Source organism: Monodelphis domestica, chromosome 3 (assembly GCF_027887165.1).
Source record: "Monodelphis domestica isolate mMonDom1 chromosome 3, mMonDom1.pri, whole genome shotgun sequence".
Classification (NCBI taxonomy): Eukaryota; Metazoa; Chordata; class Mammalia; order Didelphimorphia; family Didelphidae; genus Monodelphis; species Monodelphis domestica.
Window position 1 is genome coordinate 1,421,722 of NC_077229.1, and position 119,203 is coordinate 1,540,924.

General features: G+C 42.0%; 3 protein-coding genes and 1 pseudogene across 8 annotated transcripts; 1 reads left to right on the forward strand and 3 right to left on the reverse strand.

The window, feature by feature from the left end:
* Positions 1 to 3,204: 3,204 nt before the first annotated feature.
* VN2R511 (vomeronasal 2 receptor 511) lies at positions 3,205 to 37,105 on the forward strand. The gene is made up of 5 exons (NM_001099533.1): positions 3,205 to 3,492; positions 11,400 to 12,203; positions 29,852 to 30,079; positions 31,145 to 31,268; positions 36,141 to 37,105. The coding sequence occupies exons 1-5, from the start codon at positions 3,238 to 3,240 to the stop codon at positions 37,103 to 37,105; spliced, it is 2,376 nt and encodes a 791-aa protein (NP_001093003.1). The 5' UTR covers positions 3,205 to 3,237.
* LOC103105264 (zinc finger protein 420-like) lies at positions 33,603 to 66,320 on the reverse strand. 3 transcript variants are annotated; one of them, XM_056821184.1, is made up of 5 exons: positions 64,177 to 66,320; positions 62,392 to 62,443; positions 57,256 to 57,376; positions 55,779 to 55,883; positions 33,603 to 33,726 (listed from the first exon to the last, which is right to left on the reverse strand). In XM_056821184.1, exons 2-5 carry the CDS (start codon positions 62,422 to 62,424, stop codon positions 33,623 to 33,625), a joined length of 363 nt encoding a protein of 120 aa, XP_056677162.1. In that variant the 5' UTR covers positions 62,425 to 62,443; positions 64,177 to 66,320; the 3' UTR covers positions 33,603 to 33,622. The 3 variants fall into 3 exon arrangements, with proteins under 3 accessions (XP_056677162.1, XP_007490153.3, XP_016287958.2); XM_007490091.3 differs by lacking the exon at positions 33,603 to 33,726 and adding an exon at positions 42,834 to 44,994 and having other exon boundaries at positions 55,788 to 55,883; positions 64,177 to 66,304; XM_016432472.2 differs by lacking the exon at positions 33,603 to 33,726 and adding an exon at positions 42,834 to 44,994 and having other exon boundaries at positions 64,177 to 66,130.
* Positions 66,321 to 68,065: 1,745 nt separating this feature from the next.
* LOC103105101 (zinc finger protein 420-like) lies at positions 68,066 to 103,262 on the reverse strand. 4 transcript variants are annotated; one of them, XM_056821179.1, is made up of 5 exons: positions 102,660 to 102,954; positions 102,226 to 102,345; positions 82,850 to 82,976; positions 78,346 to 78,441; positions 68,066 to 68,616 (listed from the first exon to the last, which is right to left on the reverse strand). In XM_056821179.1, the coding sequence occupies exons 1-5, from the start codon at positions 102,927 to 102,929 to the stop codon at positions 68,510 to 68,512; spliced, it is 720 nt and encodes a 239-aa protein (XP_056677157.1). In that variant the 5' UTR covers positions 102,930 to 102,954; the 3' UTR covers positions 68,066 to 68,509. The 4 variants fall into 4 exon arrangements, with proteins under 4 accessions (XP_056677157.1, XP_056677156.1, XP_056677155.1 ...); XM_056821178.1 differs by lacking the exons at positions 68,066 to 68,616; positions 102,660 to 102,954 and adding exons at positions 69,115 to 76,859; positions 103,120 to 103,262; XM_056821177.1 differs by lacking the exon at positions 68,066 to 68,616 and adding an exon at positions 69,115 to 76,859.
* VN2R512P (vomeronasal 2 receptor 512 pseudogene) lies at positions 108,041 to 109,112 on the reverse strand (annotated as a pseudogene).

Below are 119,203 nucleotides of genomic sequence, written 5' to 3' on the forward strand. Positions count from 1 at the left end.
GCACGTTCTCATCTTTCATCCTATTTCTTGAATGCTCAAGACATTCCCAATTCTTTTCTGTGATGACTGTTCATCCACCAGGCACGTAGATGTTAGCTGATGAGAAACACCCACCCGAAAAAGGCCATCGCAGACCCAGTTTGTGTTTGCCAGTCTGTGACCCTTCATTCTTGTCTGGAGGACCGGCATTGTTCACGCCAGTGCAGGAGAGGATTGCTCCCTCCCTCTTTCTCGTGGCTGACTCTTCAGGATTCCATTGGGGGTTTTCTGGGCAAAGATACCGGAATGGCTTGCCATTTCTTTCTCAAGCTTATTTTACTGATGAGCAACTGAGGCAAACAGAGTTAAGTGACTTTCCCAAAGTCTCACAGCTAGTCACTGTCTGAGGAAGAATTTTAACTTAAGAAGATGAGTCTTCCTAACTCTAGGCTCAGTACTCTAGCAACCATGCCTTCTAGGTGCCTGTAGTAAGTGTGAAAAAAAGAATGGATAAAAGGTTCAGTCTCTTTGACAGCTAATGGAAAGAAAGTGAGTTTGGTCATTAATTAATAGCCTCCCAGAATATAAGTTTAGATTAACTTAAAAGTGAGGGTAGTTGGAGAAATATATATTTATAATGAATAGTTTGCCACATATTGACATGAATGTGGGATCTGTAGGGTTATTCATTTTAGTCTGTCGGATTAAATTCTGGATAGAAATGTATGCTTGTTTTTAAAAATGTTTGGCTATTCTCCATTCCTACCCAGGAAGGAAAAATATGAGGTCAGATGACAGGACTGAGTGAATCCTCCAGATCTTAAACTGGAGACACTTAGACAATACCTGCCAGCAGATCTTGTGGTTATGAACTTAAAGTGCATCTAATCTGTCAAACGTATTTCTGTGCTCTTGTGCAATGATTTCTCTCTTCTTGAAATTTTCTCTCTGGGGAGGGAGAGAACATGAATCATATAACTATGGAAAGTATTCTGAATTAATTTTAAAAATTCATACATTTTAGGGGACAGCTAAGTGGCTCAGTGGATTGAGAGCCAGGCCAAGGGATGGAAGGTCCTGCATTCAAATCTGGCCTCAGACACTTCCTAGCTGTTTAGGTGACCCTGGGCAAGTCCCTTGACCCCCATTGCCTCAAACAAAGACCAAACAACCAAACCAAAACTTACATTTTAGTGTAACTCTGGAGAACAGTTTTGTTGTAAATATCACTTCAAGAAAATTCTAGTCCTGCAGAAGGAGGGTGAAATCCAGGAGGAACAGTGCAAAGAGATGTAAAGTTATTTGTACAGTCATTTAGCAAATGATCAATACATGCCTGCTGATAAAGCAATGTTGTTGTCATCTTTAATTTGTGGATTTTGAAGAACCGTCTCCTGAGGATTCTTATCCTGAAATCAGTAGGCAAGCTTGTCTTCAGGTGGACTGACTTATGCTTTGGTACTATTTGCATGCAAGCAGGGACTGAGAAAGGAAGTCCTCATCCGTCAGAACACTGGCAATACCAAGAAAGCTTGTACTTAACTTCAAACACACGAGCCTGTTAGGATCAACACGAGGAGGCTTTTAGCGTGATTGCCTAGTAAGATATGAAATGAGCTCTCTTTACTTGGAAGTGACCATTTTCCAGTAGGCATGTAAGGAATGTTTGTTTGCATAAAAATTAATTTCTCAAGTGAAAAATGTTCGGTACTGGGGGCAGCTGGGTAGCTCAGTGGATTGAGAGCCAGCCCTAGAGACGGGAGGTCCTGGGTTCAAATCTGACCTCAGACACTTCCCAGCTGTGTGACCCTGGGCAAGTCACTTGACCCCCATTGCCTAGCCTTTACCACTCTTCTGCCTTGGAGCCAATACTCAGTATTGACTCCAAGACGGAAGGTGAGGGTTTAAAAAAAAATGTTCGGTACTGAAAATGTCAAATAGCAGAAAAATGCTCTTAATGAGAAAAAAAGCAAAGAACTCTTCCCTCTCCGTATACACCCATGGAAAGCTCCTTCTTTCCAGAATCTTGCTGCATGTCATAAGGAAATTTCTTCTCCTGCTTAGCATTTCTAACTTAACTTCAATCAATCAGAGGCCAAATAGTCCATACGTGTATTAAGGGGTTTTGCTCTTCCATGCCTCACTTTACTGTATCCTGGGTCTTTTGGAAACAGTGTTTGGGTACCTTCTGGGAATGCACTCTTGTCGGGCATTGTCAGAAACACTAGGACACAATCAAGATAGAAAGCAATACCTTTGGTCTCCCACTTGTATGGCTGGAAAAACACTATACAAGACAACTAGACAGAGTTCTGACGTCAAGACAAAGGAGGGGGTCATTGCCACTGACTGAGGCACCAGGTTCCCAAGTCACCTCTTGCTTTCTATTTTCTCTTTGACAAAAAAACAACTTGGGCAAGGTGTGCGGGTACTAAATGGTTGGTCACACCAACTTCTAAGAAGAGAACTCCTCAAGTATTGGCCTGATTCGAAGGCCCAGAACCACTGGACGGAAGCAAACGGGGAAAAGCGACAGCAAAGGATTTCTGGGACATCAGCAAGATAGTCGCAAAGCTGTAGGGTGGGCAGAGAGGACAGACACACCGTGTAGACATTTTTAGGGTTATTGTTTGGAACAAGCAGGCTCGATTTGGGGGAGGAGGAACCATGGGAGCTCCTACTTGAAGTATGTGTGAAGATTCAGGACAGGCTGCCTAACCCTTCATTAGGGCAGGGGATGAGTTGATATTCAAGCCGACTTCCGAAGGGAATATGGCTTCCGGCAGCCACGTCTGCTCTTACTCTTACAGGATGGCTGAGACTCTTGTTTATTTGTTAAAACTTAAAAAAATTGAACTATTCATTTTTCTCTTAGAGGAAGCTACTCTATTCCTTCCGTGTAATGTTATATGGAGGTTCCTATATAAGGAGTTCAATTAGATGACTTCTGGGCTGCTTTCAAGATCTCATATTCTGCAGTACATGAGTGAGTGAGTAACTGAGTGACTCAAAGAGGCAGAGCCATGCTAGGAATTCAAAGCAAATGTTTTCAACATTCCAGGAATCTCATGAAGGGAGCAGTAGAGGAAGAAAGGAAACTATTATCAGTACACTCAGGAGAGCTAGAATGCTTAGGTTGGGCCCTCAGGTTGTTGGAACTTCCTCTCAAGCGAATTCATTTTCCAAGTTTTGTTCATGGTTTGTCCCTCTCTCCCCTTTAGGTGGCTCCACAAGAATTACCAGCAAGCCCTGGCTCTAATGTTTGCTGTAGAAGAGATTAACAGGAATCCCAATCTGTTGCCCAACCTCACGCTGGGCTTCCACCTCTACAACGCCTACCACAGCGACGCCAGGACCTTGGAGAGCTCCCTGCGGTGGCTCTCTGGGCAGGGCCGGCTTGTCCCTAACTATGGCTGCTGGGGGCAGGAGCGGCCTGTGGCCATCATTGGAGGAGCCACGTCAGCTCTGTCTGTCCAGATGGGCCCCCTGCTCGAACTCTACAGGTATCCCCAGGTGGGTAACATTGGCTCTCAGACCTTCTGAGGACTCACCCCATCCCATGGCCTCAGAGTCCAGAGACTGAAGTTTAAAAAAAAAGACACTTGTCATGTAACTGTCCCATTGAGTTATCTGGGAACCTTGTACTGCTGATAGTGTCAGCAGTTTCACATTTGATCATCGTACAATATTTCAGTCACTATATACAATGTCCTCTTGGTTCTACTCTCTTCAGTTCATATAATCATTTCCAGGTTTTTCAGAACTCATCCTGCCCTTCTTTCCTTACATACACTAGCACTCTATTACGTCTACATACCACAACGTAGTCAGCCATTTGGATGAACACCTCCTCAGTTTCCAGTTCTTTGCCAGTATGAAAAGAGGTGCCATAAATATTTGTGTATTGTGAGCTTAGAAATTACTCCACCCTAATTAGACATGCTTTAGGGGAAGATAAAGTTGTAAACTCCTGATTGAACAATAAAGGTACTTAACTCATACCTTATAGTGAAGCTAGAACCTTAAGCTAAGTCTATTTTTAGATCTAATAAAAAAGGTGTCAAGTACCAGTAAACATTAATTTAATCACAAAAAAGTCAAGTAACTCACAAAAGGTAAGCTTAACAAAGAGGTGTGAAGTACCTCAGAAGATATAGTCTAACCAGAGAAGGTGAGAACTAAAGAGTGGACAGTCCTGGAGAAAATCTAATCAAAGAAGGTGAGAACTAAAGAATAGGCAGTCCTGGAGAAAGTGTCTACTGTGATTGGTAGACGTGAAAATTTAGGGGAGGTGACATAAGAGAAAATGTCTTTAAAAGGAAGCTAAAAAGTCAGTTCAGGCAATTGAATTCAGTTCAGAGTGCAATTAGATTCGGAGTTCAGTTCAGGCCTGGAACTCAGCCTGGAGGATTTCACTCAGAGAGCTTCCTTGGAGACGGTCTCCTGGTGAGTGATAAGACTAAATCCCTTTCCCTTCGGCTCAGGGAGGCCACTTTGGCCAAGGCCTTTAACTACTTCCTGGCTCAGCCTGAGCCAGAGCAGTTTAAATCAATTATTTCTCTCTCTCTCTCTCTCTCCCTTTTCCTTAATTCCTTCTCTCTATATCTCTCTATATCCTTCTCTCATAACTCCCAGTTGACTTGGGTATTTTATTATTTGGGAATTTTCCCTGGTGACCATTTAAATTTAGATTTCAAGTCACAAAGCTAAAATTATCTTTACAGTTTGTATCCTTTCTTTGCTTTTTTCTTTCATCTCTTTGGGATAGACCTAGTAGTGACATTGCTGGGTCAATGGCTATGCATCATTTTATGGTCTTTTGGGCAAGGGTCCAGATTTCTTTTCAGAATGGTTCTATCAATTCACAGCTCTATCAACATTGTATTAGTGTCCCAATTTTCCCACATGCCCTCCAACATTTATCATTTTCCTTTTTGGTCATATTAGCCAATCTGATAGATGGGAGATGGTATCTGAGAGGTGCTAACATTTGCATTTCTCTAATTAATAATGATCTAGAATAATTTTTCATATAGCTATAGATCATTTTGATTTCTTTATCAGACCTGCCCATTCACAGCGTTAGACCATTTATCCACTGGGGAATGACTCATATTCTTATAAAGCTGAGTCAGTTCTCCATATTTTTGAGAAATGAGGCCTTTGTCAGAGATATAATATCATTTTTTCTCAGTTGTTTCCTTTCTAATCTTGGCTGTATTGGTTTTGTTTGTACAAAAACTTTACAACTTAATGTAATGGAAATGGTCCATTTCACTTTGTAGCATTCTTTATGAGGTTTTTTGGTCATAAATTCTTTCCTTATTCACAAGTCTGACTAGTAAACTATTCTGTGTTCCTGTAATTTGTTTGCAGGATCATCCTTTATTTCTTGATCAAGTATCCATTTCGACTTTATCTTTTAATTGTTGGAGAGGAAAGATGAAGGGCTCTTGGATGAGATGACTCAATCACTAAAAAAGAACTTTCTAACACACGTTTCCATTTTCCTCAGACTATTAAATTGAAGCATGACAATACAGAGGTCTAAAGTCTTAGAGGCAATTCTTCTTCTCAAAATGTCCTTCGAATTTAATGTCAAAGATCAATTACTACTCGAAAACTGGGGGCTGCTAGGTGTCTCGTGGAATTGTGAGCCAGGCCCAGAGACAGGTTATGGATTCAAATCTGACCTTAGACACTTCCTAGTTCTATGACTCTGGACAAGTCACTTAAATCCCAGGACATTACCCTTATTGCTCTTCTGTCAAGGAAGCAACATACAGTTTTTACTTTAAGACAGAAGACAAGCATTTAAAATGATCAATCACTGAATCAATCATTCTAGGCCATAGTCAAAAACAGTAAGAATGTTTTTCAACCTTAACTGTCACTGCAAAAAAAAAAAAAAGCTTATCTAAGGAGTCTTCTGAGACATAGTGGGCCACTGCCAATTATTAGAGATCTTGGCTTTTCAAGCTGTTTTATTTACAAATTTATTATCGTATAAATATTTTTCTTGTATCTGTTTACTTCACATACTTTTAGGTCACACAAATGTTCCCAGGTATCTCTGAATCCAACTCGTTTATTATTTAATAGTAAACAATGAGATCCTCATGCATTTCTTTTTTCCTGTTTTCTATTTTATTTTGCCATCTCAATAAATTATTTATGTTTTTTTTTATTTTTTTAATTAATTTAGTCAATTTAGAACATCATTCACATTATTTCCCTCCCTCCCCTCCATCCACCCTTCCCACAGCCTATGCACAATTCCTCTGGGTATTACATGTGTCCTTGATCAGAACCCATTTCCATGTTGTTGGTGTTTGCATTAGGATGTTCATTTAGAGTCTACATCCCCAGTCATATCCCCTGGACCCATGTATTCAAGCAGTTGTTTTTCTTCTGTGTTTCTACTCCCACAGTTTTTCCTCTGAATGTGGATAGTGTTCTTTCTCATAGATCCCTGCAGATTGTTCAGGGACACTGCATTGACACTAATTGAGAAGTCCATTACATTTGATTGTACCACAGTGTATCAGTCTTTGTACAATGTTCTCCTGGTTCTGCTCCTCTCGCTCTGCATCACTTCCTGGAGGTTGTTCCAGTCTCCATGGAATTCCTCCACTTTATTATTCCTTTGAGCACAATAGTACTCCATCACCAACAGATACCCCAATTTGTTCAGCCATTCCCCAATTGATGGGCATCCCCTCATTTTCCATTTTTTTGCCACCACAAAGAGTGCAGCTATGAATATGTACATGTATTTTTCCTTATTATTTCTTTGGGGTACAAACATAGCAGTGCTATGGCTGGATCAAAGGGCAGACAGTCTTTTAGTGCCCTTTGAGCATAGTTCCAAATTGCCCTCCAGAATGGTTGGATTAATTCACTCCTCCACCAGCAATACATTAATATCATGACTTTGCCACATCCACTCCATCATTCATTACTTTCTGTTGCTGTCATGTTAGCCAATCTGCTAGAGGTGAGGTGATATCTCAGAGTTGTTTGGATTTGCATTTCTCTGATTATTAAATATGTAGAACACTTTTTCATGTGCTTATTAATGCTTTTGATTTCTTTAACTGAAAATTGCCTATTCCTGTCCCTTGCCCATTTATCAATTGAAGTGTGGCTTGATTTTTTGTACAATTGATTTAACTCTTTATAAATTTGAGTAATTAGACCTTTGTCAGAGGTTTTTGTTATGAAGATTGTTTCCCAATTTGTTACTTACCTTCTAATTTTGGTTGCATTAGTTTTGTTTATACAAAAACTTTCTAATTTGATGTAATCAAAATTATTTATTTTACATTTTGTGATTTTTTTCTAGCTCTTGCTTGGCTTTAAAGTCTTTCCTTTCCCAAAGATCTGACAAGTATACTATTCTGTGTTCAACTAATTTGCTTATAGTTTCCTTCTTTATATTCAGGTCATTCACCCATTGAGTTTATCTTGGTGTAGGGTGTGAGATGTTGATCTAAACCTAATCTCCCCCATATTGTCTTCCAATTTTTCCAATAGTTTTTATCAAATAGTGGATTTTGGTCCCAAAAGCTGGGATCTTTGGGCTTCTCATAGAATGTCTTACTGAGGTCACTTACTTCAAGTCTATTCCACCAATCTTCCTTTCTTTCTCTTAGCCACTATCAAATTGTTTTGATGACCACTGCTTTATAGTATAGTTTGAGATCTGGAACTGCAAGTCCTCCTTCCTTCGTATTTTTTTTCATGATTTCCTTATATATTCTTGATCTTTTGTTCTTCCAAATGAACTTTGTTATGGTCTTTTCTAATTCAGTAAAAAGGTTTTTTTGGTAGTTCAATGGGTATGGCACTAAATAAGTAAATTAATTTGGGTAGGATTGTCATTTTTATTATGTTAGCTCCTCCTACCCAAGAGCAGTCAATGTTTTTCCAATTGTTTAGATCTAGTTTTAATTGTGTGGAGAGTGTTTTGTGGTTGTGTTCATATAGTTCCTGTGTTTGTCTTGGCAGATAGATTCCTAAGTATTTTATATTGTCTAGGGTGATTTTAAATTGAATTTCTCTTTCTAATTCTTGCTGCTGAAATGGGTTGGAGATATATAGAAATGCTGATGACTTATGTGGATTTTTTGTATCCTGCAACTTTGCTAAAGTTGTTGATTATTTCCACTAGCTTTTTGGTTGAATCTCTAGGATTCCTTAAGTAGACCATCATATCATCTGCAAAGAGTGATAGCTTGGTCTCCTCATTGCTTGTTTTAATACCTTCAATTTCTTTTTCTTCTCTAATTGCTACTGCTAATGTTTCTAGTATGATGTTAAATAATAGAGGTGATAATGGGCATCCTTATTTCACTCCTGATCTTATTGGGAAGGCTTCTAGTTTATCCCCATTGCAGATGATGTTTGCTGATGGTTTTAGATGTATACTGTTTATTATTTTTAGGAAAGGTCCTTCTATTCCTATGCTTTCTCGTGCTTTCAATAGGAATGGGTGTTGTATTTTGTCAAAGGTTTTTTCTACATCTATTGAGATAATCATATGATTTTTGTCAGTTTGCTTGTTAATATGGTCAATTATGTGGATGGTTTTCCTAATATTGAACCATCCTTGCATTCCTGGTATGAATCCTACCTGGTCGTATTGAATAACTCTCATGATTACTTGCTGGAGTCTTTTTGCTAGTATCCTATTTAAGATTTTGCATTTCTATATATCTCTATATATATTCATTAGGGAGACTGGTCTATAGTTTTCTTTCTCTGTTTTTGACCTGCCTGGTTTTAGGATCTGTACCATATTTATGTCGTAAAAGGAATTTTGTAGAACTCCTACTTTGCTTATTCTGTCAAATAGTTTGTATTGTATTGGGATTAGTTGTTCTTTGAATGTTTGATAGAATTCATTTGTGAATCCATCAGGCCTTTGGGATTTTTTCTTAGGGAGTTCTTTGATGGCTTGTTCAATTTCTTTTTCTGATATGGGGTTGTTTAGGTAGTCTATTTCTTCCTCTGTTAGTCTAGGCAATTTATATTTTTGTTAATATTCATCCACATCACCTAGATTACCATATTTGTTGCCATATAATTGGGCATAATAGTTTTTAATGACTTCCTTAATTTCCTCTTCATTAGAGAAATTATTTATGTTTAAAAATATTATTTCCTTTTAAAATTTGACTTCAAATTCTGTATCTCTTCTCTACTATATACCCCACTTACTGAGAAGGCAACCAGTATATCAATTTCATATGTGAAATCATGCTAATCCTATTTCCATAGGATTCCACTTGTAAACCAAGATGCAAGAACCAGGGCTCCAACAGAATGTTCCCAGGAGTTGTTGGCAATTTGAACTGCCACAGGTAGGGGTCTGGACTCTCTCTCTCTCTCTCTCTCTCTCTCTCTCTCTCTCTCTCTCTCTCTCTCTCTCTCTCTCTCTCTCTCTCTGAAAGGTTGAACTGGCTGAAAGACTCTGGTGGGGCTGACTTGGTTTTTTGAGGTTCTCTGGCTTTGGACAGTTGAAATTGACAAGAAGTAAAAACTTGGCTTTGAGTTGGTGGTCTATTTGAGAGTTGAGCTGGCCAGGAGAAACTTAGAGACTTTGAACTTTGTTTTTCTCTGGGGTTGAAGCTGAGAGACCTTGCTGAATTTTGTAAAGAATAAGAAAGATGATTTTTGAAAAGGCTGATGTCCTCCATCTCCCTAACTGTCTAAGAGTCACACTTGTGACTTCCCAAACCCTCAATTTTACCTCATTTAGATTAGGGAAATCCTCATCCCTCTTACCTCAGTTTCCCATTCTGTTATCACAATAAACCCCTTACCTGAGAAAGAAAACTAGTACCTATTATAGTTCACTCAGGGGGGAGGAAAGAATTGGGAGGAGGGGGAGGCAAAAATGAGACGGCTGGTTAAGGGAGGGAGGGAGGGAGGAAGGAGTTAGGAAATAGATTGATCCATCAGCCATCAGTAGGGATCAATAGGCAGAACTCCAGAGTAAACCCCAGAGTATCCTCCAGTATCTATCTAGAGCAGTATTCCCTGTGTACCAGCATCTCTGTGTGGCAGCATCCCTCAACATTTCTCATTCCTACCTCCATTATAAATAAGCAGCCGCAGGTTCCTATAGCATCTCTCTCTAGTCAAAGCCAGAGAACAATAGTCATTGTAAGAAGAAACAGTTTATCATCAGTTTACCTCTCTATTTCAATCAGCAATGGTTTCTAGTCAGTTTGCTTATTCTATTTCACATCTAAGCCATACAGCAAAAAAGAAAGAACAATAAAGAGAGAAAATTATATTTCAACTTGCAGCCAGAGTTACCAGTTTTCTCTCTGGAGGTGGATAGTATTTTTATTGTTATTCTTTTGATCTTGAATCATTGCATTGGTCAGAAGAGTTGTTTCTTTCGCAGTTGATTATCATTACAACACTGCTGTTAGCGTACAATCAGCGACCTCTCATTTCTTCTCACTTCACTTTGCACCACTTCCTATAGATCTTGTCATGTTTTTTTATTTTTATTTGGTCATTTCCAAACATTACTCATTGGAAACAAAGATCATTTTCTTTTCTTCATGTTTTTATTTTTTTTAAACCTCCCCCGGTCATTTCTTATACCTCAGTAGTACTCTACCAGAATCATATGCCACAACATTTTTAGCCATTCGCTCATCAAATGAGTATTCTCTCAATTTCCAGTTTTTCACCACTATAAAAATGGTGGCTACAAATCTGTTTTGTATCTCTAGGTCCTTTTCCTTTTTCTCTGATCTCTGCGGGGCATAAATTAAAATAAGAAATCCTTCATCTATTTTATGGTTTCTGGTAGCACAGTTTGACAAATACTGGTTGAGGAATCCACAGTTAGGAAAAATCCCTAATATTAAAAAGTAGATTGCCTAACGTCATCTCTTCTCAACTCTTCGTGGTTGAGGAAAAATTGAACTTACTGGAACAGATTCTATTTTAGTGTCTCTGGATAGATAGGCACTTGGAGGGCAACATTATCCTGAATTTCCTACAGTCCAAGTCTTCTGTTCTGAGATGCTAGCAGAACCAATGAGTCTTACTGAGTTCCCTCTTCTATTCCTTATTCCTCCCTTTGAACAGAGGCGTGCTGAAAAATATTCACTCCAATTTCTGGATTTACTTTCCCCCTTCCACTCCCTGGATAACTTAAATATCAGCTCTAGAGACATGAAGAATCTCCAGGCTATTGAACTGATTTCCTCTTCATTTTCATTTCAAATGACATCCAAAGACTTAATCTAAGGTCTTTGATTCATTGAGACATAGCCTCATCTAGTTAAGATATCCAACCTGAAATGAAATTGGGTGGTTTCCACTTCACATTTGCACTGCATCAAGATTATATTCTAAAATCTCAGATTTCCCCACATTTCTTTCACATCCAGGTCATCTATGGACCATTCGATCCCATCCTGAGTGACAAGGCTCAGTTTCCTTCTCTTTATCAGATGGCCCCAAAGGACTCTTCCCTGCATAAAGGTATGGTCAGACTGATGACTCACTTTCAGTGGACGTGGGTGGCTCTGGTGACCGTAGATGATCTGAGAGGGGAGGAATTCCTTACACAACTGACAGTGGAAATGGCGAATCATGGCGTCTGTGTGTCCTTCACAGAGAAGATTCCTGTCAGTGAGAGAAGACACGCAGAATCCCAGACTGCCTTCATGCCCAGGATCATGGCATCCCCAATCAAAGTGATTTTCATTCATGGAGACACAGATTCATTAATGATCTTAAGATATTCACAAATGCCTTTTTTTCCAGTTTGGAAGGTGTGGGTCACCACCTCTCACTGGGACATTACCATGAGACCCCAACATTTTGATGGTAATTATTTCCATGGGGCGCTTACATTTTCCCACCTAACAAGGGATGTTCCTGGTTTTAAGGCTTTTCTCAAGACAGTGAACCCTATTATATATCCAGAGGACATTTTATTGGGAGAATTCTGGCACTCAGCCTTCAGGTGTAGGGAGAACCTTGAAAAATTGAAGCAAGAAGAATGTTTATCAAATACCTCTTTGGAGACTCTGCCTTTGTTTTTCTTTGACATGACCATGTCAGATTTGAGTTACACCATCTACAACGGTGTATATGCTGTGGCTTGGGCTCTCCATGAAATGTTCCTCATGCAATTAGGAAAAGGATCTGTGGTGGAGGGAGAAAGCTGGGTGCCTCATCCCTGGCAGGTAATATCTCTTTAAAATTGTGTTTTCCATTGCCAACCAATTGCAGCCTGACCAGGGAATACGTAGGTTGGGATCATCTCAAAGTAGATTTGAGCTGAAAATCAATTAGTCAATAAATATTTATGAAGTGCCTACTATGTGTCAGGCTCTGAGTTAAGTGAGGAGGGTGCAGAGAAAGTTAAAAGATGGTCTGTAATCTCAAGTAATTTAGTCTAGTGGGGGTCACAAGATGCAAAAAAACTGTACAAACAAGATCTATAAATGATAAGTTTGGCATAAGCAAAAGTGGGAAGTTATTGGGAAGTTCAAGGAAGATTTAAAAATAAAAACAGAGTGAGTTATGCCTGATGCTGGAAGTTATAGTCCCTGGAACTTATTTAGTAGGGAATGATCAAGTCAGATTTGAGATTCAGGAAAATCTCTTGGTCAGCTGAGAGGAGAAAGGACTGCAACGGCCAGAGACTTGTGGTAGCAGACCAACCACTTGATAGTAACCTAGGCTGGAACTGATGCGGACCTGAGACAGAACAACGGCCATATCAGAGGAGAGAAGATGGCAAATATGAGAGATTTTATGAAGGTAAAATCAAAAGAATTTGGGAATGGATTGCATATGGAGGAGAGAGAGACAGAGAGACAGAGAGAGAGACAGAGACACAGAGAGAGAGAGAAACAGAGAGAGACAGAGAGACAGAGAGAGACAGAGAGAGAGACAGAGACACAGAAAGAGAGAGAGACAGAGAGACAGAGAGAGACAGACAGAGAGAGAGAGAGACAGAGAGAGACAGAGAGACAGAGAGACAGAGACAGAGAGACAGAGAGAGACAGAGAGAGATACAGAGAGACAGAGAGAGACAGAGAGAGATACAGAGAGACAGAGAATCAGAGAGAGAGAGTAAGAAGTCAAGAATAGGGTTAGGTAAATAATGAGTTTTGTTTTGGACATGTGCAATTTAAGACACCCAATTATTTTTAAATGTGTTCTTATTGCTATCATCTGTTTCTTAACTCAAGCTGGTCTATTCCTCCCCAAACTCCCCCAGAAAGTCAGGGTATGCGACATAGTTTTTAGAGAGGCAAAATAAATCAGCCCAATTGTTTGGTAAAAAGAAAAATCCAGAAATCTTTTGAAGGTACAAGACACGGAGACCTTGCACTTCCTTCCAAGATCTGCTTGATCTGCATTATTTTGTCCCATTTACTTTTGATTTGGGGGGGGGCAGGTGCATCCATTGTTCTCTCCACTTACACTGTTGTCATTGCAGCACATAGTTTTTCTTGACTCCTTATTTCATGCTGTCTCATTTCCTATAGACATTTCCATGCTTTTACATATTTATTACACTCAATCTATCTTTCCCATTCTATTTTATTTTTAAAAGCTTCTCACATTCATTTATTGGAAGAGCAGTTCTTTCGTTTTTGGCCATTTACCCTGATTAATGAGGCAAAACTCAGGATCAAAGAAAATTAAAGGAATTCATTAGAAATACATCAAGGTAGCGACCCATTGATGGGCTAATTCCTGGAGTTCTGCTATGATTTCAAGGTGGGCCAGTTTTCTTTTAACAGAATTTTTGCATTGAGATAGACAAATGTGGGGGGGTTCTCATCAGCAAGAGACATGGGCCTATGCATCTCGGTTCCTCTGCAATGTTGCATCATTTCTAAGCACAGGAACACAAATAAGATAAACAAAGTCTCCAAGCCATAAAGAAGTGAGTTTATTGCAAGAGGGCCTGTCTCCCAATAAAGCCAGACTTCTGGTCAAGACCAAAAGACCCCAGCCTTGTGAGATGACTTCTTTTATACCCTAAGAGTACCACAATTTAGGAAATAATCCAAGGCAGTGATAAAAATAGAGACGTGGATTGGTTGAAGTAAGCAGGAAAACTCTCTGGTAAAAAAAGTCAATTGAAGGACAAGGGAGGAATGGGGGGAGCCTGAACCCTGATGATGTCAAGGATGATGTCTAAGGAGATGACTGGAGCCAGGAAGAGGTATCAGGCCCCCAAGTGGGGCAAAAGCCTGATCAGGTATTCTAGGGGGCACACAGGGTGAAGGGGCCTCACCAGGCTTCTCCCCGAGGCAAAAGCCTCTGGGCTGATGAGGACCCAGTCCCAAGTTCAAGACCATGATTGCTGAGGGTGAGTGATACAGCAAAGTACAGGCTAAGGCTAAAGCGGAGGCCAAAGCTAAGGATGATTAACTCTATTCAAGCAGTTGTCTTGCTTTAAAACTTATACTAAAATCATCACCAAAGGCCTACTGAGATCATGACTAAGCTGTCTTAGAATGACCATTGGGACCCTCCCAAGCCTAGGCTGACACTCAAATCCAATCCTCCTAGCAGAGGGAGGCCACTTTTCTCTCTCGCACTCGGGCACATCTTGGAAAGGTCTTGCAGGTGGCCATGGGGCTTCCCACTCTACCAACCCTGACTGATAGCAGGAGTGGGAGCACAAGAGAGCAGAGGCAAAGCATTTTTAAAGACAATCCCCCATCGGATGCTCATCATATATTGGTTGGTTGTCTCTCGAACCGAGGAAGACGATTGTCTTTGTGCGTTTCTGTGCACAAAGACACTTGTGCGTGAAGGAGATTTAAGTGGAACAGTCGATGCACAGAGACAGACCCACTCTCTTGGCGTTGGAAGCCTGGGTCCAGTGGCACGAAAAGTCGATACACCCGGAGACTTCCTCAGCTGCATTGGATGGCCGTGTTGTCTTTTGTGCTCCAACACGCCCTGAGCACTCCACAGTGCTTTGCTGTGTCGCCCTCTCAGCCGTTGAACCTTCTTATTGGTTTCTTCCATCTGTTTGGCCGAAGCAGTCTTCACATGCTGGGTGAGCAAAGCCCTAGTTCACCAGGGGTCGACAACCCGATGGCTACCCTCACAAGGTTTAGCCGGCCTGTTGAAGCCATTGCCCGGGGTGTGGCCACTGCCTCATGCTAGCAGCTACTGGGAGCCACCAGTGAGAGCTGGGTGTCAGGTGAGGGTCAGAGGCTGGAGAGCTGCCTAGGAGGGCACGACAAGCCCTCCATACCAGAGATATTACCCCTCCCTGAGCACCCCATACACCCCTCATCATAAATAGAAACAAGTAAATGATGACATTTAAAGAAATGTGTCTCAGGACCACCATCCATCTCAGACCTGCCACATCCTCCTCTTCCACCGTCCCATATCAATGGTGGTTTCTGCCATATCCATGTAGCCACGGTCAGATGGACAGAAACAGCACACAGACGTAGACTGTGGCTCTCCAAAGCCCCTTTAACCAATGGGGACATCTTCCAGGAACTCAGTCGTTTGTCTCCCTTTCAGGACTACACACAGCTTTGAATCCCAGTTGAAACAACGACCTGAAGTAAAATTGGGTTTCCCAGGAAGGTGCCTCAAGGCAGCTCCCACGTTCCTCTCCATCAGAAAACGGCACTGAACTCCTTCCCTTTGAAAAAAGCAGGCAGCATCCTGAGCTTCAGCCTCCCACATTGGTCTCGTTGCTTCACGAGCTTCTTCACCTTTGTCGAATTATCTCCCCATCATTCTGAAAGAATGGATTTTTTCAGGGGCTTCCTCTGACCAAGTGACAGTCCAAGCACTGATTCTACTGGGTCAGCTGATGGGATATTGAATACATTTCCAAATTACTTAATCCAAAATAACTTCTTTTTGTTTTTGCTAATCTTACTTAGAAACCCCACATAAAAATGATTCATTAAGAAGGAATTACATTCCACTAAAGAAGTAATAAGAATAACAATCTGAACATGACAGGGTGCCCGCCATCTACCAGGCACTGATGTTTGACGCCATGACAAGCAGGTGATTCTCACACCAACTCAAGGTAGATGTTTACATGCTTATATTTCTCTTTTCCCTTTACACGGAAGTGACGTCACCTGGCTGGCAAACTCTTCAGACTGGATTTCCGTTTGTTTCAGATCCATGAATTTTCCAGAAATATTATTTCTTACTAATCTTGTTTTTTTCTGAAGGTCAAACAACAAATTTATTTTCACGTTGAGTTCACATTGACCAAAATTATAACCCAACAGAACACACGACTATAAACGAGACTAGACTCTGAGTTTATTCCAGGACCAAATCAATCTGGATCTGGATTTTAAATCACAGATAAATATTTAAATCTCAGTTTATTAAAGGGCCATCTATGGTTGTGCATTAAAAGGGAAAAGAGCCCATTTTATCAATTTACTCAATTTGAAAATTTCCCAACCCCCTATCATCTTATCTCTTTTCCTTTGAAAGAGCGAGATCTTTTTTCTTGGTCAACACCCAAGAGCCTAATAAACTCCTCTGGTGTCCATTTGAACACCCTCTAGGCCTCTATCTATCTGACCCCTAGGATTCTCAGATAAACGATCCTAAAAAACAGCTTCCCGACTTGGCTCAGCCAATGGTCAAAAGGAAACTTCTTTCCCTTCTTGGTTTTTACCCTGATTAATGAGGCAAAACTCAGGAGAAAGAAAATGAAAAGAGTTTATCCAAGATCCATCAAGCTAGCAGCATGCCTCTTACAACAGAGCTTTCACACCGACACCCACAGATATCCACGTTGACTTGTCCAGGTGGTAGACTGAGATGTCGAGCTCCTAACAAAGACTGGCTGCCAGGTCTGAGAACAAAATGAATGGAGATATTTTTTCAATATATTTTTATAACATTGAATGCTATGCTCTTTCCCACCCTCCATCATCCCCCACATCAGGAAGGCAAGAAAACATTTCCATTTTAGGCATATGGGGGGAAAGGGGCAAAAAGCAGGCAAGGCATGGTGAAAATCAATGAAGACTGGGATCCTTGTTCTGAGCATTATCCTGACCAGCCTGGCTCAATCAATATTTAAATTTTCTCAAATTACATGAACAAAATTTTTCAAAGAATATTGTCTCAAATTCTCTCCTTCCTTCTGAAGTCCCATTTCCATTTTCCCATTGAGATGGTAAGTGATCTCATATAGATTTTACATGTGCCAACATGTAAAACATTTTTCCATATTAATACTTTTGTGGAAGGATACTTGACCAAAAATATTTAATAAAGTATAAGAGGGGATTATTTAATTGAGAATTGATGATTCAAGATCAAATCTGTCAATCTCCCTTCCTCCCACTTCCTCCCTTCAACCCCACCCCAGTTACCTCCCTCCTCCCTTCTTGTCCTTCCTCCCTTCCGCCCTCTCTCCTCCTTCCTGTTGATTCTTCTGTTGGTCTCTCTAAATCAGCTCAGAGTGAGTATTATACTGTATCAAATAAATCACTCTTTTCTCTTCCAAAGATTAAGTAGGGGGTTTATTGGGAGAAAGGGAAAGATAAGAAGATGGAGGGAAAGAGGGTTTGGGGTTTCCCTAATACTAAAATAATTCCTATGTTGGAGAATGGTAGAATATAGTTCAGATATGGGAAAATGGTGAAATTGTGTTTTTCAATCAGAGAGAAATTCAGCACACAGCAGGGTCTGAACCTCCCAGCATAGTTTGATGTTATGTCTGCCCTATAATTCCCTAGGGATATTCTGTCCTTTCCATGAGTATGTGCCTTGCAATGGATTATGGCCACCTCCTTTGGAAGTTCTACAGCATTTATAAGACAATCTATTAATTTGCCATATACAATTGGTTTCCCAGCCAAAATTTTGTACTCTCTGCTATTGCATATGGAAAATTTGTTAATCTCATTTGAAACAGTAAACATGAACTTTGCTTTTCTGCTATAGTCATTTTGCTGCAGGGAATTGAAATTTTGTCTCTCTGAGTTTTTCACCAGCTCCTGCTCAAGTTTATGTGACTTCTTCTGACTTTTTCTTGTACAAAATTCAATCCCTGTGCCCAATCTGCACTGAAAAAAAGTTTTTCTAAGTATGTTTTAACTTGTTCTCTACTTTTTTTCATGATTGGTTACTATACAGTTTCTCTCTAAGTCTCCTATCTCAGTTTCTATTTGAGTAATGATGTTTTTAACATCTGCATGAAGATCTTTAACTTGTCTCTGCCTTTCATTTGATTTGCACTTCTCAGTACTCACAGATTCAATTTTCTGCATCACCTGTTCATTGTCCCTTTTCTGTTTTCTCTTTAATTTTATTTCAGCCTGCCTTTTACTATTTTTGACTTCTCTATCTCCATGCACCAAACTAAATACACCATAATTCTGGCTTCATAATTCTCTCCTAACCATGTCTTCTGTGACAGAGGCTAGCACTAGGAAAAAGTGCCAGGCTGAAGAGTATGTGAAATTGATCAGCTAGAAGGGGGAGGGGTGGGTTCCCTTCCCTATGCCTTGTTTTCTCTGCATGTAATCCTGGCATATCTCAGTTATAAGAGGGATCTGACCAAGCAATGTCTCTAATCTATCATCAATGACTAGAGCATGCACAGTTTTCTTTTGGAAAATCAGGTTGGCACCAGCTTTGATACTCATTAAGATGTTAGTTACTGCCATGAACACAATAGATTTGGGGTATGATTTGCCAGAGGTAATTGACATCTAGGTAATTCACTGGCAACTGTGTCCATCCCACAGTCATGTTGGTCAATGTCCCCAGAACATTATCTGTCATCCCTGACACTGTGTTATAAATGATACAGTAGCCCCAACAAATGGCAATTATTCCCAGCACAGTCGACCACAGTATTAGTTGTAACATGTTCCCCATCAGATCTTTTCTAGGCTCTAACGGTCAGGAGTTAACAGGTAGAAAATGGTTGTCGTCCCCACAAGCTTTGTTTCTAGCTAAATAGGATCCAAGATGCCTAGATCCTATCACTGACAGTCCTAGTACAGCCTCCCTTTTACAACAGCCTCTCCCTCCATTTTGTAATTGACCAGAGTGGAAATTGGTAACTGACTTGTTCTCCCCCCCATGAGGAATCAAGATGTTTTTGATTCTGTGTGGAAACTGATAGGTAGAGTCAGTAACAAAGGCTGCTCGCCTGAGGAGTTGTAATTGACAAACTTCACAACTGACAGTTGATGACAGTTGGTGACAGTTAATCACTAAAGGTTTTTTTTTTTTAAATAAATGGGGTTCTTTTAAATCCAGGGTGCCAACTGTATTAAAAAAAGGTAAAAAAGAGAGAAGTTTTTACCACAGAGGAAGCTTGGACTTTCGGTATGGAGAGGGGGAAAGAGAGGAGAACCCCCTTCTCTAAGCGGGGTTCAGGGGAGACAGCAGATTTAACGAGTTAGCTCAGAGAGAGGAGAGGGGGTTTGAAGATTTCCCCCCTTCTGCCTTCCCTCCTTATATAAAGCCACTCTCCCAGATTCATTCTTGCCCCTCTTGTCCCCCCTCCACTACTCGAGACCAAAGGGTCTCCCCTTGATCCATTCACTCACACTCAGCTTGGGGAACAGATAACTTTTAATGTTAACTCAATCAGGTAACACAAAAGGAATAATGGGCAGGAAAGAATGGGAAAGGGAAATGGGGAAAAGGGAGTCTGTCTCTATCTAAATCCTTTTCCTCCCTCCTTGAGTTTGGGGGAACTCAGGCCTTAGCAGCCTGAGCCCCCTGAGAGAAAGTCAAGTTGACTCACCCCTGGGCAACAGGAGCTGAGGTAAAGTCTGCTCAGGTTTCTCTTTAGAAGTCCCTTTAATTGGGAAGTGTTGGGGAGAAAGATTTCCAGTCAGCAGCAGGAAAAGTGGGTAACCCTCAGGAGAAAGTCTTTTTCCACCTTCTCTCTTTAGCTTCTCAAGACCCAGAGACCATCACTGTTCTCCAAGCCAGAGTCTTCTCCTTCTCTCTATTTTTTCACTCCTCGGGTCCCTCCCCCATCGAGGTGATCAATTTCACATACTCTTCAGCCTGGCACTTTTTCCTAGTGCCAGCCTGTGTCACACTGCATATTTGGGCTTAGTCTCTGCATTTATAGCTTCTCTCATTTCCTGAAGGTTTGCTGTTTGTGGACTTGATTTTAACAAGCAGTGTCTACAGCATGTTTTCTGCTTATATTTTCCTTGTGTGTTATTATTATTATTACTTCATACTTCTTCTTAAGAAAAGTCTTTGGGACTTCCGGTTAAGATGGCGGCTTAGAGAAAGCTGAAGTTCAGATCTCCGGAAAACCCTTCCCGACCGATCTCAAACTAGAAGCTCCTAAGGCGCCGAAATTCAAAACGATCAACAGCACAGACCCTGGGAACCCCCCTCCTGGACCTGGACCCGGTTCAAAAGGTACGGCTCCCCTTAAAAGCCAGAACCCGAGATCCCTCGGACCTCAGGGGTAGGAGCGCAGAGTCCAAGGCTCCCGGAAGCGGCAGCCGCGCCGGGCTCAGAGAGCAGGGTCTGAGGAACAACAACCCTCAGGGTCTTCTACCCAAGTCCCAGTCCGGGTGAAAGTTACTGCCTGGGGCTTCCGCTGCAGAGAGCCTGTCGGTCCGGGTGAAAGTTACTGCCTGGGGCCTCCGCTGCAAAGAGCTGGTCGGTCCGGGTGAAAGTTACTGCCTGGGGCCTCCGCTGCAGAGAGCTGGTCAAAACAACAGCAACCCTCAGGGCGGGCAAGACAGCCTCACGGGCTGGATCCTGCTATCCAAGTCTCAGTGAAAGTCTGTGCTCTCGGAGCTTGGGGAAGCGGCAGCCCATCCCCCCGCAGGCCGACGAAACAGCCTCACGGCCAGGGATTCTGAAGGCAACTTCCGGAAATCGAGCCAGGGGGAGAGTGTGGCCTCGTGGTCCGACCCTTCCATTCCAGTTCCAGTGAGGCATATTCAGTTTAACCCAGGGAACGCTCATAGAACCAACATCTGCCCAGGACTAAAGCCTCTGATCACCAGACAAAGACAAGAAAAGCCAATCCTCCACGTTCAGAGATGACAAACTCCACAGAAGCACAGAAGCCCCAAAATACCAAGAAAAATAAGAAGAAAGGGGCGACTCTGGACACATTCTATGGAGCCAAAATACAAAATACAGAGCAGATAGAAGAAGATATACAAGAAAATTCTCCAAAATCTTCCAAAGGAAATAGAAACTCTTCACAAACCCATGAAGAATTTGAATCAGAAAGGACCAAAAAGATGGAAGCCCTCTGGGAGGAAAAGTGGGAAATGATGCAAAAGAAATTCACGCATCTACAAAACCAGTTTGACCAAACTGTAAAAGAAAACCAGGCTTTAAAGCAAGAACTAATAAAGCAAAGCCAAAACACCAAGAAATTAGAAGAGAACATAAAATATCTCACCGACAAGGTGATAGATCTGGAAAACAGGGGGAGAAGAGAAAATTTAAGAATAATTGGACTCCCAGAAAAGCCAGAAATAAACACCAAACTGGACATGGTGATACAAGATATAATCAAAGAAAATTGCCCAGAGATTCTAGAACAAGGGGGCAATACATCCACTGACAGAGCTCACAGAACACCTTCTACACTAAACCCCCAAAAGACAACTCCCAGGAATGTAATTGCCAAATTCCAAAGCTATCAAACAAAAGAAAAAATCCTACAGGAAGCCAGAAAAAGACAATTTAGATATAAAGGAATGCCAATCAGGGTCACACAAGACCTTGCAAGTTCTACGCTGAATGATCGTAAGGCATGGAACATGATCTTCAGAAAGGCAAGAGAGCTGGGTCTCCAACCAAGAATCAGCTACCCAGCAAAACTGACTATATACTTCCAAGGGAAAGTATGGGCATTCAACAAAATAGAAGACTTCCAACTTTTTGCAAAGAAAAGACCAGAGCTCTGTGGAAAGTTTGATACCGAAAATCAAAGAGCAAGGAATACCTGAAAAGGTAAATATTAAGGAAAGGGGAAAAATGTTATCTTCTTTTACTCAAACTCTCTTCTATAAGGACTACATTTATATCAACCTATGTATACTAATATGTGGGGAAAATGTAATGTATAAATAGGGGGTAAAGAAAGACCAAATAGAATAATGGTTCTCACACAAAGATTCACAGGGGAAGGGGAGGGGAAGAAAACTCCTATAAGAAGGAGAGGAAGAGAGGGGGGGGGGGTTACTTAAACCTCAATCTCAGGGAAATCAACTCTGAGAGGGAAAAACATCCAGATCCATTGGGATCTTGAATTCTATCTTACCCAACAAGGGTAAGGAGAAGGGAAAACCAAGGGGGGGAGGGGGAGAGGGAGAACAAAAAGGGAGGGAAAGAGAGGGGGGAGGGGAGGGAACAAAAAGGGAGGGACTAAAAAGGGAAACATCAAGGGAGGGGACAAGGGGGACTGATTCAAAGTAAATCACTGGACTAAAAGGTAGAGCCGAAGAAGAAAAGGTTAGAATTAGGGAAGGCAATCAAAATGCCAGGGAGTCCACAAATGACAATCATAACTTTGAACGTGAATGGGATGAACTCACCCATAAAACGTAGACGAATAGCAGAATGGATTAGAATCCAAAACCCTACCATATGTTGTCTTCAAGAAACACACATGAGGCGGGTTGACACCCACAAGGTCAGAATTAAAGGATGGAGTAAGACCTTCTGGGCCTCAACTGATAGAAAGAAGGCAGGAGTGGTAATCATGATATCTGATAAAGCCAATGCAAAAATAGACCTGATCAAAAGGGATAGGGAAGGTAATTATATTTTGTTAAAAGGGACTCTAGACAATGAGGAAATATCATTAATCAACATGTATGCACCAAATAATATAGCACCCAAATTTCTAATGGAGAAACTAGGAGAATTGAAGGAAGAAATAGACCATAAAACCATACTAGTGGGAGACTTAAACCAACCATTATCAAATTTAGATAAATCAAATCAAAAAATAAATAAGAAAGAGGTAAAAGAAGTGAATGAAATCTTAGAAAAATTAGAATTAATAGACATATGGAGAAAAATAAATAGGGATAAAAAGGAATACACCTTCTTCTCAGCACCACATGGCACATTCACAAAAATTGACCATACATTAGGTCACAGAAACATAGCACACAAATGCAAAAAAGCAGAAATAATGAATGCAGCCTTCTCAGATCACAAGGCAATAAAAATAATGATTAGTAATGGTACATGGAAAACCAAATCTAAAACCAATTGGAAATTAAACAATATGATACTCCAAAACCGTTTAGCTAAAGAAGAAATCATAGAAACAATTAATAATTTCATCAAGGAAAATGACAATGGCGAAACATCCTTTCAAACCTTTTGGGATGCAGCCAAAGCGGTAATCAGAGGCAAATTCATATCCCTGAAAGCTCATATTAACAAACAAGGGAGAGCAGAGATCAATCAATTGGAAATGCAATTGAAAAAACTCAAAAGCGATCAAATTAAAAACCCCCAGCAGAAAACCAAATTAGAAATCCTAAAAATTAAGGGAGAAATTAATAAAATCGAAAGTGATAGAACTATTGATTTAATAAATAAGACAAGAAGCTGGTACTTTGAAAAAACAAACAAAATAGACAAAGTACTGGTCAATCTAATTAAAAAAAGGAAGGAAGAAAAGCAAATTCACAGCATTAAAGATGAAAAGGGGGACAGCACCTCCAATGAGGAGGAAATTAAGGCAATCATTAGAAATTACTTTGCCCAATTATATGGCAATAAATACACCAATTTAGGAGAAATGGATGAATATATACAAAAATACAAACTGCCTAGACTAACAGAAGAGGAAATAGAATTCTTAAATAATCCCATATCAGAAATTGAAATCCATCAAGCGATCAAAGAACTTCCTAAGAAAAAATCCCCAGGGCCTGATGGATTCACCTGTGAATTCTATCAAGCATTCAGAGAACAGTTAACCCCAATACTATACAAACTATTTGACATAATAAGCAAAGAGGGAGTTCTACCAAACTCCTTTTACGACACAAACATGGTACTGATTCCAAAACCAGGCAGGTCAAAAACAGAGAAAGAAAACTATAGACCAATCTCCCTAATGAATATAGATGCAAAAATTTTAAATAGGATACTAGCAAAAAGACTCCAGCAAGTGATCAGAAGGATCATTCACCATGATCAAGTAGGATTCATACCAGGGATGCAGGGCTGGTTCAACATTAGGAAAACCATCCACATAATTGACCACATCAACAAGCAAACTAGCAAGAACCACATGATTATCTCAATAGATGCAGAAAAAGCCTTTGATAAAATACAACACCCATTCCTATTAAAAACACTAGAAAGCATAGGAATAGAAGGGTCATTCCTAAAAATAATAAACAGTATATATCTAAAACCAACAGCTAATATCATCTGCAATGGGGATAAACTAGATGCATTCCCAATAAGATCAGGAGTGAAACAAGGATGCCCATTATCACCTCTACTATTTGACATTGTACTAGAAACACTAGCAGTAGCAATTAGAGAAGATAAAGAAATTGAAGGCATCAGAATAGGCAAGGAGGAGACCAAGTTATCACTCTTTGTGGATGACATGATGGTCTACTTAAAGAATCCTAGAGATTCAACCAAAAAGCTAATTGAAATAATCAACAACTTTAGCAAAGTTGCAGGATACAAAATAAACCCACATAAATCATCAGCTTTTCTATATATCTCCAACACAGCTCAGCAGCAAGAACTAGAAAGAGAAATCCCATTCAAAATCACCTTAGACAAAATAAAATACCTAGGAATCTATCTCCCAAGACAAACACAGGAACTATATGAACACAACTACAAAACACTCGCCACACAACTAAAACTAGACTTGAACAATTGGAAAAACATTAACTGCTCATGGATAGGACGAGCCAATATAATAAAAATGACCATCCTACCCAAACTTATTTACCTATTTAGTGCCATACCCATTGAACTACCAAAATACTTCTTCACTGATTTAGAAAAAACCATAACAAAGTTCATTTGGAAGAACAAAAGATCAAGGATATCCAGGGAAATAATGAAAAAAAACACATATGATGGGGGCCTTGCAGTCCCAGACCTCAAACTATATTACAAAGCAGCAGTCATCAAAACAATTTGGTACTGGCTAAGAAACAGAAAGGAAGATCAGTGGAATAGACTGGGGGAAAACGACCTCAGCAAGACAGTATACGATAAACCCAAAGATCCCAGCTTTTGGGACAAAAATCCACTATTCGATAAAAACTGCTGGGAAAATTGGAAGACAGTGTGGGAGAGACTAGGAATAGATCAACACCTCACACCCTACACCAAGATAAATTCAAAATGGGTGAGTGACTTAAACATAAAGAAGGAAACCATAAGTAAATTGGGTAAACACAGAATAGTATACATGTCAGACCTTTGGGAGGGGAAAGACTTTAAAACCAAGCAAGACATAGAAAGAATCACAAAATGTAAAATAAATAATTTTGACTACATCAAACTAAAAAGCTTTTGTACAAACAAAACCAATATAACTAAAATCAGAAGGGAAACAACAAATTGGGAAAAAATCTTCATAGAAACCTCTGACAAAGGTTTAATTACTCATATTTATAATGAGCTAAATCAATTGTACAAAAAATCAAGCCATTCTCCAATTGATAAATGGGCAAGGGAAATGGATAGGCAGTTCTCAGATAAAGAAATCAAAACTATTAACAAGCACATGAAGAAGTGTTCTACATCTCTTATAATCAGAGAGATGCAAATCAAAACAACTCTGAGGTATCACCTCACACCTAGCAGATTGGCTAACATTACAGCAAAGGAAAGTAATGAATGCTGGAGGGGATGTGGCAAAGTAGGGACATTAATTCATTGCTGGTGGAGTTGTGAACTGATCCAACCATTCTGGAGGGCAATTTGGAACTATGCCCAAAGGGCGACAAAAGAATGTCTACCCTTTGACCCAGCCATAGCACTGCTGGGTCTGTACCCCAAAGAGATAATGGACACAAAGACTTGTACAAAAATATTCATAGCTGCGCTCTTTGTGGTGGCCCAAAACTGGAAAACGAGGGGATGCCCATCAATTGGGGAATGGCTGAACAAACTGTGGTATATGTTGGTGATGGAATACTATTGTGCTCAAAGGAATAATAAAGTGGAGAAGTTCCATGGAGACTGGAACAACCTCCAGGAAGTGATGCAGAGCGAGAGGAGCAGAACCAGGAGAACATTGTACACAGGGACTAATACACTGTGGTATCATCGAACGTAATGGACTTCTCCATTAGTGGCGGTGTAATGTCCCTGAACAACTTGCAGGGATCCAGGAGAAAAAAAACACCATTCATAAGCAAAGGATAAACTATGGGAGTGGAAACACCGAGAAAAAGCAACTGCCTGAATACAGAGGTTGAGGGGACATGACAGAGGATAGACTCTAAATGAACACTCTAATGCAAATACTATCAACAAAGCAATGGGTTCAAATCAAGAAAACATCTAATGCCCAGTGGACTTACGCGTCGGCTATGGGGGGTGGGGGGGGGGGAGGAAAAGAAAATGATCTATGTCTTTAACGAATAATGCTTGGAAATGATCAAATAAAATATATTTAAAAAAAAAAAGAAAAAGAAAAGTCTTTGATTAGTTGTCCAGTTTTATGGCAGAAGAAGCATTGACTGGTCTCTCTCTGTATTTTTCTTTGTTGATAAACAGGTTTTGTGTATGTTTTAACTATGATCAAATTTTTTATTTCTTCAATCTCCTTTTCATTTAGATTTTGCTCTGATTCATGCGATTTCTGCTTTTGATCTGTGTGACTGTCAAATATGTATGCAGTCAAATTCACTGAATCATATTTTGGAAAGTAATGTTTGAAGAAATTCCTAAGGTGTGGTGTGCAACCTTTCAGAAATTGTCTCCTAACATGAACCATCTGAATCTTTCTCTATGCCCATAATAGACTCTGCTGTCTCATAAAGGCAGTCAATAAACGTAGTTGGATGTTCTCCCTTTTCTTGTACCATCTTATCAAATTTGCCCCAAGCATTTGGCTTGGAGCAACACATCTTAATAGCTTGGAGCAAGTCCTCTCTGCATTTCCTCTCTTGGTTGGCCAGCTTGTCAGGCAGGGAGCTTTCTGATCTTGTTCTATCAATAAATCAGTGATGTTCATGGGGACTAAACAGTGCTGCCAAAAGGAACTCAACATCTTCAGAACTGGGCTCAAAAATACGAAAAGCCCTTTTTAATTCCTTATGAGATCTATGGAGCTCATACATAAACTCTGGGAATCTTTTCTTTATAGAATCCAATTCCTGAGTTGTGAATTGCTTATCGACTTTGGAGTGCAACACTCCATCTGTATCAGCTATCTTGGTAATGTCTTTTAGTGGAAGAATTTTTTCAGCTTCTTTGTTTGCATTAGTGTCCTTGTCCTTGTCATTTCCCTGTGCACTGGACTTGGTTTTCTTGGCCTTCTTTTCTTTATCATTTAGTACCTTGTCTGCCTGTCCATTTTCCTTACCTTTGATCTGATCTGGCCCTTTTGCCTTTAAAAATTTCTCAAACATGTTCTTCACCAGTATTTCCAAATTGGTATCAACTACCATGATCTGCCCTTTTGTCTTTGGAACTACAAATTTATAACAGTTCTTCAGGTAGGTCAAAGTTTGTATTGCAGCCATTGTAATGATGTAAACTTGTGTCAGTACTTGCCATAGTATAGTGTCTTTCTGAAATGGCATATTTAGTATGAAAGTTGTGGTATTTCTTATATACCTTATGGAATCTAAAATTATAGTTGTCATGGTACTCTACAGGATATTGTATATCCAATATCCTGCAATCACTGCCAACACTACCATCCCCAGATTACTTGCTTAAACATCTTGTTTTCTTTTTGGTTTCCCATATATTAAATGTGAGTACAGTCTGTTCAGGGATTCTGAATACAGTCTATTCAAGGTGCCAAATTGTAATAGGGGATTATTTAATTGAGAATTGATGATTCAAGATCAGATCTGTCAATCTCCTCCCTTCCTCCCACTTCCTCCCTTCAACCCCACCCCAGTTACCTCCCTCCTCTCTTCTTGTCCCTCCTCCCTTCCGCCCTCTCTCCTCCTTCCTGTTGATTCTTCTGTTGGTCTTTCTAAATCAACTCAGGGTGAGTATTATGGGGTATCAAGTAAATCACTCTTTTCTCTTCCTAAGATTAAGTAGGGGGTTTATTGGGAGAAAGGGAAACATAAGAAGATGGAGGGAAAGAGGGTTTGGGGTTTCCTTCATACTAAAATAATTCCTAGGTTGGAGGATGGTGGAATATAGTTCAGATATGGGAAAATTGGTTAACAGGTCTTGAAATCCAGTCACTGTAATACAGCAGAGAGAAATCAGAGAGCTGGACTTTTGTCCTTCTTCCTTTCTGTCTCCAGGCAAAAAGAGACCCAGTTTTCAGTTTGTCTCCTCCTATCTCAACAGTCTTTTCTGGTCACCATTCCAATTAGGATGTTCTCCTTGAGTGACAGCTCAGCAGTCCCTGCTTCTCCAGTCTTTTGCTGCAAACATTTTTCCTTTCTCTCCTCCACATAAAGCAAGTGACAAATATTTGCTCTAGACTCAGACTCCATCAGTTCTTTCTCTGGAAGGAGATACCTTTTTAAAAATCATAAGTCTTTGGCGATTGTTTTGGATCATTGAATTGCTGAGAATAGTTTGTTTCCAGTTGTTGAGTGTGCAATATTCCTGTCACTGTGCACAGTGTTCTCCTGGTTCTGCTTATTTCGCTCTGCTTCAGGTAGTGTAAGTGTTTCCAGGTTTTTCTGATGGCACAATAGTATTCCATGAGAATCATATCCAGACATTCTCAGTCACTCCCCAATGGAGAGGTATCCCTTCACTTTCCAAGTCTTTGTCCTCACAAGAAGAGCTGCTTTAAATATTTTGTATCTAGAGGTCTCTTTCCTTTTTGTTGATACAAACCTAGGTGTCAGAGGTTGATAACTCAGAAGCCATCTTAGACAAAGATCCGAGTGCCCCCATCTAGAGGTTGATAACTCAGAGTCTGTCTGAGAAAGGGTCCAAGTGCCCTCTCCTTCACCTTCTTTTGGTTTCTCAGAACAAGACATGTTGTTGCTGACCATTCCATGAACCTGGATGACGCTTGGAATCATTATCTTTTACCCAGCTGCCCTGTCTACATTTTTGTTATGCTTTCCCATGGACTTTCCTCACAGACAATTGTTTTTATTCTCTGTGGTTTGTACCTTTAAAAGATGTAACCACCTAATATTAAATTGCACTTATTGCCATCATTGGTAATGAGGTCCTTCTGACCCACCCTGTGTCTTCACTGTGTCTTTGATTCTTATCTTTTTCCCTCACCTTTATCTACAAGCAAGGCCTTTCTACTTCTACATTTGTAATTCCTCTTATTATTTTTCTTCAACCTTACCTGGTTCTGTCCCCCAAAGGGGGGCACTCATACCTAGGAATTGCATTTCTGGGTCAAAGGGCATTTGCTGTTTTATAGCCCTTTGGGAACAGATCTAAATTGTTCTCCAGAATGATTCAATCAATTTGCAACTACCCTAATAGTGTGTTAGTATCTCACTTTTCTCACATCACTTCCAAGTTTTGTTATTTTGCTTTTCAGTCATAATAGCAAATCTGATATATGGTGTGGCACCTCAGTTGATTTAATTTGCATTTATTTATTTATTTAATAGTGATTTAGGGCATTTTTGCATGACTCTAGAGAACTATAATCACTTTACTATCTAAAGTCAGAGCTTGAGCAGTAATTAGAATTTCTCTTCTCTCCTAGCTCCACTCTTTTCTAAAGAATCTCCAGTTTAACAACAGCGCTGGTGACCAGGTGTTCATGGATGAGAATAGAAACCCCGAAGCGCAATATAACATTCTGAACTATGTGACCCTCCATGTAGATGCTGAAGTACTAGTGAAAGTTGGACAATATTGCCCCAAGGCGGAGCCTGGTCAAGATTTCTCCATAGATGATGTGGCCATAGTGTGGGCCGTGTCAGGTTCAAAGGTCAGTAGGAATTTTAATAACAACCTTATTATCTAATCATGAATACATTTTATTCTGCTTACTTTACTTCACATTCTCTTTTTTTATAAGTAGAAAATCCTCCAGGGGGCACTGATCTATTTTACCTTTCTAGAAAATTTCTGAGTGAAAAAGTGATAAATGATCTATGAGACTGTTTTAAACTTGAGCTTTTGGTAAGGTTGGCGACCCAGTTGGAATGGACTTTGAATCTCATGTCTTCCAGTCAGGTCTTCAGACATAAATAAGAATCTGGTATATATATATATAAAGATAGTGATTGCCCCAATGCTATATAATACAAGGCTCATATTTTGTTCATCATCTGGCATATTTTGTGAATGATGACATCCAACCATTCATCTTAATTCAGCAAAAATAAAGCTGTATTCCTCCATCCAAATGACTCTACATCTATAGAGCTCAGTCATCCATTTGACATCTCATCTTTGAAACTCATTATTTTTCAGAAGGCAACAAATAGTTTCTCTGTAAGAATGTGGAGCTTATCTTTTCCATAATTATGAGCAATGAAAGCAGTCTCATCTTTGATTTTTGTTGTGATGTGCATCCTACATACAGAGATTAAGCATATTAGTATAGTAACCATGTATTTAAGTATAATCATATCTTATAATTAGGTATAACATAAGTATATTTTAGCAATCACTTCCATTTCCTTCAGTAACTTTGGTCATAATAATAAGGCATAATTGATATTGAGAATTATAAAATGATAGACAAATAAGAATGGAGAGAAAGCTTCTTGAACAAATTTCTCCTTATAAAAATGATTAAAATCCACATTGTTAAAAAAGTTCAGCCATTTTTCCACTAGGAGTAGTAGAGGTAGAAATTGAAATCATGTCAACCCAGTGCTCATTCTACTTCACCTTTCCATTGATAGATGAACTAGAAGCTATTTTCCAGTTACTCCTCCAGAATAAGCTCCCTTTGTCATAAATCAACATCATTCAACCTCTGATAATGATTGACCATCCTCCATTCTGTTGATTTCCAGAACCCTCATGCATCTTGCTCTCTTAGATTCCCAGGGCTACGTGCAATGAAAGCTGTGCTCCTGGGTTCAGGCAAACTCCTCTGGAGGGGGAGCCCATCTGCTGTTTCAACTGTTCTCTGTGCCCTGAGGGGGAGATCTCCAATCAGATGAGTAAGTATCTGCAGGGAGCTCTCCTCCTAACCCACTAGACCAGTGATGGTGAACCTTTTAGAGATGGTGTGCCAAGCTCCCCCCACCCCCGAGTACCAGGTCCCCCCATCCCCTAACCCCACACAGAAGAGGGGGAAAGGGTTTCCATGGGGTACTTGGCAGAGGGGCAGGTAAAGTAAGGAATGTTCTCAGTGTGGGTGAAGAGGAGGGGGGTGATCTGAGTCTCTGCTCCCCTCTAGCTCTGCCTCCTGTGAGCTGCCCGCCTCACCCCCTGTGTGCTCCCATTGGCCTGCTGGGCAGAGGGCAGATAAAGTAAAAAATGTAGTTAGGCATGGTGGAGTAGGGGAGGGGAGCAGCTCCACCTGAGTCCCTCTGTCTTTCTAGTAATGAACTTGGGGGTGGAATAAGTGCCCACAGAGAGAACTCTGCCTACCAGCTTTTGCCCACATGCCATAGATTTGTCATCACTGCACTAAAGAGAATAAATTCATTTTGCTCAGAGTTCACATATAACTCCATCAACACATAAACAAAAGGATATTTAGGGGAAAGGGAGTCAGGAAAATGTTCTGAACTAAGGCCTATTGACTTGAATATATGATCCCTAACTAATCAAGACAAAATCTACATCTACAAAAGGTGCCATCTTGCCCTGTTTCTCTGAAGAATATATTTTCACATTTCATTGTGAAAATGCAGCTAGATCCTCATTAGATGGTTTTAAAGATATGTTTGCATGAAAAAAGATTGGTGATTCTGTGAAATATGTTCTCTGCACCTGCCACATGGATTGTATCAGGCCTTGGTCACCCATCCTTTTATTGTCTTGAACCACCTATCTACATCACATACAGCAATATGGTCTGGATGTGGATATTGGTCCAGGAGGAGAGGTGGACAAGCTCTAGAGCAAACATGAGTCAGTAAGACTACAGATTCCTTCAGAGGTCTTCTTTGAGGAGTTCAGGGAGGAATAGCAACTCTGTTGAGAGGACTTAGCTCTTTTTAGGGCTACTCACCCATTCTTGGTGTCTACCTGTCACCTAACCTTCCCCTATGGTTCCAAGAAATTATAGTATGTGCTTTGGTCATAACCCAAATAAACTATTGAGGAAGCCAAGACAAAGCAGGTTCGAAGGCAGCCAACAAGCCTTAAGCCCATTAATCAGGGAAAGGGATGCCTATCTCAATCATGAGAAGATTTCTCTTGTGGAGTGGATGGGCAAGAAGTTTCCTCCATTGGCCACAAAGGTGACCGAAATAATCCCCGTCCCATGCTTGAGACGGCAAGGTAGCGGAGACACAAAGGTCATCCACTGCATACCAGACCATTGCCAGCCATCCTGACTTTGGTCATGCCACTGTCCTTGAATGACTGTGGAAGAGAGGGTGAGGCTGATGACTTCGTGCCTTTCTACCTCGCTTAAATCCAGTTCATGAGCAAGTCAAGACTCTGTGATGCTCTGTGACGGTCATTGGTGTTCTTGGAAACAAAGGATGAACCGGAAATACTATGTTCCAGGCACTTCTAAGGAAAGGCAAAAGAAATATTCAAGCAAGTCATATCATAAGGGGAAAACCATGTGGTAAGGAGCTAGTAAATAGAAGACATACACACAACAAATGGAAGCAGTCTGAGAGAAGGGTGCAAAAGCCGCTGGGCGGACTACAGAAAGCCTCCTGCAGGAGATAGTAATTAATTTCCGTCTTGACAAAGTCTAGACAAATAAAGCAACAAAAGGGAAAAGAGAGCATTTATGATAGGAGATGGAGTTTCCTACCTAGGATAGTAAAGGAAGCGTGCCAAAGGCGAGCTGTGCAAAATGCGTGCCTAGTGCTCCATTGGAAAAGGATTTCTATGTTAGATAACATTTTGGTCACATCAAAGACGGCAAACGTATGGCCGGGGGCTGCGTGCAGCCTCCTAACGTCCCTAATGTAGCCAGAGTGAACATCTCATTGGATCATGTTTGAGAAAATCAATAAAAGCTCAGAAAGCGTGTTAATTTGTGGCTTCCCAAGTCAATATGTGGCTCGTTTCCATTTATTTCTATTATTTATGTCACTGGAGACATACACACGGTGCACATGTAGCTATCCATGCATATATACACGAGCACGATGTGGATCTATTTGCATATGTGCAAGTATAATGGTTGTATGCGCGCTTATCTGCCTACATGCTTGCTTGTGTATAAACAGACATTATTCCTCAAAAAAGGGAAAAGGAAATGAACAAGTACTTCTCAGCTGGGGAGCTGCACACTCTTAGCTAGCATTTGAAAGAAGAACCAGACTTACTTCTCATAGAAAAATGAAAATCAAAACACCACAAAGATTTCACATCGTTTTCATCAAATTGCGAAACGCGAGAGAGAGAGTATCCCATTCTTGGGGAGCCGTGCAAAATGTGTGCCTCGTATTTCATTGGCGGGCATTTGAGGAAGCACAGCCACTTCTGAAAGGGATTAGAGAAAAATTATTTACATAAAGCAACAAAAACGTGCAAAGCATTTCATCTAGTGACTACAAAACTAGATAGGAACCACAACGACACCACTGATAAGAAGTGAGTGGAGGTAAACATCTGAAGATTTATAGCAGCATTCCGGAGGCGCGTTTTTGTTATTTAAATGTGTTTCTCACAACAATAGATTGAGCGTTGGTTTCTTATCCACTTTTTCAATCTTTTTCATTTATTGGATTATTTATTCCATTAATATTTAAAGTTATAAAAATTAAGGTTATATTTCCTCGGTGTCTCATATTAAAATGTTTTCAATGTACGATTTTATTATCTTCTGTTATAAAGACATTCTTCTGATCCATCAGGTACTTTAATCTTTTTTTTTTTTTAAGGTTAGCCTGCTCCTTCTGGGTCTATTTCCTTTCCATATCCCCTTTTCTTGGTTTTTATCCCTTTTCCTTTGGGGATTTCTTTAGTAGTTTCTTTTTCTCTTGCTTTTCTCTGGCTATAAAACTCTTCCCCCTTTTATCTCCCCCTCTCATTTCTTCCTCTCAGTCAAAGAGATTACCCAGTCATCTCCCTTCTATTCAGCTAGTCTTCCTCATTCGGTTTTTTCACTTCATTTTTACATTCACTTCCAAAACAGGATGTATCACACTTTCTTGACCATCCATCCTCTGTCTACTCTGGACCTTCATTTGATGATTCACGGCTTCTACAGTTAGATACTGTCTGTCTTCTCTTCCTGTCTTCTTCATGTAATCAAAGCTTCCAAGGTATCCCTTTTAATCTCTCCCCTTGGCAATTTCTTCTATTGCCTTTTAGACTTGTCCCAGGGATTTTCCTCTTTCATTCTATCTCACATGCATAAAATGCCAATTATTGCAGGCATGAGAGAAGAGCCTAATCTTTGGTAGGGTCCCTCTCTCACCACATCCAAGATTATGGGAACTAATGCTCATCTATAATCACTTCTGGCCATCTTTCGCTCCCATGTGGACACTGGAACATCCCCACTGTGCCCACGATTTCTCACTTTCTGAGGTATCAACTGCTCCCAGTGGTTCCAATAGAACCTTCCCGCCCCCATTCTCAACGTAGAATCGAGACTTCATACACCAGGTCTTCAGACCACACTTTTTGTATATCTCCTTTCATAAACAGTCTCTCTTCACCCAGAAGAGCATTCGTACGTGGAATTCCTTCTTACCACAAGCAAGACCACATGAGTATACAGACAACACGGGAAGAAATGCACCAAAACTTAGATAGCCAAAGAAACGAATGGAAGTAAATGCCTTTCTGAGAGTCCTCATAACTTGTGTTTGGGCAATGTGTGGTTTTTTCTAGGCTCTTTGTAGAGTCTTGAATCTCTTTTACTCATAGCATCTGATCTCTCTTTTGCCTGTGGCCAGTTATTAGTCAAGTAATGCTAACATGACGGAGAAGAAGTTCACGTAATCCTGATCCTTTGTGGTCCGCAAAACTCCCTGGGACAAAGGACAGAGAACTAATGTGTGATGAAGGCTACGACTTGGTCCACTACGCTTTCCCAACCAATGCATCACATCTTGGAGGTTTCTCTAGAAGTCTTTTTTGCCTCCACAACCCAAAGTAGTTTATTTGACCCCAACTAACTCCTTGGAATTGCATAGACTACCAAAAATGAGGTAAAAGCCCTCAACCATCCCAAAGCAATTTTCCTTCACAACCAGAGCTATTCCCCTTCCATGAAAACATCCAGTGAACAGCTTTAAGGAACTAAAGGATTAAGGAATCATGGTACAGCATATTATCAAGCTATTTAACAAAGGCAGATGAATTGGTTCATTTACTCACTTGACCCCTCACACTTACCAAGAAATATGGAAGTCCATAAAGTTGCTGGATATAACCAGAAGGACAAGTGTTAACATTAGGTGTATTTCACTAGAATTTAAGGTCCTTCTGAGTCCGTATTACTCCATTCTTTCTGTTAACAATGAAAGTAGCTTACCTAGCTCTGACCCACAGTAGGCCAATAATGGTTTATTGAGCATTGAATATTCAGCCAATGTAAATCTACAGTGATTTCTACAACATACTGATTTTAGAAAGAAATGAGGGAACAGCTTTCCAGGGTCCCAGTTTTTATGTTCATCGAGGTATGGCAACAGACTCATAGGAGAAGTTTGTATTGGAATAGACAAGCTGAATACTGACAAAAATGAAATCAACTTGAAAACATAATGCATACAGAGTGAGTTTGGATTAGGCACTGGGTTATTTTTCAAAGATCATCTCCCAGCATAGAAAGAGATCTGCTTTATAAAATAATAAATGTTAGCCGGAGCAATTGTATCTATTTTTTTGACTGAGATAATTTGTTGAATAAGAAATCCTGAGAATGTATTTCTCTCTTGTAGATATGAAGCATTGTGTGACGTGCCCAGAAGATGAGTATCCAAATCAAGAAAGAAATCGATGTCTCCCCAAGGTTGTGATTTTCCTGAATGTTTCAGAACCTTTGGGGGTGACTCTCATCTGTGTAGCTTTTTCTTTCTCTCTCCTGACAGCCCTGGTCCTCTGGGTGTTTGTGAAGTTTCGAGACACCCCCATAGTCAAGGCCAATAACCGGGCTCTCAGCTACACTCTCCTCGTCTCCCTCAGCTTCTGCTTCCTCTGCTCCCTGCTCTTCATTGGCCGTCCCACTGCCGCCACTTGCCTCCTCCGACAAACAACGTTTGGGATTGTTTTCACTGTAGCTGTGTCCTCCATTTTGGCCAAAACCATCATGGTCGTCCTGGCTTTCAGGCTCACAATACCAGGGAGCAGGGGCAGAATGTGGGTCCAATCCAGAGTGTCCACCTCTGTCGTCATTATCTGTTCTGGGATTCAAATAATTATCTGTGGCATCTGGTTGGGAATCGCACCCCCTTTCCCTGATACAGACACACACTCTGAACCAGGTCACATCATCATTGGGTGCAATGAGGGTTCTGTCATTGCCTTCTACTCTGTCCTGGGCTACATGGGCTTCCTGGCCTTGGGCAGCTTCACAGTGGCTTTCCTGGCCAGGAACCTCCCTGACACCTTCAATGAGGCGAAGCTCATCACCTTCAGCATGCTGGTGTTCTGCAGTGTGTGGGTCTCCTTCCTGCCCACCTACCAGAGCACCAAAGGCAAAGCCATGGTGGTGGTAGAGATCTTCTCCATCCTGGCCTCCAGTGCTGGCTTACTGGGCTGCATCTTCATTCCCAAATGTTGGGTGATCCTGCTGAGGCCAGACAGAAACACCCAGGAAAGGATAAAGAATAAAGTCAGTTCCAGGGGCAGGAATCATTCTGATTCATTGTCTGCTAATTCCTTCCCGAGGCATAATCAACGTTAAGAAGTACACCAATACTGCAGGGGACTTGGAACATGACACCTCTTATCTCTTGCCCAGCATCCCAGAACTATACACCATGCCTTTTGTTTGCCCCTGACTTGAGATGAGCTTCCTTAGGCTGCCAAGATACAGAAACACAATAGAGCATAAATTTAGGATTGAGGAATGACATTTTGCCATTCACTGAAATGTTGCTTGGACTAACAGTCTGTTTTGGACACCATCACCTTCTTTTATTTGAACAATCCCAGTTATACTGATTGCCCAGCTTACAAATAATATTGCCATATTCAATATAAGGTATCTCTTTCCTCATTCCCATCCACCTTAAATCTCTCCCCAGCGTCCTGTCAAATATTTGGTCAACTTTTCTACAGGGTTCTCCGTAATGATTGCTGTGTTATCAATAAACTTCCTTTCATTATAAACTATTTCTCTTCTCATTTCTTTCATTTTCTAGCACTGACTGGAGCCTACTTTTCTCCATATAAAATGCCTTCCTTCATTAAACTTTTCAGTGCTGGCTACAATTTCTATGTAAGTGTACAGTTTGTATCAAGGTCGAGATCAGCAACCCCAATAACAGTAAATTATTTAACTTGAAAAAACCACAAATGACATTCTTGGAGCTAATAATGCAGAGTAAGAACTGCTCTGAACTCCCCCAAACCCTACTCAGACAAAATAAAAGAAATAAATGAACTCAAAACAAAGGAAAACACTTCACTGGCATGAGATAGAAAAGTAAAGCAGCAGATCTGGTATCTGGAGGAACCAACAAAATGGAGGTTCATTGCAACGATGTGGCAAATTTTTGTGAAAGTGCCACATGCTGCTGAGAAAGAAATGTATATTCCTTCTATTCCCATTCAGTTTTCTCCAGACATCAAGAATTTTAAACTTTTCTATAGTCTTAGCTTTGTGGCCAGAGTTAAAAACTGCACCTGACAAACCTATGAGGCAACAGAGCAGCATGGGAATTGGTATACAGCTGAAAAGCATAACGGCAAGTCTCATAGCAGGGCAGCAAGATAATCCCCTAGAAATTAACATTGTGGCATACAAAGTGAAATAGTGCACTTCGCAGGTGAGTTCAAACACCCAGAATTTCAATTATTGGAACCGCAATTTGTTAATAAAAGAACAAATAAAAGAATCTACCAGCTGGGACAAGCTTCCCTAGTGGAAGCTGTGTCCGTTTAACATGGAGACAGTTTATATAGGGTTACAAGATACCAAGTTATTTCTTTTTACACATAGGTTCTTAATCAAACAAACCTTATCACCAACACAGGAATGTGGGGTCAGGGTCGGAGATGAGGAGACAATCCTCAGATTTATGTGGGGGCTGTTATTTAGGGCTATTTACTTTCACATCCATTAAGTCACTTAGCTGGCCATGTTATCTTGCTGACCTTTTTGATATTCCTGAAATTCCTTTGTCTTCCTGTCCTTTCTAATTCTCACCCCCAAGCTAAGTAGAGACTGGTCTGCTGTCTGCATAAACAGCTGGACTTCCTGGGGGAGAGAAGCTTGAGGTCTGTTCCCTGAAAAATGCTGACAGGGGCCTATCTGCTTTATTTACTTTTAATTTTTCCATCTTTTCCATTTTGGGAGCTACTTCAAAAGGAATGTTTAAAAGGGGAGAAAAAAAGAAGACTTGTAGAAAGCTGGGGCGAATTCTGGAGCAAATATTTCTGATAAAGACCTAATTTCTCAAATCTATAGGAAACCAAATCAAATTTATAAGAATACACATAATTTCCCAATTGATAACTGGTGAAAAGACAGGATCAGGAAGCTTTCAGATTAAGAAATCAAGACTCCATACAATACCCTGAAAAATGCTCTAGATTGTTCTTGGTTAGAGAAATGCACATTAAAACTCTGAGATACCACCTGATACCTCTGAGATTGGCTAACATGACAGAAAAGCAAAATACTGAATTCTGGGGAGAGAGATGTGGGAACATTGAGACACTAATGCACTGCTGGTGGAGTAAGGAACTGTTTCAGCCATTCTGGAGTGATTTGGAACCATGCCCAATGGGCTTTAAACTTGGGCATAATCATTGATCCAACAATACCACTACTAGGTCTGTATCCTAGAGAGATTAAAAGAAGAGCAAAAGGACCCATTTGTAGACAAAACGTTTATACCAGCTCTTTGTGGAGACAAAGAATTGGAAAATGCGGGATATCCATCTGTTGGGGAATGGCTAACCAACTTGTGGAGATGATTGTAATGGGATATTACCATGTCATAAGAAATGATGAGAAGTAGAATTTAAGAAAAACCTGGTAAGGACTGCAGATTACAGGATGAACATTAATTAATTAAGTGAACATTCATCCTCAGAATTCTTCATGGACCAAGACTTTCTCTAAGGAGGCTGGAATAGGAAGGAAGACCCTCGTGAGGATCTAAAAACAGGTGCTGTGAGGCAGAGTCCAGGCCAACAGCTGGTGAAACTATAGAGCGTCCATTCATTTTGCACAGTTGTCCTTGCCTTGGACAGGGGCCAGACTAATATCCCAGTGTGCTTCCTCAGGGGTGACCAGCAGGCCGGGACTGGACAGCTGCAGAAGGCAGGGCCATTCCCGATGCTGGACAGCTCCTCCCTAGTCCATGCCTGAGGCAGCTGACTTTGATCTAGGCAGAGTGAGTGGCTTTTTGGCTTTCCCACCCTTGTAACTTTGTAGACTTCAAGGAGATGTTGCCCCATCTTCAGATAAGCAGTACTCAGACGCTTTGTTCACTTCTGATCTCTTTGCTGCTGATGCTGGGGACCTGGTATCCGGGATCTTTTTACGCTTGTTCTCAGCTGAAGGAAACACTTCAATGGGAGCAGACCTGTTTGGAAGGCCTCCTGACAGAGCTTGTAAGCCTTATCCGTGAGTCTCCTGGTCTGCCGGTGCTCATTTTGACTGGGATGATTAAAAAGGGGTCCTTCCACATGGAGCAGAAGGGTAGGCCCATGACTTGCAAGACGATCGTTGCTCTTCCCCCTCTTCTCCAAATAGCTCCTACATTCTTGTCAGTTTTTCTGGGTGAAATGGAGTTCTAAAGCGAACAGAGAAAACCTGTCCCCTTCTCCTCCTCCCTGCTCCCCTCGACATGGCCCATTGTCAGGAAGCTTGCTCTTGAGAAGGCTCCATCTTGTTTCAGTTTGTCACCCCTGTCTGGACCTCACGTTGATGACTAACTGATGGAAATGATGGGTCTTTAGCCCCCAGAATATAGGTTAACACCCTAAAGCAGCAGGTGCACATGTGCAACCAGAAAGCTGGGGCAGGAGCCTGTGGTCCCAGTATAAATGCTTGTGGTGGGGGCGGGGCTGCCTCAGGGTCTGTCCCTCACTCTAAAGGATGGGGGAGGGGATGGTCCTGCCCTTCCCCCAGGGGGATATCCAGGTCAGAATAGGCCAATGGGAGAAGCAGCCCATGAGAGCCTGGTCTGGGGCAGCAGGGTTGCCTGTGTCCACATGCCATAGTTGGAGCCCTACTTTAGGCACTGAAAAATGGCAGCATGCTCTCCCAGCCCCATCTAATGCCCTGCTCCCTCTAGACCCCCATGACCCAGTAAACCCTCCTCCCAGCAGTTTCCCTCAATCCACCCAGTGCAGTTTCTGAATGGAATGAAGCCAAAGATGGTGCCAGAGGGGGTCAGGGCTTCTTCCTGGCCAGTTCAAGGCCTTTTCCCAGTCTGAGGCTCCCTGTTCCCCCCTGTTGGGGAGAGTCTCCCCTGAGGCCAAGGAAGACCCTGTGAGCCCCTTGAGCCGTCCCCCTCTCTCCTTCCTCACAGGCACACACAGAGGAAGTCTTCCTATCTTGGGGATGCCACCCCCTGAAGGATCCCAGTGTGGCCCCAGCAGAGAGCCCAGAGCCAAAGGGAATGGACCCCTGACCCTGAGGCCCCACTCCCAGCCAAGGGCCTGGCCAAGCTCCCCCAGGCTGAAATCCAGAAGAACTCAGAGCTGTGTCTTTGCCAGGCCTCCAGGAGCCACATCACTACTTGTCCACAAGGGGAACAACAGGGTCTGCCCTGGCCGCCCCCACATAAACCCTGTTCTGGGGTTTTCCAGCCTCAGTAGCCCCTACCTGAATGAGCATGCCTAGCTTCCAGCCTGACAGGCCCAGATGCTGCCATTCCTATATCCACCACCCTGCTTCAGTGGGTGTGGCCAGGTGTCCTCCAGCACCAGGGAGGGCCCAGGGACAGGCTCTCCTCCTGACCTCCAGGCTCTGGGCTTGGATGGGTCACTCAGGGCTTCCAAGGAGGCTTCAGAAGGAGTTTAAGTGGAGATTAGGTGAGGTACAGATGGGGAAAGGAACGTTTTTAAGAAAAGGAAAGGGTTAGGCACTCTGGGCAAGGCTAAATGGTCTGCTGAGGACTCTAGCCAAGCTTCTTCCTCTAGGACAGAGGACCTGGGGTCTTCTTCCTGGGTCAGTCGATTGTAAAGGATAATTTTAGCATTTTGACTTGAAAAATCTAAATTAATTTGGTCACCAGGGAAAATTCACAAATAATAAAATACCCAAGTCAGCTGGAAATTATAGTAATTTAATTAATATAGAGAGAAGGAAGAGAGAGAGAGAGAGAGAGAGAGAGAGAGAGAGAGAGAGAGAGAGAGAGACAGAGACAAAGACAGAGACAGAGACAGAGAGACAGAGAGGGGGGGGGGTTAATTCAAACTACTCCAGCTCAGGCTGAGCCAGGCAGTAGTTAAAGGACTTGGCCAAAGTAGCCTCCCTGAGCTGAAGGGAAAGGGAGTCAGTCTTATCATTCACCAACGAGACTGTCTCAAGGAAGCTATCCTCCAGGCTGAGTTCCAGCCCTGAACTGAGTCAATTCCGAAATGACTTAATCTGCACTTTTCATCCTTTTTTTTTTAATAGACCTTTCACTCTTAAGTCTCCTCCTCTATATTTTCACGTCTACCAATCACAGCAGACACTTTTTTCCAGGGCTGCCCATTCTTTAGTTCTCACCTTCTCTGGTTAGATTATATCTTTTGAGATACTTCACACATCTTTCTTAAACTCACCTTTTGTGAGTTACTTGACCTTTTTGTGATTAATTTAACCTTTATAGGTACTTAACACCTTTTTGTATTAGATCTAAAAATAGACTTAGCTTAAGGTTCTAGCTTCACTATAAGGTATGAGTTAAGTACCGTCATTGTTTAATCAGGAGTTTACAATTTTATCTTCCCCTAAAGTACTGTGGAGTAATTTTAAAATTCACTGGATCAGTCTTCACCAGGCCTTTTGTGCCTTATTAGGCAGAGAAAAAAGAAATGGGTGAGGGCTGATTACATTATTTTGAAGTCAAATCCACATTCTCTTCTGTCAGTGTCTTGTGTTGATTCATTGCTTGATAGAATGATTGAGCTGCCTTTGACTTATGCCCAAGCATTTGATAAAATCTAAGCCTTTTTCATTTTTTTTCAAACTTTAAAGCATCAAAAATGGCTTCAGGGGCCCATTTATCAATAACACATCCCACAGGCTCTGGAACTCAGGACATTCCTAATGTATTACATTTCTTAAAATGCCAAACTGCACATTTCCTGCTATTGGGAGTCATGATGTATTCCTCACACGTATTATATGTTCATGAACATTGTTTTGTGGAATTCCTTTCTAAAAGAACATCCTTCAATGTATAAAAACAAATGCCCCTCAGATCTATAAGATTAAAATTAATATCCAATAACTACAAGTATTATATTTTTGAGATGTATTTACTTATTAATTATATTCGTAAGGTTACTCCACAGTATGGCTTCTCTGATGTACAGAAAGATGGGAGCTCATTCTGAATCACTGAATATCTTTCCACACTGCTTTCATTCATAGGGTTTCTCCCCAGTGTGGATTCTCTGATGTATGGCAAGACTGGAGAACTACCTGAATGTCATTTCACACTGCTTGCATTCATAAGGTTTCTCCTCAGTGTGGATTCTCTGATGTGCAGCAAGAATGGAGCTCTGTCTGAATGTCTTTGCACACTGCTTACATTCATAAAGGCTTCTCACCAGTGTGGATCATCTGGTGTATGGTAAGATTGGAGCTCTGTCTGAATTTCATTTCACACTGCTTGCATTCATAAGGTTTCTCCCTAGTGTGGATTCTCTGATGTGCAGTAAGACTGGAGCTCTTTCTAAATGTCTTTGAACACTGCATGCATTCATAAGGTTTCTCCCCAGTGTGGATTCTCTGATGTGCAATGAGACTGGAGCTATGACTGAATATCTTTCCACACTGGTTGCATTCATAAGGTTTCTCCCCAGTGTGGATTCTCTGATGTGCAGCAAGAGTAGAGCGCTGTCTGAATTTCTTTCCACACTGCTTGCATTCATAGGGTTTCTCCCCAGTGTGGATTCTCTGATGTATGGCAAGACTGGAGCTTTCTCTGAATGTCATTTCACACTGCTTGCATTCATAAGGTTTCTCCCTAGTGTGGATTCTCTGATGTGCAGCAAGAATGGAGCTCTGTCTGAATGTCTTTCCACACTGCTTACATTCATAAGGCTTCTCACCAGTGTGGATCCTCTGATGTATGGCAAGATTGGAGCTCTGTCTGAATGTCATTTCACACTGCTTGCATTCATAAGGTTTCTCCCCAGTGTGGATTCTTTGATGTACAGAAAGACTGGAGCTCTTTCTGAATGTCTTTGAACACTGCATGCATTCATAAAGTTTCTCCCCAGTGTGGATTCTCTGATGGGCAACAAGACTGGAGCTCTTTCTGAATGTCTTTGCACACTGGTTGCATTCATAAGGTTTCTCCCCAGTGTGGATTCTCTGATGTGCAACAAGACTAGAGCTCTGTCTGAATGTCATTTCACACTGCTTGCATTCATAAGGTTTCTCCCCAGTGTGGATTCTTTGATGTACAGAAAGATTGGAGTTATTTGTGAATGTTTTTCCACACTGCTTACATTCATGAGGTTTCTGCCCATTGTGAATTCTCTGATGTACAGTAAGAGCGGAACTCTCTCTAAATGTCTTTCCACACTGCTTGCATTCATAAGGTTTCTCCCCAGTATGAATTCTTTGGTGTATGGCAAGACTGGAGTTCCGATTAAATTTCTTTCCACACTGGTTGCATTCATATGGTTTCTCACCAGTGTGGATTCTCTGATGTGCAGCAAGAATGCAGCTCTGTCTGAATGTCTTTCCACACTGCTTGCATTCATAAGGCTTTTCAGCAGTGTGGATTCTCTGATGTATGGCAAGACTGGAGTTCCGATTGAATGTCTTTTCACACTGGTTGCATTCATAAGGTTTCTCACCAGTGTGAGTTCTCTGATGTACAGCAAGTCTGTCACTACGACTGAATGTTTTTCCACACTGGTTGCATTCATAAGGTTTCTCCCCTGTGTGGATTCTCTGATGTACAGCAAGAGCAGATCTACAACTGAATGCCTTTCCACACTGGTTGCACTCATAAGGTCTCTCTCCAGTATGGATTCTCTGATGTACAGCACAAGTGGATCTCTGGCTGAATGTCTTTCCACAATGACTGCATTTATAAGGTTTCTCTCCAGTGTGGATTCTCTGATGTTCAACAAGACTGGAGCTCCGACTGAATGTCTTTTCACATTCCTTGCATTCATAGGTTCTCTCTTTAGTGTGGATTCTCTGTTGTCTAGCAAGACTGGCCCTGTGCATAAAAGTTTTTCGACACTCACTAATTACACTAGATTTTTCCTCAGTGTGCATTCTTTGATGTTCAATATGAGATAGTTTTTGAGGTGCAACACAGAATTCTCTGAAAGCAAACTTATTGGGACCATCACTCATGAATCTTTGTTCCATTTCTTCCACAAAAGGGCTCATCTCTGATGGATTCGCCTCCAATTCAGGTCTAATCTCTCCTTCTAAAAGAAACAAACAGTAACATATACATAGAGTGACATATACACATATATAACTCTATCTCCTTTCCTCAACTGTCAGAACATAAATCCTTTTATATCCTGTTTCCTCAAGTAAGAAGAAGTCTTCTGACTTAAATGGACACAATCCATCCTTTGAAAATGCCATTACATCAAAATTAAAGAACAATTTAAACAACAAAGAGCCTCCCGTGTGATCTCATTGGCTCTTCATAACAAATCTGGGATGTTGGATAGCCTATCTTTATTATATTCCTAACTCAGACCATGACCACAGAAAGGCTGGATGAGTGACGACCTAAAATCCTGGCAGCTGAGACCAAATCTTGTGACTGGGCAGACTCTGTCCACAGTAATAGACTATTCACATTCAGTCTTTTTGCTTTCATTTTCATTGTCTGTACATTCAATTCTCTCTTTATAGGTATGACACCACTGGGTGCAGGTACACTAAATATTCCTATTACTTCATCATCTAGGTTCTCCACAAGTATTATGCAATGCCCTTTGTGATTACTTTTGATCTTATTTTTTGTTCCAGTATCTGAGATCAGATGAAGAAATTTAGCGCTCTTTTTTGCATTTATCCAAGTATGAATTTTAGATTGACTCCACCCTGCTTAGTCTAACAAAGCAGGAATGTCTACACCCCTACTTAAGGATTAAGTATTGAAAAGGATGGCCTATGATAGACATGTGCTAGCAAATGACAAATAAGAAACAACTGACAGACTCCTGGGTTGTCCTAAGTCAAGCTTAAGCTACCATTGGTACATGTGAGACGCAGGAAGTGATATAAAAAGTCTATACATTTCACATTACTTCCTCTCTCGGCTCTTTTGGTGGAGAGGTGGCTGGCAACAGCGTGCTGAGCATCATGGCATCTTGGAGTGGCTGCAGCTATTGTCCGGGTTTGGCGGTGAGCATCCTTGATACAGTAACTGGAAGAAGCTTAATATCGTAGGTCAGGTAAGGCATCCTCTCTGAGCTCTCAGAGTTTAGGTTGATTTCTTTTTCCATTACCTTCCAAAACACTATCCTCTTAGGAAGCCTCTAATCTTCTGAGACCTCATGGTGGAGGTCTTTGAACTCCCCCTGGCTAGGTTGGAGAAATCCTATGCCCTTTTCCCTCTCTCTTCTTCTTAATTCCTTCCCTCTAAATTAACTAAACGACCATAAAATTTCCAAACTGACTTGATTATTTTATTTGGGATCTTCCCTGGCAATCAATTAAATTTATATTCAGTTACAACCCTAAATTTACCCTTAAACAAGGCATAAAAGACTTTGTTCTGTTCCCTACTCCTTGAGAGCAGCCATTACTTTTCTTTAAACACCTCCTTTCACTAAAATAAACTACTAAATACAATTTAAACAAAAACATGGCATTTCTCATGTTTAAAAATGTCTCATACAGTAAATTGAGTCCATGATTCTTTTATAAAGAAATAGGCAAGAAAGCTTGTACAGTTGTCTTCCTCTTTCCCATCTTATACTTTGTCGTGATATTCTTCTTTAAAGTCCCAATGCAGGTGATGGTACATTCTCATTGTATCTCAGAAACTTGGTAGGACTTTTAAGCCTGGGCAAGTCTCAGGTTCCTCAACTACAATATGGATTCTCCTTGGGTCATCTCAAAGTAAGATTCAGGATCGATCTGTTGCTTCTTTCTAAACCACCTCCATGTTTGGGTTCTAAATTGTGAGCTCCAGGACAACCCAGACTGGTGTTTCCCTTCCTTTGTTTTCAGAAGGCTTAGCATGGTTCCTAGAACATATTTTATTATTTAATACATGTTTACTGATTGGGCCCAGGGCTTATGTCAGGCTGAACCTCTACCAGGATCCTTGCATTCTGGTCTCTCTCCTGGAAGGCAAATACATGCTCTGGCCCCAGCCAAGTTTCTGTCCCTCTCTTGCCCTTATTTCTCAGTAGTGAACACCAATCTGAAGATCCCAGGGGCTTCTCTCTAGGATCTCCTCTCCCTAAAGTGAGGTGCTGTCATCACCTGATTGTGCAAGAACAGGACAAAGCCTGAGCCCCAGAAACCAGGAAAGGGTCTGGGCTGATGATTTAGGGAAAGCTCAGCCCTGGATCGCTTCCAAGTAAGGCAACAGTCTTCACTCCTGTTCATGGGCTGCAGATCAACAGAGAGAAGGAAAACCATGAAACCACTGCCTGTCTCCATTCTACACGGAGGCTCCTTGACCTCAGCTGGGTGCTCACCATGCAAGGCAATCCTATGATGTCTCTCATGGATTCCCTTTGCCACCCACCACAGCAGCCTTCCAAATATTTCCCTGATCTCTAGCTCTCCCTCATGGCTTCCTCCCACCCTCTGCCTCACCTTCTGAGCTGAGAACTTGGCCTCATATTTCACTGAACAAAAGCTGGATCTCTCTTATCCTCCATGTCTCACCCAGCTAAGCTGCCTTCTTTCCTCTTTGGCCTCAGGATTAGAGGAAAAGGTCATTCTTCTCCAAACTAAGGAAAATCTCTTTCCATGCACAAAGAAGCCCATCCCATCCCTAATCTATACCCATCTATTCTTCCCTGCAGGATCCCCATTGTTCTTTCATTTTCAGCCTTTCCCCCGTTGAGGAGCTAAAGACTCTCTTGTTCTGGGAATCAATAAACCATCTCTCCCCAATCCTCCAGACATTCTCTCTTGATCTCTTCCTCCCACTGAGATGCTGTCTCCTGAGCACCTGTCTCCTGGGGTTCAGGGATAAACTACTAGAGATGGCATTTGCAATGTGTTGTGCTACTGCCTTTCCCTTGTTTTCTCTGCTATGCTTGCCCCCAGAATCCTCAGTCTGGTTCTCCTAAAGCCTCAGGCCACCTCCCCCATTAGACCCCTCTAGTGATCCTGCTCTTCAGAGTCCCCTGGGGCTGGGATCTAGAGGGCTTCTACAGAACTGTCAGCATGCTGCTATCTGTTCCAGCAGAGGGTGAGCTCCATAAGGGCAGGACGTGTCTACGGTAGCCCTTTATGTCCCCTATAACTCAGCCCAGGACCTGGCACAGTACAAGCACTCATACATATTTCTGAATACTAAAGAGCTCAAAGGGGATACAGGCTCAACCCTTCTGGCACCCGCAGGAGACTTCCAGGCCCTTCAGTCCCAAACACTGACTTCTTAAGAGGGTCACAGACCGATCCTCTGAAGGGAGCTGATAGGAAATGGAGCCCAACAGCCTCATCTTCCAGATAGGAAAACTGAGGCTCAGGTGTGCGGTGACTTGCGGAGGAAGCCCCTGCTAAAACCTCTGAAAAGGAATTCCAAGCTGGGCCTTCCTGCCCCCAAATCTAGCCCCAGCTTCACCAGAGCACCCAGAAGCCTCTGGTCGCTGCAGCTCTCCCACACCTCTTCTCCCTGTGTCCCAGAAGGTCATTCCCTCCCCCTCCTGGAGGGCTGACCAGCCCCTCAACATTCTTAAACCGCCAGCCCAGCATCTTCGAATGTCAATAAAAGTGAAGGGGCCGGCATTGATGAGGAAGGGCCTTGGAGTGAGAGAGGAGACGGGAGGAAGGGGACGGAGACCGGGCTAACTGTGATCTGGGGCTCAGAGGAAAGAATAACATTTAAAACTATCCTAAGTAACTATAAAATGAATCCCTGGGTAGATCTACTAATGTAATTGTAAAAGTTTGGCAACCGCTAACAGGTTTATTTGGGATTCTTAAATTCTCCTCAGAAAACTTTTGCGTAAGTGCTTAGGTTCGGCTAAGAGGTTTTTTCGAGCAGCTGCTCTTCTGCTTTGGTTACCCGGGCTAGGACAGAGTCTGCTTTTATATGCAAAATAAAACTTGGCTGAGACTGGGAGGCAACTGCTGTTTTACCCCATTGGATCCAACGGACTGGGTGAGGCTTTTCCTCCCACCTGGCCCCCCCCAACCCTTCCCCATTTCTATTAGCTTGCCTGAGGGTGGGGCAGCGGGAAACAGAGTCCAAGCCTGTATTGCTTGGATTAGAGTCAAAAGTCCACGTCTTTTGCGCAGATGGGAGTCCAGCCCGACTTCCCCAGGCCCGTGAAACCATCAGAAAGCCTAGCCGGCGTGAGCTCAGCACAGCACAGCATGGAGAAACCCTCAAATTAAACCTGGGGGCCTTCCAGGCAGTGGATTTGAGTTAGGAGCTCCCGGCTCGAGACCCAGCACCCAAACCTCTGAAAAACACCTGGCTTTGACCTCGGTGGGAGGGGAAGGACTAAACTGAATTTCCTCCCTCCCACCAAAACATTCCGTAGGACTGAGGTCAAAGGAAGTGCTTTTTTTGTTGTTGAGATTCTTTTCTCTTCACCTTTGGGCTTATCATCTCTAACTGCTTTTAAATAAAAGTCTAACACCAAGTGTGTTCCACTCTACGTGCAGTTGTCGCACCACCTACTGTTGGAAATTAAACTGCATGAAATTGAAAAGAGAACGCCTTTCCTCCTACTATTCCACCTAGTGATTTAAAGTAATAATATTAAAGTGAATACATGTAAATAAAAGGAATATTAATAGTTAAATATTAATATTGAATGAAAATTAAAACCAATTTTCTCAAATTGAACAAAGCCAAAATTAAGTTGAATTAATTAAATGTGATGTTGACAAATACCTTTAGACCACAATAATAATAATACTATCAATAACAATAATTACTAATTTTCCATAACTAATATTGATCACTACCAATTATTTTTCATTATTGTTATTGATACTTGTTCATGAAAATTTCATGTTATTAATAACAATAGTTATAATAAATACATATTATTATTCATAACAATTGCAATAAATACACATTCATTATTAGTACTATTGTTGTGCAACAATTATTTCGTTCCTCATATTAGCATATTTTTTAAACCTATTCTCATTGCCTTCCACAATAACATTAAACAAATTTCTGTCTCCATTTTTTTCATGTTTTAGGAACTTTTCATTGTTTAAGCTGACCATTGAGAAATTGTGAATTTTAGATTTACTCCACCCTGTTAGTCTTTAGAATTTTAGCAACCAAGAATGAAGGGGAAGGAGAGAACACCTTGTGGCCCCTCCAAAATTAAAAAATTCAGCCTCAGCCAAAAAAGCTTTGTTTTCTGCCTGCTCTTTCACCTAGAAGAGTTAACTGGATTAAAAGGCTTTAAAAAGGGACTACACCCTTACCTCTTATTTTCACACCCTGACTTTAACCCCTAGCCAGTAGTGCCATCTACTGAGTAAAACCATAATTATAATTATGAGCTCATCCCCTACTCCTCCCATCCCCTTTCCCCTAATCTATCCCTCTTACCTTCCCTAACCATCCCACCACTCATACCTTCCTCACTACTCAGTGCCCACCCATCTCTCCTATCCCCACCTGTACCAACCCTTCAGCTCCTCTCCCTGTCAGACCATGTTCATCCCCTACTCCTCCCATTCCCTTTCCTCACAATCTATGTCTCTACACTCCTTTACCATTCTTCATAGCATTACTACTCAGACCCTGGAGTTTCCTCCTCACTATCCAGTGCCCACCCATTTTCCCTATAGCTCATATACTTATTCTCTTGGCCATCATTTTCCCTACTCTCCTCCCCCTGACCTATCCCATTCACCTTGCTATGACTCCTCCTCTAGACCTCACCCATCCAACTCCTCTCCTCCCAATCCCCATCCACGTTCCTCTCCTCCTCAGCCCTACCATCAACCCTGTTCCTCTCCTCCCAGCCCCTGCCCCACTTTTTCATTCTGCCTCCTGTAGATGTTAAAAACTGTGAAGGCCAAAACTGTAAAGGATAATTTTTAGTGTTTTGACTGAAAATCTAAAATAAGTGGTTGCCATGGAAAATTCCCAAATATTGTAAATACCCAAGTCAGCTGTGATTTATGGAGATTTTAATTAATAAAGAAAGAAGGAATTAAGGGAAGGAGATATAGAGAGAAAGAGAGAGGGAGAATTAATTTTAAGTGCTCTGGCTCAGACTGAGACAAGCAGTAGAAAAAGGCCTAGGCCAAAATGGCCTAGACCTGAGTCTAAGGGAGAGTGAGTCAGTCTTTATCACTCACCACAAGACCATCTCCAAGCTGGGTTCTTCCACTCCGAACTGAATTCCTCTCCAAACTGAATTCCCTTGCGAACTCAATTCAATCAAATTAAAACTTAATTCAAATTGATTCCTGACTTTTTACCCCTTCCTTTTAAAGAAATTTTCTCTTATGTCACCTCCCCTAAATTTTCACATCTACCAATCACAGTAGACACTTTTTCCCAGGACTGCCCATTCTTAGTTTTCACCTTCTTTGGTTTTCACCTTCTCTGGTTAGATTAAATCTTCTGAGTACTTTACACCTTTTTGTTAAGCTTGCCTTTTATAAGTTACTTGACCTTTTTGTGATTAATTTAACCTAAACAGGTACTTAACACCTTTTGGTATTAGATTTAAAAATAGACCTAGCTTAAGGTTCTAGCTTTACTATAAGGTATGAGTTAGGGACTTTCATTGTTCAATCAGGAGTTTACAACTTTATCTTCCTTTAAGGCACTGTCTAAGTAGGGTGGATTAATTTTAAAAGTTCCCAAAACATTCCTGATTCTTGTTAGACCAAGTATCTCCATTGTTATAAGAAGGGAATAGCTAAACCAAATCTTCTAAGGTACAGTCTGAGTAGGTTTTTTTTAAGATTCACACTCCTCACCTTTTGACCAGCTCCAGTCACCCCATCCACCCCCTTCCCCAACTAGCCTCACTACAATCCACTCCATTGAACTCCAGAAAACAGGCCAAGCAGCAGTTCCCACAGATGATTTGAATAAAGGTCTTTTCCCTCTAAGGGATGTCCCTACTTATAACAAACATGGAGATTTAGTAAATATTAGACATCATACGCCTTTCTCTCCACAAGACATTGAGAGATTCAAAGAAAAATTACCTTCCATTGAAACAGAGTGTGTTGCTGATAAGATTGAGAGTATTTTTCACACATATAATCCCACATGGTTTGATATGGAAGATTTGTTCCAGGCCTTGCTAATGGAAAGGGAAAGGAATAATATTCTTTCTCTTGTTAATCAGGCCCAGAGAGAGGGAACACCTAGATGGCCAACTGAAGATCCCAAATGGAACCCAAATTCAGAGCAAGATTACTTACAACTATGCCAGGCTAGAAATGCATTACTAAAAAGATATGAGAGCTTGTTCTGATAGACCTGGTACATGGACTAAACTGGAAAATCTGAAACAAGACAACAATGAAAATCCCTCAGTTTATGGACAGACTTATTGAGCTGGAAGGAAGGTATATAGAATTGGATTTTGATAGGCAAATGAATGTTAGACAAATCAGAATACAATCTGTGAAAAACAGTTGTAAGGTAGTTAATTATTTTATGACAAGCTGTCCAAACTGGTCTACTATGGACCTTGAAGAATTAAAAAGAGTAGCAGTTTATGCTTTTGAGGGACATAAAGAAAAAGGAGGAGAACATTAATTTAGGGGAAACATTAAGGATGGAAATAAAGGAATTGACTAATAAACAGGGAGAGAAGGATAAAGAAAAGGCTAGTTTAATAGAAACATTGACAAAGTTAGTAAAACAATTAACCTAAACATTTGGAAAGGCAAGGCAGGGAGAAATCATAGCTCCCTTACAAAAATACACAAAGCAACTATTAACATGTTATTTTTGTGGAAAAGTGAGTCATGTAATTATGAGTTGTAAGAAGAGGAATCAGGAAAATAGGAATAGGAGTTTCAGGAATAACTATATTGATAGGAGGAAGTTATTTAAATGAGGCAAATCAAAATTTATACCCAAATATCTGTACTCAGTGTGGGAACCTCCCTCAGTGTGGGGGACCCCAGAGGTGTGGACAAAGAAATTTAGATGAATGATGGCATTTGGGAGAAGAAGGAACCTCAAAGAGATTGGAAGTGAATTTTAAGCCTTTTCAGACCTCACTACCTTACTGACATGAACTGTTTGTTTGTTCCCCTCCCCAGAATGAAGTCTCTATAACACAATTCTAAATACATGATGTAATTTACTCTTAAACACTTCCTAAGTTATCAAAATTGAAATATTCTGTTATATTATCTTTATTTGAACTTCCCCTATGATTGTACTGTTATGAATTGTCACACAGAGAGGATGGATGGACTCCATCAAACTGGTTTGAACCTGTTTGCAAGTTTTGGAGAATTTAATTATCTAATATATCTCAATTGATTTTGATGGGTCTTCAAAGTGATTTTTAGATATCTGCGAGCACCACTGCCTCTGTGCTGTTTGTAACAAGAGGTAAGGGTCCACTTGTAGTTCAAGTAGTGTGCAATGGCATTGTTGTATTTTCCCATCTCTGCATTTATTGAACATCTAATGGATGAGACATCTGAAGTAATTTTCTTTTTAGTCCTCGGCTCCACGTGCAAATTGTTGGGACATATCGGAGACAGTTCTGTTACACTGTTACAGTCTCATACCAAGAGGGAGGGAGGTGCCCAAGCGGCTTAGTTACCATGTGATGTGTTATAATCTCATCCAGGAGGTGGGAATAATTTTTCCTGTGAAGCCTAATAGCTTCAAAATATATTTATTTTTATATTTGTATGTCTTCATCAACAGCACATAGGTTTTTTCGGGGGGGGGGGGAGGGGTTCTCACACCAAATTTTGTAACGATGGTAATAATAGACTTTTGTTAAAAAATCTCTCATCCGAGATTGAAAGATTGGCTAAATCTGTAGAACTTGTGACAAATATCCATGAGCTTCAAAAGCTTTTTAATGACACACAGCAAGTAGCTATAGAGACTCATGTGAATCCTAATGATAGCTGGTAGAACCTCTCTCTCATGGCTGCAAGGAACGGATTTGTTTGCAGTTATCCTAAAATGAGCTCTTATAATTTTGGGGATTTGGGTACTTCTTAGAATCTGTATTAGTTGTTGTACTAGTTTTCAAAAGGCTTTTGCCTGGTGAAAAAATTATGTACTCTCACACTGTGGATCCTGGCCAAGTTAAGAGGGATATAAATCTCATTTTTGAGTGAGCACCTTTTGTGTTGTGCCTCTACTTGTCTAACACATTGTCACATAGACTGTGAATTATGAAGTTATGACTTATTATTTTTCTTTATTTTGCAATAATATATTTGAAGATTTTTCTTTCTTTTTTCCTATCCTTGGTAAGACTCGAAGTACATGAAATCAGTACTAATGTTTTTTGACTTGAAGGATAAAGTTTACAGGATAAGTTTGCAGTTTCTATTAGCCCCAGTAACTATGCATACCCAGAAGCTTTAGACTATGGAAACCTGCCATTTATTGATAAATGTTATGGGACTTTGTCTAATGATTGTGTCTGATTCCAGGAGAAGAGAACAAAAGAGCCACTATACAATGCCAAGTAGCACGAAAAAGGACCAAACCAAACCAGGGAGGATGGTTGAACTTCTATGACAATTTGAAAGGACTTGAACCTAGTGTGAGAATCCAAGTTGCGGTGCTTCACAAATGTTACGATGCAGGACTCCTCGTACCACACTGCTTGTGCAATATTCTGTCAAGTACCTCAGGTTGACTATTATCCTGGCTCCCCCATCCCTGACAGTGAAGGTAAAATCAGACTAGGGAATAATTTTTCCATTTGTTGCTAAAATCTAGTCCTTTCTCTCTTATAATATGGCAATTTTCTGTAGTCCTGGCTGCAAATGGGTAAAGTGCTGTACTGCTGCTATTGTCCTTTTATGCCCTATTATGGGACATAAGTCACTTTAATTGGACCTTGCCTGTGATTCAAGAACCTATTAGTGATTTTTTTTTTACTTAGAATTTTTTACACATGAGATTTTTATTTTTTTTTTTATCATTTCTGTACTTATTACTTTTATACAGAATTTAATCCTTACTACTTTGTTTGTGATTTTTTAGGAGGGTAGTTTGTTTTTTCTTTTGACAATTGTTTCTTATACCTCATAACTCAGCCATGTATTCCAGGGTGATTCTGGTGTCTGGTCGGGGGTGGGGAGTGGGGGGTGCAACTATCCAAAAATCTAAAATTTTAAATTTTGGGGGGAGAAATTTCAGGAAAAAAACCTTGCCAACATCCCAAATCAAGAAAGAAGATCCTTTTAGAGAAGGTGCTGGTAAGACGCCTGCAGAAGCCACACACTGCATCAAAAGATCCAGAATGAATTACTTTGGGATATAATGAACTGAATGGAAAGGGGTTGAACATACTTATTCTGAATGCAAACTCTTATGCCAAAGGGGACTGCCCCCAAATGGGCATTTTGTCAATGCATCTATCAATCAGTTTTTGTATTTTTCTTCTCATGTTTCCCTCTCCTCTCTACCTATTATAATTTCCTCTTAGAAAATGCAATATTGTATGTACTTTTAGCTAGAAGGTATTTGGAGGTTTAAAATAGTTACGTTTAAATGATCCATTGGGGAAACTGGTCTCCCAAATTATCTCAGGGGGTTTGTGTTAGGGAAGTTCATTCCCTCCCTCTCCTGGAGGGCTGACCTTTCCATCAACATTCTTAAAATGCCAGGCCAGCATCTGCAAACATCAATAAAAGAGAGAGGGCAAGGACTGACGCGGGCTTTTTGGACGAACCCATAGAGTGAGAGAGGTAGCAGGGAAGGAGGAAGGGAATGGAGAATAGGCTAAATGTAATCTGGAGCTTAGAGTAAAGAATGAGATTTAAAACTATGATTGTCTACCCTTCTAATAAACATTATAAAATTATCAACTGGGTAGATATGCTAATTTAACTGTAACATCACCTCTCTCACCAGGGCAGCAGCTCCTCAAACCTTCTTGCCCCAGCATCCACGGGGCTTCCCTCTGCTCCAAAGAAGAGATCACGTCTTCTGGGGGAGCTAGAAGCCCTGGGCAAGGGAAAATCGAGAGAAGCTCAGTTAGTTCTCTTTAGGGAAAGGTTAGGGAGTCCAGTTACTCCAATTAGAGACTCTGTCCATGAGGTTCCCACAGGAGTCTGCCAGCACCTGTCACTGTCTGTAATGCAGAAGTCCAGGATAGAATGTGCCTGTTACCCTGTTGAGGGATCTCAAATGAACAACTCCCCTCCCCCAGAGGGTCAGTCTGAAGCACCAGACACAGGGACCTAGAGGGATCTGCTTTTGTCCCATCATCCTATCTATTCCTCCCTCCTTGACACATCTCTGAGCCTTGGGGACTGTTCTCTCAGGGAGTCTCTTGCCTCCTCTCCTAGGGAACTCAACAGTCCTCCTTGGGCCCAATGTTGACTCTCAGCTAGTCCATTCATCTTGACAATCACAGAGGAGGGCAAGCAAGGCCTGCTAGAGGCTTGAGGGGTGTTCTGGAGGAGAGTTTTCACAGAATATAGGGTGGGAAAAGGAGGGGGGAGAAGTTTAGGGAAACAATCTGGAATCAGAATTTAGGTTTTTAGGGCATTTTCTTCTGAGAAGGCTGCACTCAGTCCATAGTTTTCCATTATCTGGAAATGAGAGGCAGCTAGAAGAGGGGACAAGGGCCTGGGATTAGAGGCAGGAAGACCTCAGTTTACATTTCGCCACAAACAACTCCTATCTGGGTGCCTCAGAACAAGTCACTTCATCAAATCTATTTCCTCATCTGTAAAATGGGGATAATTGTGTTACTGAATTACAAAGACGAAGGCAAGGAAGAAGTGCCATATTATTATAGAGAAAACCCTCAGCAGAGCCCTGGGACAAGAGCAGGTCTTTATAAACGTTTCGTCCCTTCCCTCCCTTCCTCAATGACTCTACTGGAGGCTTAGGGCAATAGGAAGGAAGACTAAGGTCAACCCTTTTCTGCTAGGGACATCTAGGAGCTGTGAGTTACAAGTTTATGTCGATTAAAGAGAAAAATATCCCCAATAGTAGATCCACCCTAAAGGGAAAGAGGGTGGGAGGAAAACCCTCCTGAACAGTTTTCCCATATGGTTTTCGGAGACCTAATTCCAGGCCAGGGAGAGGCGAGGCAGAATCTGCTCTGAGATTACTTCCATATCTGAGGTTCTCCAACACACATTTGATCTTGGGCTTCAGGAGTACCAAAAGGAGTCTCCATGGTCCCATTATGCAATGCAAAGTCCTTTTACAGGAGAAGCAGGCAGCAGGAGGGCCCTGGCTTGGGGACTCGCCTTACCAGCCCTCCTCCCTTCCTCATGACTGAAAACTGCTCCCCACCCTGCCTGCTGCTCAGGAAGATTTTCCCTTAGATGATCGACTCAGGCACCAGGGAGAGGCTCCTTACCCACAGAGAGCAGGTTCCAGGTATTCTCCAGCATCACCTCCTTGTACAGCTCCTTCTGGGGTGGGGACAAGAGGCGCCACTCCTCTCTTGTGAAGTCCACAGCCACATCCTTAAAGGTCACCTAGAGCAGCCCAAATCAGAGCACAGAGGCTGAAAGTCACATCACAATGAAGACCCCACCTCTGGTCAGTTACAGGAGGAAACTGACCCACAGAGAAGGGAAGGGCCCAAAGGTCCCGCCCTTTGTCAGTGTCAGAGGCAGCACTAGAAGCTGAGCCTTTAAGAGCCCAATGGAGGTTTGGGGAAAGCAGCTCAATGAAGCTGAGGAGATTCTAGTGTGTGAAAGGAAATCTCCAGGGGTCCTCCAGTACAGGACCACAAGGGAGAAGAAGAGGCAGATACAGAGAAGATGGGACACACAGAGGACACCTCAAGGGCCATTCACTTTCCTTTCCATCCCCTCTACCTCCAGCACCTGTTCTGCCCTTCTGGGGATTCCCCAAGAGGCCAAAGACAGTCCTTGCCCTCCAGGGGCTCACAGCCCAGTGGGGGAGGGAGACAATATGCAGAGAAATGGACACAAAATGATCTCTGTCTAGGAGAAATGGGGAAGAATGGAAAGGAGGAAGGCGCTCTGACTAAGACGGAGGTGAGGAGGTTTCCTGTAGAAAGTTTTCAGTCTTTAGTTGGGACTTACAGGAAGTTTAAAGGGGTCAGTGGTCTGGAATGTGGAGGGAAAACGTTCCAGACATGAAGTAACGTCATTGATGTGAACTCTAGATTACTACAAAGGCTGTAGACAGGACTGAGAGAAGGAAAACTGGGGGTTCTCCATCGTCCCAGAAAGAGAAGAACATACAGGGGAGGAGGTACACAGGAGAAGGCAAAGCCTGAGAAGATGGAGAAGGGGTGGAGGCCCTGCCTTGGTGTAGAAGGGGGTTCCACTGATCAATGTTCCTGTGGGTGAGGGGAGATGAGGACTCACACTGAGGCCAGACAGACTTGGTGCCTGCAGTCTACTAGTCCTGAGTGGGGATGGGGATGTCCAGTGTGACACTTGGAGGCCTGGGATAGCCTTGACCCAGGGACCAGATTTCCAGGCAAATGAGGAAGAAAACAAGAAGCTTCACTGTGACAAGTGACAGATGAAATGCCTGAGGAATCAAAGCTCTGCTCTTCTGAGCACATCAATTTATTAAAGCAACGTATGCCAACTGCCTAACCAATAGGGACGAGGCCCTTTCCTGGGCTTAGGGCTGGACATCAAAATCAGGGGGAAAAGAGACTTTTCTACCTTAAAAGAGATGAATTGAACGAGACCAACGAATGCAAAGGAAACAATCCAGTGTTGGTTCATCTGCTTTCTAACTGGAGAAAAGATTAGGGACTTGCCAAGTCGGCCTGGGGAAGAGGGACAGAGGAAGCTCCCTGACAAGGGGTCCTTCTCCTTCCCAATGTCTGTACAAAGAAGCAAGAACTGATTGATTGATGTGCAGCCAGTGTGCAGATGAGACCCCGAGACGTACAATCAGGAGAAAACTCCTCCCATCAGTCTCAGAATCTGACTGTGTTTCTGGTCAGCCGAAGCTCGGCCTTAGCTGAGGGTCTGCAGCATCCCAGGTATGTTATTATCTTGAAAGTGTCATTGATGTATTGACGTTGTAGCCTATGTCCTCACAAACCAGACTGATGATCACGTTGCTTCAGTCCAAAGGACAACAGAATTCCTGAGCAGGCCATCTGCTGCCACAGAGACCCAGCTACCTCCTTGTTAGACCACGTTCCATACCAAGCCACAGGTTCGACGTGGTTGTGAATCGAGCCAATGCTAAATCCTAAGCCCAACAGGGTGACACTATAATCACACACCACGTGTTCAGCCGTTCCCCAATGAATGAAGGCCCCTCCATTTCCAATTCTCTGCTACCCCCAAAAGACCTGCTATATAAGTATCTGAATATGAATAGATTCTTTCCTCCTGTTGGGGATCCCTCTGGGACACATGCCTAGATCAAAGGGTAAGCACAGTTTGAAAGCCTTTGGGGCAAAGTTCCAAATGGCCCCCCAAATAGTCGATCAATAGATGTCAACTATACCAACAATGCATGAGTGTCCCAGCTTTCACACATCTCTGAAGTGATCATTTTCTTTTTCTGGCACGATGGCCACATTGAGAGGTCTCAGAGATGTTTTACTTTGCCGTCCTGGGACACAAATGCTTAGCTGACCTCAAGAGGCACTTAACAAAAAAATGGAAAACTTTGATTACTTAAAACAGGAAAACTTCTGCACAGAACTTTAACCTCTGTTTGCCTCAGTTTCCTCAACTATGAAATGATGAGAATAAGAACATTTACCCCAGAGTGTTAGTAAACAGATTTCTGAAAGCATATTTTTAGGAGAACATGAAGCACTCCAGTCTGTCTGTGTCCCTTTCTTTACCACTGAGCTATTTGCAGAGAAAACTTTCAGGCCTTCCAGAAACTCACCCTCTTCTCTCCAGCCTGTCCAACAAGGGAAGGACTAGACCAGTGAGAAATTCTACTGAACAGAGAAGTAATGTCCCCAGCTGCTGGCTCTGGTACAAACAGGTCTGCTCAAGAACACTCAAAGCTCCTCTTCTGAGAAAAAGGCCCCATTTCTGTGTGAGGGTCCTTTCTGGGCTCACCCCAAACTCCTCGGACTCTCTCTGGTCAGGGAGCTCAGCAGCAGAAGGCCAGTGCGGGAGTGGGTGGGGGGTCACACTCTGAAGTGGATACAAAAGCCACAGGGGAGCTCTCTGGGGCCTCCCCAGCTGCCTGATTCTGGCTGTCCCTGGCAAGGACCCCGACCATTCCTACAACAGGCTTCACTGGCATATACTGACCTTCCAGCCCCTTCCTCTCCCCTCACACCTCCCTCCTCCTCCTCTGACCCAGGGACACTGGGCTGATCCTTGGCCAAGACCTTCTACGGTCTGATTCTGGGCCTTTCCAGGGGCCGTCTGTCTCCCTGCAGGGAAGGTTGTCCCTCCTGCCTCTGGCCTCAGTTTCCTCTGAGTCCCAGGTGAAACCTCCCTTTGGGAACCAATGTTCTCCATAGAACCCTGAGAGTCTTTCCTCCCACAAAGCCTCCTTCCATCCCACACACACACACAGATTGTTTGGACATGGAAATCCAACATGGGAGACTGTGTCTGGGGGGAGCTCTTGGGATCTGAGCTGCCCAAGGGCCAAGGAATCACTCTCAAAGCCAAGAAGAGAGCCAGGAAGGGCTGTTCCTTCTGCCTGGCATATGGGGAGAGAAATGGCCCAGCAGGAAGGAGGGAGAAGTTTCCCAGCCCATCTTGTGCCTGAGCCATGGAAGGACCTCCTTGGCTGAGGGAGCTGTGTATAACTGAAAAATCTGTTACCCTAAAAAAAGAACTACATTTCCCAGGATCCCACTGACTTCCTGTCATTACGTACTTCCTGTAAACAGGGGATATAAGGCAGGGACATGGAAGATCCCACCCTCTGTTTGGTTTACAGCAAGCATGGTGCTGGTGGTGGTAAGCTAAGCATGGCGATCTTTAAAATGGCTAACCAGTCATAGGTACTTGGTTTTTATTTTGTACTCTCTTTATTCTTTGATTTCTAATGATCACTTAATAAACCTCCATAAAACATATTTTTATTTTTACAGATTATAATTTAATTTTTACAGTTGGTGACTAGAAGGGACAAGAAATCTCTCAATTTTTTTTAAGATAGCCGAGATAAATTTTTTAAGCCACATTTCTCCTGCCAAGGCTTTTTGCCCACCCCACCCTTGCAAACTCCAACTCTCTTTGGAGCTGCTTTTTTCCTTTCCTACTTTTTGCCCTGTTGCTTTCTCTCCCTACTGGCCAGGCTATTTTTAGCCAGGGGACTCTTGGGGAAGAAGAGATAAACTGCTATCTCAAATTTTGCTCCTACCTGGCTCCTATAATCTAGTCCCTTTTCTGTCTTTCATTGTGTGGCAAAACTTTCTGTAGTCCTGGTTGCTGATTGGGTAAATATATAATTGCTTAAATTGGGCTCTGATTCAAGGATCTGTTATAAATTTATTTTTCCTATACATAAAATTTTTACACCTAAGACTGATACTTCATATTTAATCCAGAAGTTATTTTTTCTCTTTTATTTGGATTTTTAAATGTTTTTTATTTCTCTTGCCAATTGATTTATGTACTTAATAGCGCAGCCATAAATCCCTAAGTGATCCCTGTGTTTTTCAATCACTCTCTTCAGGGGTGTGTGTATCATTATTATTATTTTAAATTGCAAAGTTTAAATTCTTTTTAAGAGTAATTTTAGGTTAAGAAACATGCTAAGCAAATACCAACAACACGGAAATGGGTTCGATTCAAGAACACATGTGATACCCAGTGGAATCATGCGCCGGCTATGGGAGAGATGGGGGGAGGAAAAGAAAATTTTTGTTTACAATGAATAATGTTTGGATATGATCAAATAAAATAATGTTTAAAAAAGAAAAGAAACATGCTACCTCTCAGAATCCAGAAAATGAATTCTTTGGAGAAGGAACCATGAAGATGCCTCCACAGACCACACAATGCACATGCACGAGAAGATCCAGAGTGAACTCTGGGATGTGGTGATCTGAACTGTGTGGGGTTGAATGCATTTGTTTGTATGTATACTATTATGCCGAAGGGAACTTCCCCCTAACTGGCTTTTTGTCAATGGGCCTATCAATGATTGGTTTTGTTCTCTTTTCCTTTTATCCCCAAATGATTGTAATTTCAAAGTTGGTATGTTTACAAGACCCATCTGAGACTAGTCTTCCACGGATCTCAGGGGGTAATGTATAATTGAAAACCTGTTACCCTAAAAAAGAACTACATTTCCCTTACCTACTTCCTGTAGACAGGGGATATAAGGCAGGGACATGGAGGATCCCGCACTCTTTTTGGTTTGCAGCAAGCATGGTGGTGGTGCTGGTGGTAAGCTAAGTGCAGGGACTTTAAAAATGGCTAACCAGTCACTGGCATGTGGTTTTTATTTTGTACCCTCTTTATTCCTTAATTTGTAATGATCATTTAATAAATCTTCATAGAATATATTTTTATTATTACAGATTATAATTTAACTTTTACAGCTAGAATGCACTGACCTGGGCTGCAAGTCTGTCCCTCTCCAAGGCCATCCCGGGCACTCCAGGCTCCCTGTGGAGGCAGCAAAGCAGCCCCAGTGAGTCCCCCCTGAAGCTCCTCCAGCTTTCCCGGCCTCGTCTCTGTCAGGGTTAAATGAGGAGTTTGGACACAATAAGGGAGAACCTTGAATCGGTTCAGGTTTACTGAGAATACAGCAGACGAGTAAATTCAGGTCAGCCCTTCAGGCCAAGGAAAGGAGCCGCCCAGCAGCTTTTCCTCTGAACGGTTTAGGTTCATTAAAGCAGAGACAGTAAATGAGTAAAATGAGTCACTGAAGGGGAGAAATACAGGAAAAAGGCAGAGAAAGAAAAGTTCCCCATGTCTATAATGGAGATCCTATAACTACCTCTAACTGTCTCTATTAACAACCACCCCACACAGTTCCAGCCCAACCCAATCAGTGTTTAATCCAACCCCAATTAGGTCCAAAAAGTTCAAGAAAAAGAAAAAGCCAAGGAAGGGGCCAGGAAAGGGCTTTGGCTCAGGGAGGGTGCTGGTCAGGAAGGCAGAGCTCAGGGATCCTCAGGGGGCTGGGTCTGAGGGCAGCCCAGAGGAGCTGGGGGTCATGGCCCCTCTCTGCCCCTAGACCCCCTCCCCTGGGTTGGGATTCCCCCTGGGCCACCCCTACCAGGCTGGGCAGGAGAGTCCTTCCCTCCCTCTGCATGGGGCCTCTCCTCCCCTCTCCCACCATCCCAGGGACCCTCCCTCACCCCCCCCCAGACAGCCTAGATACAGCCTGAAGGAGGAGGGGGCAGCAGAGAGCTCCTGGGGGGGGGGGTCCTGCGGGAATGTGAGGCTCACAAGGAGGGGCCATCTGCGGTTGGGGGGGTTTGAACCATCTCAGGAGAATCAGACAGGTGAAGGGGGGGTCGGTGCTGTGGGGGGAGGAGTTAAAGGGGGAGGGGGAGGACCAGGAAGGGAGGGCCTGGATGTGGTCAAGAGGCCAAGGTGTGTCCAGTCTGACAAGAAACTGGCCCAAAGCCAAAGCCCTGCTCAGGGGGGGAGGGGCTTAAAGAGGCCCCCTTGGGTTGGGGGAGGGGCATGGGGATCCCTCCCTGTGCTCCCAGGGCCCAGCCAGGAAGCCCTTCCAGGGGGCCAGGGCAGGATGGGGGTTCAAAGACAAAAGGGGGAGCCGAGAAGAGCACAGGAAGTTTCTGAGGCCAGACTGGAACCCAGGCCCTCCCCATGCAGGCCCCGCACTCTCCCCAGTGTTCCCTTTGCCCGAGGGTAGTCCTCCCGGTGGGGAAGGCCCTCCTCCTCGCCAGCCCCACTCCAGGCAGGTCGTTTTAGGAGCAAAGAAGATCCCGAAGAGGAAGCCAAAGGCCACAGACGACCCCTGTCAAGACACCAGAGCAGCCCGGATACCCAGTACCCCGCAGGAAGCTCGCACTTAGGCGCTGTTTGTCCCGCTCCGTCCTGGCCCAGCTGCAGCGTCCCAGGACGCGGGGGGGGGGGGGGGGGGGGAGGGGAGGGGCTCCCGGCTTTGGGGGGATTCAGGAGGTCCAGGCGGGAGGTGTCGGCCCCAGAGGGACTCGTAAACGGGAGGATTCGAACTCAGTCCTGCTCTCTGCCGCCCGCCCTCCCCCAGGCTCCCCTCCGTCTGGCCCCTCCCCACGCGGCGCCCCCCCTTTCGCGCTGTCCCCCGCCGAGGCTGGAGGCGCGGAGCGGAAGGAGATCTACAGCCAGCAAAGGAGCGGCGGTAGGAAAAGCTTTGGAAGTGGGGGAGGGGGGTAAACAGATACAACCTTTACTTCCGGGTTCCCGGAGGCCTCTGCGCCGCTGGTTCAAGGGCTAGATTGCGCGGTGCGGCTGGCCCGCCCCCTGTCTACTCTTCCCTCCTTTTGAGTCCCCCGCCCCTCCCCCGTGGGTCTTTGGGCCGCTGGAGCCTGTGCTCGCCCGCTCACTGTAGGGCGCTCCGGTCTCCGGGCTTTCCCGGGGCCTCCGGCGTCCCCAGTTCCCAGCTCTTCTCTCTCCTAACACAGCTCGGGGCGCTGCGCTTTCCTTGGGGTCTCTGCATTCCCGCTTTGTGCGAGGCAGGAGGGGGGCCCGAGGGCACCGCGCGGGGCATTCTGGGTAGCAGACCGATCTCCACGTGGGCTCTCGTGCCCGAAGGGGTCTTTCTCTGGCGCTGCTTCCCGAAGCCAGTCAGGAAGACGCCGGGAGGAGGCCCGAAGGGGGTTCCTGGGCCAGTCCAGCCGGGCCTTTTCCGGTGTCGGGCTCCCTTTCTCCGTATCCTGTCAAGGAAACCCCCGTCTGCCCAGTGAGGCTTCCTGGAGCCTGTCCCCGGCCATCACGCGGTTTCCTTCTTCCCGGCATCCTCCCCGCTTCCCTGCTTTCTCTCCTCCTTTCTCCCAGCCTCCTCCTCTTCTCCGCCCTTTTCCACTCTTTCCTCCTTTCTCAGGCTCCCGCTTTCGCCCCTCTCCCTCTTTCCCCTCCCCCGCCCCCTGCTCCCTCCTCTAACTCCTGCTCCCTTCTCAAACCCCTCCCTGGGAGGTCAAAGAAGAGGAGAGGAGGGGAGGGGAGCGGAGGGGGTGGGACATTGGCCCAGGCGGCCTCTGCTTAGGCTGAGATGAGAGACTTGTACCCAAAGCCTGAGCCAGGAGCACAGGAACAAGAAGACGAAGAGCAGGTCGCGGGCAACCACAGAAAAGGGCTGAAAGCTCCCGGACAGCTCCTGGCGTCCAGTTCCAGAGACAGACCTCGGCGGCCCCCACCCCCTGCAAGAGCGCACTGGGGTGATGCTGCGCCCAGACCCTCTTCAGAAGCCTTTCAGCTTCTTCTCCCCCATTCTTCAGTTTCACTCAGTGTGAACTATGATGCTTTAGAGTAAATACTCTTTTCTTTAACTCAAGTGAGGGTTTATTGGGGAAGACCGGAAAGGATGGAGGACAAGGTAAGAGGGATGGGGTTTCCCCCTATTCTAGAATACTACAGGGAGCCTTGGTTTGGAGAATATTGGGGAAATGGCCATCCAGCCACTCTATGTGAATCAAAGGCAATCAGAGAGATAGGAGGACAACCCACTGTCTTCCCTTCTTCCAACCAGCAGGTAACCTCCAATTTAATTCATTCAAGTCCAGAGACACAATTAGCTTCTTCACCACTATCAGCCACACCGGCCAGTCCAAAAGGCTCTCAGCCCTTGACTTAGCTTCAACTGTTTTTCCCGGTAACATTCCAAATGGAATGTTCCTTTTGACTGATATGATCCGGCCTAAGCTTTTTCTGTCCTTTATATTCATGCTTCTTTGACAATATATAAAGTATTTCATAGAGTCATGTATTCCTAGTTAAGTAATTTTGCTGCATTTTACTTGTTGCAATTGTTAGCAGCTACTTTGGTAGAGACAATTTTTCATTGGAGCTAATTCTAATGTGTATGTATTTCTTTTTCTGTCTGTTGCTATTCCATTTTGCTTTTGCTGTGCTTGTTTCTGTTTTAATTTGTACTCTTGTGTTTTTCCTCCATATTAAAATGTGCAACGCTTTCATGTGTGTTCTTTATGTTTTCTCTTTCATAGCTTTCCATTTATAGAGACTGCTGTTAACTATTGTTAGGGCTATTTGTTGCAGATGTTATTTTATTTATCTTTATCCTGGATTTATCTTATGCAATGAAAAAATCTAATGGTATTTTTTGCACAAGTAATCCTAATTTTCTTCATTTGTCCAGCCTATCCTGTATTTGCTTTAAATATTCATAATGTACACATTCCCCCTCTTAACTTGGACAGATATGATGGCTTTACTGTCCTACCATGCCAGAATGGTTGACAATACAGCATTTCAAATAGTGATACATGCATATCAGTTCCAGGTCTTGTTCTTATGTGAAACAAAGCAAGAAGTATAACATCTGTCCATTTCAAGTGTGTTTCTGAACAGAGTTTTCCTATTTGTGTTTTCAATTCTTTGTTCATTATTTCCACTTGGCCTGAACTTTAGGGTCTATAGACATTGTGATAATTGCATTTGATACCCAAGTTCTTGTATGTTTCATGTAGAACGTGGAAATTAAAATGAGACCCCCCCCCCCGTCTAAGTCTATGGTATCAGGAATGCCATGTCATAATTTCTTTCGGTAGAAATCTTAGTACTGTGGCTGTATCATTTTTCTTGGCTGGATATGCTCCAACCCATCTCATCACTCTATACACAATAACTAATTCATACTTGTATCCCTTGTCTTTGGCCATGTCAGAGATTGGTAAGAAGGCCATGGCAGAAGATTGGTAATGGTTAGGCAATGGGGGTTAAATGACCTGCCCAGGGCCACACCGCCAGAAAGTGTCCAAGGCCAGATTTCAACCAAGGACCTCCTGTCTCTAGGCCTGGCTCTCAATTCACTGAGCCACTGAACTGCCCCCCCCATAGAGTGGATTTTAGGAATCTCAAATTTGGCTAAAGAGTTGCAGGGAGCTGAATTTTACCCCTGCATCTCAAGTGAAGTAAATTATCAGTACAGTCAAAAGACATCCTCTTAAATACTGCATGCTTGTAAGTTCCTGTTTGGAAAAGCCTCTACCTTCTTTTCTTTCTTTCTCCCTCCCTGTGATCCCCTGCCCCCAGTCCACGTGGAGGCTAATTGTAACCTAAAGAAAAAACACCCCCATTTTTACCAGCCAGTTTTTGATCCTAAAGAAACTGGGTCTGCTACCAGCAGCCTCGGTCCTGGGGCTGGGCCTGGGGCAATGAGTCATCTGGGTCAGAAGCCAGTTTTTGCTGGGCCAGGTGAGCGAGCGAGAGACCACTGGGGTAGGCAGAGCTGGGAGCTGTGATTGATTTGAATCAAACAGGTCCAGTTCAAGAGGCTTTTCTGAAAACTCTTGGAGGAATGTGGCTTAAAAAATCACTATTTAGGCTATCTTTAAAAAAAAAATTGAGTTTTTTCCCATTAGGTCACCAATTGTTAAGATTAAAATTAGTTTCTCTGCTAAAGGTATTATATTTTTAGAGGTTTATTAAAGATTAAGAAATAAAGAAAATACAAATAAGAAAGCATGTATAACCTACATTTTGCCGGCTAGGTAGAGGGCAGAGTGTGCCCAGACGCAGAAGCCGAGAGAATGAAAAGAAGATGGAGTTAGTTTAAAAACTCCTCTCTCCTCATGGCCCAAGTGAGGACCTCACCTGGGATTATGGGAAACTGGGAGCTACCAAGAAATCCTGGCAATTGAAGTCCGGGGTTCAAATCTCCATTTTTACAAAACTTAAGGAATACTATCACTCTGAAAGCTCTGGGAAAAATTTAAGGAGAGAAGAAAAAGTAATATAATAAACACAAACATTGTTACACACAGGTGGTGGGTGACAAGAAGAGAAGAACTGTGTTAAATCCCTATAAATTCTGAATTCATGTGAACATCTTTGGGCACTGCCACCAAGAGATCATTCAAGGCTGTGCTCCTGACCTCTCCCCTTTTTCCTAAATAAAGACTGCATTTTCTCTGCTAGCATCTAAGTCTCCTGTCTGCTTGTTAGAGTGATTTCAAGGGATGCAAGCTTCCCCCACCCCCAAATTCTACTTGGGATACTTTGAGAGCTGAGCCAGCAGTCTCTCAAAAGGGAGAGTCCTTCTGTATAGGTGTAGAATTCTAGTAGAATAATAATGATAGACACTGAATGCTCAATCCGTATTTAGGCATCACCCAGTGTTCTTTCATGCATGAGGTTTGGTTTATTATATAGGTTCAGTGAGTACATGCTCTTCTGGCACACAATCATTTTTCTACATACATGTTTCTATAGAACCCAACAACAAATACAAAGACTAAGGAGAGAGTCAATGAAACATTGTTACTACAACAGATATAGATGAATTACATAGGGTGACAAGGAAGTTAGTTCCCCCTGACCTGTGGGGTAACCAGCTAGGAGAATCATTGTTGCTTTTGATCAGCTTTCACAATCAAACACAATGACTTGGGAAATGGGTAACAAATATTTTGTTGTTGGGTGCAAGGTTAAGGGGTGAATGAGAGATAAACCAGAATTAGAAATTCCCTCAATTTCTAACTTCCATATTTCTATTGTAAAAAATAGACTCGAATACTCAAATTTTAATCTTTATACTATGTTTCACTTGAGTACTTGGAGATGTTGCTGTGAAGCGTATCCTGTAGACCTGGGCTTGAAGGTGATTGATATTCTTGCTTGCCTGGCTTGTAATGGAAGTGAATGTAACTCTGGGGAGAGAGAAAGGAGGGGGAAATGGGTAATGATCTTTAGGTTTTAATTCTGTGAATATAATCCTTTGGGGTAATAATCTGGGGGGATTAAAGTGGAATGTGTATATATATATATATATACATATATATATATATATATATATATATATGTTAACCCTATAAGTATTTGTTCTCATATTATCTCTCCTGTATTGGGAAGAGAGCAATAATCATGACAATTCCATTAGAGATGTCACATTTCTATTATTACAGATTGTTTCTCCCTCCCAGACTTGATAATAGGGCTGGATTGTTTTCTAAATTAATAAACCTACCACATCTCTGATCAGCAGGCTGGGTATTTTACTAAGGGATGATTCCATGTAGAAGATTATTTTCAGTTAAAAACAGTAGTCAAGTCTTATTTCAGTTTACCAGGATAGAGACCAATCATGGTATGTTTAACAGTTTAAAACCCCTTTAAAGGCTGGGATTAACACTATGAGTCTTTGAAGATTAAGTTGAAGAATTTCTGTCTTTTAATTCATTCAAATATTTTATTCAATTAAATGTCAATCATAAAGGCATCCTTTACAATACTAGACAAGAGACTTCTGTGGGTAGGTATAACACACTGCATCAAAAAAGGTAAAATCATTATATGGGGAGAAGCTTCAAAGACTTTACCTTTAACCTACCTTTTTCTATTCATTTCCTCAAAGATACAGACTTAATCTCTCTAACAGGTGTTTCATTCACATTACAAATTCTATCATATGAAGGAACTATCATTTCAATCTCTGTTTAAATCAGACTCACAGATATTTATCTCTACTGTTGCCATGGTCAGATAGATGTTAAAAATGAAAGAAGAGTAAATAGGAGCATGATTGAAGGAATGGAATTCACACAAAGAAGCCATGAAAACAAGAGAACAGGGACAAAAGACAAAGGTCATTAAAATCCTGAGGCAGAGACAATTGGGGGGAACCCTAACAGCTGTGAGGGAACACTGGTGGCCACAGGGGTCCCTTTAGCTTCTTAAGGGTTCCCGAGTGCCCACCTCAAGGCTCACCCTCCAACACCCCCCCCCTCGAAAAGAGACCTTCTTGTATGTACTGGAAGGCTAACATCAAAAATTTGTTTCCTGTGGAGCTAAGTAGTTTTAATTACTGGCTTAGAATGACCACAGGGTTCATTCTAAAGGTGGAAAAGCTACATCCAATTACATGAACCAGTCCAAGACTACAGAGGACAGAGACTGGGGTCACCCTACCCTGGGGACCACAAGCTCAATATGCAGAATGGCATTCAGAGACTCATCAGATCCTATAACTCCTGCCTTGAGCCCCTAGACCAAATCCCCCACAATGTAAAGGCACTGGGTTCAGTTTACAAGTCAATGGGTTCAAGGGCTCAGCTTCATTAGAGCTCAGAAAGTGATCCCTGCCCCAGCCCTTGTGCCTAAAGCCTAGACCATGTCAACTACCCCAGGTCATGGCTGACCATTATCCTTCCAGTTCAAAATTGGGACAGTCTTCTTGCCACTGACTCTTCAGAATTTCCAGGATCAAACATGGGGCCATAGTTACATCCTCTTGGGATAACATCATAATACCCCAGGATGACACAAGCCGTGGCTCAGCCCTACCCAGAACAATGGCAAACATGCAAAGCTGGCCACAGGCCCCCCACCACAACCTGGGCTCCTTCAGCCTCTGGCTAGATTGCCTGATATGGTCCAATAATTTCCCCAGTGGGATCACTATGGCCTAATCATCAGACTGAGGTGGCCCATTGCCCCTCTCACAGAACCAAGGACATGCCCTGGTCATCTGTGCTCTGGATAAGGCAGGGTCACCACTTTGTCACCATCATCCTACATCACCAAACTAGGCTTTGCCAGACCCCCTGGCCCCACAATAGGGCCACAAATGCTCAAATCTGGAGGACGTGTAGGAGGGAGCCAAGATTCCCTCATCTTCCAGCCATGCTCTGGGCCCTGTTGGACAAAGCTGTGACGCACCATATCCCATCTCTGATCATGAACCTAAGATCACACTACAGATGCAGTTGTACTTGGGGCCTAGCAAGGCTGATGATCCCCCTTATGGAGAGCAGAGTGGAAAGATAAAAGCCAAAAGGTTACCCAGTAACATTATACCCCAAACCATGCACTTCGACGCTATTAGACCCTGCGCATTAGGCCACAAGTTCACAGCCTTTGGATCTTGTGAGTAGGGCAATTGTGAATTTCAAAACTACTCCACTCTATTCAGACCATTCTTTAGAAGATGGGATTTAGCTATTTCCTGATCAATAACAATAGAGATACTTGGAACAACAGAATCAGGTCTTGGAAACTACAATATCCACCCTACTCAGTGTAACAAGATTAGGAAGGGCTGCAGCAAACTCAAGATTTAATTATTTGAGAATATGGCCTTCAACAGACATATGCAAAAAAAGGACAGACCTCTGGGCGGTCCTAGGTCAAGCTAGAGCCACCATTGACACATGTGAGACTCAGGAAGTGAGGTGGAGAACAGCCTCTGGAGTTCTTGGGACTTCCTGTGAGATGGGCTAGAGGGAGTTGGAGGCTGGTGCTTGGAGTTGGAGGAGCCCCGTGAACTATTTTCCTTCAGATTGGTCACATGAGTGATAAGGACTGATCCCTTTCCTTGCCTTGGCTATCCAAGGCCTTAATGCCCACTTTGGCTCAGCCTGAGCCAGAGTGGGTCTGAGTTAAACTTCTTTCCTTCTCTCCCTTATCCTTCTCTCTCTCTCTCCCTCTAATACTTTCTTCCTCCTGTTTTTAATTAAAACCATAAAAAAATTTGGCAGCTGCCTTGAGTGTTTCATTTATGAATTAACATAAGTGAACTCTTTGGTGACCTTAATATATATAAGTCTTTTAAAGTGATTTCAATATCACACAATCTGTCCTTTAACTCCAGGCCTTGTATCCAATAAGTCTCACTGGTGGATTTCAGATGACCTAGGTTTTGATTATTGAACTGATTTAGGAATGAATTGAAGGTGTATATTCATGTGAGTGTGTGTGTGTGTGTGTGTGTGTGTGTGTGTATAAAACGCTGCTTTCTGAGGGGGATTTCTCTACTCTTCATAAGAAGTGATTACTATTTCTCCTCTGGAGAGTACCTACATTTCACTAATTTTCTATAGGATGTTGACAATCAAAGATTACTAATACTAATTAATGTATGCTGGAGAATAATGTACCATTTTATCCCATACAGTAAGGTTTATCTCCAGTATGTATGTATTCTCTGATGTTTAGCAAGAGTCCCTCCTTGTTGTAAAAAAATTGAAATTATATCTCAAATAATAAAAATACTATAGTTTAGGAGGTTTATTAAATGATCATTAGAAATCAAGGAATAAAGAGGATACAAAATTTCAAAAAACATGTGCCCATGCCTAGTTAGCCATTTTTTAAATCCCCAATCACCACCATCCCTGCTAATTGTTCATCATGCCAAAAAAAGGAGAAGCCTCAACACCCACTCACTTTATGCTCTGTCTACATTAAGTATATAATGACAGGAAGTCAGTGGGCTCTGGGAATATGTACTTCCTTTTTTTAGGGTAACAGATTTTCAATTATACATTCCCCCGAGAGCTGAGGAAGACTAGTCTCTCCAATGGGTCTTGTAAACATACCATCTTTGAAATTACAATAATTTGAGGATTAGAGGAAAAGAGAACAAAACCAATGATTGCTAGGCCCATTGACAAAAAGCCAGTTAGGGGGCACTCCCCTTCGGCATAAGTGTATATATACAAAACAAATGCATTCAACCCGACACATTTCAAATCACCAAATCCCAAAGTTCACTCTGGATCTTCTGGTGCAGCATGTCGTCTATGGAGGCATCTTCATGGGTTCCTTCTCCAAAGAATTCATTTTCTGGACTCTGAGAGATAGCATGTTTCTTAACCTAAAATTGCTCTCAAAAAAGAATTTAAGCTTTGTAATTTAAAATAATAATAATTATACACATACTCCTTAAGAGAGTGACTGAAAAATACAGGGATCACTTAGGGATTTATGGCTGAGTTATGAAGTATATAAATCAATTGGCAAGAGAAATCAAAAACATTTTTTAAAATCCAAATAAATAATACAGTAGATAATGCACATTCAAAGAGGTACCAAAACCCTCAAAATTCACAATAGCCCACTTAATTACAATAGTAAACAAACTCAGTATTATATTTAATATAAGTTGCTGTATGACCAAAAAAAAACTCTGAACTGAGGAATATTTGTAAAAATTTTTACAGACATAGCAAATATTTCAACCATGGCAAATATATTTTTTAAACATCATAAAACTTATTTGGGTCTAGAACATCAACCAGAAAAAGATTGTTCTGGTGGAAGTAAATTAAACTGAAAAGTTTTGCAGGAGCTCTTTTTTTCGGCTTCCTTCTTCATAGAAACACCTTGGTAGGAACATCTCTTTGGTACTCTGCCTTTAATTCATCCTTTATAATATAAATAGAAAACTTTGTCATCCATTCAGAAACCTCTAGTTAACTAAAATTGAAGACCCCTTAACATTACAATTAAAGTCTTAGCTTATTAAATTCTCTAAATGTTGTTGGCCAGGTCGAGTCCATCCATCATCTATGTGACAATTAACATATGCAAAATGGGGGGGGGGGAAGGTGTTTATGGGCTTTTACAATACTTTACAATATTTTATTCAGTAGTCATAGGGGAAAGGTAACAGAATATATCTAATAGTTAAAACAGTAGATTAAACTGATTCAATGTAACAGAATAGTATTGAACATATTAATATATGAACTTAAAACAACAAAATTAAATCATAAACAAATTAGCAAAGTACAATAGAGACTTTCATAAAAACAATGAAGTATGAAAAGGCTTAAAATTTTTACCTCCATTCTCTTTAAAGTTCCTCTCTCTATCCATTCAGATTCCTTTTCTCAGAACTGAGGGAGTCCCCATATCGAAGGAGAACATGGGTTTGAGTTATCTCAAACTGGATGAATCTTAGAGACCGGGCAGGCCCAAATGGCAAAGGGTTGTAGGGGAATTAATTTCTCCCCTGAATCTCAGGGAAGAGAATTGAAAGGATCCACGGTAGAAAGAAAAACCATCCTAAAGCTGGAAGCTGCTTGAAATACATAATGCACTGCTCTTTCCTATAATACGCCATGATTGTAATCAAATTCCTGTTTGGAAGAGTCTCTTCCTTCTCCCCATCCCCCTTCCCAGGTCCCCTGTACATGGAGGCTAATTGTTTCTTAATGAAAGAACACCCCAGTTTTTTTACCATCTGCTCTGACTCCTAGCAGGGACAGCAATCAGCAACAGTGGTAGGTAGGGGTCGGGGTCCAGTTAGAGATCGATTTCAAGAGCAGAGTCAGAGATCTGGAGAATGTCTGGGGAGCCAGTGGCTAGGACAAGGTGAGTGATTTAAGCCGAGAAGGTCAGGAGTGGATGGCTGGAACAACCCAGGAGGCAGCAGCAGGAGCAAGAGTAGAAGTAAGCCTCTGGAATTTAGCAGCAGGAGCTCACAGAATCAGAAGAGACTTATCTCTTCTCCTCCAAAAGTCCCCTGGCTAAAAACAGCCTGGCCAATGGGAAGGGAAAGCAACCAGGAAAAGAAAAAAGGGGCAGTTCAAAAGTTTGAGTTCTCTCACAGTTTAGGAGGGTGGGTGGGTGGAGTGGGTAAAAATTCTTGACAGGAGAAATGTGGCTTAAAGAAATTATAGAGGCTATCTTTATAGTTTTTTCTCATCACTTCTGTTCACAAACTGTAAAATTTAAAACTATACTTAATGAAAATATGTTTTATGAGGTTTATTAAATCATCATTAGAAACAAAGGAATAAAGATGGTACAAAATAAAAACCACATGTCCATGGCTGGTTAGCCATTTTTAAAATCCCCACTCACAACCTCAACACCCACTCTATCTTGTCTACAGGAAGTATATAATGACAGGAAGTCTGGGCTCTCGGGAAGTATATTTCTTTTTTAGGGTAACAGGTTTTCAATTATTCATTGTAAAAACCTTTTCACAGTATTATTTATGAAGTTTCTCTCCAGTATGGATTCTCTGATGTTTAGCAAGATGGGCCCTCTGTGTGAAAGCCTTTCCATACTGTTTACAAGGTTTCTCTCCAGTGTAGATTCTGATGTACAGCAAGATTTCCCCTTTGTGTGAAAGCCTTTCCACAGTCTTTACATTCATAAGGTTTCTCTCCAGTGTGGATTCTCTGATGTCTAGTAAGATGGCCCCTCTGAGTGAAAGCCTTTCCACATTGTTTACATTCAAAAGCTTTCTCTCCAGTGTGGATGCTCTGATGTGTAGTAAGGTGATCCCTTCTTGTGAAAGCCTTTTCACACTTTTTACATTCATAAGGTTTCTCTCCAGTGTGGATTCTCTGATGTGTAGCAAGATGGCCCCTCCGTGTGAAAGCCTTTCCACATTGTTTACATTCAAAAGGTTTCTCTCCAGTGTGAATGCTCTGATGTTCAACAAGATAGCTCCTATTTGTAAAAGCCTTTCCACAGTGTTTACATTCAAAAGGTTTCTCTCCAGTGTGGATCCTCTGATGTACAGCAAGATGGCTCCTATTTCTGAAAGCCTTTCCACACTGTTTACATTCATAAGGTTTCTCTCCAGTGTGAGTTTTCTGATGTGCAGCAAGATTACCCATTTTTTGGAAAGCCTTTCCACACTGTTTACATTCATAAGGTTTCTCTCCAGCATGGATTTTCTGATGTTTAATGAGAGAGCACTTTGCTGTGAAAGCCTTTCCACACCGTTTACATTCATAAACTTCCTCTCCAGTGTGGATCCTCTGATGTGCAGTGAGACAGCTCTTCCAGGTAAAAGGCTTTCCACACTGTTTACATTCATAAGGTTTTTCTCCAGTGTGGATTCTCTGATGTTTATTGAAAGAGTACTTCTCTGTGAAAGTCTTTCCACACTGTTTACATTCATAAGGCTTCTCTCCAGTGTGGATTCTCTGATGTACCACAAGATGGTCCCTCTGTGTGAAAGCCTTTCCACACTGTTTACATTCATAAACTTCCTCTCCAGTGTGGATCCTGTGATGTGTAGTGAGAGAGACCTTCCAGATAAAAACCTTTCCACAGTCTTTACATTCATAAGGTTTCTCTCCAGTGTGGATCCTCTGATGTATAGTGAGGGAGTACCTATGTGTGAAAACCTTTCCACAGAGTTTACATTCATAAGGTTTCTCTCCAGTATGGACTCTCTCATGTGCAATGAGAGAGCACCTATATGTGAAAACCTTTCCACAGAGTTTACATTCATAAGGTTTCTCTCCAGTGTGGACTCTCTGGTGTTCAGTGAGAGAGCACCTATATGTGAAAACCTTTCCACAGAGTTTACATTCATAAGGTTTCTCTCCAGTGTGGACTCTCTGATGTCCAGTGAGAGAGCACCTATATGTGAAAACCTTTCCACAGAGTTTACATTCATAAGGTTTCTCTCCGGTATGGATTCTCTGATGTGCAGTAAAATTGCCCCGATGTGTGAAAGCCTTTCCACAGTATTTACAATCAAAATGTTTCTCTCCAGTGTGAATGCTCTGATGTGCAATAAGAGCGCTCTTCCAGGTAAAAGTATTTCCACATTGTTTACATTTAAAAGGCTTCTCTCCAGTGTAGATCCTCTGATGTGCATTGAGAGCACCCTTCCAGGTAAAAGTCTTTCCAAAGTGTTTATATTCATAAGGTTTCTCTCCAGTGTGGATGCCCTGATGTTCTATAAGCTCAGAATTCTGAGTGAAAGACCTGTCACCTTTATCACTTGCAAAAAATGTCTCGATATTTTCATGTTTTTGATATCTAAAGAGGTCTAAGATCCAGCCAAAGGCCATTCCACCTAGGTTACCTTGATTCATGGGCATGTCAGGAGGTTTCTCAGTTGACTGAATAAGTCCTCCTTCTGGAATTGCTTTCCAATATTTGCTATCCTGACAAAAGTCATTTCCGGAGGTCAATTCCACATACTGATTTAGGTCTGAATATTGGCTGAATTTATCTGCAGTATCCTCAAATTCATATTCATTCTTTGCATGTTTTTTAACCATGATATCAGAGTCACAGATCTCTCTCAAAATGAAGTCCCAGGGATTTTCATTCATGCATCTTTGGGGGCCAGATCCATCCTCAAAAAAACTTTGCTTTGTAGACATCTCCTTCACATAAAAATTGTTCTCAGCCTCTGAAGAAAACAGATAATGATATCAACACAGAAGAAAGGACATAGACACACATGCAGAAATTTATTTCCCCTTAAGTGTAAAGATAATTTTAGGGTTTTGACCTAAACTAAATTATCCAAGTCAACTGGAAATTTATGGCAATTTTAATTAATATACAGGAAAGAAATTAAGGAGAAGGGAGAGGGAAAAGGTGTAGGATGTTTCCCCCCTTACCTGTGCCAGGGGGGAGTTTAAATTAGTGGCTTTTAAGAGAATAATGTTGGAAGGTAAAGGAGAAAGGAATCAGCCTAAACTCCAAGAGGGATCAGCTAAGATGACTGAACCTAAACAAGCTACTCAACTTCTCCCAGTATATTATCAAGGGAAAACTCACCACCAAACAGGGCAATAACTGCCACCACACCAATATGTTGGAACGCTTAGCATGCTGCCAGCCAGAGCCACCTCTCCAGGGAAATAGACCCAAGAGAGGAAGTGATGCTAAATATATAGATGGTTTTATATCCCTTTCCTGTGTCTCATCTATACCAATGGTAGCTTAAGCTTGACTTAGGACAGCCCAGGGGTCTGCCAGCTGTTTCTGATTTGTCATTTGCTAGCAAATGTCTATCAAAGGCCATCTTCCTAAATACTTAATCCTCAAATATGAGTGCAGACAAGCTTGATTTTGTTAGACTAAGTAGGGTGGAGAAATCTAAAGTTCATAAGACATTCCTGATTTTCTTAGACAAAGTAGGGTGGAGTAATTTAAAGTTCACACATGGCAGAATGAAAACTGATTTTTTTCTCTTTAACCAGGCAAAAAGAAGTTTTCAAAGTTAAAACAAGCAGAACCAGTCTGGATGTGCCATTTGGTCATATCTGCAAGATGGATGATTTTAGAAAGACTTGGCCATACAATAAGAATGAAACCTCACCAGGGACCTGTCACACAGTTAGGCCTGAGATTTTCATCATACTTTGCAACTCATGAGTAAAGAATAGAAGAATGATCTGACCAATTTCCTTAGAACCAGACAACCACTCAAACCCTGATCATGCTTTGTCCATAGTATTGCACAGTCTTTCTCGATTACCCTATCTTTCCTAAAAAGTCACTTGTCAAATATTCTTATAATTTTGTGAATCTCAGTTAACCTTCCAGACTTTCTGTTTTCATCATTATAGATACACTATCATATGGTCATTCTCGGTAAATTTTGTATGCTAAGTAGAAAAACAATGTAACTCTTTTTAACTCATGCAGTATTTTGAATGTGGAATAGAAATGATATTATCCCATTTAGTACAGACATACTAACAATTCAGTTCATTTTATGATCAACCATGGATTACATCACAGGGCCTATACTGAGACTATCATCCATCTCTCAGGAAATGAACAGCATGATTCAGCACTGGTCTCCCAGTCCCATTCCATTCACCACAACAGATAAAATTCTTTTTGAATAACAGCTCTTATACACCTGCTTTCACTTGACTCACCTGGGCAGGACATCCTTGGACCCTTTTGCTCTAACAGCCATGGTGTTTTCCCTTGTTGAAAACAGTAGATTAAATTTTCTCTAGGAACTGGAAGCCCTGGACATGAGATAGAAGGAAGGTATCAGGAGAGAAAAATAAAAGAGATGCTTTTATTAAAGGAAAGGGGGCATGCAATAAGGCCTACAGAATGGCTTCTGCTGTATTCACAGTTGGAACATTTGCAGGAGAGCAAAGATCATGGAAACCATTTGCAGTCAGAAAAGTATATCTTGATTTACCTCTTGTAATAGGATAGGCACATTACACAACCTCCCTTACCTAGAAATTAAACACATCTAATAGAGAAGGGTTAAGAGATCAGAACTTGGAGTCAGAAAAGCAAATTTATTCAAGGCTCAGAGACATGGCAATTGGGTGCCCCTATGCAAGTTATTTAATTTCTGTTTACCTCAATTGCCTCAACTATAAATTGAAGACAATAAGAATATCAAATTCACTGGGATGTTGTGAAATTAATGATTAACAAGTAGGGTGGAAGCAGAGCTAATAATTTGAAATGCTTATTACCTTCCTTTCCATTTCTATCATCTGGCCTGGAATGTGAGGGAAGAATGAAGATGGAATTAGAATAAACTTGCTTGACTTAGGGGCTGTGAATAGTTTTATACTTCTTTTTAAATTTTACTCCCTTATTATTATTGATATAACAATCACCTTACCTTTACTCTGTATAACTACTTGTATATGTCAAATGTGTTTCTTATAAACAACATATCACAGGATACAGGTTTTTACTCCACTCAATTCTGCTTCCATTGTATGGGTCAATTCATCAAATTTACAATCACAGTTATGATTACCATCTTTGTATTCCCCTTCATCTTGTTTTCATCTTTTTAATCCTACAATTTCTCCTTTCACTATATGTCCATATGCTTCCCTTTTAATCACTTCCTCTATTTCCCCTCCCGACCTTCATTCTTCTCTTCCTTCTCTACTGGGCCTCTTACCTACTCCACCTATTCTACTTGATATTATTCCCCTCTCTCCACCACCTTTCTAATCGCCTTCTATTCCTCTAGAGAATAAGGTAAGTTTCAATACCCCAATGGGTATGGCTACTATTCCCAATGAGAATAAATTATGGCACTACCTCATCATCCCCTCCACTGTAATATCATTGCTCCACTAGGCATATAAACAATAGGACCTTCTTGAGTCCTATAAATATTCTCTTTCTTAGTTACCCTTTTATGCTTCTCTTGAATTTTGGATTGGGACATCAGCTATTTTGTTTTGGTCTGCTCTTTTCATCAGGAATGCTTGGACATCCCTTTTTATTAAATAACCATTTTTCTACCTGAAATTATATACTCAGTCTTGATTGGTGGCTAATTCATGGTTGTATAATTAGTTTGCTTTTCTTCCAAAATATCACATTATAAGCCATTTTGATCCAGAAACTCCCAGATCCTGTATAATCAACATTGGGGTTGCATGATATTTGAATTATTGATTAGTGGCTTAGCTAAGTTATTTCTCCTTTAGCATCTATAATATTCCTATTAGCTGTCATTTGGAAATTTATTACAGGAGGTGATCTGTGGATTCTTTCCATTTCTCTTTTAAGCTCTGCTTCAAGAGTATCAAGGCAATTTTCTTTCATAATTCTGTGTAATATGACATCCAGGCTTTTTTTCTTAATATTTCTAATACATCTTATATTGTCTTTCCTGGATTCATTTTCCAGGGCACCTGTTTTAAATCAGATACATGTTTTCTCCTCTTTTTAAATTCTATTGATTTTGTTTTATGTTTTCTGGATGTCTCATGAAGTCCTTAGTATCTATATGCCCAATTCTAATTAAAAAAAAAAAAGGTTTTCTCCGATGGCCTTTTGATCCTCCTTTTCCATTTGGGCCATTTTACTTTACCTGGAACTATTTTCTACATCAGATTTTTTTACCCGCTTTTCCCACTTAGTCAACTCTCCTTTTTGGAAAATTCTTTTTCTTCATTGGATTATTCTGTTTCTTTTGCCACTTGACCAATTTGGCTTTTTTAGGTCTTATTTTCTTTCTGCATTACTTTCATTTCTTTTCCCCATTTTTCCTCCATGTCTCCCGTTTCATTTTTGAATTCCTTTTTTAACTCTTCAAGAATCCAAGACCAATTCCCATTATTATTTGAAATTTTGAATGTGGAATCGTTTGTATTCCAATCCCTACCCGAGTCTGTGCCTTGCTTTTCTCTGACTCTATAGACATTTTCTATGTTTAGATGTTTCTTTTGCTGTTTGTTCATTTTCCCCACTTTGACATCTACGTCTGTTCTCAGGGTAGGGGGGAATTTGCTTAAATTTCAATTTTTCCTTCCGGCTGTACTCAGCTTTAGTTCTGGTTTTTGGCAAGTTTCATTACTTCCAAGGTGGTATCATGGCCTGTGGGCTGGGGGCTCTGAACGCTGCTGATTTAGTCTCTTCCAGGGACTGCTGATGGCTTGCAGGAATCAGAAAGCTGGGAGCTACTTTGTTCAGCGGTTCTGGGCTTCATCACAGCCTTGAACTGGCTGAATCAATTTGGTGCCTCAAATAAGAATAGTAGAGAAGGAGGGAGAAGGTTTGCAAAAGTCAGAGGCTTGGCTTTGCAATCCAGAGTGTCTCAGGCACCAAACACATGGCAAAAGTCCCCAAGGAGTGTCAAGAATATACATAAAGGGGAACAGATTGCTGCAGGAAACCTTTTGTTTCCTGTCCCTCAGGGAGCTTGGAGAAGTCACTTCCTGCCAGGGGAAAATAATGGACTTTCAGTTGGAAGCCATTTGACCCTAGACCTGAGATTTCTCTCAACAGCTATTTGGTCTCTGTATAGAGATTTATTCATTGGAGTTCTATCTGGTCCCACTGACCATGTTCCTGAGTCCACATTCTCATTTGTTATCTGATTTACTGAGAAGGAGCCAACCTGAGAAAAGAATATCTGTCTGTCATCAAGGAAAGCTGCAGCCACTTGGCTGGACCCTTGAGGGTGACCCTGCCATTCACCTTCCCCCTATCAAAGCAACCTAAACCATATTTTGTCTACCTACAATATCTGGAGAGGCCAATAGTCAGGAAAGCCAGATTGGGATTCTTGGGTTAATAGATAGTCAGTATAGCAGTAAGTAGCCTCAAAATCAGAAAAATAGATCCACAAGAGTCTTTTAGGCTTGGTGGGAAGAGAACTAGAGATTTAGAGATTAGGGAATCTTCCTTTGGCCCTCCTTCTTTCCCTGTGTGAAAATACTCAAACTTTTTTTTTTAACCCTTACCTTCTGTCTTAGGGTCAATACTGTGTATTGGCTCCAAGGCATAAGAGTGGTAAGGGCTAGGCAATGGGAGTCAAGTGACTTGCCCAGGGTCACACAGCTGGGAAGTGTCTGAGGCCAGATTTGAACCTAGGACCTCCCATATCTAGGCCTGGCTCTCAGTCCACTGAGCCACCCAGCTGCCCCCCAAACCTTTTTATTTATAAAGTAGCAGTCAAATTGCATTATATCACTGAATCAGGTCTGAGGCCTACTAGACCAGGCTATAGTCTGAAAACAACAGAGAACAGCCCTTGATCAACTAACATCTATATAGGTGAAGTAATTCACTTAGTTCACTCACTACAGGCTTGTGCCAAGCCTGTATTCCACCAGGTGGCCATGGGATGCGTTAATAATGTAGGATTAAAAGGTCCTGGTTCTGGAAGTTGGCTTTTGCCCAGGTTCGTAATGTAGAGTAACAGGTGGTGGAGTGGGTGTGGGGGGGGTGGATTGTCTACACTCCTCTGCCCACAATTTTACTTCCAGTTCCCCCCTCATCCCTTCCGGCCTATTAGACTTTCTCCCTAACTTTCAAGTTGTTTTCCTCAGGAGAGCCACCTCACTCTTACATGTTTGTTTTGTGACTCTAGTCATTTCAAAGCACACTTGAAGGTTGCCTTGAGATTCTCAGGGTGGTTCCAGCATTGCCTTCTGCTATGCTGCCTTCTTGGCTTCACCTCCCCCATTAATACGTAAGCACAAGAAATCCTTTCAAAAGACCAGCCCCAGCCCCGACAGGGAAGGGGCTGCCTTGGCAGCTACAGGGTTTCCTTCCATGCCCATCTTCAAGGAACAGCTGCCTGGGTATAAACAAAGAATTTAAACACAAATTTCAGATCTAATTAGAGGCTGGACTAGATGACTTCTCAGAGTGGCTTCAGGAATGTAAATCTGTAACAATGGTTTAAATTTTCACCTGAAGCTATCTGAAACAGAGGAGAAACAATTTCAGTTGCAAAAGAGGAACATCCCAGGTTCCTATCACATAATTCAATTACTTTTCTAATGAAAAACAGAAAGGAGGGGAAGCCTGGGCAGAGTTCCACACTTTTGCTTTTTTAATCATTAATAAAGACTCAAAATCGCATACATTTGATTAGAATAAAGATGTTTCCTTAATGGCAGATTCAGAGTTCACACAGGAAATGGTCCTTACCCACAGAGAGTACATTCTGCACATTCTCCAGCATCACCTCCAGGTACAGCTCCTTCTGAGAATGGTCCAAGAGGCACCACTCCTCCTGGGTGAAGTCCACAGCCACATCCTTGAAGGTTATTAACCCCTAAAATAGCAAAAGTCACAAGATTTAGAGCTGAACCTTCAGATTTTATCTAGTTCACCCCTCATCCACTGACTGGAGGAAACTGAAAGGATTTACACCAAACTCCTAACTCTGAAGCATGTCAGAGCCAGCACTGGAGTCCAGTCATTCAGAGCCCAATGGAACACTGACAAAGGCATTTGGTGTCTGAAGTGAGAATCTTTTTGTGGAGAGTCAAACTGGAAGAAGTGTCTTAGTCTGAAGTGCTTTTCCCTGTGGCATCAGGCAATTGGGAAGTGCTCTCTGAGTGAAGTATATGATTCTGGGGAGGAGTAAGAGACAAGGTGATCTGAAATTCCTCCTCATCACTCGAGTCAGAGTTGATCTGGTAAGAACACTTCCTGAAGTTTCTGAGAAGGCAGCATGGACTGTGTATTCTAAGGGGAAAATATGACTAGTGCAATCAAGGAAATGACCAGGAGCAGAGAGATATGAAGTGTGAAGAGATGCCTCAGAAGAGGAGCAAATGGAACTCACAAGACCTCGGGGATGGGATGGAATTCCATCCAGGTTCAAAAGCAGTCAGAGAAAGAGACCCACCAACTTCTTCTTATTTGGGACTCTGAGTGGAGCTGGGTGGAAGACATACCAATCTCAAATCTTTTGCTTGAACTGAGTGAACATCTCAGTGCACAACTAAACCAATTTTGGGATAAAGACTCTTGCTGTTCCCTTGGGAGAACTTAAGAGTTTAGCCCTGAAAAGATTTCCTTGGTCAAATCCCCAAAAGATATACAGGAGAGAAGATCTCAGGGAATATCTATCTGACTTACCCTCTTGTCTGGGCTGACGGACTCCATTAGTAAAAGCTCAGCATAATGGGGGAAAGGCAGGAGGTGCAACATAGAATCAAATCCCCAAACAGCTGTTCAGTGGTTCCTCCCCTTTCTAGTCACTATTATACCAGAGATCAATGAGGAGAAAAAAAAAAGAAAAAAGAATCCTCTTCTTAATTGCCTAAAAGGCTTATCTAGATGAAAGCATAAACAGGATGCTTGATTCTAGCCTAGTGAAGAAGCAGTTTTGTGTTAAACTGAGAGTTTGGGGAACCACTGGGTATAGCATGCTGTAGCCTAAACATTCTGTCTTTGAATCATGATCAATGCTATTTGTTAGTGGAATATATCAGATCATTTTATATTTAGTTACACAGAAAGAATATGAGGAGGAAAAGAAGGGTTGTTCATTCTTTTACAATACATTTTGGCGATTTGAGTTAATTCAAAAGAAAGTCACGTGTAATGACTGGAATTCTCAAAAAGCAGATTTTCTTCATTTTAAATAATTTATTGATTGGTATTTAATGTGGTCACTTGCCATCCTCCAAATCTAAAGGAAAGAAAAACAGGTAGGACAACCTAGTATAATAAAAATGACAACCCTACCCCAATTAATCTCCTTATTCAGCGCCACACCTATCAAACTCCCAAACAACTTTCTTAAAGAATTAGAAAAAACTATAAGAACAAGAGATCAAGAATATTAAGGTAACTAAGGAAAAGTAATGTCAAGGATGGTGGTCTAACAGTACCAGATCTATGTGGAGAAGAGAGAAGTTAGAAGAGAATTTGTAAGGCAAGCAAGACAAGAAGTTGACAGTCAAATGAGGATTCCATATGGAATGTTACCGGGAAAAGCAGTTACAGCCAAGTCAACAGCTGGACTGAGATGAAGGAGGCTTTTGGCTTTTGGCTGATGATGGTGACTGAAGCTGAAGCTGAGGCTTTTGCTGGCCTGCTGATTTGAAGGCAGAAGGAAGAAGAGAAGACTGTGTCCTCATCTCTCTCTGACTGACTCTGTTTCATACTTGTGAAAGAATTGTCATTTCCCTCAATATCCTCCAAACCAAGACTCATTGTAGAGAACGGGGATATCCTTCCCCTCTTACCTTATCCTCTACCCTTGTCCTGTCTTCCCAAATAAACCCTTACTTGAGAAAAGAAGAGAAAAGAGTATTTCCTTTGAAATCTCATAGCTCACCGAAGAAAAGAGGGAGGGGAAACTGAAAGGCTTCTGAAGAGGGAGGAAAAGAAGGAGGAATAGGGAGGAGGGTAGGCAAAAACTTTATCCATTAGTCATCTAGTATCAATCAATATATACCCCTCAAATATATCAATTACAGATTGGCACCCCTAAACAGACTCCACAATCTCTTAGAAGCAGAAAAATGTTTAAGCAAATTATCTGTGGAACTGTTGTTATGGAAGCCATTACTGGATTTTGAGTCTACAATATATTTTATAGCAAAATGTCTGACATGATTTTTGATTCTCTGGATTACATTGGCAACACAACCATGTTTATACTGCAGTTGCCATTTCAGACTGAAACTATACTCTGGCAGGTTTTGATTCAAGTGTACATTATCTCTTTGGCAGCTTTATAGACTGTGACTTATTTTACTGAGCAACCATTTAAGATGCAGAAAGAACTGAAAAGTGCTTTTAGAATCTTTGTCCCAGACTTTGAAGATGTAGAGTTTCTCCTGTCTGAACTGTTTAGTCCCCATGAACAACGCCAATTTCTTGAGAAGACCAAAGCAGGTAACAACTTTACTATTTGGCCCAGAGAGGAATAAAGGGGAAGATCTAGATTTTGCAAACTCAACAAGCATGTCATACTTAAGGAAATGTAGGGAAGACTTGCTCCAAGCTATAAAGCAATGTTGCTCAAAGCCTAATGCATGGGCAAGATTTGATAAAACTCATGCAAAACAAAGGGAAATATCCAGCCACATTCATTGATCCTCTCTCAGAAATGACAGAATCAATTATGGGTCTAGAGGCTAATAGTGAGGAATCTACAAATCACGTGAGACGACAATTGTTGAAGGGTTGCACATCTCACTTGAAAAACTTTTGTCAAACACTATTTCTCTAAATATGAGTCAGTTTGATAGACCTAAGTGAAAGAGATAGTTACCTCTACAATAATCATACAAAACAGCATAAACAATTGCAAGATTAAAAGATAAATTAGAGGTAACAGAGAAAAATCTAAAAGAAAAGGAGATAGAGGCAATCAAGAAACTCAACACGGTTATGACTTGAACAAAATCTAGTTATAAACCAAAACCAGTGCAGAGAGAGACTAGGCAATGCTTCTTCTGCCACAAGAGAGGACACTTAATAAAAGATTGTGTTTTGAAGAATATAAAGTGAATGACAAGAACTCACAAACTAGATACAGAAAGCAAAATTCCACTTGTTGTTCTCATTGTAAGCTAAAGTCCACAAAGCAAGCATCTGATTTAGAAGAGATGCAACAAGCAATTAAATCTGGAGCATAACCTAAATATTCAGACATGGTTAGGAAAGAATGATGAAGCTAGGCCTATGAGGTATATAATTTGATACATGGAGATAGAAGTGATAGTAAAAAAAAAGACTGCTGTTAAAATTAGGAGCGAAAAGATGAGAAACAATGAATAATTGGTGCAAGAAAATGAATCTCTGAGTGACAGCACATGCAATAAATCAAGAGAAAGGCAGAGACTAGTAAAAGAGATAGATGGAGAAATAAAAGAAATCATGTCTCAAATAGCAACAGAGATAAGAGAATTAGAGAAAGGCTGTATAGTAACCACACAGGAAAAAAGTGCAAACCAAGTCAAATCATTTTAGAGAACTTTTTTTCAGTGTAGACTGGGCACTGGGATTGAACTGTACAAAAGGAAGAGACAAAGTTACAAAAACTGAAGCATGGGTTAGTGAGAGATACAGAGAAACATAATTTCAATTCCCTACAGCTTACTGTTAGCAAAGATAAATATGCTTTGAAATCATTCACAGATTTGCATGACATCCCACCAAACTCAGTTAATTCTTCAAATAGCTACATGGCAAAGGTACCCTTAGAAATAACAACTCATTTGAATCCGAGAGCTGAAATTTTCCATACATCAATGGCTGATTTCTATAAGTCAAAATTTACTGAAAATGAAGCTGACATTACATTTGAAAACAATAATCCTATCCAAAGTAAAGGAAGTGACATGACAGTTGAATTTGAAAAAAGGAATGGAATTGAAGTCTTAGTAACTGAAAGAACAACCAAGGATTCAAATGGCAGACTTGAAGCCAACATTCTAAGTGGCAAAGGGGAATCTGGCCAAATAAACTTATGTGAGATAAGCAACAGCTATCATTTAAATTCATGCTTCAATGTAGCAGAGGATATAGTACCAACAGTCTCAAATGGAGACTTCTAGGAAATGAATTAAATTTAAAAAATAAATGATCCTGACATACAGCTGGCAGAGGGTAGCAAAGGAATGAACAATGCCTCAGTGGCAATACACACTTTAGCTACACAGTCAGAAACCATATGTATTACTGTGGGAAAGAATGAAGGCACACATCCTACTGATGATGATGATGAAGCAGGGGGAAATGCAGATGTACTAAACTTATTCCCAGGAGAAAAGAGCATAGAGGGAAAGATTTCTATCTCTACACAGTCAAAAGAGAGTGAAAATGAACAAAACTTTCTGGCTGGTGAGAGAGTTGGTTTTATAAATATTAGTAACAGCATTAATTATCTGCAAGAAGAAACTAACCCCATAACATCAAGTTTACTAACTCAAAATGAAAATCTAAAGCTTAGCAGTGAGAAACAACCAGAAACTCATTTTGGAAGGATAAAAGCTGGTGACTTAGCCTTAGATCAACACACAAAGCCAGAGTTAGCAACCTCTGACACAAGTTTACATGGCACTGAACAAAATCCAAAAAATAACATAATGACTGGATTTAGGGAGTCAGAATCAGATACAGAATCAGAAGGGATACAAGAGGGTGTAATAATAATGGATCAAGATGATTTAGAACAAATGCCTTACCAATTTTATAAGCTTTGTGAAGAGGTAGATGAAGAAGGGCAGGTGTGCGACACAAGTGAGAAAATTGAATACCTAAAACCATTACAATCAAAATCTCACCAAGATTATGATAATGAGATATTCTTTGGGCACAGAACAAGTTGCATACCATTTAAAGAACTTTATGCAAGATTAGGGGTTGATAATGAAGATGACTTTATTGAGAAGTTGAATTACATGGCTTGTACAGATACAGATTTTGAATGGGAAGATGGATATCAAGAAACACATTAAAGAACTGGAGGAGGAGAGATAGACACAGAAAACTTCACATCTATTCTCTCACTTAAAAAAAAAAACATGACAAATACCATTCATGCTGTAAGAGAGTGAAACCAAGATTAGAGTTCTATAGGGTAACATACTACACAATACCATATGAGAATGAAGACTAGTTTTAGGTAGTGTGAACTTTAGATTTTCAAAATTTCCTGATTTCTGTTAAACTAAGTAGGGTGGAGTAATCTAAAATTCTCAATAGAAAAGAAGATATTCCAGCAAAAGTAATTCAACAACAAGGACACTCCAAAACTTGTAGTAGAAAACTCCCAACTTCACCTAGAATGCTATGGAAGCATAGATTCACATTGGATGAATTTGTTATCAAAGACTTTAACATCAAATCACAGAGAACTAAAATAGGTTATCCATTTCTTTCAACCTTCAACCTAAGCAATCTCAACCGGGGGAAGGAATAGAAGGAGGGTATACCATGAAGATATTACCTCATAGTTTCAGATACCTCACTAGACATGACAATGTGATCATGCCATCAATGAAGATATGTACAAATGACATCTGAAAAAAAAAAGAAGAAAAGCCCTAGACATGAGCAACAACACAAATAGCCCGAAAGAAATCAAAACAGTCCTGTTTAAAATGAAAGGAAAGCATATAAAACTACAGTATCAACAGAAAATACAAACAAGACAGCACTGCACATAGTTAGATTTAAAATAGTTTTGAGCGTTAAATAGTTGTAGATAAGAGAGTGGGAGCCATAAACTGTGATAATTAAAATGTTTGGGAGCGAGGGAAATATATAACAATTATGACCGCTGAAATATGTTTTCTACTGTGTCTTGGTTTTATATAAATATAAGATGGCCGCCAGGGAATATATTCCCAATTTATGAATATGCCCAAGCCAACCAGGTTTTATAGAGAAATTTAATTTATAATACATTGATTAATCAATAGAAAAAGAAAGAAAGTAAGAAAGGAATAAGAATGAAGGGCCTCAAGCCAATAAGGCCTAGACCTCAGTCCTAAGAGATAAATCAGTCAGTTGGTTTTATCACTCACCCAAGATCTCTCTAGGTAAGGCTTCTCATGCCAACCTCAGGCTCCACCTTCAAGAGAGCCTCCTTTCAAGAAATGGTTCCAGAGAATTCTCCTCCTGACTCCTCCTGAGTTCTCCTTCCACAGCCTCCTTCAAGACCTCTCCAGGAGCTCTCCCTTCAGGACTTCTCTCCTCTCAGACCTCCTTCAGAGCATCCACCCCCTCTATCTTTAAGCAAACCATCTAAGTTCCCTCCCCTCAGTTCTCACATCTACCAATCACTGTCGATGTCTCCCCTGTGCCAAAGGTGGCTCTAGCTTAACCCAGGACCTCCCAGAGGTCTGCCTCTTTGCACATGTCTGTTGAAGGTCATATTCTCAAATAATTAAATCTTGATCTTTGCTGCAGCCCTTCCTAAATCCTGTTACTCTGAGTAGGGTGGAGATTGTAGTTTCCAAGACCTGGTTCTGTCATTCCAAGTATCTCTATTGTATCAATTCTAAAATCAATCATGACTCAAAGAACTTCCTGTTCTATGCTTAAGCATAGGTCAAAGCCCTTTCCATTGTTTAGCAAAAGGTTTCTGTCCTAAAGTAGTCTTAAGTAGGGAGGAGAAGGATCCTCCCATGCCAAGGAGTTTCATATTCCAATAGAGTTCTTACTATCAGTAGGAAATTTTTTCAAGTATGAAATTTCCCAATGGGGAAATTTCCAACATTCATAAGTCTAAGAAATTTAAGGTTTACAACATGTCAAAATGAAAGCCTATTAATGGGAAACAAAGGAAAGTACACAAGACTATGGTATCAACAGAAATTGCAGACAAGAGAGCATTGCACAGGTTAAAATGATAATAGGAAAATACTGCAAAAGCCCGTAATACGGAGTAAAAGAAAAAAATGCATTTTAAAGATTTGTAGCCAAAGAAAAGTCTCTATATATTCTATACAAACTCTCTGCAAACCATTTTAACAGAACAGAAAGAAACAATGTTATCTCAAATGAATATATAACTCCATGACCAAATGAAATGCATTATATCCAAATTTATCTCCAAGACGTAAGTAAACATACAATAAATCTCCTTGTGGAAAAAGTCAAATATCAAAAAAAATGAGCAAACTTCATATTCATATTCTCAAAAAAAAAAATTCTAAGAACTTATGCACTATATTATACTATTATGCTTACACACACCCATGAAGATGAACATAAGTAAAGCTTACTTCCACCCATTGTGATACTGAAATCACTTTAAAAAGACTGATATATATTAATTTAAGGTCGCCAAGGAATTCACTTATGTAATTCCTAAATGAAACACTCAAGCCAGCTGCCAATTTTTTTTTATGGTGTTTTAATTACAAATAGGAGGAAGAAAGTATCAGAAGGGGGAGAGAGAGAGAGGGAGGGAGAGGGAGAGGGAGAGAAAGAGGGAGAGAAAGAGGGAGAGAGAGAGAGAGAGAGAGAGAGAGAGAGAGAGAGAGAGAGAGAGAGAGAGAGAGAGAGAGAGAGAGAGAGAGAAAGAAGGATAAGGGAGAAGGAAAGAAGTTTAAATACCCACTCTGGCTCAAGCTGAGCCAAAGCGGGCTTTAAGGCCCTGGATAGCCAAGGCAAGGAAAGGGATCAGTCCTTATCACTCACCTCACCAATCTGAAGGAAAGCAGGAAAGGGGCTCCTCCAACTCCAAGCACCAGCCTCCAATTGCCTCTAGCCCTCTTCATAGGAAGTCCCGAGAACTCCAGAGGCTGTTCTCTACCTCACTTCCTGCGTCTCACATGTGACAATAGTGGCTCTAGCTTGACCTAGGACTGCCCAGAGGTCTGTCCTTTTTTTGTACATGTCTGTTGAAGGCCATATTCTCAAATAACTAAATCTTGAGTTTGCTGCAGCCCTTCCTAATCTTGTTACACTGAGTAGGGTGGAGATTGTAGTTTCCAAGACCTAATTCTGTTATTCCAAGTATCTCTATTGTTATTGATCAGGAAATAGCTAAATCCCATCTTCTAAAGAATGGTCTGAATAGGGTAGAGTAGTTTTGAAATTCACAATCACCCCTGAGGCCCGAGGAAGACTAGTCTCTCTGATGGGTCTTGTAAACATACCAGCTATGAAATTACAATACTTAGAGATAAGGGAAAAATAGGAGGGAGGGAGGGAGGGAGGGAGGGAGGGAGAGAGAGAGAGAGAGAGAGAGAGAGAGAGAGAGAGAGAGAGAGAGAGAGAGAGAGAGAGAGAGAGAGAGAGAGAGAGAGAGAGAGAGAGAGAGAGAGAGAGAGAGAACAAAACAAATGTTTGCTGGGCGGCATTGACAAAAGCCAATTAGGGGCCAGTACCCTTTGGCAAAAGAGTGTACATTCAAAATAAATTCAATCAACCTTCAGTTCAATCAATCACACCCAAAGGTTCATTCTTGATCTTGATGTAATGTAGGTTTTCTGGCATCTTTCTGCAACAGTTCATTCTCTGGATTTAAGAGTTAGCGAGCTTCTTCCTTGAAGATCTTTCTCAAACAAAAAAAAAAACTTTTCAAAATCTTGTATTTTTATTAAAATACAATCCCCCCCTGAAGTGGGTGTTAAAAAAAAATCCACTTCAGCTCAGGATGCATTGTTGAGTTATGGGGTGTATGAGTCAGTTATTAAAAGAATTCAGAAACAATAAAAACAAAACATACAAAAAACAAAACAAAAAAATATATAAAGGAAAAAATATGGAAGAAAGTTAAACTTTTGGGAGGAAGGGAAGGAAAAAAAATCACAATCAGAATCAAAATGCCAAAATTTATGTATAAAATGTTGAATAAACAAGAATAACTTCATATTGGGCTCTTGTAAAGGTCCAATTTAAAGTAATTTCTATCCCACAAGTCTGTAGGACAGGATGCAGTAATATTTCACTTACCAATCTGTAGCCAAGACTACAGGAAGTTGCCATACTATAAGAAGGAAAGGAACTAGAATTCTATTTTGATAGGGAAGCATCATTCCCTGGTCTGACTTTTTTCATTCTCAGGGATATACGGAGCCAGCATGATAGTCAAATGTTGGTACTTGTATGAGTAATTCATAAAGAGTGTAGATACAAGGAAGTCCTACGACATAATATATGTCAAGCGTCGCAAACTTGAGTCCACATTAGTATTTCCTGTGTGCTCTTTTGGCACTATTCAGGTTGTTGGTGCTACCTGTTTTTATCCCATTTTCTGGAATCAGACACAAGCATTAATCATAGTCCCATAACATTTTACCAATAAATACTAGGTTCCCACAGTCTAAAGCTTTTTGGGTATGTAATAATAATATAGCAAGTATGTATATTTAAACTTATATTACTGAAGAGAGAGAGAAAAAAAATTTAATTGTATGTACCTTTTGTATAAGAAATGAGAAAAGGGGGAAAAATCAAATATTCAAAAGAAAAGCAATAATAAAAAAATAAGGGAAAGAGAAGAAAAAATCAGGAATTCAATGTGTTTTTGAAAAACAGCATCCACTTGTCAATTACCTTCAATGCATGTGATAGGATACAGTCAATCGGTATCAACAGAAGATGCTCTCTTTACATGTGAGCAATGAATCCAAGAGTCCTTCTCTCCAACCTTTATAGATGTTGTAGTTAACAATATTTGAAATGGCCCTTCCCAGGAAGGCTGAGTTGCTCCAGTACACTGGAAATTCTTAATATACACCTTGTCTCCTGGGTTCAGGCCATGAAGTGAAAAGTCTAGTGGTCCGGCTTGTACTGCAATTCTGTATTCATGGAGTTCACACAGTTTATGCTCTAATTCCTGTATATAGGAAGCAATAGTAGTATCTCCCCCTAATAGCGATGTATATGTCGGGGAGAAAGGCTTAGCCTGTATAGGCGGATGTCCAAAAAGCATCTCAAATGGTGATATATGCAAGTCTCCTCTAGGCCTGCTTCTAAGATAAAATAGGACCAGAGGGAGAATTTCAGGCCATTTTAAATGGGTCTCAGTGCATAATTTGCCAATCATAGACTTAAGTTCTTTATTCATCCTCTCCACTTGGCCTGAGCTCTGGGGGTGATATGGAACATGGAATTTTGGAGTTATCCCCAAGCAAGAATATATTTGGTTTAAGACAGAATTAGTAAAATGACTTCCTCTATCTGAATAAATACATGCTAGAAGGCCAAAACGAGGAATGATTTCTTTTAAAAGCACCTTAGCAACAAAAGCCGCTGTGGCTCGGGTCGCAGGAAATGCTTCTGGCCATCTGGTCAGTTGATCTACTATGACTAGACAAAATTTATAATGCCCGGCCTTTGGCATCATTATGAAATCTATCTGTAGGTGCTGAAAAGGTGTGTAAGCCAGAGGACACCCACCGAAAGCTTTGCCACAAAAGGCATGTTGGTTATATGCCTGGCAGGTAGAGCAGGCTGAATACACTTTAGAGGCTATGGTAGTTATACCGGGGGCTATCCATACTCTCTTAACAGAGTCCACGATGCCCTGGGTACCAAAGTGACCATTTTTATGAACAGACTGGCAAATCTGGTGATAGAAACTTCTAGGGAGCTGGGGTGTCCCTTGAGAGGGCACCAATACTCCATTAATCTGTTTCACTTTAAATTTTTGTTTCCATTTTTCCACTTCCTTTTCATTATAGGTAAGTGATAAATTTAAATCATCAGCAGTTGTTAACGTTAAAATTAATCCAGGTCCTTCTATGGCTGCCAGCTTTGCAGCAGTATCTGCTTGGTCATTTACCCTAGAAACGAGGTCAGAGCCACCTGTATGGGCAGAGCAATGAACTACAGCTAGGGCTTCAGGCAGTTTGGGAGCAGAAAGAACTTCATTAATAATTTCTGCATTAGCTATGGATTTTCCAACTGAGGTTAAAAATCCTCTCTGGAGCCATAGCATCCCGACTGAGTGACAAATGCCAAAAGCATATCTAGAATCCTTATAAATTGTTGCCTTTTTACCCTTGACAATTAATTATACAGGCATGTTTCAGAGCTATGAGGTCTGCCCCTTGAGCACTAATATTAGAGGGCAGTGAAACTGACCACTCAGAGGCAAATTCTATGACTACAGCAGCTCCAGTGTAGCATATGCATCCCTCACAAAAGAGGAACCATCAGTAAATAAGATCAGATCTGGATTGTCTAAGGCAGTGTCCAAGAGATTATCTCGAGGTTTTTCTGCCATGGACACTAGTGTTTCACAACTGTGTAATGGTTCTCCTGATATTGGTAAATGTGGAAATAAGGTGGCAGGTGCTAGAGTTGTATAGCTTTTCAATGTAATAATGTAACAAAGTAATGTTTTCGCTATTTAACAAGGTTATTTTATACCTTGTAATTCGCTGATCCGAGAATGCCTGTGTTCTATACCTTAGCAACAATGCTTCTACCTCATGTGGGCACATAATTGTTAATGGGAATCCCAATATCAGATCAACAGTTTTTGTCACTAATAATGATGTAGCAGCTACTCCTCTAAGACATGGTGGTGCTCCTGATGCCACTGGGTCCAGTTGGGCAGAATAATAATCAATTGGGCGCTGAGAAGGCCCCAAAGTCTGAGTTAAAACACCTGAAGCTACCCCTCTTCGCTCACGTACATACAAAGTAAATGGCTTGTTGCAATCTAGAATGCCTAGAGTGGGGGAAGACAGGATAGCCTGTTTTAAATCTGATAGAGCTGATAGATGTTCTGGCTCTAATTTGAAGGGTTCAGGGACCGAATCCCTTGTTAGTGCTCTAAGGGGTTTATTAATTTCCCCATAGCAAGGAATCCATTGTCTACAAAACCCTGTTGCTCCTAAAATTGCTCTCAACTGTTTCTTAGTGGTAGGAGCACTTAAATTTTTAATATTCTCAATTCGTCAGGGAGAAATCAAGCGGGCACCTGCAGACAGGATGAACCCCAAATATTCTACTTTAGGGAGGCACCACTGAACCTTATCCTTCGAGATCTTATGACCTCTTTTGTGCAATTCCAAAAGAAGGTGCTTGCTATCTTCCTGACATGTTTCTGCATCTGTTGAGGCCAAGAGTAGGTCATCTACGTACTTGATTAATATTGCTGTTTTTAAATTTTATATTATCTGTATCTTGGCTCAAAATTTGCTCAAATAAGCTCGGGCTGTCTACGAAACCTTGTGGCAAAGGACTCCAGCAGTACTTATGACCCTGCCAGGTGAAAGCAAAGATATGTCTCGAGTTCTCATGTATGGGTATGGAAAAGAAGGCTGAGCACAAGTCTACTACTGTAAAGTATGTAGCTGTGCTAGGAATAGAATAATAGTATTGATATTGGAAACTACGGAGTGTCTCTTTATAACGTGATTGTTCACAGCCCTCAAATCCTGTACGAATCTATAGAGGTGTTTGCCATCAGGCCCTCTTTTTGGTTTTTTAACGGGCAGGATGGGTATGTTGTATTCAGATTTACAAGGGATTATTATTCCCTGTGCAATTAATGAGTTAATTACTGGGGTAATTCCCTCAAATGGCTCTTTTGAGAGGGGATACTGAGGAATGGAAGGAGGTGGGCTAGATTTAGTTATCTGCACAGGAATAGCCGACTTAAGTAAGCCTACATCGGAAGAAGATGTGGCCCAAAGAGACTCCCATATATTTTCAGGTATTGCAAATGTGGGATGCTCTTTTCCCTCCTGACTCTGAGAGAATTACAGGGAGTAAATTTAAAGATTCCTCCAGTACTTCCAATGATAAGGAACCATCTGGGGAGCAAGTTATTGTGGCTCTGAGCTTGCATAGAAGGTCCATCCCCAGCAAATTTAAAGGGGAGTCAGGCATCAAAAGGAAGGAATGTTGTACCTCTAGGGGTCCTACAGACACCATTCTGTCTTTTAACTCTTTGGGGTATTCCTGATACTCCCATTACATTCTCTGAGCCAACAGAATAACATTGTAAATCAGGTGTTTTCTTTAATACAGACCAGGAAGCTCCAGTGTCTAATAGACAATAGGTGTTACCCACCTTTAAAGTAACATGGGGTTCATTCGTATGGGGGGAGGTAGTGGATAGGGACAATGGGTAGTAGGACATCAAGGTCCGGAAAAATCAAAGTTTGTATCCTCTGATTCCTGTGCCCCAGCCTCCCCCCCCCCCCCCAGACACCTTCATTTTGTTTGGGAAGTTCCTTGGGCACCCCCCTGAACAGGATTAGTACCTCAAGTATTTTTGGGACAAGCACCATTTTTTATGTATTGTTGTGGAGTTATTTCATTTGAGTTATCATTTTCCCAATATCTATTCCTATAGTCATCATTCCTAAAGTTGTGGTTTTCATTGTCATAATTATATTTATTTCTATAGTTATCACTTCTGTAGTTGTTATTAAACTACGTATTCCTTCCTATAATCTTGAGAAAAGCTCTACACTGTACTGTATTGTGGCCCTTCTTCCCACAGAAGTGGCAGGTAATGGATTGATAATTAGATTTCTGGAGAGGGGCAAGTGTTATTGGTTCATTATCATGCCCACTTTCTAATTTACCTATCTTATCTTTTAAACATCTCATTTCTTTCTTCATTTCCTCCATGTCATCATTATTTTCTTCCTCCTTTTCTGTTTCCCTTTAAAACATATAAAGCTGTTTTTCGCAATTCTTCAAGGTCCATCTCTGACCATCTTGGACAATGTGTTCTAAAATAATCCTTAATCGCTTTGCAAGAGTTATTGACAAAGATCCTTCTAACTTGTCTTAAGCTATTCTCTTTAGTTAGGTCCCAATCCAGGTATCAGTCCCCAGACTCGATTATTCTATCCATGAATCTTCTTCCTCCTTTTGCTTAATTTTTTCAAGTTCCATTCACTTATCTGTACTGTCTTCACATTCCCTCATTGCTGTAAAGATGGTCTCTCTACAACGGTATAGTTGTAGATAATCCTCAGGGTTGTTATAGTCCCATTCAGAATCCTGAGATGGCCAATGTATTCCATTACGCCCTCAGGTTTTGTTGACATGAGCAATTATTTTATTTTTCTCATGTTCAGTTAAAAAAGCCTGTAGCAAGTTCTCAATGTCCTTGTAAGATGGATTATACTGAAAAAATATATCTCCCATCTTTTTTGTTACTAGAAAGGGATTTTGTTCATATGTGGGGATATTTTGTGTAAATTCATTTATTTCTTGGGGAGTAAACGGTATCCTGTGTCTTAAAGTCACCACATCCCCATTCCATCCTATTTCAGGTACTTCTCTTAGAGGAAACAGGCCTCTAGTTTAATTTTGTACCTGTGGGTCAGTTTGACTAGGACAAGTTTCTCTAGGAGAATGAGATCTCCTTTGGGCTAGAATTTGATTTTCTGTAGGAGAGGGAACCTGAAAAATTGGGATTGCAGGGGAAGGGTTTTGGGGATTAAATTCAGTCAAAATTTGCACCACACGAGAGAAGCAGTTTGTTAACTGAGCTACAGGGAAGGTGTTTTCCATCTCTATTTCAGGGAAGGAAATTTCCTCATTCAAAGGTTCAGAAATAGGTCTGTTTCTGGTAGGGTGGATGTTTGCCCATTGATCCTTCAAGAAACATTTTAAGTTTTCAAACTGGGCTTGTATGTTCTCTTTATGTTCTCAATTTTTTTAGCATTTTTCTGAATTTCAGCTTCAATTAATTTTTTTATGTTAGCATCTCTAAACACAGTGCTGAGGAGTACAAAAATGATATTACCTATTAATATAAAAAATTAGAGGTATCCTGTATTCCTCAATGTCCCTAATTCTTCAACCACCATATAAATGTCGACGAATGTAGTATTCGTTTTTATATATATTTTTTATAATTATTTTTCTAACAGTCTTCACAAAACATGTGGGGAGCAGGACAAAGCCAAAACCGTCTACAGGTTTTTCCACTCCTAATCTAGGCAGTTGTTCCCTAAGTGAAAGGATATTTAGAAACAGCTCTCCCAGCCAGGACCTGCGATTTTTAAATCTCCATCTTGATTGGTCCAGCATCCAAAACTGTGCACACTCACACTACACGGGCATGTGCTAGTCAATGACAGATCAGAAATAACTGCCCACCTGGGCTGTCTTAAGGCAAGCTTGAGCCACCATTGGCACTTGTGAGGCAGAGGAAGTGACGTAGAGAGCAGCCTTGGGAGTTCGCTCATTTCCTGGGGACAGAGCTAGGCGGGAGTTGGTGCTAGGAACTTGAGCAGAGAGGAGGTCCGCAGACATCTTTCCTTTAGATCGGTCACGTGAGTCAAGGACTGATTCTCCTTTCTACCTTGGCCTTCGGGCCTAAACTCTCTCTGGCTCTGCCAGAAGGTTGAGTTAACCTTTTTCCTTTTCCCCCTCTTTCCTTCTCTCCTTCTTCTCTCTTACTCCCATTGTAATTAAACCACCATAAGCTCCATTCTGACTTGAGTGTTTCCTTTTAGGAATTTAAAAGATTTAAAACAGCCGTGTTCTATCTAATTTAAGGAGAGAAGCCCAAACATAGGAAAATGGGCTTTGTACTCTGGTGGTCTAGCTGTTTTTGTTGCAAGAGATCGAAGCAAGGGCTCCAGTTTTCCAGAGTTTGCTCACTGCTAATCAACAAGGGTCAGCTAACTATATTTAGCTATCTATCTAGCTATCAGAATCACACAGCTGGGAAATATCTGAGGTCAGATTTGAACCTATGACCTTCTGTCTCTAGGACTGGCTCTCAATCCTCTGTGCCACTTAGCTGCACTTTAAGATTAAAAGGGGGGAAAAAAACTGCTGATTCCAGTTTAACTTAAGGAGAAAAGAGAAGAGAGAAGTTTTTTTTTATACTCACCTGTTCTAGCAACTGTGTCTTTAAGCCGAATTAGCTGTTAAAAAGTACTGACTGAGTGAGGAGAAAGTAGAGTGAAAGGCAAGAAAATTCAGGAAATTTATTGAGGTGACTCGTTACACTTTTGTGGTCAGCCAACTGTGATATTGAAATCACTTTAAAAAGGCTGATATATATTAATTTAAGGTCACCAAGGAATTCACTTATGTCATTCCTAAATGAAACACTCAAGTCAGCTGCCAAATTTTTTTCATGGTGTTTTAATTACAAATAGGATAAAGAAAGTATCAGAGGGAGAGACACAGAGACACAGAGAGAGAGAGAGAGAGAGAGAGAGAGAGAGAGAGAGAGAGAGAGGGAGGGAGGGATAAGGGAGAGAAGTTTAAATACCCAATCTGGCTCAGGCTGAGCCAAAGCGGGCTTTAAGGCCCTGGATAGCCAATGCAAGGAAAGGGATCAGTCCTTATCACTCACCTCACCAATCTGAAGGAAAGGAGTCTGCAGGGCTCCTCCAACTCCAAGCACCAGCCTCCAACTCCCTCTAGCCCTCTTCACAGGAAGTCCTGAGAACTCAAAAAGCTGTTCTCTACCTCACTTCCTGCGTCTCACATGTGACAATAGTGGCTCTAGCTTGACCCAGGACTGCCCAGAGGTCTGTCCTTTTTTTTGCACATGTCTGTTAAAGGCCATATTCTCAAATAATTAAATCTTGAGTTTGCTGCAGCCCTTCCTACTCTTGTTACACTGAGTAGGGTGGAGATTGTAGTTTCCAAGACCTGATTCTGTTATTCCAAGTATCTCTATTGTTATTGATCAGGAAATAGCTAAATCCCATCTTCTAAAGAATGGTCTGAATAGGGTAGAGTAGTTTTGAAATTCACATCATGAAGATGAACACAAGTAAAGCTTACTTCCATGCATGAAGATGAACACATGTAATGCTTACTTCCACTCATGAAGAATTACTGAATTCTGACAAGCATTCATGAAGAACTCAGCTTTCTTCCATGTACATGAAAATTTCAATCTTACATACACGCACATGTAAAAACCTTACACATATGCATGTTCCTGATTGTTCCAGTTTGTTCCTGAATTGAAAAATGCAGGACTACAATCAGGAGTTAAAGCTGACAAGAGTGGCATGCTGACCAGATGATGAAGACAGAGTTTATACAATCAACACCAAAGGACATGGAAGGACTGTGAAATTTTGGACTTGTGATCATAAGGATATGTAAGAATGCTTCATATATGTTAACATCACAGAGATACATACACATCCTACATAGAAATATACTTTTTGAAGATATCTCATGGAATGGGTAAGTATGTACAAGACACAGCATAGCTGCAAAGCACAAAATCACACTGATATAAATTTCTGTGGAAAATTCAAACAGACTGAGTTTGCACAGAAATCTAGAACAATGTATATGGATGTACATATGTAAATATGTATAGGTACAACCTATGTACACAGGTAAATACTCATGTACTAATAAACTAACTATATTAGAATAATTTATTAATATGCTAATGACTAACAATAATGACAGTTTAGGAAATTTGTTAAAAGTCTTAGGGAAGTAGAGACAGACACTGAACTACTTAAGTATAGAATTTAGAATACTTTATTCTAGGTAGGTTAGCAATTGTTAGTACTAGAAAATTTTACTTAGTTGAATTTATAGACATTAGGAGATAAGATAGCTGCATAGTCAAAATACTGGTGAAATTGTTGGAATTGTTAAAAAATTGTTCCATGGTTTGTTATTATGTGAAAATACTTCATGTACAATCCCTATTACCCAAACCATTTTCCTATACCCAATTTTAAAATAGAACTAGATAGACAGAATAGCAAAGATAAGATTAGAATTTGTTATTTTGGGAGGGTAAAGGAATATTTAAGATAGTACAGAGTTAAGAATTAGATAGGCAGGAATATCCAAAAGGTAAGTATCATTAAGGGACAAAAAGGGAGGAAATGTGGAGAAGAGAGAAGTTAGAAGAGAATTTATAAGGCAAGCAGCAAGACAAGAAGTTGACAGTCAAATGAGGATTCCCATTTGGAATGTTACTGGGAAAAGTAGTTAGAGCCAAGTCAACGGCTTGCCTGGGCTCAAGGAGGCTTTTGGCTTTTGGCTGATAGTGGTGACTGAAGCTGAAGCTGAGGCTTTTGCTGGCCTGCTGATTTGAATGCAGAAGGAAGAAGGGAAGACTGTGTCCTCATCTCTCTCTGACTGACTCTGTTTCACACTTGTGAAAAAATTGCCATTTCCCTCAATATCCTCCCAACCAAATTGTAGAGAATAGGGATATCCTACCCTTCTTACCTTATCCTCTACCCTTGTCCTGTCTTCTCAAATAAACCCTTACTTGAGAAAAGAATATTTCCTCTGAAACTTCATAGCTCACAGAAGAAAAGGGGGAGGGGAAGCTGAAAGGCTTCTGAAGAGGGAGGAAAAGAGGGAGGAATAGGGAGGAGGGTAGGCAAAAACTTGATTCATTAGTCATCTGATATACAATCAAATATACATCCCCTCAAATATCTATAACTAATCTTAAACCAAACAATAAAGCAGTCATCGTAAAAACAATATGGTTTTGGCTAAGAGATATTTAAGGGTTAAACATTGTTGTTTACTACTGGAGGGATTCCATGTGAACTGGAAGAACCTCCAGGAAATGAGGTAGAGTGAAAGGAGCAGTGTCAGGAGAACATTGTACACAGAGACTGATACATTGTGGCACAATCGAATGTAACTGACTTCTCTACTAGCAGCAATGCAGTGACCCTGAACAAATTGGAGGGATCTATGAGAAAGAAAGTATCCACATCCAGAGGAAGAACTGTGGGAGCAGAAACACAAAGAAAAACACCTGCTTGACTACATGGGTCAAGGGGGTTATGACTGGGGATGGAGACTCTGAATGATCACCCTGGTGCAAACACCAACAACATGGAAACGGGTTCTGATCAAGGACACACGTAATACCCAGAGGAACTGCCTGTTGGCTACGGGAGGGGAAGAACATGATTCTTGTAACCAGGAAAAATGTTCTAAATCATTAATTAAATGAAATTTTCCAAAAACAATTCTTTGACTAAACTCATGAGGCCGGGAAAGCCCAGAACACGGTGGATGCAGCCAGGGCGGCCCCAGGAGCTCCCCCTGAGCACAAGCAGTGATGGCGCCCCTGGAGGCCTGGCACAGACCCAGCTCGGAGTTCTGGGGGATCCCAGCCTGGCCGGGAGAGGGGCTGCACTCACCTGGGAGGGGGGCCTCGGGGTCCCGGGGGCCATTCCTCTGGCTGCGGGCTCTCTGCGGGGCCACCCTGGGGTGCTTCGGGGGGTGGCAGCCCCGAGGGGGGAGACTTCCTCTGTGAGCGCCTGGGGGAGGAGAAAGGGGGAGGGCTCAGAGGGGCTCCCAGGCCTTCCCTGGCCTCGGGGGTTACAGGGAGCCTCCGGCTGGGAAGGGCCTTGGACTGGCCTGGGAGAAGCCCCGCCCCCTCTGACGTCATCTTTGGCTTCATCCCATTGAAGGCTGCACAGGGTGGAGGGAGGGAGACTGGGAGGGGAAGGGGGGGTCAGAACCAGGTGGGGCGGGGAGAGCGGGCTGGCATTTCCTCAGTGAGCAAGATCGGGACTCTGCCCCTGGCATGTGGGCACGGGCACCCCCCCTGCTGCCCCCTGACCGGGCTCACGTGGGCTGCTTCTCCCCTGGACGTCCCCCGGGGGGAAGGGCAGGACCAGCCCCTTCCCCATCCTGTGACTGCTTCCCTCCCCCAGCTGCCTCCAGGCTCCGGGGCTGGCGGCCCCTTCTCTCTCCTGGGGGAGGGCAAAGCCCCGCTATGGCTCCGGGTCCAGACAGAGCCGCCCCGGCCTGAGCCCGGCACTTCCGTGTTTGTCCCTTTTCCGGGGTCCTTTAAAGTGGGGGACAGACACTGAGGCAGCCCCTCCCCCACCCGTAGCATTTATGCGCCCCTCCCCCCCGCGCTCCTGCCCCGCCTCTCTGACTGCACATGCGCACAAGCTCAGAGAGCCAGCAGGTCCGCCCGGTTTTTCCCGCCCCCCAGGAGCGAGAGAGCAGAAAGTCTCAGCGGCAGAGCCGGGAGCCCGGGCCGCCCCTCCCTGATCCACGGACCCCTCCCCTCCCCCTCTCACCCAGCAAAGGTCCCAGAAGCGCAGCTGTGCCGCTTCCGAGAGCTGAGGAGGCCCAGAGGAGACTCCCAGCAGACCCGTAGCCCGCCACAGGGGGGAGGAGCCGGGGCTGGGGCGGAGTCAGGAAAACGGCATTCTGGGAAATGGAGTCCTGCACAGAGGAAGGCCAAGACTTGCATGATGTCTGACACAGGCATTCTGGGAAATGGAGTCTTCCACAGGGAAAGGCCATGGCTAACGGGAAGTCATGACACAGGCATTCTGGGAAATGGAGTCCTCCCGCCTGGGCCCCTGGGGGTAGAGGCCTGGAGGGGGAGGGGTACATAGGAATTGTTCCCCATCCCGGGGGGGCGGCAGCCGTCTCCCCTCCCCCTATTTCCCTTCCTGCCCTGCCATCTGCTTCTTCCTTAGACAACGAGCTGCCTCAGGATGCAGCCTGGCACACAGAAGATGCCCAATAAGTGTCTATTGATTGACTGACTGACTGACTGATCAGTCCTTGGATCTCTACTCTGCAGGGCCTGGGGAGGTGGCTCTAGGATCCCCCTTCTGACAGAGAAGGAAACTGAGGCAGAGGGCAGCAGCTGACAGCCCAGGCCCAGGCCCCCCCACCTCCCAGCTTCCCCTCCTCCAGGGCTCTCTCTGAATATCCTGCTGCTCCTTCTGTTTTGGGGGGACCCCCGGGGCTCCCCAAAAGAGGCACCAACCCCATCCCCAGGTGGAGCAATCAGGTGACTCCAGGCTGCTGTTGGAACCCCCAAGATCTGAGCTCAAACATGGCCTCAGATACTGCCCAATGGGGGGGCCTGGCCAAAGCCCTCCCCAACCTTTGCCTCAGTTTCCCCACTGTGGAATCCAGACATTAAGAGCCTGAGCCCGGGGCTGTGGGGAAGCTGGTCCAGAGAAGGTCTGGGAGGAAGCAAAGCCGCTTCCTTGGGGTCTCCTGGGCCTCTGGGTGGGCTGAGGAGGGTCTCCCTCAGCACCTCCCCCAGCCCACAAGGCCCAAAGACCCTCCAGAGGCCTGGGGGAGGCCCAGGAACCTCCTCCTGCCCTTTGGGAGGCCACAGAAGGCAGCAGCAGCCGCTGAGCCCAGGCTCGGAGCCCTGATAGACAGAGGACAATCTGGGGGTGTCTGTGTGTCTGTCTGCAGGGCTGCTGGGCTCAGGCTGCTCAGGTCTGGTTGCCTCTCCCCCATTTGGGGCTTTCTGGGCAGAGGCTGGGCGGCTTTGCCCTCTCCTCCTGCAGCCCATTGGACAGAGGAGTAAACTGAGGCAAGCAGAGTAAAGTGACTTGTCCAGGGTCCTACAGGGGGAGAACTTGGGCCTCTTAGAATAATGTAAGATATCCAGAGATCAGGGGAAGAGCACCCATTGTCTTGTTAACTTGGAAATAACACAGAACAATTAAATAGGTCCAGTATTTGAGTCTTTACTCAGTCGGGTGCCACAACCTTTTCAGGGTACAAACCCTGGACTCTGGGGATGTTATCCCTGGGAGGGCCACCGCGCAGGGAACAAAAGAACCTCTCTACCATTTGGGGGAAGTCCAGGGGCAGGGAAAGATGATTGACATCACTAGAGCTACAAAGGAGACGGGAGGGTTCCAACTACTGTGACGGGCCACAATCAAGCCAGAGGCTGGGGTGGAAGAGGAGGGGCTGCTCCCAATGGATGCTAAAGGTGCTTAGCATCTGCTCACCTCACCCAGCTAGGACTGTCATCCCCCTGAGGGTTCCTGACTCAGTCTGAAACTGCCCCCCTGGGACTCCCTTCAGGGTACATTCCCAGGGAAAAGGGAACAAGGACAAGCTTTGGGGTCTCCAACCTATAAGCTAGTCCTGAACCTTGGGGTTCATGAGACCTCACTAGGCCACAAGTTTGGGGTTCTAGATTCCATGTTGACACCCCCTTTTGGTCCAGACCGAAAGCCTCTGACCAAACAAATGGACAAATGGGTGATGCTGTGTGGGATGGGACTCCATCCCTAGTGGTGGGAAAGCCTTGGGGTTCAGGTTCGGGCAACTGGTATTTGGGGGCATTCAAGAACTGACAACGGAAACCCGAGCCCATTCCCCCAAGTCTTTAGTCTTTCACATGTGGTGGGTCTTGGGCAGCCTTCGGCCCTCCTGTAGACTCCTCCAGCCGGCTTCACTGCTGCTGCAAGAGAAAACCGGAGAAATCCCGGAGGCCTTCTTTAACAGGACCCGCTCGGCTCCCTGCAGGCTTACTGGCTCCAAGGATTATCGTGCTGCTAAGCTGCGATGCGCAGCCTGTCTTCTTAGTGCTCGTCCCGCCTTTTCCACACCAATTATAAATGATGCCCTTTACACACTACCAAAATAATCTCAAAAACGCAACCCGCCAAGCGTAAAGGCAGAAACAAAATCCCCCCCAGGTTCCTCCGGACTTTGGAACTCTGGGAGTGGCCCCGCCCCTCCAGCAGGAAGCAACATTCCCATGTCAGTTCCAAATTGAAATCAGCTCCGAAAGTTCTCAGGATTGAAAATGCTTCTACTTTTCCTTCATCGTCCAACTTCCCCTTTGGGCAGGCGGGATGCGGCCATTTGGAAGCTGTTTTCATTCACCTTTAACCACTGAACGGCCATACCGTACCCTAAACAACTTGGGCTTTTCCTTCTATTAACTGGTGTGAAAAAAATAATGGTGCAACTGAGTCAGCCAGTGTGGAGTCTGTAGATGAAAATTCGTTAAAACAAATCTCCTGATTTCACTGAGTTGGAGCCTTAAATTAGTCTTGGGTGCATTTCATTGCCTTATTTAATCCTTGGCAGAGAGGGCTCCTTTACCCTTTAACTTGGCCTAGTGCAGAGGTGATTTCATTGGTATTCCTAGGCACAAAGCTTTCTCTAATCTCCCCGTTTCCTGCCTTGAAGCTCCAAAATGTATAAACTGGTACTGGGGAGCCATTCAGTGTTCTAGCTGAACCTTGTTCATTAAAAATGCTGCTTAGACTCTACTATTTACGTGCAAAGCTTCCCCCCTTTTGGCACTGATGTTTTGCCAGCTTTTCCTTATGACCTAACTTCTTCCTCCTTTTAAGAAAAGGGGCCTCCTTGATTTGCTTACTCATGCATAATGGCTAAAAATGTCCGTCTGCCTCCACAGTTTCCATATTCTAGGCCTTGCCTTCCTCATATTGTTGTGGGGTGCAGACGTGCACCTTTGCAAGAATGCAAGACTCCAAAACTTAGCTTAAAGACAAGAGAAATGTATTCATTTGGGAGGTAATGTTGAGAGTGGCCAGGAGGGTAGCAGGCGGGACAGCAAGGTGGGGAGCAGATCCTGGGAGGCCAGCATGGATGGAGAGGCTGTTCCTGAGGACATCAGTTCTGGGGATTTTATACTCTTTACAACAGATGCTGTCATGGTGTGGAGGCACTGGGTGGGGTGGGGTGGGGTGGGGTGGGGTGCTCATCTGCCTGGGGTCTGCCTGGAGGCATAAAGATTCCTTGGTTTTAGGGAACAAACCAACATCTGAGAAGTAGCCTGATAGGATAGATCAAAGGAGGACAATCATCTCAGGGCCCTAGAGCGGTCATTGGCTGTTTCTCGGCTCAGTCACCAGGATATGAGGGAGCCGGGGAGTTTCCCCGACCATAGTTGGCCTAGTTTCTGGGGGTGCAGAGCCCGTGTCAATGACTGCAGAACATGTGCTATAACAGGAGAAACGTGGGAAGAACTAAAATGAGGGCGAAAAGCTCCCATACTTTGGAATGTGAATGCCAGCCAGCGTAAGTTGGCCATGAGCAGCAGGCATGTAGAACTTGACAGGAGCTTTGCCCTTCCGTTCGTCCTGGCGACTATCAAGCCATTTCCTCCACAGCTTTTCTTTCTCCAATGACCTTCCCATCCAATTGACCCTTAGATGGCCCTTCTCTCTAGCCACTCAGGATTGAAAATGGCCTTCGGTCACTAACAACTCTTTTAGGCTCCGCCTTTCTTTCCTAACCTCTTCTGATACTAGCTTGAGACAATCCAGATCTCTGGCATCTCCACTGCAACTCCTCAAGTTAAGGGATGTTCCTTTCAAGCCTCTTAACCCGGTAAAATGCTCCTATTAGAAACTTTCCCACTTCAGCTAACTTGGGGGACTAGCTCTGTCCTTTCTAGGCTCTCTACTCAAAGGGACTTGGCTCCAGGTCAGTGTCCTCTCAGGGAAATCAAATGGCCCATTCCCCCGTCAATGAAAACGATGAGAAACAAGGCTTAGCCGGAGTCTATCTTGGGGCTCCTTCAGATTTCTCGTAAATGTCCTCTTCAGGAATTCTTACATTCGAGGCTGCAGGAAAATCTGGTTGAGGCTTTTGGCTCCTAAGAAGTGTCTTGAGGTAAAACTTCACTTCAATAGGTTTTCATCCCTTCACCCTCCAGAACTGGGGTGGTCAAATCCAGGGCGTTCCTAGAAATGTCTTAGTGATGGGGGGGGGGGATTGCACCCCCAGAAACTCAGGCAGACTATTATGGACAGAGAGATGCACCTCCGGGCTACACCTCTATCCCATCAGGCTACAACTCAAAACATCTGTTTGTTAAGGAATCTTTATGCCTCCAGGCAGACCCCAGTCAGATGACCACCCCACCCCACCAAATGCCTGAGGGACTAACACTCTCTGTTGTAAAAGTGTATAAAATCCCCAGAACTGATTTAACTGTGAGTTAAAAATTATAAGGATGGGGGCAGCTGGGTGGCTCAGTGGATGGAGAGCCAGGCCTAGAGATGGGAGGTCCTGGGTTCAAATCTGGTCTCAGACACTTCCCAGCTGTGTGACCCTGGGCAAGTCACTTGACCCCCATTGCCTAGCCCTTACCACTCTTATGCCTTGGAGCCAATACAAAGTATTCATTCTAGGACAGAGAGTGAGGGTTTGTTTTTTTTTTAAGTATCATCTTTTGTTCCAATTCCAAGTGGCAGTGGTAGGCTGGCCTATGAAGAACAAAGAGCAGAGGAAGCAGAAGATGAGGGAGATAAGGAGAGTATAGCTAAGAGTCCGGTTATTGGCTCAGACTATGGGAGTGTCTTGCAATTGTAAAGGGTGAAATTATGGCTGAGACTGAATGTATAATTAATTTAGGTTATCAAGGATTTTATTTATAAAAATCCTAATAAAAACCCAAATAAGAAAATACCCAAGTCAGCTGCCAAATTTTATGGTGATTTAATTGATATAGTAGAGAAGATTAAGAAGAAGGGAGAAGGAAAGAGTGAAGGATTTCTTCCCCCCTGCCCCCACACCTGGCTGGTACCAGGCAGGAAGATTAGAAGATCTAGAAGTAAGGGCTTGGAGTGTGAAGGAGGAAGGAATCAACCTGAACTCCAAAAGGGGCTCAGCTGAGATGCCTGAACCTGAATCAGGTCAAGGACAAAACTCACCGCCAAAACCCAAACAATAACTGCCACCACTCCCAAGATGTCGGAACACCTAGCACACTGCCAGCCAGAGTCACCTCTCCAGGGAAAGAGGAAGGGACAGGAAGTGCTCTGCCTTATATGGACATTTTTACATTTACTTTTCTGTGTCTCATCTGTACCAATAAGGACTTAGCTTGACTTAGGACAGCCCAGAGGTCTGTCCTTTTTTCTGCACATGTCTGTTGAAGGCCATCTCCTCAGATAATTAAATCTTGAGTTTGATTCAGACTTTCAAAATCTTGTTAAACTAAGTAGGGTGGAGAATGTAGTTTCCCAGACCTGATTCTGTTAGACCAAGTATCTCCATTGTTACTGATCAGGAAATAGCTAAATCAAATCTTCTAAAGAATGGTCTGATTAGGGTAGAGCAGTTTTAAAATTCACACAATTTCACAAAGACCCAAACCCAGAGCAGTCAGTAATGAGAAGGAAACAGCCACCAAGGCCAACATCTTGCCCAAAGGTTCTTTCATATTCAGGAAGGTCACAATATTGGAAAGGCAGTGGTCTCTCTACTTGTTTGGATATTCAGCCCCTGGACACTTTATACACCGCTCTGCATCTGCAGGAGAGAAACAAGGGCTCAAAGTTTAGACTCAAAGAATTCTCCCCATTCCCATATAGAGGCTAGAACCATGAGAGCTGAAACAATACCTTCCACCTCCATAGGATGGACAATTCCCTTCCCTCTATACTGAGAGAATGTTACTGGTAAGCAACATGGCACCCAAGGTTGGCCCATTTTGTTTATACCCTGGATTATTAGTTGGGCATAGAGCACATTGATTTTCAGGATTCCTTTTACTTAACTGATGATGTTGGTTCCTTTTAATCTATTCTCCTATTACAAAACACTTAAAAACTGGAGCCCATTAGTATGCAACTTAAATATCTGCTCTGTGTCTGCTGTATTGTTCAATAACAACTCTAGCTGAAGACTGCTTGCATTAATCTTTCCTCATTCTTCCCAGCTCCCAGTGTGTACACACAGTTTGTAGTGGGCAGTACTGTGTCTATTCATGTTGTCTCCTCCACTGCAATGGAAACTCCTTGACTATAAGAATTGGTTCCTTTTTGTCTTTGTATCCCCACATTTGTCCCCAGTACTGTTGAATACTAAATGGTAACTGATTGATTGTTGATTTATTGAATAGTTGGCAAATTTCTTACAGAGAGTTCTTCCTGGGGACCTATACCTGGCTCTCTATCCACTGAGTAACCTAGCTGCCTCTATGCCTTTTTCCATTCTGTCTTCTCAGCATATTCACTCCCACTTCACCTCTGCCTTTTGGAATCCCTTTGCTCAAGGCGTAGCTCCTGAGTCCTCTAGGAACCCTTTCCTGGTTCCTTTAGGTATCCCCCTCTCTCCCTTCTCCCCAAATTGTCCCAAAGCTTGGTTTGCCAGCTGTATCATTTTTGCCAAACTTCAGCTCCTCCAGAGATAGAATGCTTTTTGGTTTTTTTCACTTAGGGCTTTCAGTTTCTAGTACAGTGCTTTACACATAGAAAGTGCTTAATAAATGAAGGCTCAAAGAGGGTTGGGTTAGGTGGGGTTCAGACATGTTGGAGAAATGTTAACTTTCTAAGAATTAGAAAAGCAAAACCTCCCATCAGAGTTTGAACTGCAGGCAGTGTTGTACTTTGTCCCAATTCTGGGCTCTCCTTTTCTGTCTTCTCTCTTCCCTCTAGACGTAAACTAAATGGTCAAGGCAATGATGGCTCTCCAAAGAAATTCCCAGGGTTTGGCATCTCCAAGTAATGAAGACCTCCACCTTCCTGGCTACCGTCCAAACTCTGAAAAGAAGCCCTGGCTCACTGGCTTAGGGCTGGCACCCCAGAGAGGTTATCTCCCAAATACTTCACCCTCTGGAAGCCATCAAAGGAAGAGGCTTCAAGAGTTCTTCAAGAATGACCATCGATTGACTATCAATCTACACTGTGTGAATCTTAAAAACTACTCAGACTGTACCTTAGAAGATTTGGTTAAGCAACTTCCCCAATTGTAACAATGGAGATACTTGATCAGGAATGTATTGGGAACTTTTAAAATTACTCCACCCTACTCAGACAGTGCCTTTGAGGAAGATAAAGTTGAAAACTCCTGATTAAACAATGAAAAGTCCCCAACTCATATCTTATAATAAAGCTAGAACATTAAGCTAGGTCTATTTTTAGATCTAATACAAAAGGGTGTTAAGTATCTGTAAAGGTTAAATTAGTACCTAAAAAGTCAAGCAACTTACAAAAGGTGAGCTTAACAAAGAGGTGTGAAGTACTCAGAGGATTTAATCTATCCAGAGAAGGTGAAAACCAAAGAAGATGAGAACTAAGAATGGGCGGTCCTGGGGAAAAGCGTCTACTGTGATTGGTAAATGTGAAAATTTAGGGGAGGTGACATAAGAGAAAAATGTCTTTAAAAGGAAGGGGTAAGAGGAATTCATAAACATTTTTGAATTGAGTTCGCAATTGAATTCAGTTTGGAGGCTAATTTCAGTTCGGAGTGAAAGAACCCAGCTTGGAGATGATCTTGTGGTGAGTGAAAAAGACTGACTCATTCTCCCTTAAGCTCAGGCCTAGGCCATTTTGGCCTAGGCCCTTTTTTACTGCTTGGCTCAGCCTGAGCCAGAGCAATTAATTCTCATTCTCTCTCTCTCTCTCTCTCTCTCTCTCTCTCTCTCTCTCTCTCTCTCTCTCTCTCTCTCTCTCTCTCTCTCTCTCTCTCTCTCCTTCCCTTAATTCCTTCATTTATATTAATTAAAATCTCCATAAATCCCCAGCTGACTTGGGTATTTTTCATATTTTGGGAATTTCCCATGGCAACCACTTATTTTAGATTTTAAGTCAAAACACTTAAATTATCTTTATAGTTTGGCCAAAACCTTTACAGTGTTTGGCATTTACAGTTTTTAACATTTACAACTGCTAGCCTAGTCTTCTGGAGAGGGCCGCCCTCACTCTCTTCTGATTCCTACCCTCTCAGAGTTGAAGGCCTATCTCATGGTGAGAGCATCAGAATGCTCCCATGTCGTGGATCAGAAGTTTTCCCATCTAGAGTTAGGAAGACTCATATTCTTAAGTTAAAATTCTTCCTCAGACAATTACTAGCTGTGAGGCTTTGGGAAGTTACTTAATTTCGTTTACCTCAGTTCCTCATCAGTAAAATAAGCTTGAGAAAGAAATGGCAAACTATTCCAGTGTCTTTGCCAAGAAGACCCCCAATGGAATCTGAGGAGCCCATCAGAAATTTCCACTCCCTAGAAGAACACTGTAAGCGAGACAGAAAGAAAGGCTCAGTCTGAAGTCACTGGTACAACTACATATTGACAAGGAAGAAAAATAATTGATGCAAGTCAAATAGAATGAATAAAAATAAAACCATTTTGTATAATTAACACAAGGAAAACCTGACCTAATAGGGCTGTTGTTATTGAAAAAGGGAAGTGGATAGAGATAGGGATATAGACAGTGATGAATACTTTTCTATTACACTACAGTTGATCTTGTAGACTGTAACCCAGCAGAACTGTCACAGATATGTCCCCTTTCATAGAGTTCAAAATCTCTCTCTAGCAATTTAACAGGAGAGTCTTTTCTTGAGCTATCCTTTACCACCGGGGAATACCAGATCAATATTATATGGGCATGACTGTGAGAAGCAATGAAAACAAGGGAGAAGATAAGAGTTGTATTATTCCAATCATTCATCCACTGGAAAGGGAATGGAAAGGGAAAGCCAGTATTATATTACTTGTGTTCAGAGAGGTTCATTTTTATTCAGTGTCCTGCAAGACAGTTTGCCAAGAAGTATTTGGAGAAGATGAGTTTTATCACTTAAAAACAGGGACATATCAAGAACTTTCACACTACCCATTTTGGGACAAGGACAGGAAAACTGAGTCATCAGAGAAAGGCAAGAAGCTTTCTGGGGTCAGGAAGGGCTATGTACTGACAGAGGGGCCAGAATGAATCTGAGAGTGCTCATGATTGGTAACTTGTGTCAAAACTTAAATCTACTGGTGGGGCACTAAGCACAAAGACTGGGAGAGAGAGAGAGAGGGTAGGAGAAATTATTTTGATGACCACTGATTTATAGTACAGTTTAAAATCTAGTACTGCTAGACCACTATCCTTCACACTTGGTTTCATTATTCCTCTTGATATTCTTGATTTTTTATTCTTCCAGATGAATTTTTTGGTAATTTTTTTAATTCTACAAAAAACTTTTTGGTAGTTTGATAGGTATGGCACTGAATAAGTAAATTAATTTAGGCAGGACTGTCATTTTTATTATATTAGTTCATCCCACCCATGAGCAATGAATGTTTTTTTCAATTGTTTAGATCTAGTTTTGTGTGAAAAGTGTTTTATGGTTGTATTCATATAATTCCTGAGTTTGTCTTGGCAGATTGATTCCTAAATATTTAATATTGTCTAGACTGATTTTAAATGGAGTTTCTCCTTCTAGCTCCTACTGCTGAGTTTTGTTGGAAATATATACAAATGCTGATGATTTATGTGGGCTTATATTTTATCCTGAAACTTTGCTTAAGTTTTAATTCTTTCAACGAGTTTTTTAGTTGATTTTCTAGGATTCTCTCAATATACTCTCTTATCATCCACAAAGTGTGATGGTTTAGTTTTTTCATTGCCTACTTTAACTCCTCCAACTTCTCTTTCTTCTCTAATTGCTAAAGCTAGAATTTCTAGTATGATATTAAATAATAGTGGTGATGATGGGCAACTTTGTTTCACTCCTGATCTTACTGGGAAGGTTTCCAACTTATCCCATTGCAGATGACACTGGCTGATGATTTTAAATAAATATTACTTATTATTTTAAAGGAAGACCCTTTTAAGATTATGCTTTCTGGTGTTTTCAATGTGAATGAGTGTTGTATTTTTTCAATGGCTTTCTGCATCTAATGAGATAATCATGTGATTTCTGTTAGTTTTATTGCTGATATGGTCAATTATGCTGATAGTTTTCCTAATATTAAACCAATCCTACATTCCTCATATAAATCCCACCTGGTCATAGTGAATAATCCATATGATATATTGCTCTCGTCTCTTTGCTACTATTTTATTTTTTAAGATTTTTGCATCAGTGTTCATGAAGCAAATTGATCTGTAATTTCCTTTCTCTGTTTTTGGTCTTCTTGGCTTAGGTATCAGCACCATATTTGTCATAAAAAGAATTTGGTAAGACTCCTTCTTTGCTTATTTTGCCAAATAGTTTATATATTATTGGGAGTAATTGTTCTTTAAGTGTTGGATAGAATTCACTTGGGATTTCTTCTTGGGGAATTCATTGATGGCTTTCTCAATTTCTTTTTCTGAGGTTGAATGGAAATCACCATTATTGAAGCTTTAAATCATTTCCCCAGCCTATTTCTTTTTTTTTTTTAACCCTCACCTTTCGTCTTGGAGTTAATACTGTGAATTGGCTCCAAGGCAGAAAAGTGGTAAGGGCTAGGCAATGGGGGTTAAGGGACTTGCACAGGGTTCCACAGCTAGGAAGTATCTGAGGCCAAATTTGAACCCAGGACCTCCAATCTCTTGGCCTGGCTCTCAATCCACTGAGCCCCCCAGCTGCCCCCCCCCCGCCCCCCAGCCTATTTCTTAACTTATTTCATGTTAAATCCCATCAGGTCACCTGAATTCTTAGTTATTTCCTATCTTCATATATCTCCTAGTTCTCCATTCTCTCTGTGTCTCATTTCCATCACCAGTCTTCTATCATTACTTATGATCTCCTTCACTATGGTTTTTCTTGTGGACAAAGGCATTCTTAATTCTGAGTCAATACTTTTCCATGTTGAACTCTTGGAACAGAATATCCCTCCATTTGACAGTTAACTCCTTAATAGTAGGGAATGCTCCCCTGCTGGGAGCTGTCAGGCTACGATGTATTGACACAGTCACACATGGTGGCCAGGAGGTCAAAAAGTGACTCTTTGGCAGGATGGAATCACCCACTCAACCCCCTCTATATGACTTCTCTTATCAATATCCCTTATTAATGGAATTGATATTATTTTTTAATTGTTAAAACCCTTACTTTCCATCTTGTAATCAATACTGTGTATTGGTTCCAAGGCAGAAGAGTGGTGAGGACTAGGCAATGGGGGTTAAGTGACTTGCCCAGGGTTACACAGCTGGGAAGTGTCTGAGGCTAGATTTGAACCTAGGACCTACCATCTGTAGGCCTGGCTCTCAATCCACTGAGCTACCCAGCTGCCCCCAGAATTGATATGATTTTTGTTCTCTCCCTAGTCTCAGAAGGAAAAATATAAGAGCAAAATACTTGCACACTGTTCTCCCAAAATATCACCAAAAGAACAGACTCACAAAACCAAATCCAAAAGACCATCATGGGTTAACTTTTACTTAGGTATATAATTCCCACCAAAACCTGTGCCCATGAAGCTGTGCCCAAAAAATCCCCTATTCCCATCCATAGAAACTTATTCTCTTAAGCAAGTATATAAATCATTCATAAGGAGAGGCCTGTACAATATGCTTTAGTATATCATGCCTCAGTGACTTGATTTACCAACCAAAACCCTTTTTGGAAAACTCCCAAAAAAACTCTCTGAAAAAATGACTAGTGTAATATTAAATCTGAATTGTGTTTCTAGTACCCCTTTGATCTCTCCACTTGATTGATGATTGTCTCTAGAATTTGTTTTATTATCTATTTTTATTAAAGGTAACAAGTGATTTTCCTTGATTGTCTGTAAGCTCAAGTTCCTCACAGGTTAATGAGAAAATTAAGCCACCTGTGATGAAATTATTTATCTTGTGCAAAACCTTTTTGTATCCTGTCAGAATCAATAGTTACAATATAAGTGTATAGAATGATCTCAGAATGTTAATCAAAAATTTGTTAAAAGTTAATGTATCACTTTTCCAATTATCTTTATTTGAACATGTGTGTTGAATAATGTAGTTGTATGCCAAGAAAATGGGTATAAAAATAAAAGCTAAACCTGGCCATGGTGAAACAGCCACTCTATGCAGAACCTTGCCCCAGGCAGATATACACACACACCTGCCTTCCGTCACTCATTTCCTCCTATGTCCTTCCACCTAACTATGGACCCTTGAAGCAGCAAGCAAGGCTAGACCTAAGCCCGTTGCACTCCCCCTCCCATTCTTTGAATCTCCAGTGCTTAGGACTAGAAGAAGGCACAAAAAAGAATCATAGGAGCATGGAAGGGAAAAGAGGAAGGAGAGAACAGCCTCACACCCCCCTTTCGGATTCAATGAGCCATTAAAAAGGAAATACATGAATAATAGTAAACAATAGTAAGAAACCTTAGAACCATCTGAGGTGCCTCATTAGAAGACCCTATGGTGATATGTAACGATTGTGATAGAGAAAGAAGGTTTTGCAACAAACTAAGTGGTGCCTAAGTCAGAGTGATGGACAGGAGCATGTGACTGAGAGTCACAGGCGAGCCTAAGGCTGGAGATCTGGGGAAGGGTTCTAAGTCCCAACTATCTGGGCACCTCGCCTGGAAGGACCTTGATTGGAAAGGCTTGGAAACAGCTTCTTTCTGCTTCTCCTAATAACAACTGAAGAGAGAAATCTTTGGATCCGGCTGCTGGCAGCTTGAGTAAAGAAGATCGAGGACACCCTTCACCTCTGGACCTGTTTGGACACTTATCACCTGAAGATCCTGGCCCATTTGACTGGACTCCATTTGGGAGACTTGGTTACTGGTTAGCTTAATAAGATTGTTTTAGATAGATTTCTAGAAATTAGAGTGTAAGATAACTTGTAGAAATTCTCCTAACCCCGGTTCCTTTCTCCCCTTCCCAACCTATAAATCTGAATTTTTTATATGTTTCCCTCTTGTTCATTCCTCACCAAATTCCTATCATTAACACTATTCACATTAATTTCAGATTTAATATCTGTGTAGTCAGTTGTTTCATTTAAAATATTTGTTTTGTTCCAATTACAAGAGAATATCATTTTTAACATTCCTATTTTAAAACATAGAGTTCAGAGGTATAGCAGAGCAGGCATGTTGGCATTTGGGAAAGTATGATTGAGGTAGTGCCTTTATATTCATTTACCAGATACATGGTCAGATCAGTTAATAAGGGGCAAGAGAATTCCTGAGCCGCCCCAAAGGCGCAGCTCTCACCTTGTCAGACCACATTCCTTTGAAAGGCGCATGTCACGTTAATCTCCACCTCTTTGGTCTCGTCATTGTCAATTCAACCAATGTTAAAACCTATGTCATGTTACGTATTCATGGATCACCTTCCAATGCACATTCCTGGAACTACCAATAAATACTGGGGAACAAGCGCTGATCTCTCTCTTACTTCCCCGGATCTGTCTTAACCTTTTCCTGCTGATCCTTATCTGTCCTAGCGACACTGTCGCCCACATGCTTCCTATCTAGGAGTTCTTACTCCCACCTGTTTTCTTATTTCTCATGTTTTCCTTTAATTGATTATCCAAGGAAGACATTAAGGAGAGAGCGCCGCTCCCCATATCTTTTAACTTGTCTTTGAGTCATGATTCACCCAATTTTCCTGAGTCTCCCTTCTCCTTCTCAGGTTATTACCCACAGGTAAAAATTATATAGCGACCGTAGGACCGGGTGGTTCTAAAAGGTCTAGCTCCTCCTTCCTTCCTTCCCTCACAAGTATGATACACTATGACTAGGTGGGATTTATATCAGAACGCAGGGCTAATTCAATATCAGGAAAACTATGGGCATAATTGCCCATATCAATAACAAGACTAAAAGATACCGTATTATTGTCTCTAGTATAGTGGTCGTCTCTCGGTGACGGACGATGGTCTTTGTGCAGTTTCATCTATGATGTACCCTCCTGTGGCTTTGGAGTCCAAAGGCTGAGGCGCACAGTCTGTGGCACATGGGGCCTGGGACGCCAGTTGTTACGGGAGGTGCGGGTGTGGCCTGGTGTCGGCGTTCACGCGCAGTGGCAAGACGTTGATGTCGCTCATCTTCAAAGGTGGTTAATGGTTAATGTGGCATGGTGAATGGGGGCTCGCCAGCTGCTTCTGTCAGAGGCAGCGAGTTCTAGTTGCTTTGGTGTCATGCCAGCCCACTTCAAGTTTGACGTTAGCTGATCCTTGAATCTTTTCTTTGGTCGGCCTTGTTTCCTGAGTCCAGCTGACAGTTCACCATAGAATACCTGTCTTGGTGTTCGCTGTGGGTCCATGCGGATGGCGTGTCCAGACCATCGTAGCTGGTCTTGAGGACCAGGACTTCGATGCTGGTGGAGTTGGCTCTGTCGAGGACTTCCTGGTTGGTGATTCGGTCCTGCCATCGGATCCTCATGACTGACCGGAGGGAGCGTTGGTGGAATTGCTCCAGCTGCTTCATGTGCTTCCGGTACAGTGTCCATGTCTCACAACTGTACAGGAGCGAGCTGAGGACCCTGCGTTGTACACTTTGAGCTTCGTCGCAGTGCTTACACTGCTGTGCTGGAGGACTTTGCAGCGCAGCTGCCCGAGTGCCTGGCTGGCCTTTTGGATCCTGGCATTGATCTCGTGGTCTAGGGACCCGTCGTTGGCGATGGTGCTGCCCAGGTACTTGAAAGTGTTGACGTTAGAAAGCTGCGTGCTGTTGATTGTAATGCACGGCTGGTTCATTGGCCTCCCTGGTGCAGGTTGGAACAGCACCTCTGTTTTGCTGAGGCTGATAGTCAGGCCAAACAGTTCTGTTGCGGTGGAGAACCTGTCCACAATGGTTTGGAGATGATTTTCCTGGTGGGCCATGAGAGCACAGTCATCTGCGAAGAGAGCTTCCAGGATGAGTCTCTCTGTTGTCTTTGTTTTTGCAGTCAGCCGTGGCAGAAAAAGCACTCGACAAAATACAAAACCCAATTCTATAAGAAACCACCAGAAAGAATTGGAATAAATGTAGCTTTTTTCAAGGTGATATATACCTATCTAAAACCACTGACAAGCATTATCTGTACTGAGGATAAGCCCGAGCCTTTCCCAATAAGATCCGGGTTGAAGCAAAGATGCTCATTGTCGCCATTATTACTCAGTATTGTACTGGAAACGCCAGCCACAGCAATAAAAGAAGACAAAGTAATTGAAGGGATTAGAATAAGCACTGAGGAATCATAACAATCCTTCTAACCCAGCTGTACAAATCACCAGCATCGCCATACTTGCGGGATATAGCCCACCCCACTCATCAGCATTTTGATGTATCAACCCAAGAGCATCCCAGCAGCAAGAGATAGAAAGAAAAATTCCACTGAAAATGACTATAGACAATATAAAATACTTGGAAGCAGATCTGCTAAAATCTTTTTACTTATTCAGTGCAATACCAATCAAACTACTAAGAAGTATTTTACAGAGCTAGAGAAAAAGAATAAAATCCATCCGGAAGAACACGAGGTCAACAATATGAGGAGAATCAATGAAAAGCAAGTGTGCCGAAAGATGAGCTAGCCTTCTCAGGTATCAAACGGGATCAGAAAATGGTAATTATCAAAGCAATCTGGTATTGGCCAAGAAATAGAGTGGCTTATCAGTGTAACAGACTAGGTGTGCCATACACAGTAGTAAATGACTATAGTAGGCTAGCATCCAAGGAACCCAACTATCTAAACATTTGGGACAAGAACTATCTGACAAAAACTA

What these genes read in the sequence shown, in the direction of transcription:
- LOC103105101 (XM_056821177.1), bottom strand. Translation starts at nt 102,929, where the DNA reads ATGCTACGGGTGGGGGAGGGGCTGCCTCAGTGTCTGTCCCCCACTTTA. An exon ending in GCAGAATGTACTCTCTGTGG is followed by an intron (nt 78,442 to 82,849) that starts GTAAGGACCATT and finishes TCTCATGTCCAG; the next exon opens with GGCTTCCAGTTCCTAGAGAA. An exon ending in TCCAAGGATGTCCTGCCCAG is followed by an intron (nt 76,860 to 78,345) that starts GTGAGTCAAGTG and finishes TGTTTTCTTCAG; the next exon opens with AGGCTGAGAACAATTTTTAT.
- VN2R511 (NM_001099533.1), top strand. Translation starts at nt 3,238, where the DNA reads ATGTTTGCTGTAGAAGAGATTAACAGGAATCCCAATCTGTTGCCCAAC. An exon ending in AACTCTACAGGTATCCCCAG is followed by an intron (nt 3,493 to 11,399) that starts GTGGGTAACATT and finishes TTTCACATCCAG; the next exon opens with GTCATCTATGGACCATTCGA. An exon ending in GGGTGCCTCATCCCTGGCAG is followed by an intron (nt 12,204 to 29,851) that starts GTAATATCTCTT and finishes CTTCTCTCCTAG; the next exon opens with CTCCACTCTTTTCTAAAGAA.
- LOC103105264 (XM_016432472.2), bottom strand. Translation starts at nt 62,424, where the DNA reads ATGGCCTTGGAGAGGGACAGACTTGCAGCCCAG. An exon ending in CTGGAACCTGCTCTCTGTGG is followed by an intron (nt 55,884 to 57,255) that starts GTAAGGAGCCTC and finishes TCCCTTGCCCAG; the next exon opens with GGCTTCTAGCTCCCCCAGAA. An exon ending in CTGCTGCCCTGGTGAGAGAG is followed by an intron (nt 44,995 to 55,778) that starts GTGATGTTACAG and finishes TGTTTCTTTTAG; the next exon opens with AAGGAGAGATTAGACCTGAA.